Source organism: Gallinula chloropus (assembly GCF_964237585.1).
Source record: "Gallinula chloropus genome assembly, chromosome: 4".
Classification (NCBI taxonomy): domain Eukaryota; kingdom Metazoa; phylum Chordata; class Aves; order Gruiformes; family Rallidae; genus Gallinula; species Gallinula chloropus.
Genome location: NC_140088.1, coordinates 43,306,465 through 43,448,745, shown reverse-complemented (window position 1 = coordinate 43,448,745; position 142,281 = coordinate 43,306,465). Strand labels below are relative to the sequence as shown.

The 142,281-nt window shown below is 49.1% G+C and overlaps 1 protein-coding gene across 6 annotated transcripts; it reads left to right on the top strand.

The window, feature by feature from the left end:
• Window positions 1-50,074: 50,074 nt before the first annotated feature.
• Window positions 50,075-140,403, top strand: SLC8A3 (solute carrier family 8 member A3; the record flags this gene model as incomplete). Of its 6 annotated transcripts, XM_084263549.1 has the most annotated exons (7): window positions 50,075-51,840; window positions 117,602-117,708; window positions 128,463-128,480; window positions 136,865-136,989; window positions 137,521-137,620; window positions 139,075-139,350; window positions 139,674-140,403. In XM_084263549.1, 7 exons carry the CDS (start codon window positions 50,075-50,077, stop codon window positions 140,048-140,050), a joined length of 2,769 nt encoding a protein of 922 aa, XP_084119675.1. In that variant the 3' UTR covers window positions 140,051-140,403. The 6 variants fall into 6 exon arrangements, with proteins under 6 accessions (XP_084119675.1, XP_084119680.1, XP_084119677.1 ...); XM_084263554.1 differs by lacking the exons at window positions 117,602-117,708; window positions 128,463-128,480 and adding an exon at window positions 119,092-119,195; XM_084263551.1 differs by lacking the exons at window positions 117,602-117,708; window positions 128,463-128,480 and adding an exon at window positions 119,092-119,195 and having other exon boundaries at window positions 136,832-136,989.
• Between the last annotated feature and the right edge of the window lie 1,878 nt (window positions 140,404-142,281).

The following is a 142,281-nucleotide window of genomic DNA, read 5'->3' as shown; positions in this document are numbered from 1 at the left end:
ACTCTTTCAGTTGGCCTAAGCACATGTGAAAATGTCTTTGAAGTTATCTCTTAAAAAGCAAAGAATTCTTACACCCTGTATTTGAAACAGGAGGGCACCTGCCTTCTACTTAATTTTTCTGGAGAGGTAGCGCCTTGTTCTGAGTTTACTAAGGAGCTTGTTTCCACATTCCCAAAGGAGTAATTAATTAGCCCTTAACACAAATGTTACACTGATTGCTGATGGGTAACTAGAACATAAAGTGCCTGTGCTGGCTTTTGCACGTAAAGATGTCCTTTTCAGCAGATCTTGCTGTGAAGCAGTTACACAAGGCTTGCATGCTGCTACAAAACATCTAGCTCAAAAGGGGTTTCTGATGTGTAAATGTCTGGTTTTAAGTCAATCAAAAACGTTGGGGACCATAGAAGATATAATTAAAATGCTTTTGGTCATCAATTTCTTAATAAAAATAGCGCCTTTTGGCAATCCCACCCATTTTTGCGTACAAATTGGAGGTGTAAGGGCAGTTTCTTCTGAAAGAACAGTGAAAAGCCAATGTCAGTCCCTGAGTTTTGGGACACCAACAATGTTCCTGAGCAGAAATGTTTGTGTTTTCTTAATTATCCCAATAGAAAAGTGCTTCACGGAATCTGTCGCTTGAGGTGAAATTCTCCAACAACTGAGGTCTTGTACCAGACTAAAGTGTCTTGGTTTTAGATGAAAGCAACCATGTTCCTGGTTTTTCTTTCCTTTTGGTTGTCTGTTGTTGAGATATATTGCCTGCCATTTATAGCATCAGCAACTTGCAATTACAGCTTCTATTTTGAATACCTAGCACATAAGCAGGAATTACCCTAACTTGGTATTTGGATATGTCTCTCAAACCATAGCAGGAAAAGAATATGTTTCAAATGTGAGGTAAAAGCATTAAAAGCTAGAGAAAGTTTATAGTGGCCTAATGTTGCATGAATAAACTGTAATTTTATTAAATAGTTTCCTGTCATTTTGAAGAGCCTCCCCTGCATAGTCTGTCTGATTTCATCTGGTGGATCACTTTTATTTTATTTTATTTTATAGCAGAATTTCAAGTACATTGAGCATTTGGAAGAAGAATAGTTTAACACCTGTATAATTCACACTTTATTATGTAGAACCTCCTGTTTTTTAAATGCTATGCTGGCATTATGAAATAGAGACTGATTGGACTTTCATCCCTGGTCTGGAATGAGCATTGGAATATCCATGACCTGTATCCCTGGAAGGGCAACTTACCCAGCCTGTGTAGTGGTTCCCAGGGCCACCCAGGAGCAGCAGGCACTTGGCAGGCCTTTCGTGGCGCTTATCTAAGGGGAGGCTTCTATTTTGGGGGAAGCATCTGGCTGCTGCATGTGGTAACCCCCAACTCTGTGTGTGTGTCTGCTGTATACTGAGTCTTATGGCAAGGAAGGGGCTGTGAGGACCTCAGAGAGCAGCTAAGGTGGCCAACAAGCAGGGGAAATGTGGGCATGACCGGGCCAGACTTTTAATCATGCTGAAGGGCTGGCAGGTTGAAGGATGCACAGGAGAAAGCTGTACCAAAGCTGTACCAAACCAAGTTTGAGCCTTGGTGGTTGGTGTTGTGCAAGAGAAGGAGAAAACAGAAAGAAAGAATTGGTCTTGCCCCACTCCCCACCCCAAGGGCCTTTTAGGTTAAATCACTGTTTGTTGGCTAACAGGAAAGCTGGAAACTCTGTTCCACCGGAGATGGGGGAGTGGAATGAATACCAATGTGTACCTTTAGCACCCCTTTAAACCATGTCACCTTCTGAAATGAAAGCAGAGGAACCGTGGAGGAGACATGTTCTACCAAGAGAACTGTCGTGGTCAGAATGGATTGACTGAGTCACAAGTTGACTCTGAGCGATACTGGTGCTGGCCAGGGCAGACCCATCTCATCCCTGCTCCACACTTCCTCCCCCTCACAGCTCCCCAGTTTCATTTGGCTTCCTCCTTCGTGCATCTCTGCTGACTGTCTCCTCGTGCATCCCTTCCCAGGTGATTCTACCCTCCAAACTATACCCAGCCAGTATAAAACCCATCATATGCAACATGCTTTGGGATGTTCACCCAGAGTCCTGCCCAGAGGATAGGTAGCCCTGGCAAGGTGACACTGAATGCTTTAATGGAAGCTACTTAGTAATCCCTTTTTCTTTTATCTTTTTGCCTAAGAAGAAAGCAGATCTAACACAAAGAAGAAAGGAGGGCATCTGTTCAACAGTGAGTGTTTATTTTCTGTTCACCTCTGAAATGCCAATGAGCATTTGTGCTGTCTAGTCTGAACTGACTATTGGCCTTGGAGAAATTACTGGTGCTGCTTGTGAAAGAAATTGTTCCTTACTTTCTAAGGAGGTAGAAAAGGTCACATTCTCCCTCTGTAACCATGGATAGAGCATGTCATTGCTCTGCTACATTCAGGAAAAGGGAATAATACCCTTTTATTCCCACCCTTTGCCTAGCCTTGCTAGGCTGGTAGGAAGGCACAACCTGATCTCTCTGAATTTACACAATCCCCAGGACAGTGATCCTCAGCAGTGGATAAATTTCTTGATGCTGTTAGCACGCTGCTTGAACTGCCAGAGGTCACTTGTCACTACTGACCCTGTGCCCCCTGGCTCAGCTCTGGCAGGGGCACGCAGGCACTGACTTTTCAGCATACTATTTGGTGCTGAGTGGGATGTCTTCACCCCTGGCAGGTAAAGAAGCAGGAGAATATACAGTTGCTTGAGAAGGATTAACTGTTGCATGCCAGGCCATTCACTGCATCTCTCTGTGCCTTGGGGAAGGTGCCGTTGGTGGCTCAGGTGACCTTCCTTACCAAACAAGGTCGATGTGCAATTATTGCTGTAATCTTTACTGTTGTCCAGGAGCCTTCTTGATGTGCCCAAGAGTGATGGACAACCCTCATCTCTTTCCCCTTCCTCCCTCTGCTTCTTCCCTTGAGTGCTAGATTAAATTCTCCATTGTACTGGCACCAGCACAAGTGTGATGTTTCTTCAGTGCACCAAGACTTTGGTCTCGTGTTTATGCTACCTCCTGCTGCATGACAGACATCTTTAAGATTAATTAATGCACGATGATGGCTTTTTCCTCTATCTTGTGTATCTTCACCTGATACACAGCCTCATGGCTTGACTGAAGGCAGAAATGGAGAAATTCCCACTAAGAGTATGAGGACCAGGGAGGTGATCATCCCCCTGGACTCGGCTCTGATGAGCCCGCACCTCAAATAGTGTGTTCAGTTTTGGGCTCCTCACTATGAGAGACATTGAGGCCCTGGGGCTTGTCCAGAGAAAGGTGATGAGGCTGGAGAAGGGGCTGGAACACATCTGATGAGGAGCAGCTGAGGGAACTGGGACTGTTTAACCTGGAGGAGAGGAGGCTGAGGGGAGACCTGTTGCTCTCTACAGCTACCTGAAGGGAGGTTGTGGTGAGCTGGAGTTCATCCTCTTCTCATAGATAAGTAACAATAGGATGAGAGGGAATGGCTGCAAGTTGCACCAGGGAAGGTTCAGGTTAGAAATCAGGAGAAATTTCTTCTCAGAAAGAGTGGTTGGGCATTGGAACGGGCTGCCCAGGGAGGTAGTGGAGTCACGGTCCCTCGGGGTGTTCAAGAAAAGGTTGGATGTGGTACTTAGGGACATGGGTTAGTTAGTAATAGAGGTATATAGGTGGTAGGGGGACAGTTGGACTAGATGATCTTGAAGGTCTTTTCCAACCTTGATGATTCTATGAGGGCTCCCTCTGAAAGCAGCAAGCAAATGTCAGTGGAAGAAGCTGACCTGGGCTGGAAGGCAGCCTGGTCCCGCAGCAACTGTGCTGCCTCTGGAGCTCCTGAGACAAGATGCAGGCTCTGCCCCTGCCTCCCAGGGCTGGGTGACACTCCTTCGGCACCTTGGGAGGGGTGCAGATTCACAGGCAGCCACAAGCAGGCTGCCTGCCCAGCATTGCTTATGACATCATTTTTGGGTTTGAAAGCCTGAGTAGACGTGAGGAAATACTTCAAAGGGTAGATGTGGCTTTAAGAGATTACCTTTTCTTTCCCAGGCATCAGACCCTTCAAAAGGTTCAGCACAGATCTCCTCCCTCCCTGCCCCCACTGCTCACATCCGTGCTTCTTTTTTCCCTTTACCTGGCTTGTCAACAATGACCATTTGTATTTGTGCAGCACCCACCTCAGGACCTCCAGATAATTTTTTCTAAAGGTGGATGTCTATTTTTAACCTAATTTTATAGGTGGTGAAACTAAGAATTAGACAGGTTTGTGCAGCAAACTCCTTGCAGAGCAGCTGTGCCGGGGTGAGAAGAGGTGAGCTGGGTGGCTGCTGTAGCTGCACTGGCAGATGGAGAGGTGTAGTGTTGCTGGGGAGGCTTTAGGGCTGCCTGCTACAGTGTGTGGATGGGGCTGGACAGCCCTCCTCAGCCTGCATCTGTTCCTCTATCATAGAATCATAGAATGGTCTGGGTTGGGAGGGACCCCAAGGATCATCCAGTTCCAACCCCCCTGCCACAGGCAGGGACACCAACCTCCAGGCCTGGAGCTACACAAGGTTGCCCAGGGCCCCATCCAACCTGGCCTTGAACACGCTCAGGGATGGGGCATCCACCACCTCTCTGGGCAGCCTGTTCCAGCACCTCACCACTCTCTCTGTAAAAAACTTTCCCCTAATACCTAATTTAAACCTCCCCTCCTTCAGCTTCAATCCATCCCCCTTGTCCTGCCATTGTCTGCCCTTTTAAAAAGCTGATTCCCCTCCTGTTTCTCTGCTCCCTTCAGGGACTGGAAGGCTGCAATGAGGTCCCCCCACAGCCTTCTCTTCTCCAGGTTGAACAAGCCCAGCTCCCCCAGCCTCTCTTCGTAGGGGACGTGCTCCAGCCCTCTGATCAACTTCATGGCCTCCTCTGACCCCTCTCCAACAGTCCCACATCTTTCTTGTATTGGGGCCCCAGCTCTGGACACAGGACTCCAGATGGGGCCTCAGGAGGGCAGAGCAGAGAGGGACAATCCCCTCCCTGTCCCTGCTGCCACCCCTCTCCTGATGGAGCCCAGGATCCCATTGGCCTTCAGAGCTGCAAGAGCACACTGCTGGCTCATGTTAAGTTTCTCATCCACCACCTATCTACCTTTTTTCTAGTAAAAGTGGGTTATTCCCTTTCAGACTTGCGCTCTCGGTGCCTCTGAGGCACAGCTTTGTTGTCCTCTCGCGTGCACACTGGTACAGTGCTGGCTAAAGCCCTCCCAGTGCTGCCTGCGTGAGGGCTCTCCCGCTCCCCAGCACGCCTTAGCAGGGTTAGGGAGCAGCCCTGCATACACATAAGCACTTGCCTTAGGGACTTACCCATCAGTTAAAGTGGAATTACATGCTTAACTTACTAAATTACTCTAGGCTTCGTTTAAGTATGTAATTAAAGATAAACTCAAAGATAAACATTTGTAGGGCTGGAGCTTGCTGTCCTGCTTCTGTTTCCCTAACAACATAGGCAAATTACTTGTCCTCTTGTCTTGGCCTTCCCAGGTAATGTTTCCAGCTGCTGGGATCAAAGAATAACAGAAGCTGGAGATGAAGTATACATACCCATTGCTCTGGGAAACCATCTCAAAACATGGGACTGCTTCAGAGGTCCAAATATACAGCTGGAAAAGCTGATTTAAATGTGGTGTGGAGTGAAATCCTGGTTGTAGTCTACCTCCAAGCTTCTCCTCAAAGGATCTTTCCCTCTGTGGGTGGGCTGGGAAGGAGCTGGCCATGGTTGCCCTCAGCCCAGCAGCTGGTAGGGCTGTGTCCCAGAATCCCTGCCTGGCTGAGGACCACTGTTTTTTTAGCAAGCTCATCTTTGCAGAGCGAAGCCTTCACTGACCTCCCCTGCCAGCAGTTTCTCCAAATTGCTATCAGTGTCCCAACGGGACAGCATTGGGGCAGTGCCAGCGGGGCCCTCCCTTAGGGTTAAACCAGTACCAAAGGTTGGGAATGAAAAGGGCTGAGCAGCCACGGTGACTACAGCCTTTCACTGGAGACACCTTCAGAATGAGGCCAGGAGCAGGATTTTGATCAGACTGTGACAGGCAGGGAGCTCCTGAGCAGGTCTGAACTGATAATGGCAGCTGGCGATGCCCTAAGTGCACCAGCTCCTAGATGCTGGTGTCTCCCAAACAGCACTTTACAGAGGCAGGGATCACCTTGTCTCCATGTGATTTTTGGCAAGATTTGTCAATGGCATGAGAGCAATGAGAGGAAAGATCACAGAATCACAAGGTTGGAAAAGACCTTTAAGATCCTCAAGTCCAACCATTCCTGTCCTGTGCTAAACCATATCCCTAAGTACCTCATCTACGCACCTGTTAAATACTCCCAGGAAAGGTGACTCAACCCCCTCCCTGGGCAGCCTGTTCCAGGCCCTGACAACTCTTAGAGGGAAGAACTTTCTCCTAACATCTAACCTGCCCCTGCCCTGGGGCAACTTCATGCCATTTCCCCTTGTCCTAATGTCCCACCTCTGAAGGAAAGGAGTGACATGTAACTAGCATGCTGGGGACACCCAGTGCTCTTCTTTCTAGTCACCTCTCTCACCTTTCTCATGATGTCTACATAACCCACGGCTGTAAAGGTGGGGAAGTCAAGTGAAGAAGCTAAACCCCAGTTGGTATTTGTGTGATTTTATATATATATATATATATATATATATATATATATATAATCACAAAGGCAGAGGGAATTTGGGGGCAGTTTATCCTTTCCTTCTAATGTTTCTCACTACATTTCACAGCAAGTTTGCCAGAGATCAGAGAAGGTGATTTCACTTTTTCATGTTGCCTTTCTATTTTGTTCATTGGTTTGTTTTCTGGGGTGTGGGCGGTGGTGGTACAAGAGGTACCACAAAGGGTCAGGCCCAGTCTGGGCAAGGGAAACAGGAGCACAGAGCAGACTGATTAGGGGAAGTTTTTTACAGGGAGAGTGGTGGACGTGCTGGAACAGGCTGCCCAGAGAGGTGGTGGATGCCCCACCCCTGGAGGTGTTCCAGGCCAGGTAGGGTGGGGCCCCGGGCAACCTTGTGTAGCTCCAGGCCTGGAGGTTGGTGTCCCTGCCTGTGGCGGGGGGCTGGAACTGGATGATCCTTGGGGTCCCTTCCAACCCATGCCATTCTATGATTCTATGAAAATAAAAATCCACCACCTCCCTCTTTGGCCTCGCTGAAGTGCTTCTGCAGGTGGGGTGTAGTGGCGGGCCAGAGCTGCTGCTTGGATCCACTCCCATGGGCAGCTCTTCCTCTGCCTGTGTTGCAGGCTCACAAGTAGGTGGAACAGCCCAAGCAGAGCTGTAAGGGATGACATCTGGTGCATGCATTGTGTGAACAAAGCACAGGGGTCATTCTGGAATTTCTTGTGACATTGGCATCATCACAAAATCTTGGAAGAGAGTTTTTCATGCTCCAGGCTGTCTTCTTGCACAAGCTCTGCCATCTAAAGTCATTGACTAATCCTTGCCTTAGGCCCAAAACTTCTGCTTGAAATGGAGCAGATCAGTTGAAGATACTAGACACTAATTTTACAACCTGAAGTTTTCAAAAGCTAGTCATGTCCTAGAACATGTCATACCAGTGGTTGGTTGCTCCCACAACTTGGTGTTTGGGGACCAGCTGCATCCTGTTCTTGGCTTCTTCCAAACTTGACTTGTCCATGCAGGTACTTCCAGGGAAAAAATCCTGTAGTCCCTTGGTGTCTTTTCCTAGCCAAGTCCAGTGATGGTGATTTCTCTTTATCAGCAGAATCATATCCCCACAGTCCTATCTGGCTGTTGCGTTCTTCAGCTCCTATCCTAAAGTAGGTGACGTGGCTATGGTTGATGAAATCTTTACTGTGTTCCTCCAGACCATTGCATTTCAGTGGTGGATGGAGCAGCTCCAGGTGGTTTCTGTAGTGTTACAAAGACTTCCTTTGATCCCTGAGAGACGAACTGTATCGTGCCTGGTACGTACCCTTGCTTTCTGCAGGGATAAGCAGGGCTTGGTCTGTTCTCAGTTTATTTCCTCGCTAACAAAATGTGAGCAGCTTGGACAAGAATTTAATGGTGTGTGGTGGTTTAGACCTGGCTGGAGACCAGATGCCCACCAAAGTCAGTCTATTACTCCCCTTCGTAGTTGGACAGGGAAGAAAATATATATTAAGAAGCTCAGGAGACAAAATAAGGACAGGGAGAGATCATTCTGTCAGCAATGACATGGGCAAAACAGATTCAACACAGAGTGAAGAAGACAGAAACTACCTAATTTATTACAATACACTACAAAGAACAGTGAAACTGGAGTTGGGAGCACAACCAGATCTTAAAACACTTTCCTCCCACCACTCCCTCCTTAGCAGACTTTAGTCAGAATTTTTCTCCCTTCTTCCCCCCCTGTTCACAGCACGGGGCGGGGGGGGGCAGGGACTGGGGAAATGGGGTTCTCAGTAGCACCTTCCCCCCACCCCTGCATTCTCAGCAGACTTCCCTTTAGCCATGATGTTGCTCCCTTCTTCCCCCTGCTCGCAGTACAGGGGGGCAGGGACTGGGAAAAAATGGGGTTCTCGGTTACTTCTTGATGAGCTATTTTCCTCTTCCAGATCTTAAAACACCTCTGACCTCCCTCCCTGCTCCCTTCTTAGCAGACTTCACTCTAGTCATGATTTCACTCCCTTCTTCCCCCCAATGGCAGCACAGGGAGGCAGGGACTGGGAGATGGGGGCTTGGGTCAGTCCCTCGCAAGTTGGTTTCCTTCTTGGCCGGGGTGGGGGGCATTCATTCCACACCCTCCCCCTGCTGCACCGTGGGGTCTCACCCACGGGAGACAGTCCTCCACAAACTTCTCCAATGTGAGTCCTTTCCCACAGGGCTTTATCTCTTTATCACAGTGTCTCTCAGTCCCGGTCCTCCACGGGATTCCAAGCCTCCCCCCAGCAAACCTGTTCCGGTGCAAATATTTCTCTCTCATCTCTGTGTCTCTGTTTCTCCTCATGGCTGCCAGTGCTGGCAGGGGCTTGTTCCAACGTAGGGTCCCAGTGTCTTCTCTATGTCTCCAACTGCTCCATCCAGCGTGGAGCCCCTCCACGGGCTGCAGGTGGGGGTCTCGGCCTTTTCCATGGGTTTCTCCATGGGCTGCAGGGGCATCTTTCTCTCCGGCACCTGGGCCGCCTCTTCCCTTCCCTTTCCCAGCCTTGGTGTCTGCACAGCTCGTTACATCTTCTCACTCCCTTCTCTGGTGGCAAAATGCAGCTGCTGCCCGGTTGTTTTCTCCTATATGTGATTCACAGAGGTGATGTGACTATATCTTGGCCATGACTTCGGCCTTGAATTGCTCGTTGTTTATAGTTTAGGCTGGCAGAAAACTGTAACTGCTGCTTACAAAAACTGTCTCAGCAGCACAGCCTCACAAAACTGCAACATGGTGTCATCTGGAGTATGTCTAGACTTTAAGGAGAACCAAAGAGCTTACCTTTGCAGTGGGTACTTGCTCTAGCCTACTCTGGAATGCAAGATCCCTGGCTTACAAAATGAACACTACTTTCAGTGCCCTTGGACTAATGGGCAGTCCTGTTTAATATCTTCATTGACGACCTTGATGAGGGAATAGCATCCACCCTCAGCAAGTGCAGGTGAGACAAAGCTGGGAGGAGTGGCTGACACGCAGGAACACTGCGCTGCCATCCAGAGAGACCTGGACAGGCTGGAGAGCTGGGCAGGGAGAAACCAGATGAGATTCAACAAAAGCAAGTGTAGAGTCTTGCACCTGGGAAGGAACAACAGCTTCTATCAGTACAGGCTGGGGGTGACCGGCTGGAGAGGAGCTCTGAGGAGAAGGACCTGGGGGTCCTGGTTGATGACAGGTTGGCCATGAGCCAGCAGTGTGCCCCGGGGGCCAAGAGAGCCAATGGGATCCTGGGGGGCATCAGGAGGAGTGTGGCCAACAGGTCAAAGGAGGTGATCCTCCCCCTCTACTCCGCTCTAGTCAGGCCCCACCTGGAGTATTGTGTCCAGTTCTGGGCTCCCTGGTATAGAAAAGACAGGGATCTCCTGGAGAGAGTCCAGAGGAGGCTACGAAGGTGATTAAGGGCCTGGAGCATCTCCCCTATGAAGAAAGGCTGAGTGAGCTGGGGCTGTTCAGCCTGGAGAAAAGAAGACTAAGGGGGGACCTTCTTAATGTTTATCAATATCTGAAGTGTGGGACACGGGGAAATGGCCAGCCCCTTTTCAGTGGTCTGTGAGAACAGGACAAGGGACAATGGCCTCAAGTTGGAGCACAGGAAGTTCTGCACCAGCATGGGGAAGAACTTTTTCACAGTGAGGGTGACAAGCCCTGGGACAGGCTGCCCAGGGGGATGTGGAGTCTCCTTCTCTGGAGATATTCCAGACCCGTCTGGACGCCTCCCTGTGCAATATGAGCTAGGGAGCTGCTTTGGCAGGGGGGCTGGACCCGATGATCTCTGGAGGTCCCTTCAGCTCCTATGACTCTATGATTCTATGAATTCTATTAATTTAATCTGGCTCTCAGAAGCCTAAAAATGCTTTTGCCACTATTCAAATGGGTATTGCCTGCCCACACTCTGCAATTTCCCCTTCCCTTTTATTTTTCTTCACTCCAGAGATCCCAATGTCAAGCTCTTTGTCATTTCAGTGTTTCTCTTCAATTCATCCTGTGCAGCAAGTTCAGTTTTCCATACCTTTTTGCAGCTCTGTCCTTAGAATGCAGCTTCATCCCACATTTCCTTCCCGTAAAACTCCTCTTTCTGGAATATGCCAGGGGAAGGCAGGCTTGTGTGTGTGTGTGTGTGTGTGTGTGTGTGTGTGTGAGAGAGAGGAGCAGCTCTTCCCAAATTCCTGCCTGTCATGCAGATGTTCAGCAGCTGAACCTCTGTGGTAGCCGGGTTTTTTGTTGTGGTGTTTTTTTCTTTGCAGAGGCGCCTCCTCATCTCTGATCTTCTGATAGCAACTGTCTCCTTTCATGTTCTACATCAAGGCTGTTGCTTTGGCCTCCTGTCCTATTTGTTCCTCTTTTTAATGCTGTGCCAAGCATATTAATGTCTGACAGTGCTGCCCCGGACCCCTTGGCATAACTCCCAATGCAAAACCCTCCCTTCCCCACCTGGCCAGAGCTTTGCTGGGCCAGCTCTTTCCTGGCCTCACATGCAAGCCATGGCCCTGTCTGGACCACGGACATTGATTGTCCAGTTGACTGATCTCAGGAATCCAGGCTGAACTGACCCCTGGCTTCCCTGTGTCCATTGTTAACTGCATCCTGCTTCCCTCTAGTGAGAAATGCTTGTGGTGTGGGCCTGGTGTGTGGGACCAGAAGGAGAAGGAAGGCAGGTTGAGGAGTGAAGTGCATGTTGTATGCAGACAGGGGTGTGTTATCAGGTCCTGGTGATGGAGGACCTGCTGCAGGCCACGGTGCCCAGCTCCCCTGGGAGCACATGCCAACTCCCCCTCCAGGCTTTGTGGGGCACTGGTCTGCTGCCTCTGATTCACCTGCTCACGTGTAAGCTTCATCCCCAGTCTAAATATACTACAAATCCATTGAAAATGGAGAGCTGGCTGACAGGGAGACAGACAGGCTATAAAGGCAGTGGAGGAGAGCGGGAGAAGGTGCAAGATATTTGACAGGTGATTATAGTGAGGGATTTTCTTTCTATTTATCCCAGTGTAACTGCACACCAGGCAGTTGGGCTGCTCGGTACCTAACTGGGTTTTGCCGCAGTGTTAGCGGGTGTCCTGGTTTTGGTCAGGATGGAGTTAATTTCATTTGTAGCAGCAGATGAATGCTGTGTTTGAGAGTAAAATGGGAGCAGTGCTGATAACACCCTGATGTTTCTAGTTGCTGTCAGACAGTCAAGGACTTTCTCAGCTCTTCATGAGAAAGGAGGGGTGAAGCCAGGACAGGTGACCCAACTGACCAAAGAGAGTATTCCACGCCAGTTACGTCCTGCCCAGGATATCGGGGGCTGACGGGAGGAAGGCCTGGGGCAGCTCCGGGATGCACGGTTCTTGGGGGACGGTCGGGTTCTGGGACGGCTCTGGGTGGCACGGCCTGAGTTGTGTGGTTTGGTGAGAAACTGCATTGTGTATCAACAGCTTCATATATTTTTGCTTTGAAGTCCTGTTAGTATTGTTACATTGTATCTTTCTGTTATCTTAGTAAACTATCCTTATCCCAACCCACGGGCCTCTTAATTTCTTGATTTTGGGGTTATTTGCCCCTTCCTCCTCCTTTTCCCTTCCCTTACTTCTCACCCCCCTTCCCCTTCCCTTTTCCCTGCTCTTTTCCTTTAAGGAGCAGGCAGTTGCGTGGATCTCGGCTCTCAGCCGGGTGAAACCACGACAGCGGGACCAAGATATAGTGTGGCCAGTAGGTCTGGGGAGGTGATTGTGCCCCTGTACTGGGCATTGGTGAGGCTGCACCTCGAGTGCTGTGTCCAGTTCTGGGCTCCTCACCATACGAAGGACATTGAGGTCCTGGAGCAAGTCCAGAGAAGGGCAACCAGGCTGGGGAAGGGGATGGAGGGCAAATCCTATGAGGAGCGGCTGAGGGAGCTGGGGATGTTTTAGTCTGGAGAAGAGGAGGCTGAGGGGAGACCTTATTGCTGCCTACATTGACCTGACAGGAGGGTGTAGAGAGGTGGGCGATGGTCTTTTCAGCCAGGGGACAGGAGATGTGACAAGGGGAAATGGCACAGAGCTGTGCCAGGGCAGGGTCAGATCAGATGTTAGGAGAAAGTTCTTCCCTGAAAGAGTTGTCAGGGCCTGGAACAGGCTGCCCAGGCAGGGGGTTGAGTCACCAACCCTGGGTGTGTTTAACAGATGGGTAGATGAGGTACTTAGGGATATGGTTTAGCATAGGATGGGAATGGTTGGACTCGATGATCTTAAAGGTCTTTTCCAACTTTGTGATTCTGTGCCCATTGCCCCATTGTGATACCAAGGGAGACCCTCCTCATCATTCACAACTCTAATGCACAGGAGGGATTTATCCAACCAGGCTGATGCCCTGCAACACGCTGCTGAGCCCAAGTTAATAAGGCAAGGGAGGATCTGTTTGCTGTGTTACTGAGAGCCCCCCTGGGCAGCTGGGTCGCTGCGCAGTGTGACAGCTCTGGCTGGCTCCGGCTTTAGCTGGCAATGAGTCACCTTTAGTGCCTGAATTCTTGATAAATCCTGGGAAAAACAGGACAGTTAAATGTCAGCCAATGGGGAAAATTTTCAGCTGGGGTAAGTGCAAGCAGCTCCACAGCTGTCAGGAACACTTGGTCAAAAAGCACCCCACCTCCAGACCTGGCTGGTTCTATAGCATTCAGCTGTTGTGAGTTTGCTGGGATGATGCTGGTAAGGTGGGGCATAGCTCTTAAGGAAAGCCTGAGCTACTGATGCTGTTTTCTCTCTCTCCTGAGGCCAAGTAGGTAAAGAAAGAAGCTCTGTCTTCCCCTGCTTCTCTGAAATTCTGGTAAAGCAGCTGCTGAGAAAATGCCTCAATTTCTGCTTAATCTATGGTTCTTTCCAGTTCCTCAACTGTCTCTTTATTCACTTTAAAAGCTGATGGGAGTTATTGATCTCATTTACCCTCTGTATATCTTGACTGATTCTTTATTTGGAAACCAGACTCTTGAGGTGCAGAGGAAAAGCAAAGCTTGTCTTTTGGGCTGGAACAAAAATGTGTTTTAGCACCTCTGAAATCTGTAAGGTGGCTTTGTGCTTCCATGGTGTGTGCTGCTGTACCCAGTCCCTGGCAGGGAGGGATCTTTGACCCGCTTCTGTGCTGTGGAGAGAGCTCCGGCCTTCTGGTCCTCTAGCAGGAACCTCTTTTGTTACCACCCTACTGGGAATTTCTCCAGCTTACCTGAAATCATGGCTCTGGGGAGCAGTGGTCCTTGCTCAGGAGGGACACTCCAGCCAGTGTTTCTGCCTCTGTCCAGGCATCTCCAGTCCTATAGGAGAGGTCTTGATGCTGCTCCTGAGATGTAATAGATACAACAGACTCATCACTTCCAGCTATCAGTGCAAAAGTCTTCCTTGTAGCTGCAGCTCTCATTTTAGGTCTTATTAGTGGGCTAGATGTTGAGTCCTAAGAGCACTGAGTGGAAACCCAGTAGAGAATATGGCTGACTCTTTAACCTTAGGAGTGGTGAGAGCCGCCTTTTCCAACAGCTATGCTTAATACTGAGAGAGTCTCAGATGACCCACCTGCAAGAAAGAAAAGAAAATGGTTTTTTTCTTCATTCTGGAAGCTTCTTGACCCACTTGCCAGCTGTGTCCCCTCCTCCCCACCGCCCATTCTCGGCGCCAGCAGAAGTTCTGCAAGGAAAATTGCTGTGTGACTGTTAACAGTTAAATGTGGTTTTATTTATTGGGTGTTTTTAAAAAACAGAGTAGCTAAGTGCAGAGAGACTGTTGCATCCGAATGATTTGATGCTTTGCCTCTTACAGCTCTTCATTGCATCAGTTTGTTGGATCAGGACCTCATGTGTTACAGTTCAGGCTGATGGGTCAGCAAGGCATGGAGCCTTATTGCTGGGTGGTTTTCCAGCAATTAAAATAGCTTTCTGGGGGATGTAGTGCAGGTCCCCCAAAGCTGAAGAGCAGTCTGAACTCATACATGTGCAGATGCTTGTCTGGGCCATAGATCTAGAATAAAAATAAGCTGGTTTTATTTTATAAATATTTTATTAAATAAAATACCTGAGGTGCTTTGCTTAGGCCCGGCTCTACGTGAGCAGAACCCTTGCTGAGTATTTCACTGCACCTGGCTTTGGACCAGGCTGCAGTCTAGAAGTGCAAAGCACGAGCCTGTAGCAAGAGAGGAGCAGGGCTGTAGGTCAGGGTCTGGAGTCCAGCAGCTCTGTGATATGAAGCTGTTTGAATCCTGTTCAGAGAGAGGCACCAGCAGCAACACCAGGGATTCACAGGCTTCATCTCCTTTGAAACACCATCAGGGTAAGATCCAGGACTTCGTGCTCCAGTGCCACATCAGGGTTTGGCTTCGTGCATGCAAGCATCACAGTTTTTCTGGAAGAGAGTCCTCCTGCCTGCCAAACAACTGAGGAAGACTGTGATGGGATTTATCTTTGAGGACCAAAAGAAGCCTGCAACAGGAGTGGGTTCCCAGTGTCCTGACAGCTCCTGGAAGGCCAGGTCTGAACCCAAAGGAGATATCAACGTATATTAGAAAATCTACCCTTGCCCTGTTGTGGTCCCTCTCCCTTCTCCATCCCCTTAGCAAGTAAACCAACTTTTACTTTAGGATGCAGAAGGTGGCAGAGTGAAGGTGACTAAGGTTGTGTGCTCAGCATATTACCTCCACCATGGTGCAGAGCACCTGGGAGTTGGGCTCCGTGCTCCTTGAGAGAGCTTTTCTCACAGTGGAAAAAGCAGGGTTAGAAAAGCAGGTACTAAAACAGTTCAGCAGTGTCTTGGTGGAAGAGGCAACAGTTGTGACTGTAAGCCCTGGACAACCCAAATGGGGGAGGCAGGGAGAGGAGAAGAAGGCTCCCTGGTGAAAACCGTTTTCATTAACAGTTCAATTTCCTACCGTGGTCAGAGCTTGTGCCTCATCCGTGTACATCCCCGAATCAGATACACTTCATAACGCTGTTCTTTGGCTGGGCACTAGACACAACGAGTGATGGCAGGAAATTGAACATGGGGCTGCGTGGAATGCAATGGCATTAGCAAACCAACCAAGTGTCTCCTTCTGGTGGCTCCAGAACTCACTGAAATACAGTATAGTGCCTCAGATCCAATTTCCTGCTCTCCTTTATCCTGGGTGTATGCGTCAAGGGCAGAGCAACTGCCCGTCATTATCAGGTGATCCATCATATTAAAGCAAGGGGGAAAGAATAACCACAGCAAAAAGGCAAATGAATGATTTGCAGTCTTTGAAGTACTTTCCCTTTCATCCTAGCCTGCAAAATTTCGATTTAGTTTTGTATCCTGGCTAAGGGGGTTCTCTCTGTCCCAGGGCTCTGATCGGCTCAGTCCACTTTGGGCACTGGTGGGAGCCAAGCAGTAAGCGTAGCTGCATGTGCTAACCTGGCCTGTGGTAGCCTTTCCTTCTGGACAGGATCAAGGCAGGTGTCTTGTGGGACTGTCACTTCACTCATGCTGGCTAACACCACCTCATGCCAGGGAGGCAGGGCAATTGGTGTTGCCCCAGGTAACCCCATTCCCTCCCTGCGTCACTAAATAATAAGCAGGGTGTAATGCCAGGGTGGCCAGTGACCTTGTTGAAGGCTGGTGTGTGAAGAAGAGGGTCCTGCAGCACACAAGGAGAGTGCACGCTGTGTCAGGAGGTCTCTCTGTGTGTGTTGTGCTCTTCTCTGAGAGGCCGAGCCAGTGGTGGTAGGGCTGCAGTAGTCTCCAGTCCAGTTCAAGGTCAGGAGCAGACCAAGGACCTGTTTCTGATCGTGCCTTTTAGTAGATGACATCACCTCAGCAGCTGTCATTAAAGGTCTGTTATACTCTGCTAGGGGGCTGGTGGCTATTGTCTTCTGGGCAGAGCCCAGATTTCATTCTGCTTCTGTGGATTCCTCTTGCAAGGTGTTGGATGGAGCATGCTTTGTTTCCTGCTCTCTGCTGCTCTGCACCACTTCTGCAGGTGCTTCAGCAGCTCCCACCACGGTGCAGCACACAGTGACAAAGTTCCATCTTGCTCTGTAGGATCATGGTCAGCTCAGTCTCATAATCTGTGCTCTGCTAAGGTGGCTGGAAGCCCCCTGTGTCTCCCCCTGTGTACCGCAGTAACGGCATCAGGACCTCGATGCTCTTCGGGTGAGGGAGAGCTCTCACACTGGCAGGTGTGGATGAGGTGAGGGGAATTATCCTCAGGTTCTCCAACAGCCCAGAAAAGGTTATCCCCAGGTCAGGAGTTTGGGTTTTAAGGCTGGTCTGACAAGGTTCAGAGCCTCGTGAGCTGGCTGAGGACAGTGCAATGCAATGCTCAGACAGGTAAGACGGTGCCTGGAGGCTGAGCCTGGGCACTCTGTGCTCCACAGCCAGGGCGCCTGGGGTCACACCTCTGCCCTTGCTGCTGCTGAGGGGTGCAGGAGCCTTTTTTGGGCAGCAGAGCCCTGGAGGGCGTGTGCATGTGTCTCATTTACTGTGTGCTGGTGAGAAATCTGGGAAGGGATTCCCTGGCTGGGCCAGGGAGGTTTCTCTAGCAAGGCCTGGCACTCCTCTGCATGCTTCCATCAGAGAAAAGACCTGACCCCCTTTGGAGTGGTTTGTCTCATCTCAGTCCCCAGTGCTACCCAGAGTAAGGGGGGGAGACTCAGTAGCTGAGAAGGAACCTGCAGCTGCAATTGCATTCAGGAGAGAAAGGTTTCATTCTTCTGTGATGAAAATCTCAGCAATAAAATTAATTGGTGATTTCACACTCCCTGATACGCTGTGGAAGTGATTAGACACAGCAGCAGCTGGGGGAAGTGATGGGACTCGTTGACTCTTTGCTCCTTCTAATAGTATATTTTTCCTCTTTCGTTTTTTTTCCCCTTTTCTGAAAGTGCATTCATTGTTCATGCAAGCTGGCAAAGGACTTAAAATCTCAATGCACCTACCAAACCAATCCAAGGAGGGAGCTGCAGTAGCAGCCTGTCCCCTGACTGCATGGCAGCAGCTGTCTGTCTGGTGAAGACAGTAAACCATGAAACCACCAATAAAGGAATGAGGACACAAATGGAGAGGCTGGATAAAGGGTGTCTCCTGGTTTCCATCTTTCTGAAAGTATGACGAAATGAGATTCACCTCAGGGTTCTACTGCATGCTCTTGTCCCTCTGCACACTTATAGGGACAGCATTACCCTTACAGCGTGCTCACCTCCACTGTGACGCCACGATGGGTCTAGCAGTGACCCAGCCCAGGGGAACCAGGGACTTGCTGCCAGGTTTCTGAGCAGGTAGGTGACAGACAGCAGCTGGGATCCCTGGAGGCATGCTGATCTGCTGCATAGCATTGGGCAGAGGGGAGATGCAGAAGGGAGAATGCTCCACCAGCCGGTAGAGAAGAAGGGAGCCTTGTCTTTTTACCCAGGGATGGCTGTGGCAGCTGGTGGCTTGGCTATCCCTAGTCCTCTGGCAACAGTCACAGTGCTCTGTAGGACACGGAGCCATCCCTTTACTCACCTTCTGAATAAAGAGAAGGCACTGAAGAGGTGCTAGGAAGATGTTAAGAATACCATAGCCTACCATAGGAATACAACCACACTAAGTGAGGGCTCAGTCCATTTCTAGAGGCAGGGGAACACAGTGAGGCGATGGCAGTGGGGACAACAGCTGTGGGATGAGCACAGTGGTTCATAGAGGAACCAGCTGAAAGGGACTCCAAGTGCTGCAGACCCTGCTGCTCTTGTAGTGTGAATAAAAATACGTGATGCTAGGGAAGGAGGCTGCTTCCCTCGTCTAGTAAATATGAACTTCTGTAATGAGCCACATAATGAGTGTGCTGAACCACACCTTCCACTGCAGGGCCTTGCATCCAAGTGTCAAGCAATTAGCCCTTCCAGCAGCCTGGGGAGATGAGTAATGCCCCATTGCTTCCAAGGAGTTATCTGGCACTGCTGAAGCTCCAGGAGTAAGCTAGGCAGGGCTACGAGCAGCAGGGCTCCCAGCTTGCAGTCAAGTGACTTGGTCTGCATGCTACTGGGGAGCCTGTTCTGTTGCATGGGCAAAGATTAGGAGATGTACCTGGACATTGCTTCCAGTGTTCTCAGTACCTTGACTTCTGGTTCAAGAGCAAATCCAGGCCCTTCTGAGGACCTTGGATGTAGCACGTGCGAGTTGAGTGCAGGTCGGGGCAGGAAATGGCATGTGGAGACAGCGGCTGGGTACCTCATGTGGGTTCACAGATGCTCCCTGTCCTCAGGAGGAGGATGGCTGGTGGGAGGACCAGGTGAGGGCTCTGCCACCCCAGAAGAATTGCAGGACACTCCTGGGGCACGGCAAAGGCAGGCATCTGAAACAGGACCTGCTCCCCAGTGTCACCCATTGCCCTCCAGAGAGGCAGCATACTCCCAGTGGCGCTGGACCCCACCTGCAGCTTGTCACCACCCCGCTGGGCAGCCTGTTCTGAGCACATATCCATGAGCTGGGTCTCCTCAGTGCCACAAAGCCCCTTTGTCCAGCTCCTGCCAGTGCAGCTCTGTCCCCTTCTCCATGTGCTGCTGTGCCTTGGGGCTGTTTCCTCCAAGCTATGGTGTTGGCATGAAGTTCTGCTGCTCTTCCCATGAAGGTAAACAACACTTGCTTGTGCTTTAGCCTTCCTAAAGGGCTTATGGGGGTGGCACTTAATCTGCATGTACAACACCTGCGGAGGACCCTGTTGTGACTTCTGGGCTGGGGTCCTGAGGCAAGGAGGCTGCTTAGTCTTTCTTTGCCAGCAGATTTGTGCCCATCTGGAGGTCCCCCTCATAACTCTGGGACCTGCTAGCCCACTGCAGGAAAACTTGTAGCCAAGTAGCAGTTCCTACCCCCAAAATAGTCTTACTTTTGTTGTGAGAAATTAGGTGGGTGAGGGGGGGAAGGAGAGGCTCTGCTTGGGATACCTGGGCTGAGGGAAACACCTGGTCCCTCAGGGCTCCACTGCGAGCCACCCAGTGCTGCCAGCTAGGTCCTGCCTGCCCAGCAGAGCTAAGCGACACTGGGCTGCTCCTGTCAAAGGTGTTTCAGGTGGCTGCTGCAGCTGAGAACCTTGATGAGTCTCCTACAGGCACCTGGAGATCAGGTCAGGTTTTTTTTTACCAGCTGTTTCTGCTCGTGGACCCCGGTGTGAGGTTGGTGCTGTGAGCAGCCCCCTGTGACTGGCACTGGTGGAAGTGGGAAATACTTCCCTGTAGCTGCAAGATGGCCAAGCAGTGCAACAACAAACGCAAGACAAAACCCCACCCAGAGCAGAGGCTGTGCAAAGTGGCCACAGCCTCCCTCTGCCAGGAGCAGCGTGTGGCTCCAGCCTGGAGCTCCTCTGCTGTTCTGGGTTAATCCAGAGCAAAACTCCTTCTGCACAGTGTGGGACGCCAACTAGTTACCATGAAGAGACAGAACTACCCTGAGCTCACAGTTTGTGATGTGTCGGCCAACAGCAAAGAGCTAAACCCATGTCCTTGCTGCAGAAACACAAAGCCTGGTTTAAAGAGCATGTGGGGTGAGAGGCACAGGTGGGAGATGTTATACAAAAGCAGCAGAGGACAGGACAGGGGCTGGAGGTGTGACTGTGTACAAAGTACAGGACAAAATCTATACTGCACGGGAAAGAAACCCCTTTAGAAAGAGAAACTAGGCTATGAAAGGCGTCCCTGCCTCTTGTGTGCACTTCTGAAGCTGTCTTTCTCCTCTCCAAATGAATTTCCTTCCATCTGAATCCTTTTTGATGACTCTGAGGGTGGGATCCTGTTCTCAGCACAGTGCTGTGGGGCTGCTTTGGGCTCTGCCTGCCTGCCTGCCCAGGGCAAGTGGGTTGTGTTCAGGAGAGGCCAAGTGTATGTAGGTACGTGCTGCACGCCCCTGTGTCCTTCCATGGCTGTGCACATCTTTAAACACTGAAACAAGGGATATTACTCTTGTAAACTTGGTGTTTAGAAGAACCTGAATAAATCAATGAACTTTAAGAGGTTTTATCACCCACTTCACCCCAAAACACAGCACGTATCTGAAGGACAGTGGTCACACAACTAGAGACCTGAAGTCAAGGCTTCAGCAGTGAGGATGGTGGCAGATGTGTGGAGTCTTGATGGCAGCCCCCTCCCAGGGAGACTGTCACCATCACTAGAGCAGTCTGGGGTCAGACCCTACACCAGGAGCACTCATCCCATATGTGTTTCCTGGGTCCTGCCAGACCTGGACAGAGGCCACATGCCTCCTGGAGACAAATACATCTCTCCAATCTCTCCACGCACAAGTGGCTTGCTCCTTTAATTAAACTGTTAGCTTTCATTAACAGCTGATGTTAATTTACTTTAGAGTTCCTTATTTCCCCTGATTTTTATAAACCAGGATCAGAGTCTCCTGGAGGGAAACACGGCTTTCTTCTGACTGCTCAGGGGGAAGAGACAATCTGGCACTCTTCACTTTGTCCCAGATTTTTAAAGGAAGAGACACTCTTGCATAGGAGACCTTTTCTTTTTATTTTTTTAGTAGGTCTCAGCTGTTTTGCTAAGAAAATTATTCCATTGACCTTAGGGGAATAGTAAAATCTTATTCTATCTTTATCCAACATTTATTGTTATCCCCACTGGACATTGCTATCAAGGTCTGTAGCAGTGCTGTCTGGTAACATCCCCTGAGGTCAGGGACCTTCAACACTGGCATCTCGTGTACTCAAAGTGGAGACGAACCATAGCATGAAGCTGCTGTGAGGTTAAGGGCAGGGGTTCCTGTACCTGCCCCAGCATTTTCTGGAGCATCCACAGCCCTGTGCTGGGTGCTGCTCGTGTAGGCAGGTGGCTGTGGGTCCACTGGCCACCTGGGCTGCACAATGAGTAGGAGGGTTTGAACTCCTGACAGAAGACCCTTAGGAACTGGAAGGCAATACAGGGGACAAGCAGCTCCTGCTACCTACTTGTTATCTGCAATATACCTACGTGCTATCTGCAATATAATACACCTGCGTCCAGTTCTGGGCTCCTCACCATAAGAAGGACATTGAGGTCCTGGAGTGAGTCCAGAGAAGGGCAACCAGGCTGGGGAAGGGGCTGGAGGGCAAATCCTATGAGGAGCGGCTGAGGGAGCTGGGGATGCTCAGCCTGGAGAAGAGGAGGCTGAGAGGAGACCTTATCACCACCTACAACTACCTGACAGGAGGGTGTAGAGAGGTGGGTGATGGTCTCTTCAGCCAGGGGACAGGAGACAGGACAAGGGGAAATGGCACGAAGCTGCCCCAGGGCTGGGTCAGATCAGATGTTAGGAGAAAGTTCTTCCCTGAAAGAGTTGTCAGGGCCTGGAACAGGCTGCCCAGGGAGGGGGTTGAGTCACCTTCCCTGGATATGTTTAACAGACGGGTAGATGAGGTACTTAGGGATAGGGTTTAGCATAGGATGGGAACGGTTGGGCTTGGTGATCTTACATGTCTTTTCCAACCTTGTGATTCTGAGATAACCCCTTTTTTATTATCAATAGCAGCAAAATTCAGCCTGATAACAAGACTGCTAGTCAGGGAGCATCTTGCCCAGAATTTGAAGGCACAGGATGAAAGGGGAAGAGCGTGAGAGAGGCGTAAGAAAGCCAGGCTGTGCACAGCACATGGCCAAAGCACCAGCTGCTGCTCTAGGATCACTGTGAATCCTCCTCATCACTAAAAGCTGGCTTCTCTTTAGAAGTGTGGAATGTATTGTTTGCATGCTATTGGCCAGCACGTGGTGTAGGAAGCAGAAAAAATATTAAAAATCTTGGTTCCAGTGTTTAATGGGGATACCTGGGTGTTAGAGGTACAATCCGTTTCGTCTTCCTTTGGTTTCAAAATCAATGAAGTATGAGTTTTTCCCATTGATTATTGGAATTCAAAATTGTTTTGGGAAGCTGTGAAATAAATGGACAACTTTGGGAGCCAAATCCTCTTCTAGCACTTGGTGAGACACATGTGAGAACCCATGAGAACATGCTGATGTGCTTGCAGGCTTCTCCCCATGCTAGTATCTCTTGCTGTCATCTGTCATGCCAAACCTCCTCCTCTGAGGCCAGGCTCCCTGGTCCTGAGTGAGAATGGGGAGAGGAGTAGATCCATTCCACACGTTTAAGCTGAACGTGCTTGTTCTGCTGCTGAGAAAAATGGGTGTGTTTCCAGCAGCGTTGGTGCTAGTTGGTAATTAGTAGTCACTGCAGGTGAAAGGGACCTTCTGATCTTCATGTGACCTCTGTCCTCCACATGCTCAGATGCTGTAAGCCATAGATAGGGTCTCATTGGTCCTTCCTGGGTAAATCTAGTTATAACCCCCCTCCAAAAACATACACCCTAGTTTGTAACAGTTGCTATTGCTCTAAGATGCCAAGGAGGAAAGTTTCAGAGCTCCTCAACCTGAGAAGGTCCCCTCTGAACTTTGAGCCTGTTTCCTGCTCCAGGATGCAGTAGCCTGCCAGGCCTTCTCCCAGGGTGTTCGATCTCAGCCGGTGTGATCCACTGCAGATGTCTGCTTTCTCTGCACCCTGCAGTGGTCAATCTATGGACCTACACAGCTTCTGAAGGCAATGGTAAAATGGAAAACTCTGGAATTAATGTGTGTCCTGGACTTCACTATGATCAAAATCCGGTTTTGAGGTGTGCCCTCGCTCTCCTTCATTGCCAGGTGGATTCTTTGGAAGATGTCACTTCTCATCAAAAGTTTTCAAGGGTTTGGGTTGCCCCAGACTCCCAATGACTATGTGCTATGTTTAGTTAGTTAAACAACTTGTATTGCTCTCCCTCCTGGTCAGTGAGCAAAGGATACACAAAGCATAAGCAATGTTTTATCCTTCCTTGTGCTTCTGTGGCAGAAACTCCTTTGTTAGGACCTGTGGAGGAGCTGCCCATGGGTCATGGGAAGTGCCAGGAAGAGTGTGGACTGTCACAAGTGTCCCACAAGTGTCATCAGCGTGACTGATAGGATCTTGTGCACTATTGAGGATGTGTGTATAAAGTCCAGCTCCAGTCTCAGAGCACTAGTCATGTTTGCAAAGCAGGCACTTTTTTTTTTGGGGGGGTGGGGGGTGTGAAGCACAGAATTTTACATTTAAACTGGGCTCATGTGGTCTGTAACCACTGGTATCCTTGAAGCTGCCTCCTGCCTGGTGGCTCCTTTCCTCCTTCCCCTAGGAAGTAATTATTTCTCAGATTTGGAACTGCATTTCAAGGCTCTACAGATGCATCACCCTAATAAATGTCACATTATCCCATCTCTTCTGACATGAATGGGAGCAGGCACCTGATGAAAGCTGATGAGGGAGCAAAAGAAAAGCTATGCAAAAAATAACCTGACATATAACCCAGGTTCACTGAGACCAAATCTTGAATGAGGAAAAGGGGCCAGGCTTTTAGGTACAAACTTCTGGGCAGGAGCAGTTGGGCTACTCATGTTTGAGTAACAGGGGGAAATGTAGTTAGTGTTTGTGGCTGTTCTTGGGTCGTTGGGCTGAAAGATCAGAGGAGGACAGCAAGATGATAGCAGAAATTTCCACGGCCTTGCTCAGATAGAAATTTTCCAGGGAGGAGAGGAACCTGCAGCTTGGGGTATCTGCCATAATGTAGCAGGAATATGGCCATACCTGGATGAAATTTTGGGTGGCACCCACGTGAAGTTCTTATTCATATGTTTAAGTGCGCAGTTGGTGAGTGAAGGGGGAGGAATACACCATTTCTGACTCTGCTAACACTCTCCCAGAGATTCTTCAGGATCCTGGCAGGTTTTTATGTCGATGGATGACACTGGCCTGGCAGAGCAAGTCGATGCCTGTTACGCACGTTGTCTTTATCGACAGCGCTGCTGTCGGCTACGTTCTTCTGTCAGCATCTTTATTATCAGCACAGCTGCCAGCAGAAGACCGAAGCCATGGGATGTTGATAGAATGGATTAAGTTAGGGAAATCTGCTCTAGTCTTAGATGGACAAGGAAAAGAAGAGCAAAGCCTGCATTTCTTGTTCCACCCCAATTCTCAAGAGCTTGGATTGAGGGTGGTATTAAGGTCATGATTGCTCACAGGAAGAGCACCCAACTGACGCCCTTCTGGTTTGTAAGCAACATTGCCTAACTCTGTTTTTGGTTTCACATAATGATTGAGGAGTCTGGAGTAGAATGGGTTTTTTTTCCTTTACAAATTTTGTTTGAGGTTTTGTTGTTGTTGCACAATGTACTAATTAATTATGCTTGTCATTCACAGAGAGGGAGAAAAGCTTTTGTGAAAGACATACTGTGTGCTCCTTTAATATATTAGTATCTGATGGTCTTCCAGTGGTCTCTGTTTAGGCAAAGTAATACTTGAAACATCAAGTGAACTTGATATTCATTAAAAACTGAGAGGTTTTTAAATTGTCATTGTGTCTTTTAAACTGACGTCACTGCTTGTTTAGTGAGATTATGCTAAGCAGCACAGGAGTTTGAAATCCCTGTACTTTAATTGCTGAAGTTAATATGGACAAGAGGGTGTTGTTTGTTTGGGGCTTTTAAATAATGTTTATTTTTTATATATATATATATATAAATATATACATATAAAATAGATATTTTATATATTATGTATTTAATTTATTTATATTTATATGTAGAATATATTGTATAATAATATCTGTTTATTTTATATTTATATATTATATTTCTTTATATATTTATTATATTTCATGTATATTTCTAGATATTTAATATATATTTAATATATCATATTTAAAGGGTTTGGAAGCTTTCATCCTAGGTCAATACCTTGTAAGCAGAACTTTAAGGAGATAACAAATTTCATGCACTCCCTATTTTGCAATGAACAATTACTGCTTGAGCTGTGCCATGTAAAACCAGGCCTGTATGGAAGAAAAGGGAAAGAGGGAAATGCCTGGGAGCATTTCTTAAATGTATTAGGCACGATTTTATGTACTGAGCTGAGGTGGCGAGGTGCAGTGAAACACCTGTGCACAATAAAGAGCTCTGTCTGTCTTAAGTTATTGTCAACTATAAATTTGCGTGTCACCCCCACGGCTGGTTCCCACTGACAAGCACTTTGTACGGCCGTTCCTCAAATCCAGACCCGCTCCTGACGAGCCTTAAACGCAAGTGGTTATTGGGAACCGCCTGATGATGAGCTGTGGGTTGGGAGAGTTTCCCTGTGCTGCCTGGGATGGTTTCTTTTGCTCAGTGTTGGAGGAGGCTGAAGAGCTGCCAGCTCTGCTGGGGTCTGTCCCCTCTTGCAAGGGGTGTGAGGTTTGGAGGTGGCCACCTAGAGATCAGGTGACACCAGCCAGTGCCAGGGTCCCTGTGTCCACCAGGTCTTGGGTTTCAACCATTGCTGCTGGGCTGTTGATCTGATGTGTGCTGTTGATTTTATGTGTACAGCCCTATGCGGGGGTGGCTGGCACCCCAAGCTCAGGCACCTCGGCATGTGTTAGATCTTACCCCGTCCTCAGGCCCATGTGTATGCCATGCCATGTTCCCACCTGGCATGTTGCCTTGCTTGGGTTATTTGGGGACAGCAGGAGTGGCATGTGGCATCTAGGGAGATGCTGAGTCCAGGACCCACTCTTCTGTGCCGCCATCTCCTACCTGTTGATCCTGCCTAGCAGCAACCGTATCCCTTCACAGCCTTCCATGGATGCCCTCTGTCTCCATGTTTCCATGCTCTGCTCTAACTAATAACAGTAAGTAACCAGGCCAGAACAGGTAACTGCTCTTCCAGGTCTCTGGTTCCCTTCTGAGCCGAGGTGTGGGGCCAGGATCTGCCCTCCGGAGCCATAACCAGAACATACCAGCTGACTCTCAGGGATGGAGAGGCCTACTATTTGCCGAGGGCACCACAGTCCCACCGCAGCTCTCCTCACCTGATTTTAGCAGCGCGAAGCAGATGGAACTATTTCACCTCAGCCTCCCAGCAACTCTCTTGCTGCCTTTTCCCCTTGCCTCTGTAGATCTCCTGCCTGTGCCTGGCCGAGGTAAAGGCTGTTGCCCTGTGTAGGACTGGGGCTCAGGTTTCTCACGGCAGCTTACACAGCTGCCTCTGACAGGGATGGTTTGCACTTTGCGCATGTGCTTGAGTCTCACTGGGGAGCTTCTGGTGCCTCATCATGTCAGAGGAAAAGGGGAGTCACCAGGGAACACAGAGCGGGCATAGCTTCTCTCTAGAGGAGGAAACAGCCCACCAGTTGGCAGAAGGGTCCTGTGTCAGGGATCACTGCCTCATGCTGGGCTTACCACGGGCTCGCTGGCTCTTTGCCTAAGTGAGAAGCCACGCTAGGAGGTAAATGTTCTGGAGGTACATGTCTGCCCATAACTGCTGTGGTGAAAAGGAGGGGATCATGAGGAGATGCAAACCTATGTGCAAACATAGAGATGTGGGTTGTGCGAGGCAGAAAGCTACTGTCCTGTTCCAGAGCCTTGGAAAATAGCACCCAGTCATCTTCTGCCAAAGTCAAATAGCAGCTTTAGAGATGATCTGTATTTTTTACCTTAAAATTACTTGCTGTCTTGCAACTTATTTTAATTTGGGGTTTTTTCTTAAAAAAAAAAAAAAAGCCTGTGTGGTTTCTGCAAGCACAAACCAAAGCACGCAGCTTCAAATAGGTACTGGGAATAACTCTGCCTGGGTAATTACGCTGCCTATATTTAATCTTTCAGAAGTGTGTTGGCAGATGCTTTACATTTCATATATGCAATCAATACCTTCTGCTCTGAGGCTCAACTACCATGTTGTTCCCCTCCCTTGCTTGAAATGCACAAAGTCAAGTCAATATACTTGGAGGGTACGGGAGCGATTGCCGCTCAGCGAGTGTGCAGCTCTCATCTGTATATACCCATGGAGATCTGTTAGAGATGTGTGAGTGTGTGCACGTTACATGCCTCTCTGTTTTGGAAAGGGTTTGCTCTGGTTCCATTGTGCCTTGCTTTAAACGATCTGAAATCCCCCCTCCGCGCCCCCCACCCCCGGATTCAGAAAAATAAATATGCATGGCTTGTAATTCTGTTGCAGCTCTCGCTCCCAGCTGATAGGGTGACGTGGAGTTTGGAGGCTCGCAGATTGGCTTTTTGATTTGGCTTCTTGCTGCAGTTGTGCAAACCTCGCCGTCTCCCAGAAATCAGGCTCAGCGCTTCGCCGTAATGCTGGGAAGCCCGGACCGAGCCCCGGCGCTGTGAGAGCGGGAGTGGGGGAAGCCCGGCAGATTCAGTGGCAATCTGGGGTACAATCCATTCTCCTATCCCCTCTCCCCCGACCCCCGTTCATCTCCGTCCTCCTCGGCCTCCTCCCCCTTCGCCAGACCTCCCTTCCCTCCCCGAACTCCGCCGCACGGAGCTGAAGATCAAGGCTGGTGGATTTATCAACATTTTACCTCCACCCCCCACCCCCTTTTCCAGATGCACCTCCCCGCTCGCCCTGACAGCTGCAAAAGGGAGCACAGGTTTTGTAGCGAGCGAGGCAACTCGGACTGACATGCAAAGGCGAGCCCCCCCCGTATCCGCACCCGCACCCGCACGCACCGTCGGTGAATCACCGGGAGATGCGATGAGCTCCCTTTAGGAACCGGAAGGATTTGTACCGGGGAGCCAGCGGAGACCCCCCTCCCTCCCCGACCCCCGCCCGACCCTCCACGAAAAGTCAGGAAGGCGGCCAGGAGGGGTAAGTACAGGGGTGCTGCCCTCTCCCCCCCCCTGCCCCCCCGCCCCCCAACCCCGCTCCGCAGGGTACGCGAGCGTGGCGCGCAAGTTTCCTGCTGCCAAGTGGGAATTCACGCCTTGCATGCGGATGGATGGGGGGTGCTGGGGGCGGGGGGGGCTCTGTGCGGGCTCACCCCCCGTGCTCGGGCAGGGGGGAGAAGGGATTTAACGCTGCCCGAGCAGCAGGAGCTCGCTTCATTCCTGCTGTTTTCCCGGAGCCGCGGCGGCTCCGTGTGTGTGGATATGTGTGTGCGCTGCGGGGGGAGGGCTTTGCATACGGCGCGGAACGGGCGCTGCGGGATGGATGCGCGTCGGGGAGGGGGCGCCGGGCCGGGCCGGGCCGGACGCTGCGGGGCCGGGGCCTGGCGGAGAGAGCGAGCGGTGGGAGCCGCCGGGCTCCGGCGGAGCGTGAGCGGCCGGGAGCAGCGGCAGGGAGCAGCGGCAGGGAGAAGCCCCAGCCCGCAGCACCGTGCGCGGCGGCCGCGGGATCCCTCCCGCCGCCGGGCGGGGTGCCCCGGTTCGGGGGGGCCCGCAGGGATGCCGGGGAGACCGGGCGGGGCGAGGGGGGTCTGCCTGGGGCTGCCGGGCGGGGGAAATGCCTCTCCTGCAGTGCTATAAATTCCCCCTCTTCTCCTCCTCCTCCCTCCCCCCCTCATTTTTTTAATTCTTATTTTTTAATCTGTTCCTTTTCTGCCGGGGAAAGGCCGGACCGGGCCAGCCCCGGCTGCGGGGCGGGGGCACCGGGACCGCCGTCCCGGGCAGCTGTCGCGCTCCGTCCGCCGGGACCGGCTTGTTTACCCCGGGTGTCAAATGGAGCTGCTGCGCCAGGCTCTGCCCTAAATAGGGCACGGGGCTGCTTGCGGGGCCCCCGCAGCCCCTGGCTGGCAGGGAGAGATAAGCGATACACACACGCATCCGAGCTGACCTAAATGTTGGGCAATTTCCTACTCTTCCTCCCAGGCTTTCTTCAGGGATTTTTTGGGGGGTGTTCCCCCCCCCACCCTGTGCCTGAAGTGTCAGTCACCCGGGGTGGGAGACAAAACTGGTGCGGGAGGTTTTCGGGTTTTTGTTTGGGTTTGGTTCTTTTGGTTTGGGTTTTTTTTTCAACTGTTTCTCTAAAACGTGAGGCTATGTCTGTTTCCCCCCTCCTCCTCCCCTCATGTGGAGCTGTAGTGTAATGGTTGGGTTCCTGGCTCCTTCAGATGTTCCTGGGCTTGTTCTGGGGATTTCACCCTAAAAATCTGTTTCAGATTTAAGGCAAGACACTGGAGGAACATCAGGGGTGTAAAGTGGTGCCTTATGCACATCACATGCTTGTATATGTAGTCCTTTAATTCCTCTTTACAGAGCAAGAGGGTAATTTTGTTGAGCTGGGTTTTTTTTTTTACTTCTGGAGAGGACAGGGCTGGAAGACTTAGGTAACAGACAGTGGCATCTTCTTATTCAAGAGTGCTCATCCCGTGCTCTCCAGGAGCCTGGAGGGAAGCCCAGGAGAGCAGAGCTGGTTTTGTGGGACTGCTTAAGACACAGAGGCCTTGAAGGTGCTCCCTAAGTTTGGTGCAGTGGGGAGAGGTATCGCTTTCCGGTGGCAGAAGCGTTTCTGGGGAGTCCCAAATCCCTCTCCGGTCGCTGCCGTTGAAGTGATTCATTGACTCACCGTTGCAGGCGTTAGCTAAGCCACGGCCAGGGTAAGCAAAGTCAGTCGTCTCTGGTGGTTACATTCTGTGGTCAACTAGAACAAGACTTGTTTCCTGAGCAGAAGCAGTGATGTTGGAAAAGAGCACGTCCAGCTGCTGCTGAGGGAGGGCTGGCTGGGGAGGAGACAGAGCAGCTGGGACCTCTCGGTGCTGGCACACAACGTGATGGCAGCAAATCCAGTTACCCCCTACTGCAAGTAGAAGGGTGCAACATCTACCGGGGTGCAGAAGGAGAGGGCGGAATGGGAATAGGTAGCGAGCTCCAGGTAAAAGGTGTACTACAGCAGTCTGGGTTGTTTGTTGTTTGGGTTTTTTTCCTCAAGCCAAACATGAGCCCTGTACTAATACGTGGGTGGATCAGGCATTTCCCAAACGCCCAAGATATGACAGGTTGGGGTAATCCCACTGCTGAGGTCCTGTGTGAGGGCAGTGGAAATGCAGGTAGGCTCCTGGACTCTGGAAGGCTTCCAGCATGCTGCTGGGCACATCGTTTCATCTCCCCAGGTCTCATTGGTACTGACAATGACATTTTTCTACCCATGTTGGAATTTGGTGAAGACATGGTTCTTATGGCTAGTGGGTGATGGGTGTGGGAGGGAAGGTGGATGTGTAGCCATCCTACTGCTGCTCTGCACAGGGCTTGTCCCTTGTGGATAGAGCACTCTGTTCCTCTGTAATGCTGCCACCTGAGAGCATGGCACCGGGCATTGCAAATGCTGTCACCAGGTCGGATAGGCCTTTCCATGGCCCTGGGAAGTGTGGGAAACACAGTTCGCTCTGTACTGGACACCAGCACCCAAAGTAGGACTCGGGTACCAAGCACAGCCTGGGTCACGTACTGTGCTGAGCTCCGTAGGCTCTTGCTGGGCAGGTGCAAGAGCAGGAGTTGCCTGGTCCAGCTGGAGCAGACTTTGTTGTTCAGAGTCATCTGCAATTGTTCTTCATGGTCACAGGGAACTCAGGGCACTGCTCTTCTGATTGGTTGGCTTGTAGGAAGGAAAGAAGTACCCAGGGATGAATCCAGCCTCCCTGCTTCCTCTGCCTGCCTCTGTAGCTGGTGGGGCTGAACTCAGTGTGTGCCAGAGTTCTGGTAGGACAGGAAAGGGTTTTTCTAAGGTCCAAGGCTGACCTGCTGCCATGTCATGCCTGATCGATCCCTCACACATCCCTCGGATTCAGAGGGTTCTTCCTGCACTAAGCACCCTCCATCCCCAAGGCAGGGAAGCACCATAATGGAGCATGTCAGCACTTCTTCCTAGGAGCCAAGGTAGGATGCATTCCCTCCACCGATATTTTCAAGTTCAGCGCTGTACAGATAAATGATCTGTCTGTCAGGTTTTTGTTTGCTTGTTTTAAACAAACAACATCAGTCTCCTCCCCTAGCCTTCCCCAATGACCAAGTGGCATTGATAAACAGTTCCTTGTTCTTTGCTGCTGTTGTGTTTCAGATGCTTTTCATGTGCTTCAACAGTTAAAAAGATGGCTTTGCTTGCTGGCCAAATTTCTTTCTCCCCCGCCTCCCCCTCCCTCTTTTAATCAAGCAGTAATATCTCATTCTGCATTGAAGAAAAAGTAAAGGAAATTAAGTTACACAGACAAAAAATATATCTAAAAATAGAAAAAATATCTCTGAAGCCAGGAAATTGATAGTTGTGATGCTCTGTCTACTATTACCCACTGTGTTTAGGTATTGTGACATAGATTAATATTATTGTTGATTTAATGTTCAGATAACGGTAACTCCTAAAGGCATCAGCCTGGTTGGGGGCCCATGTTTCAAAGTGCTGTACAGATGTCTAATAAATGATAGTGTCTGTCCTGAAGAGTTTTATGCACTGAGTGACACAAGATCACAAGCTGTTCGTGGGGCACCTTTAAAACACCTTCAGTGCTGGCTCTGCATTTGCTTATGTCAGTGATGTGGGGTTTGGGGCTGAAGATGAGCTTGCTGCCCCTGCTTTGCTTCCAGAATGAAATCTGGGAGCCACCTCGAGCCTCCTCCTCTCTCTGCTTTAATGCTTTACCATCCAAGTTCTTGTTGAGGGCCACTGTGGATGTGCTGGCACAAAGTTCAGCAAAATGGCCTCCAAATCTTCCCTCAAGGCACTTCTCTCATAGGGACAACAAGGTGTGAGGCATCAGGGATGTGTCATGCCATTCTGCAGGCACCACCACCACTACCCCATCTTGCCAGTGTCACAATCAGAAGACCCAGGTGCCGTTGTTCCTGCGGCACAGCATCATAAAGTAATTAGTTCACCCCGTCAGATGCATTTATAAACAGGTGATGATCATGCCCCTGTGCTCCTTCAACTCTCAGTTTTGTGGTAATTCTCCTTAAATCCTCTTGCTGGAGCCTTTGATCATACAGCTGAGCTGTTGGTGATGCCTCTGACAGTTGGCATCATGGGAAAGAGGGGAGCTTAGGGCTCTTAACATTTCTTTTATGATAGCTTGTTTCCTAATGAAACACTCCAACAAGGATTTTCCATCATAATAAAACAGGGAGCTTTTCCGGAGCACTCAGATTTAGGGAGAAGCTTTTGTTTCCATTCAGCATTTCCATTCACTAGCAGATTATTTCAAGGTTGCAAAACCGGACTTGCTCAATTTCCTTCCTCCCTCCCTCTACCCAGTTGTCCTTTTACCTAAGCCTCCTAACTCAGGAGAGCACCAGAGACAGGCAGGTCAAGTGTGATCAGAAGTACTAAATATCCTGTGATGCTGGGGATGTTTTGCAAGCAGGGGGGTGTCGAAGAGTTTTAGAACCTACAGATGTATGAGACTACATTGCCACTGCTTTATCGCCACCCTCCCCTCAGCGGGTACTTGGCGGCTGTCTGGAAGCAAACGGCAGCCCTTCCTTCCCAGCAGGAAAGCAGGGCACGGTTTTAGTCAAAATAAATGTGGTGATGCAGAGACACACCTCTGAGAGGGGACTTAGATCTGACTGCTGAGGTGATGTGTCCAGGAGTGGACAGAGCCTCCGGTGTCGACACCGCAAGGCGCCCTGCCAGCATGCTGGTGTGCTGGTGAGAGCTGCTTCCCTTCCCTGGGCCCGGGCAGGGGCACAAGCAGGGAGAGCCAGAGCATGTCTGCATGGATGTGTTTGAGTGCCCCTTGGTGTAGTAGGAGACTGTCAGTCCCCAGGGTCTGGGTAGGCTGTGAAGCCCCAGTGCCACAGCTGCTCACACCCAAACTGGGTGAGGCAGCACTGCTGCTGCTATGCACTGCTGGCCCAGCCTGGCTGCTGGCAGATGGGGACTTGGAGTAATGCTCGGCATGAAGAAGCCATCCTTTTGTCCTCCATACTGCTTGCTGTTGGGAAAATTTGTTTTGGGGCATTAAGGCCTTAAGCATGACTTGTCCACCTTGAGGTGGACCTTCCTTGGTGCGAATCATAGAATCACAAGGTTGGAAAAGACCTTTAAGATCATCGAGTTCAACTGTTCCTGTCCTATGCTAAACCATATCCCCAAGTACCTCATCTACCCGTCTGTTAAACACACCCAGGGTCGGTGGCTCAACCCCCTCCCTGGGCAGCCTGTTCCAGACCCTGACAACTGTTTCAGGGAATTTTTTTTTTCCTAACATCTAATCTGAACCTGCCCTGGAAAGTAATACCTGGAAGTAATACCTTGTTGCTAAGCTTAAATCTCACCTTTGTCTCCTTCCATGGTTTTGGTTGGGATTACTCAGTGACCCCTGAACATGCATGTTGGTTGGGAAAAAATGGAGGTGGGGATGTGCCTCTGCCTTTGCATGGTAGGATAAGGCTGTTAAATGGTCCAGGGGGTGTTGCAGGATTCACTGCTGCACCTGTACAGCTAATGCCCCTGCCACGCGTGTCCTTTGTACCATGGTTTCTACAGCCTTCCCACCCTGGCTGCTTGTTCCTGCCCTGTCCCACTCCCTGCAGGGTTACTGGCACAGTGGCATGTGGTGGGTCGTGCTGACTTTCCAGCCAGATTGGTTCCTGGTCCTTACTCACAGCATAGCCATGCAAAACAGTGCACCAACAGGAAAAAAAAAAGAAAGAAAATAAAATTTAAAAAAGGAAATAAAATAATTTTTTTAAAAAAAAGAAAGAAAATATTTTTTTTAAAAAGAGAGCTAGTGCAGTTTGGAATCAAATGACCAAAGGTGGAAAATGTTTGGGTTGGCTTAGGAAGCCCTGCTTCCACCTGTAAAGCTGCTGCCTGAACTGCCTGCAGCAGTTAAGGCTTGGAGTTGGTTCAGCCTTGAAGTCTGCTCTTGATGAGATGGATAGCCCTGAATGCAAATTAGTTGCAAAGAAGCTAAGAGTGATGTTGTCTGGAAAGCACTTCTTAAGCTATTAAGAGGCACAAGAATCAGCGGGGGGGAAAAAAAGAGGAAAAAATATTTTTCAATATAAAATTTTCCCAAGAACCTGCATAGGGACTGATCCCTAATAAAAAAGAAACTCAGAGAGGCTAGGCCAAGGTATTTTTCAGACGCAACATGCCAAATGGACTTAGGTTCTTCAAGAAGAGAACAAAAATGAGAACTTCCCTTCTGCTCTCAATTCTTTCGAGTCCCTTGAAAACGTGGCACTAGCCCTCAGCACCTCATCACCAGCAGCCGCTCCACGTTGACGCCTCCCCGTTGCATGCCCTGGCAGCGCACGTGGGGGCAGTGCCCGCTGTTGCATTATGTTTGCACCCACGAAACCCCCTGGCAGGGAAGGGCCTGACTCCTCATCCTCACGAGGTTTGTGCTGCTGCCCTGCGGTCACTGAGGGGGCTGTGCTTAGCCGGTGAGTCCCGGGGGAGCTGCTTTGCCTCAGGCCTAGTTGGGGGCCCCTTCATGGGGACCCCTTCATGAGGACCAGAGTGCGGGGAGGTCTCAGTGGTGTTATCTTTACGGTGAAACACGAGGCGGGGCTCTGTGTGTGCTTTTCCTTTGCGAAGGATGCCGAGGAGGGGTAAGGGCCTGCTGCTGCTTTTCGGATTTGGCGGCTCCCCAGACAAGAACGAGCCTTTCAAAGGGTGGGTTATAGGAGGCTGGCACAGGGGGTGCTGCAGGAGATAAACAAGATGGGAAATTCTCCTGTCTCAGTACTGGGAGGTGGGTGCACTAAATGTTGCCCTAACACAAATTACCACCTGTTCCGACTCTTTCAGCATAATTTCTTCCTTCCTCTTTAACCTTCCAGAGTAGTTTTGGGTTCACTTCCTCTAGTAAATGTTTCCTTCTCTAACTTAAATAATCCATCTCCCCAAAGCTGACCTGACAGATGTTTCCCCCGCAGTGACCCCGCGCGCAGTAGTCTTCATGAAACCCTGGCTTCTGTGGGGAAATGCAGCACCAGCAGTGACCCTGCTGGTGTCCCAGCTAAAAATAAAGCCTGTCCCTCCTGGCAGTGTTGGGGTTTGCTTTTAAGTAGGTAGGCAGTTTTACCCATCGGCTGCACTGTGCTCTTGTGCCAGGCAGAAGGCACAGCTTAACCTTCAGAGCACAGCAGAGCTGCCTCCCCTCTGGGGAATCGCACCAGGAGACTGAAGGTGAGAAGATGCTCAGCTGCACTTGGTGCAACCTCCATCACTCCCAGAAAAACGCTGGCTCACCTGTTGCCTGCCTAGATCCATCTTCTAGCTGCTTCATCCATCTCAGCAAGTTACAGCCACCTTTCCTTCTCCCAGCTCTGGCCTTTTCCCTCCCCTGCTTATCCTTAAATATATAAATTTCTTCATGATTCTCCAGTAACTGCCCAAACTCCACGCTTCATGCAACAACTCCATGCCTTCTACCTTCCCAGTCTTGTAACAGCATCCCTGATGTGTTCAACCCCCGGCTATCCTCTCTGTGTGGCTTTCTGCCTGGCTCTCAGGTCTGCCTGGACTTGCCAACTAATAAAGCAAGAGGTCAGTGCAGTGGGGAAGCAGATGCTTGGTTAAGAAAGGCCTTTCCAGCTTTCTCTGTACAGGTACACGAGCCAGTTTCACAAAAAACTGTTAAGCAAGTGGTTGAAATATGCTCTGGTGCAAGAGGAGGGATGCATCCCGGCTGGTAAACCTGTGGATAGTTTGAGTATTTCCATACTCATCTAATTTTTCTTTGAGCTTTCCAGTACTTCATTCATTTCTCATGCCATTGAGCTCCATGGGTTGCACAGATGCATAGAATGTTAAAAGTTTCTTTTGCTCACTAGATAAAATAACCCCATATCTAGGAGCTTTCTGTTGGTGTTCGGAGTGAGCTTTGTTTTTATTGACCCACTCTGTCCCTCTGACCAAAGCCAATGTCCCATATAAAGCTGAGGGAGGGCACGTGGGGATTGTGAAGGAGCTGAGGGACATTCTTGGCCATGCAGGATTGCAGAAGCCTCATCTACTCACTGTTGCAAAGAGAGCATGCAGAGGTGACACGCTCCTCATTTGCAAGGATCTGCGTGGGAGCAGCAGCGCTCAGGCACGGCGAGCGGGCTGCAGTCATCTCTGGTGGGAAGGTGGGCTCTCCGGGGCCACGTTCTTAGGGGCTTAGTGAAACGTGCACCAGTGGCACTGGCGGCTTGCTGGGCAGCACGTGGGGCTCAGCAGGGGCTGCAGTAGGTGCTTGGCTGGTGGCTGGGTATGGGGAGGGCCTCTCTGAGGTTGCTGTGGATGGAGGGGTTGGGGCAAGGGGCATGGAAGAGTTTGTGTGCAGGTCTGCGAGGAGAGCGGAGGACGGGCTGAAGGATTACTGCAGAGCGGAGGGTTGTTGGGATGGAGGGCAGAAATTAATTGGAAGCCCATTTTTACTCATTTTTCTGCTCATTGAGCTTCTGCAGCAAGATGGATTCATTTCAGGGCTCTGCTTGTCTTTTAAAGCCATCGTCCTTTTGTCAAAGAGCTTTTGTGCTTGTTCTTTTACCCATTTATGTCACTGACCTGAACTAAATAGCAATGGTGGCCCTGCCTGGGGGAACACTGTCCCTGTCCCCCTGCTCCTCACCCACTGGTGTTTGAGGACTGCTGCTCCTTTCCTGGATGAAGCAGGTTCTTCCATGGCTTCTGACAGGTTTCCCAGATGACAAGGAGTCACTGTCATCGGTGACTGCAGGTAGGGAGGGCTGGGTGCAGGGCACTGCTGCAGAAGTACAGCTGGGCAGGAGAGGCTTTCTGGGCAAATGGAGCAGGGGACAGGACTGAGTAAGCAGGCTGTAGCAGACTGTAAGCAGGAGTAAGGCTGTGAGAACAGCCTGTTCGTTCCTGCCTTAGGTTTTGCTTGGGTCAGTCCTCTGCTGAAACTCCTAGCAAGAGAGAGACCCTGCAGTTTCCTTTCTTTAGCCTTGTCTTAGGAGACATTTGGATTTCAAAGCAAGTAGAACACATCTCTTTTTAAATCTTCTCTCTGCCAAAATGGATGGAAGGATAATTTCTGCACTGCCTGAAGGGGACTCGAGCTCCTCAATAAAACTTACAGAGCTCTGGGACTGCCAGCATGGACAACAGAGGCTGTGTCCCTGAGTGCCAGGATAAAGGCTGTCCTCTCTCTCTGCCTCAGTGGCTTAAATAGACGGTACAGTGGGTGGCTGTATGGGATGAGCATGTTATCAAAGGACCTGCATGAAGCTGGTGACTCTTGTCGTTGTACCTCCAGGATGAGGCAGTTCAGGATGCTGATTTAAGGTGATGCTGGGCACACGGTAGAGAAGACAGACTCCAGACCTTGTTTGCTGGGGTCTGGGGTTGTGGGAGGAAGGAGGATTTTATTCTCCTTGTCTCATTTCAGTGTATTTGGCTGATCTGGTCACCTCCCATGACTCAGCTGCTCCTGCTGGCAGGACTAGTAGTAGCAAATCCAGGATCAGCATGGAGTGTTGGTGGAGAGGGAGGAACCAGGGCAGGATGGACAGAAGTACAGTGGGAGAAGCAGGAAGATGCCCCCAGCTGATGTGTGTAACATGAGTTGCAAAGAGGAAGTATATGAAGCTTTCTTTTTGGAGGTTAATATTATATGAAAGGTTGCCAGAGCTCCTCAGGCAGCTCTTCCAGTAGAATAAGCTGGCTCTGCTGACCTACTCACTGGACCTATGCTGATTTACGCCAGAGAAAATCTGGTCCTACGGAGCCTCTCTCTTCTCTTGCCAGCCTTCAGCTGATGGTATGCAAGTGGACTGGGCTGGAAAGGTAGTCTTCACTTTTAAGATGATTTTGTGTAAAAGAAGGCTTTTGGAGGGGGATGGTCAAGGGAGGGAAGCTGGTATCAGTAGTGCTCTGAATACAGTGAAAATGCTGTTTCTTCCACTTTGGAGAGAAACAGCAGCATGATTGTGTACTTTGCTAGGAAATTCTTCTGTTACACAATGTCCCACATCCAGTTTTCAAATGTTCCTCACTAGTATCTAAGTTAAGACTTGCTGAGTGGTGGGAATTAGGAGAGTATTGTTCCAGGCATGTCAGAAATGGCAAGGGGAGAGCGTCATCGTTTTCAGACATGGTGCTTTGTTGTAAGCACTGTGCCCAGGTTTGCATACACGGACAGGTAATCTTGATGTTTTTACATCTTCTGGAAGGATCGAGTCACATATTTACCTGACTAAGCCCTGTGCCTTTTGGGTGTGGGACCCACTCAGTGCTCTTGGCAGGAAACAAGAAATAGACTTCATATCTGTCTTTGGAGAAAAAAACTGTGGCCCATCCTAGTCATCTGGTTGGTTTTCTGCAGGAGTTTTAAATCATGTATAGGTGTCCCTGGAAAATCATGATCTCAATGGGGTCAGTGTGGCTAAGTGGGTTAAAGAGATGCTCCAGTGGACTTCTCACTACCCTGTAAAATATGGTCCTTTGCAACTCCCTCAGTGAAGTATCTGAGACACATTGAGACCACGGATGGGGCAGAGTACTGTTGACCAAAGAGAAAAAGGTAGGTGTTGAGGGTGACTCCCTTTGAATGGTATTTCAGATTACCTACTCTTGGCAGGACAAAGCGGGGCAGGCAGCCAGGGAGCGCAGACCTGCAACTGAAACACTGACTGAAAGGACAGAGGTGAATAATCCTGCCTGGTAATGCCACAGAGAATAACAAATCCCTGTCTGTATTTGCTGTAGAGATCAGGGTGGCATATGGCTTTATACAGCCCACAAGGAAAAGCCATCAGAGGGTGTGGGGAGAAGACATGAAGGTGGGGTAGCAGATAGCCTGGAGGCTGCTGCCACTTACTGTAATTGCCGTAGCGGCTCGGCTTCCACTGTTTGTTGTCCATGTCATCTCTGCAATTACCATATGGTAAATATGACTTGAGTCTCTAGCAAATAACAGAGCTAATATTAAGGGAGAATCTGTAAACAGCTAGTGCATAAATGAACAAAGAGCAATAAACAGCCCGGACTCACGAAGAATGAATTAATCATCGTAGACATGAGGGTTTGTGGTGTGTTTTTTTTTTTTTAAAGCAGTTTCAGAATTAACAGCTGAAAAAAAAAAACACTGAAGGATTAAGATACCTAAATTGTCAACAAGAGCTACATGAGGATATGTGTCACTAAAAGGTGAGGGTACTGTGTGAAACCTGATTTGATAACTGTATTCAAATGGGTGAATTTAAAGGGTTTGGCACCTTCCAAGTGAAGTGGGAGGTATTTTGAGGATAAACCATAGCTCAGTGCATTTTTCATGCCTCCTGCTGTGCTCAGATCTGCAGCAGCAGTGAGCATGTTTGAGTGTGTTTCCCTCCTCTCAGCGGGAGACCCTGACTTTTTTTGCTTGAAACTCTGGAAATCTCTGGTTTCCTTGCATGCATGCCCATCACCACAGCGTTCCTCATCAAGCCCCACCACGCAGGGGACACAGCAAGCAGGCGGAGAGACCTTTGGAAGTGAACACCACAGCGAGCTTGTGTCAATCTAGATTTAAATCTAGGCTTAAATTGGATATTAGGGGGAAGATTTTTACAGAGGGAGTGGTAAGGGGCTGGAACAGGCTGCCCAGAGAGGTGGTGGATGCCCCGTCCCTGGGGGTGTTCAAGGCCAGGTTGGATGGGGCCCTGGGCAACCTTGTGTAGATCCAGGCCTGGAGGTTGGTGTCCCTGCCTGTGGCAGGGGGTTGGAACTCTGTGATACTTGGGGTCCTTTCCAACCCAGACCATTCTATGATTCTATGATTTAATCTTCGGAAGAGTCCAGTACCTCGTGAAAACCCACTGCTGGGTCAGAGCTGAGGGGTGAGACCTCACTGCCCAGGCTTGGTGTGCTGTCTCCAAGAAGAGCAGATCTGCTGCTGGTTTTGATGGGAACAGGTGATGAAGAGAGTGAGGTATGGCACTCCCAGATAACCTGACTGCCTCTGACTGCCTCGAAGGCGGAGAACTGAGAACAGATCACGATAAATGATTAAAGGACAGTCTGGGCTAATTTATAAAGATTAAATTAAATTTGCGAGCTTTGGTCAAAGAATAACAGTGGAGGAGAAAAGCTATTTACAAGTATCTGAAGCATGTAAATCTCAGGCAAGGAGGAGAATAGTTGAGAGTGCTCCAAGGACAGGGTAATGAGAACTAGCAGCATAAATTTTCTTAATTTCATCCTAAGTATAAGGAAGATGGCTAAAACGTGTGAGATAAATTGCATCATGGCAGAGTCTGTGTGGGAAGTTGTGGAAATGCCATCACTTGGGTAATTTAAGACTGGGCTGGACAAAGTGTTAGGAAATGATGTGCATACAATGCAGTGGGAGCCCCTGAGGCATCAACCAGACAACTCTTCTGGCTGTGGTATAATTAATGCTGAAATTAGTGAAACCTGTGCTAATTGAGCTAAGCAAGGGCCTTTCCTGTCTACCCCATTTCTGTGCCCACCACACATAGGAGTGTGTGGCATTTTTGGTAAAAGCATTTTTTTTCCATATTCAGACCAAAAAAAAAAAAAAAAAAAAACCAACCCAAACCCCAAAACTTTTCCTTGGAGCAGAAGTTAAAAAAGAAACAGCAATGTTTCTGGAGGAGCAGAGCAACGTGTGCCTTGGCTGCTGGGGTTAGCACCCTGTGTGGCTGGTGGTGTTGGCTGGGGAACGGCTGCTTGCCTGGCTATTTGTTGGATCGAATCCAGCACATGACGTGGCTTTTTTTGTTTGCCTTGAAAAGAGTGTTTTCTGTCAGAAAACTTGATTATTATTATTTTTCTTAGATGATTCTAGATCTAAAGAGGGTGAGATATGACTACAACACCTTTTCACCTCTTATTTACCTCTTGGCCCACCTCTGTGTGAGAATTACTACTGGCTCTGCAGCGCAAATGCATTATTGACAGCAAATCCTGGGGCCTTTAATTGTAGCTGTTGCAGATCTGTCACCAGAATGCTAAAGAAATGCCATGAGTTGCTGCTGTCATCTTTCCTCTAGGATGCTGTGAGTCACCAGGTGATAAGTTGCACTCTGATGGTGGCACCTGAACCAGCAGTATAATATGTCCATGAAGCAGGAGCAGTAAATAACACCCCCTGTGTGCTGCCACAGGCAGTACATAAAATGTCTTTTACTGACAAGAAGTTCTCCTCACACTGCTGGAATAATTTTTTTTCCCTTCCCCACCCCTCCCCAAATGTTTTTTGTGGCTCTTCATAAACCAGCAAGACAGAGAACAATGAAAGCCAGGGCCTTGAAGGCTCCAGCAGAGGAGTCAGCATCTACATTGTTGGGTGGGTGCTCCAGGTTGTCACCATCAGCTTGTGGAACAGGTAGGGGACAATGATGACACTAACTGGGTCACCCAGTAACATCACTTCTTCTTTTTCCCATCAGCTTCCTAAACCACAAAGGAAGGCCTCTTCACTGGGCCTTTCACATCATAGGCATAAAATCAAGGACCTGAGGAATATGTTTTGAAGTACCAGCCCTCCCAATTTGGGGCCATTTAGACTGCTAAGAGTAGTGTTTTCAGACGTGCACTGGTATTCAAGCAGCTAAAGGCTTTAATTGTGTTTAGAAATACCTCTAAACATAGTAAAAAGACTGTTGTCTTAAGTTCTGCCTCTAAGTGTGCTATGCAGGCTTTCTGGTGACTTCCAAAAGTTCAGGCCAGTGACATTTTGCCACCAAGTGCTACCATGAGCTCCCAGAGCGGCTTGTACCAAGTGCCCGGAGTGCATTGGCACTGGATGGGCTTGTCTGTCATGAGCAGGCTTGGGCTCCATACCTCCACTTTTTTACTTTTTTGCTGGGAGGATGACTTGAGCACTGATGCAGGTTGCTTGGAGAGGTTGTGGAGACTCCTCACTTTGAATACCCTTCTGATATTTCCCCTGTGAGGAAAGGCTGAATGAACTGGACTGTTCAGCCTTGAGAAAAGAAGACTGAGAGGGGATCAGATCAATGTTTATCAATATCTGAAGTGTGGGACACAGGGGGAAATGGCCAGCCTCTTCTCAGTGGTCTGTGGGGACAGGACAAGGGGCAATGGCCTCAAGTTGGAGCACAGGAAGCTCCACACCAACATGCGGAAGAACTTTTTCATGGTGAGGGTGACAGAGCCCTGGGACAGGCTGCCCAGGGGGGTGTGGAGTCTCCTTCTCTGGAGAGATTCCAGCCCTGTCTGGGCGCCTCCCTGTGCGACCTGTCCTAGGGAGCTGCTTTGGCGGGGGGGTTGGACCTGATGATCTCTGGAGGTCCCTTCCAACCCCTACAATTTTATGAATCTGTGAATATTCAAAAGCCAATTGGATGTGGTGCTGGGCAAGTGGCTTGGGCTGGGTGGTTGGACCAGATGACTTCTAGAGGTCTCTTGTATCTCCTGTGTGAACTGACCACTCAAAAGTACCACACAATGCTGCTCAGGAAAACAACAGTGAGATTGTGTAATAGCCATGCAAAGAAAAAAAGCCATCTATCTCAGAGTGGATAATGCTGCTTTTTAAGCAGGAGGATGCCACTACTAATCTGTATGTCAGCCTAAATACCAGGTTTTGTTTTCTGAATGTAAAAAGGGTTACAGTTCTGGGGGGGGGAAATGAAAAGGGTAACACTCGCTGTCCCTCAGCATGAGGGATCTTAGACACACAGACGTGTATGGGGAGTGGAAGAGCAAGCGTGCTGTGGTTCCCAAGGAGGCTGCGCTAGCCTGCACCATAAATAAGGACTGTGGCTGCCTGCTGAAGGGTTTCCTTCAGTCTCTGCCTCCTCCTCCTTTATGTATCTGTGCATAGAGCGTAAACCACAGCTCCTGTACCCGTATATATCCATCTATTCTGTACAGGCATTTTTCAGGTGGGGTGAGGATGAGGATGTAAAGCACCCAGCCAGTCAAGTGCAGCTGGTGCGGTACTGGAAGGGGACAATTAAGTACAGGCATCTTTATGGGTTAGCTATTTATGGCACTGCTTCCTCAGGAGCATCACGGATACTAAACACAGAAAAAAACATCATGGACCATTTCCTTGAGGCAAGTTGAGTATTGGGAGATTGCTCCTAGCTGTACACAGACTTGTGCTCCGTTGGGGTCAGCCCCTGGGATCACCAACCATAACGGCATCCCATCGCTGCAGCATTTCTGTAAGGAATTAGTAGACTCAAGTTATGTCGATTAACAGCCATTAACCACGCTAGGATGGTAGGAACTGCTCGAATTAGTGGAGACGTCAGCTTGTAAATATTAAAATGACTTGCTACAATAGCTGTTGATGGTACCTTCTTGCATGATCACAGAATCACAAGGTTGGAAAAGACCTTTAAGATCATCAAATCCAATCATTCCCATCCTATGCTAAACCATACCTGTGTACCTCATCTACCCTTTTTTTAAACACATCCAGGGATGGTGACTTAACCCCCCTCCCTGGGCAGCCTTGTCCAGGCCCTGACAACTCTTTCAGGGAAGAACTTTTTCCTGACATCTAATCTGACCCTGCCCTGGGGCAGCTTTGTGCCATTTCCCCTTGTCCTGTCTCCTGTCCCCTGGCTGAAGAGACCATCACCCACCTCTCTACAACCTCCTTTCAGGTAGTTGTAGGCAGATCTTGAGAGGTAAAAAAAAAAGCTGCTTTTGACACATACAGAGAGGGAGGTTATTCAGTAGGCAGCTAATTCTGGGGTTTGGCATGTTTACTGTGAAGTGCAAAGCAACAAGCACCTGTGGGTCCTCGCCATAACTTTTCCATAGGCCGGACTATGGGAATCTGCCATGGCCTAAGCATGAGTTACTGTGCTTTTTACCTCATAAAACCTAGCTGGTGAAGCAGTGGGGAGCTAAACTACCTCTCACCATGCTGTAAAGTCAGCTTTGGGTTGCGCTGGTAACAAATAGGCGTATGCCATCAGTCTGATGGTTTATGGCCAAGTTTGTTCTTAGAAGTTTGCATTTGTTTGACAAAATAGATCTAATTGCTCTGGCTTTTGGCTCAGAGGTACATCTTATGTTACCTTTTGGGTGCTCTTGTAGCAAGGAGCAAAGGGCTCGCTGAATGGAGAATACTGTGTTTTGGGTTAAATATTTCGCTGTGCTTTTATTTTGGGGGAGGGAGGGGGGTGAAGTAGGCATAATACCTCTTCTGTTAAAGCTCAGTTATTTGTATTCTTTGCCAGGAAGGCTGTAATTTCAATTTTTGCTGATGCTTATGTAAAAGAAAATAAAAATAAATAAAAAGGCATACTTAATCAAAAAGCTTTTATGTGTTTTGGAGCTGAGGAACGTGAGGCCCTGTTATTAAGCTGAACCTTGTTTCTGTTTCCTCCAGTTTAGGAGTGGGGCTGTAAGATGACACTAATAGCAGTGCTTGTATCCGCTCTGCTCTGGGACAGATGTTTGCCGAGTAGACAAACCCCTTGATCTTGAGATGTCTCTGTCTGGCCCTCATGCAGTGCCCACGCCTGAATGGGACTTACCCCCCGCTCAGATCTAATCAGCAGCGCTCAAGGGGAGGGAGGTCAGGGGAGGGAGGATATATGGCCACTGATGTGCTGCTCTGTGTCTGATTTATTTGGGAGTGGGAGGGAGATGAGAAGGAAAGGGAGATGCCAGACAATGTAATCTTATTTGCAGGTCAAATCCAAAGTTTTTAATCATGGTTTAAGGGGAATTTTGCCTAAACAAGAAATTATAGGGACTTAGAGGTTTGGCTTTGGTTTTCTGTTTACTGAGCAATGATCTTGCGAGCTTGGTGTGTGGAGGTTGCGTGTTAGCAGCCATCACTGTGTTACATTGCCCCTTGATTTGATTCCTTGTTATGAATGCTTCCTTTTGAAAATATCCTTGCCCTTAGAGTCATGTGAGCAGCTATACACTGCTAAATAATAAGGGATAAGTACAGACTTCCCAGCTTCCTTCCTCTACTACAGATTCATAGCAGACAAAACACCAGTCTTCTGAGACTTGCCATTATGAAAGATGTAAGGACTTTGATAGTTGCCTAAAAGTCATTTTCTATTGCAGGCATAATTGCGACAAGTGTGGTCCATGCAACTTTCTGGACTATCTCCAGAAGTATTTCAAAACCTCATCTTTTTATTTATGGGTTCTTTTTATGGATTTATGGATCACATGGTCATTGTCAGCTCTTGTAGAAGGAGTTTCCCCTGCTATAACAACTGTTCTGCATCTTCCCAGAGCCTTGTTATTGAACAATAGCTCATTTTCTTGCATGGATGTGTCGGGGAAGACAGCAGGCCTGCCGGCGGCCTAGCTCTCTTCACCGAAGACATAGGCCCTGACAATATCCTCGTGTTCCTGTGAGACAGGAAAAGTTACTCATGCTGAGAGGATGTTAATAATCACATTCGCAAAACACAACGGCCTTGATGACAGGGGTACAGACTGCCCTAAACCAAGAAGGAGTTATGGGAAGGTACTTGGGAGTAACGGAACATGTTAAGAACCAGCCATAATAAGATGGTCACAACAGCAGGTGTGTGGATGCTTTTAGGCATCAAAGGTAAACTAACAATGTTTAGCTATAAGATATGTTTATCAGATCTCGTTATAATCACTAACCAACAGTGTGTGTAACCAATTAGCAATTCTTTAGCTTGCCACGTTTGCAGTAAGAAATGTATAGAATCTGTGTGATTTCACTCAATAAATGGCTTCACCTAAAATTCATATTCCTGGTCTCCATATGGATGCTTTCGGCTTTTCATCTCTTGTTTTGCATTGATTGCATGCTTTGAACCTATCCTACCAGGTAGGGGACACTCGGCTCAGTACCGCTGCCTCTATTTGCATTCAGTGTGATAAAGAGCGGGACAGAGACCCATGGGAGAAAATTATCTCCGATAACAAAGAGGTAGTGGGAATTATGATCCTCATCATGTAAGGCTGATGATCCCCCAGTACCAACTGTCTTTCCACCGTTGTTTGCATCCCACTGGGCCAGAGCAGTGATGCTGCTGCAATGACACCGCTCTGTACCAGATGTTGATTTGTTTTGTCCCACTGGCATCAGAGAAGCGGCACCATGACCCCTCCTGGGTGACGTGCAGTGACTCAGGACTGTGCTGCCCAGAGGCTTGGTCCTTGGAGTGGGGCTGGTGGGTCTTCTTACAGGTAGCCCTGCTGGGATCAGTGCTGTGGCTTAGAGGAGGAGTGGGGAATGTGTCTACTTCACTCTGGGCAGGCCAGAGGTCCCTTCTAGTGATTTCCAGACTGATCTTAGTAGATAGATCCAAGGGCAAACATGCATCTTGTATAAGCAACCCGTCTGACCTAGAGATTCAGTTTGAACTCTTCGTTTCTCTGTCATCTGAATGTTAAAATGGTTACCTCAATGTTTTATTAAAAGCAGCTTTAACATTTAATAGTTTTATTCTGTGTTGTACTAGTTCCCAAGCTGGGGGGGATGGGGTGGAGGGGAAGGGATAAGAGGGGGATGTGGGATGACAGTAGGAATGCTTCGTTGTGTTTTCCAGATTGGTTAGGGTAATGCTTTTCATGTTAATGAACACATATTAAGATCTTATTAGACAGTGTGTCTGTGGGCAAAGTTCCTGTTGATCCCACTGGGGAGTTTTATCTGTGTCAAAGAATTGCAGGATCAGGTCATTATTTTATCATTGTAGAAAATTATTGTGACCTCCACTTAACTTTAAAATGTTTGTCAAAGCAAGGGAAACCCAGTGAAAAAAAGTATTCCTGAATTCTGAGATTTCAGTCCACCACCCCATAGCCTGAGTTTGGAGGTCTGAACACATGAACAGATGCTACCCTGGTAGAGGATGTTTTAGAGGTAATCTACAGTTAGCTTGACGACTAATAAGAAAATTAGATGTTTCTTAAAATTAATTTTTTAAAAATAAGAAGGACTGGCACGGTCCTGGAGCTTGTTGAGGAATGGTTAGCAAAATAAACCTTCACAGCATTACAGAAGGTGGTTGTCCCACAGATAGGGAGGCTGGTGGGAGCAGTGATTTATTTCAGAGGGCAGTTTAGTCATTGTACTATTCCTAGGCAAGGCTCTGAATTTAAGCAATACTTAGACTCTTAAGGCATTTTTGTAACCAAATTTAGGTTCTTGAGTCATGTAGATGTTTTTGAAATTACTCCTGTCTTTCTGTCAGCCATTTCCACATGGCTGATCTTGGAAGACACAGCACCTACTGCCTGCTGTACAGTTAAGTAGGAGCTGGGAGCTGGAAGTGTCAAGAGGTTGGTGGATACCTGCCAGCGATTTCAGTACCAGAAAGGAGGATCTGATGTGCCCCGGGGTGTTTTTAGAGCTGCTGTGCTTGTGCAGTTGGTCCCTGTGCACACCTTGAGTCAGAGGCACCTGGAACATGTCATCTTTACTGTGTGCATGCACACAGCTACTTCGCAGCCTGAAGATCTGGGGCTTGCTGCTCATAGTCACTCTGCACTGACCACTGGTGCTGTCTCAGGGCTTTCCCAGCATCCTGCAGCCAGACATCTGGTGAAACACCATGCACAGCAGGAGGGAAGACGCATGGGGAATGTCAAGCCAAACCCAAGCTGTATGTGCCAGGTAGCTCCGTCTTCCCCGTGACCCTGAGCTGTGCAGGCAGCGAGGCATTTTAATGAGACTTCGGGACTGGGGCTGGGGCTGAGGCTGGCTAGCAGCCCTCCCTGGGTCTCAGGTCCCTCTGATCCCAGGGCGTGGGGTAGACAGGCAGAAAAGGCGGCTTTTGGAGAGAGAAGGTAAGTAGGCTAATGCAAGAGAATCACTCTCATCTGAATTAATCCAGGTGGCACAAAGGGGTGTATTGTTTTTTCATATGAAGGGTGTCAGATAGGGATTTGCCATACTGATACTATATAATCAATTCCTCCCCTCTGCCATGCTTTGTCAGGAATGGCTTTATTCATCTGCAGCCACGCTTTCCTTCCCGTTTCACTTGTTTTTAGAGATGTTTATCTGAAAGTTGAGAACGTTTTTTGTTGCTCTTGGGAAGATTGCACCTGCTTTTGGAAAGAGGCGAGCAACACAACATGATGATAAAACAGCCATTTGAGAGGCATTTGTTAATGCTGATAACATTAAAATGTTGCCCAAAATACTTCCAGTGCAAGGGAGAGGGGAGGGATCTCCTCAAGTGCTTAGGGGGCAATTCATCTCTTTGAACTGCTGATATCTGCTCTAAATTGTCTGTCTGGGCACTAGTTGAGACCATGGATAGGTACAGGAAAGGACAAAATCCCTTCTGGAGATGCTTATCCTAAGTACATCTTTTGGGTCAGAACAGGGGTGAGGTGGGAAGGATTGTCCCTTGGAAGCGACTGTCTCTGTCCTCTGCCGACAGTAGGGAACCTAAGTGACTTCATTTAACTTACTGCCCAAGATTTAGAAAGCTACAGTGGGGAAAATGAATCCCAGCCCTACTGATCTGGCAGCAGGAATCTCAATGTAAGTTAGTGGGAATTAAGGCTCTTGAACCTTCCAAGTGCTGTAGATAATGCTGCTATTAAGTATGATGTTCCCCGTGAGACACTTGGCTGTGTCTGGACTCACAAACATGACTTGCCAGCTAAGCCAGAGGTAGGAGAACAGTGTGGTCCATGATGATGAGAAGGGTTCAGAATCCATTTTTAAGTGGTGTAAGCTCTGTGGTGTCTGTAGTCTGTAAGTAAAAGAAGGTGTTACTGGGTGGTGATATGCCACATCTGTGTGGTACACAGCGTGGGACACAGGTCCATTGTTCTTGCCTGGTTATTTCAGGTTAGAGATTACTTTCGTTTCAGGCAGTATTTGAAAATAAATCAATTTCTTAGGGATGTAGAGGGAACGTTGGTGGCCACATCCATTTTGTTGTGTGCTCTGGCTTCACAAGCACAGCTTTTTCTAGCTGTGGTGGTTTTGTAGGTTTCTGTGACCATTTAAAAACAGGATTATCAATGTAAAATGTGATCCTCCATATGAAAAATGGCCTTTGGCACTTTGCCAATCACACAAGCTCTGCCCTCCTTCTGGGCTGACATTGTTGCCTCCTAACGTGGAGGCCCTGTGCCTCAGAAGTTTAGAGGAGTCCTAGGACCATTCCAGAGACTCTGCAGCCTATTAGGAGGGGCTGGCTGTGGGGATAGTTTGCCCACTGAAGTTCTCCATAATTTGTAACTGAATTATGTCCAACAAATGGACTTAGTGTGGAGATGGCTCACTGCTCTTAAATGGTGCTTCTTGTGTTGCTAGTGATTCCTTGATTGGCCTTATCCCCTGGGTGGTGAGACAGGAGAGCCTTTAGATTGGTTTGTCGTGCTGAGGTGAAGTGCTATGTGTTGGTGAACACCATGGCATCATTAGATAAGTGGCAGCTGAGCACTCAGTTACTCCTGTTGCACATGTTGGGGGTGAAGAGTAGGAGATGCATATATATATATGAATATATATATATATATATGCACTTTTCTAGCAATTGATCTTCAGCTGCTGGGCATATAAATGCTGTTAGAGTTTGTTAGAGTCTCTGCTAAATACCTTCTTCAAAGTGACAGAGACAGACAGTCCCTGCATCTCTACCAGTGCTCTTCAGTGGTGAGATACTGAGGTGTGTGTGGGTAAATGTTGCATCTTCCTTTTGTCTCATGCTTCCCTCCTCCCTCTCTGTTTTCTTTGTTTCAGGTTCTTGGCCTTTTTGGATCTACACAGTGGAAGTTGCATCTTGTGTATGGCGTGGTTAAGCTTGCAGCCTGTCACCTCGGCCTTCCTCCATTTTGGGCTGGTTACTTTTGTGCTGTTTTTGCATGGTTTGCAGGTGGATGCTGGCCTGACGGGAGACTCAACCAGTTCAGTACAAAACAGCTCGTGTTCAGGATCTTTTGACTGCAAGGAAGGTGTTATCCTGCCAATATGGTACCCAGAAAACCCATCCCTTGGGGACAAAATTGCCCGTGTTATTGTGTATTTTGTAGCACTCATCTACATGTTCCTTGGAGTCTCCATCATTGCAGATCGTTTCATGGCATCTATAGAGGTCATTACATCACAAGAGAAAGAAATCACCATTAAGAAACCAAATGGAGAGACTACGACGACCACTATCCGGATTTGGAATGAAACTGTTTCCAACTTGACCCTCATGGCTCTGGGCTCCTCTGCTCCAGAGATCCTTCTGTCTCTGATAGAAGTGTGTGGGCATGGATTCATAGCCGGAGACCTGGGGCCATCCACAATCGTTGGCAGTGCTGCTTTCAATATGTTTATCATCATTGCCACCTGTGTCTATGTCATCCCTGATGGAGAAACCAGAAAGATAAAACACCTGAGGGTTTTCTTTGTCACAGCTGCGTGGAGCATCTTTGCTTACATCTGGCTGTACATGATACTTGCTGTCTTCTCTCCAGGTGTCGTTCAGGTCTGGGAAGGTCTGCTCACACTCTTCTTCTTCCCCCTTTGTGTCCTTCTGGCCTGGATAGCAGACAAACGTCTGCTTTTCTACAAGTATATGCACAAAAAGTACCGTACTGACAAGCACAGGGGCATTATCATCGAATCAGAAGGTGATCACCCTAAGGGAATTGAGATGGATGGCAAGATGATGAACTCCCACTTTCTGGATGGAAACTTAGTGACCGTGGAGGGGAAGGAGGTAGATGAATCTCGCAAAGAGATGATCCGGATCCTTAAGGACCTGAAGCAAAAGCACCCAGAAAAGGACTTGGACCAACTGGTGGAAATGGCTAACTACTACGCCTTGTCTCATCAGCAAAAGAGCAGAGCCTTCTACCGCATTCAAGCTACCAGAATGATGACAGGAGCTGGCAATATTCTGAAGAAGCATGCAGCTGAGCAAGCCAAGAAGAGCACCAGCTTGCATGAGGTGCGGCCCGATGAACCGGAGGAATTCATCTCCAAAATTTATTTTGACCCGTGCTCCTACCAGTGTCTTGAGAACTGCGGTGCCGTTCTCCTGACAGTGGTGCGGAAAGGGGGGGACATGTCCAAAACCATCTATGTGGACTATAAAACAGAGGATGGCTCTGCTAACGCTGGTGCTGACTACGAGTTCACAGAGGGGACTGTTGTCTTGAAATCAGGGGAGACCCAGAAGGAGTTCTCAGTGGGAATTATTGATGATGACATCTTTGAGGAAGATGAGCATTTCTTTGTGCGGCTCAGTAACCTGCGTGTGGTGGAGAGTGAGGAACCTCCAGATTTCAGTAACTCCCCGTATCCCAAGGCCATATTGGCTTCTCCTTGTGTGGCCACAGTGACAATACTAGATGATGACCATGCTGGCATCTTCACATTTGAGTGTGACGTTATACATATAAGTGAGAGCATTGGTGTGATGGAAGTCAAAGTCCTGAGGACATCAGGTGCTCGGGGTACAGTCATAGTGCCGTTTAGGACAGTAGAAGGGACAGCGAAAGGAGGTGGAGAAGACTTTGAAGACACTTACGGGGAGTTGGAGTTCAAGAATGATGAAACTGTGTAAGTACTCCATTTGTTTCTATTCTTGGGTCTCATTTTGGTGTTTAACCCCACATTTTGCCTCCATTACAGGTGAATGCTGACAAGGGACAGGCTCCTTTCTTCTGCTTTCCTTTGGTTTCCCTACTTACCTCTTTCAGGCAAGAACCGACAGCAGGATTTAAGAGCTCAAAGCTCTTGTCCCTTCCCTCTTGGGAATGACAAAGTGAGGCTTAGAAATACTGCACAGGAGAGGGGAGGGGAGGAGGAAAATATATCATTCTCTGAGGACCTGTACCAAAAGCTAAGGGTTAATGAGGAGGTAAGGTAGAGAGAGAATAAAAAGGGCAAGCTTCTACCTGGCCGGGCAGATACGGGAAAGCCTCTTTTTGAACACCAAACACAGAGGGCAGATGAGTTTATTGCTATTCCTAGACTGAAAATTTACAACAGCTATTCCCAGGCAAGCAAGAGCTTCTCAGCAGACATGGGGCATTATTTTCACAAGAGCAACACATCATACCTGCATCCCTAGGCTGCCCCTGCAACTTGCAGGTCTGTGTGGCAGCTATTTCACAGCACACGCACAGCTGCAAGCTGTTCTGCTGGTCTTGTGAAATCCTTCCAGCCTCTTTGTCCCTATGGTCTACCCATATTCCCCACATCACTTTCTCTGTGATCTCCCTATGTCTGTTCTTTTACTACCTGGGTTTTTTTCCCCCCTTGCAAAATACCATGGCAATTGGCATTCATCCTCTAAAGCGCTGCAGCTCACAGCCTGTCCATGTGGCTCCATGACCCAGTGTTTTCATACAGAATAAAGAAGGGAAGCACCAGCCTGCACCAGTCCTGTTAACTCAGTTCTTTTACCGTATACAAAGTCGCTGGTACGCAGCTAGGAAGTAATAAAGACAGGAGAGGTGATAATGTTTAATTACTTTTAAGTACCTGCTGTTAACATTAGTGGGAATGAGAAAAATCCCTTTGCTGAGTAAGGAGAGGGAGGGGGGTGTGAACCTGGTGCTAAAACTCCCTAGTGTTAAGTGTCTGGGTTCCTCTTGTTAACACCTAATCACTTGAGCCATCAAAGGAAGAATTGTGCAGACTTGCAACTGGCATCAAAGAAATCTTTTTACCAAGCCTCCCAATACGGTACCCAAAAGGATGTTAATATATTCAATGCTGTGGAGCAGAGATGCTCTAATTCAGTAGCACCTTCTGCCTTAGCCCACTAAATCATTTAATCCAGCTAACATCCACAGTCCTGGTGCTTGATTATAAGTACGTGTTCTTCCCTATTAAAGGAAGAGAAGCTCCTGGTTGGCTGGGTTGAGCTCCTATCAGAGATGTCCTTATCTGGTTTTGTTAGGGAGATGAGCCCTGCAGGTTAGTTTCCTTAATTGAGCTGCAAGCTGATTTCTCTAGAGAAAGTGAGTAACAATGTCAACTGTATGGTTACAGTCTCCAGTAAGTAGACTACCCAAAACATAGTAGGTACTATCTTGCTCCAGCCAGGCCTTGAAGAACAGAGATCTTTCTTGCTTGAAAAAGACCCATGAGTGAAAGGGCAGCAGATTTGGGGTACCAGAGAAAAAGCCCATGAGCCGTCTTGCTCCAAGCTATAGTCCCTTTCTTTCCTCTTCCATCTGATGGAAGACTTCTTTTTGCCTTTGAAAAGCATTACAGAAGATCAGAGCATACCCACCTAGTTGCTTCACTTGGGTTAGAACAAATCACGTTTGGCAGGACCATATTTATTCTTGAGGGACAGACTCTAGCGCAAATGGAGGCTATCCAGAGAAACAAGTATGTGTAGGTTGCTTAGCGCTGTGGCTTGTGACCAAGAAGAGATGCCCTAGAGCACAGGTGAGACCTTTGTGGCGTACTTAAAGCTGCACCCACACCTAATGCATTAATGTGACTTTCACTTCTGCATTGGAAGACCACGGGGAACAGAGCCTGGTAGCCACAGCTGCCACAGAGGCCGTGTGGCTAGCAGAGATTAATTTCTTTTGAAACTAGAATTAGTGTGGCTGGCTCAACATAGAATTAATCAAGCTACTACACTTAACAAGGTAGTTAACTACACTTAACATGAGAGATCATGCCTACCATCAGGCTGCCTTTATTCACTCCTGGGTTTAATTTTATATCTCCAGGTCTTCTGGGAATGGTGCTTTGGGCTGGAGACATGTGAAGTTAATTTTCATTCCTCAGCCTTTGGCCTTTACATTCAGTGAACACAGGTCAGTTGCTGTACTTAATCATTTCTCCTCTGAGGTGCAGGTAGCTGTAGAACCCTAGAAGCAGCTATGGGTGGGTTTAATCCCTTCACCCTTTTTTGTTTTCTAAATCTGAATGCAGAAAAATAATTCTGAGCTGCAAACAAGCTTGAGGTAATTCAAGTCTGAATTTGGAGTTCAGGCCCATAATATATTACTATTCCAGCAAGCACTGTCTAGCTTTGATAGCCACAATTCAGGAAGATGGATGGATAGGGTGTTTGGGATAGTTTTGCTGAACTGGAGAGCAGTGTACGAGTGACTAGTTACTAGGTATTGCTTGGTATAAGACTGTATGAAGACACTGGGTCACCAAATAGCCAGGGGGGTGCCTGGATGAGTATTTCAGGGCCTACCTCTTAAATGCCTTGCCACCAAAGGGAGCTCATCATGAAGTACTAATGTCACCTCTGCACTGACTGGGGACTGAGGGTCCACAGAACAGAGGGGAAAGACGGAAAATGAAGGTGGTCAGTAGATGATGCCAAGGACGGGGTCAGAAAGCAGCAAGAAGTTACATGCTTCCCCACTTCAGCCCAAATATTAGGTCCCTGCATAGGAAAGGTGAAACTTGGGCTCGATTTTCTGTGCTGGTGTAGGAGCTGCTCATGGTTTTATTCAAACTCGAGATGGAGTCCTGCCTTCCTCACTGCTTAAGCCTTGTCATTCTTCTCATGGAGGCACTTTGAAAAGATTTTTGGCTCGTGGAGGAAACAACTGAATTAACAGCATCTTGCAAACATGTAAGGCACTGCTACACTTTACTGTGGCTGTGCCAAAGGTCTGCAGTCACAGAGAAGCGCTGATCACTGGAACCCCGAGCAGAGTAAAAGCTTCAGTTCTCTGACACACGAATTTAAAAAGCCCCCTTGAGCTTGCATTCTGCAGGGGGAGGCAATCAGTATGTCGTTTGTAGGTTGACCTCCTTAAATGTAGCAATGGCTAGATTAATTTGAGGGGCACTGGATTACACAGCATCCTTGAGATTAAACTGTAGGAGAGTCACTGCCATCTACCAAATCCCTAAGGCCAAGGATAAGCCCTTTGCCTGAAAACTAAATGTAGAAGGGGTCTTCACGTAACAAGATAAACTAAACTACCTCCAGGTTGTTTTTAAGAGGCTTTCCCTAAGATATGCAGAACTGAAAAAAGGGGAGTTGATGCAAGCGTTACAGAACGAGAGGGAAATGGATCCTGCCACCGGCTCTTGCTTATTGCCTCTCTGATTCTTTCTAAACTAACATGGTCAAAGTTTCCTTACTCACCTTTAGGTGGGAGCACAAGAGAAAGCAGGCTGAGATGAGGAGGCTTGAAACAAGGACGTAATGGAAATATGGAAATATGGTCCCATGAAGTGACTGTGAGTGTGTGTGTGTGAGGATGTGCATGGATGTTGGATAGCTATAAATCAAACCATATAATCTTGAATACTGTCATCTGTTGAGAAGGGAATTGATCAGGTTTTAAATATTTGATTATGCTGCCTCTTTTTTAATGCATTTGTTATTTCCGAATTCGTGCTCCAATGAGGGTCAGAAATGACCTAAGCAGCTAAAGCAGAATCCTAGTTCTCTTGTTGACAAAAAGGAAGCTCTGAAGAAATCAAGCCCAAAATTTAGCTGATTTTTTTTTCCAAGATGACTGAACAGTTATGTATTAAATTACTTTGTATGGAAATAAATGTTAGGTTCTTGGAGGCATGCAAATACAGAAGAATGATTGACCTGGCTGCTTTATCATGTCCAAGCAATAAAGAAATCATGAAGAACCAGCAGTAAGAAGTTATTTGGGTTTTAAAGGATTTTCTTTTCACATAATAAAGGAAACCCCCAGCATGGCATTAGATATAATTTAAATTATCTCTGTTTAAATTGTTTCCTCTATTTAAAATTGTTTAGATTCATATGGAAATTTGTCTAGGTCTTGCTTTAGAAGATTTAGGAAGATACACAAGTTACCAGTAGCTAATTCATAGGCCAGCTAGAAGATTGAAGTTCTGTTGTGGCCCAGTCACTTGCAGCAGCTATATTGAGTTAAGGTTTAGGCCAAGACATCTACTTTGTTTCTTGCCTTTGTTGCTGGCTGCTCAATTATTTGAAGGACCTGAAGGCTCCTAGAGGTGTAACTATGCGCCCTGAGCCAGTCAGTAGTTCCCAGGGTATTGCCTGTGGCTTAGGAAGGAACTGGATGTTGAGAGATGCTGTGGTGTTAAACTGGTATTAAGTGGCCTGCAAAACCTATTTGCAGAGTCAGCATGCTGAATTTTGGTAACAGGTGGAAGCCTACAGCCACTTATCTATGTGAATGTTAAGCAGAGCTCTCAATAACAGAAGGGCTGTCTCATCCATTTGTGCAGAGACTGGTGGGGACAAGCATGCTAATCCTGTCTTGATAGTCAGTGAGATGACTTTTGCCATTAGGATTTGGGCAGGACATTGGTTGCATGCTGCGTGCTGCCTCTCCTTGTCTGCTGCTCCCCAGAGAAGCACCCAGGCTGCTGCGTGCATGGCTGTGGCTGCCCCACAAGACTGCTGAGAGCCTTGGGCTGTGCCTGAGTCCATGCTTAGCTTGGTGGGACTGGTCCTCCAAAGTGCTGCTACAACACTGAGCAGTAGAAAACCACATCCCTTCCTTTTTGCTGGGGGCTTCAGGCAGTTTCTGGCTCACAGGGTGTGTGCATACCTATGTATGTGAAGGCTAGAGCAGTGGTGGTTCTGTTTGGGTCAAGCTGAGCTTGGTGCTGTGCCTCAAGACTGATTGTTAGCGACTGGTCCAAGCAGCCACCAGAAGCTGTTGCAGCCACCCTGTCTCCTGTGTGTTGTGCCATCCTGGTTTGGCAGGAAGATCAGCATCCCTGGACAGAGATCTCCTGGAGAGAGTCCAGAAAAGGGCTACGAAGATGATTAGAGGAGTGGAGCATCTCCCCTACGAGGAAAGGCTGAAAGAACTGGGGCTATTCAGCCTTGAGAAAAGAAGACTGAGAGGGGATCTGATCAATGTTTATCAATATCTGAAGTGTGGGACACAGGGGGAAATGGCCAGCCTCTTCTCAGTGGTCTGTGGGGACAGGACAAGGGGTGATGGCCTCAAATTGGAGCACAGGGAGTTCTGCACCAATCTGGGGAAGAACTTTTTCACGGTGAGGGTGACAGAGCCCTGGGACAGGCTGCCCAGGAGGGTGTGGAGTCTCCTTCTCTGGAGAGATTCAAGAGCTGTCTGGATGCCTCCCTGTGCAACCTGTCCCAGGGACCCTGCTGTGGCAGGGGGGTTGGACCTGATGATCTCTGGAGGTCCCTTCCAACCCCTACAATTCTGTGATTCTGTGGTCCCTTCCTCCTCCTTTTCCTCTCCTATCCACCCACGCTTGGATGCAGAGATACCTGGGCCCGCACCCCTGGCTGGAAGCCCTGCGTGTTGGCTGTACTTTCCCCAGCAGATCTGGTGAAGTTGACAGTGGGGAAAGGTGAAGGGCAGCTTTCTGTTCAAAGGATGTCGTACTGAGGCTTGGTGTAATTAATTGTCCTTCCTTTTTGTCATTCTGTGCTTGGGGAAACTGTCAACTTAATTTTTTAATTCGATCACCTCCACAGTGATGGTTGTGGCATTTTGAGGGGGATGCTGTTAATGATGCTTAGCTCTTCTGCGTGGTGTTTTGTCAGGAGATCTCGTAGCACTTTGTAAAGGAGATTGAGGGACATGATTCCCATTTTGTATGTGGGGGAAAAATACAGAGAAAATGACTTCACTTCCCTTTGGATTAGCAGAGGCAAAGACAGGAGTAAAACTGATCTTGCTTAACTGCTGCCTTGTGCTCTATGCAGAGGAAGGTCTGTGTACATTGAGCTTGTAAATTCCTATTCCTCAAGACCACAGTGAACTGATGCACATTCACTGACCCAGCCATTTGGAATCAGATTGGTGCAAGTATAGGCAATAGCTGCAATATCTCATTATTCTCTCAGTGGTAACTGTGGGCTTGGGTGCTCATTTTCCTAAATTAAATTTTGGTCACGTGACACAGAGGTGTGCTGCACCTGCAGACCTTGGTTTGTCTGTATCAGCTGTGAAGGCTCCAATTAATGAGTGAGGTCATAACAAAATTATCTTGGTAGTGTAGTCTGAACTCTTGTTCAACAGCTCTCATAGACAGTGCGCTGATCCTAAGGCTCTGGGCTCTGAGAACAGCCCTCAAAAAATCAAGACTAATTAGTGGGACTCCAGGCAGTGAGAGTTTGTTGTGTGAGGCTGATGGTTTCCTTTTCTCAGAACACGCTTCCTTCCCATTAGAGTCTTCTTGAGACTGAATTTAAGACTGAATCCTCCATGCTCTTCTCCAGGTTCTTTCCATCGGTGGGTAAACTCCCCCAGGCTTCCTCTTCTTATACCTTCCATAAATTAGAATCTCTTGATTCCTATTTCAATTCAGGTTAAGGGAAAACAGTAGTAGCTGTCCTTCAGTTACAAAACCCCCCAAAATTTTCCCCCTATGTTGCCAGTGTGAAAGTACCAGTTTCTAATTTAACTGACGACCTTTACACACACACATACACACACACACATGCTCTGGGTTTCTGCTGTAGTCCTGCTATGACGTCTCGGTGGTGTGACCTGCAAGGGATTAGTGTAAGGCATCAGGGGGCTGTTCCTGGAGCATATGTAAAATCAGCCTGCAGAAATGTGAGACTGTGGCACTGTCCTGGGAAAAAGAGAAGCCCTGAGATGACCTTTACCTTCCCAGATAGTCTTATTGGCAGGTGTCAGAGGGACATACTTGCCATCTGTCCATAAAGAAGGACAAACAACATCCTGTCTTGAAGACTATGGCTTCTTGTCCATCAAAGGAGGCATTTTTTTGTATTATTTTATGTGACAGCATTAAACAGGGAAGGCCGGGTCTCCTTGTGGGTGCTCTGATCTAGTGGAGAAGCCCCTGGGAAGCTTACAGGTTCCTGAAGTAGGAGACCCTTGGAAGGGATATTCTGGCCATGATATTCCTAGGGTAGAGCAAACACCAGGAAATCCACCCTGCCAAATGACACAAACAAGTTTTAGGTTTTCAAATAAACAACTGAACTGATCTGAAATGAAACAAGTCTACGGTGGCTTAAGTGAGCTTTGCCTCTTCTGCTCACACTGACTGTTACTGTGTGAAACACCTTGGCAAATCAGTGACACAGACATCATGCTTTTTACACACAGGTTTGCAGAGGCACATGTCATTTGTTTTCCACCTATAACAAGGAGGAGAAGGCACAGTTTGAATGATACAGCTTCAGGGGATAAGATTAGATGCTGATGGCAAGGCTTGATAGACCATATATCACTCCAAGTATGTGCTGGGTTTTTTTTTTAATCACAGTGGGAACATTACTTACAGCATCATTGTAATGCATCTGTGACTTCTAACAGATCAGAGTGCCAGCAAAGTTTCTGAGTTAAATATGAGCTTATCCTTTTGATGAAGAGAAAAATCTCCCCAGCCAGAGGTCCTCCAGCACATTTTTGTTGTGGCTAAATAGAAGCAGCTGATCCTGGTGGAAGGTGACAGCTGTTTCAAGTAAGAGATGATTTACCTGTTGCGAGCTCTGTAGCTTGTTTCTTGTTTACCTTATGTCAGGATAAAAGGTGATAAGAAAATTTGCTATGCTGACTGATTGAAGTGCTGAGGACCAAGTTCATCCTCCATTTAGCTTCAGTGAAAACAGCAGATTTAAAGCTGGGATGAATGTGGACTGGTACATGTTTACAGCTGTCTTAGCAGATGGGCTGTTGACAGATGAGGCTCCTCAAGTCTCTGCCTGGGTGCCAGCATGTACTGCTGTGAGCATTTCAGCTGAAGTCAGGCCCTTTGGGTGGGTTACACTGGAAGGGCAGCAGGATGTAAGTCTGAACATCAGACAGGACCAGTTCTTTCTGCCAGGGTTTGCAGGACGTGTCCTTAGGAGGCAGATGGACATATCTTCCAGGCTGCTTTGAAGCCTGAGAAGTCTCACATGGAGCATAAGCCCTGGAGTGGGACTGTAGCGCCTGGACACCCTCCTCTAGATATCAGATCCCTGACAGCCTCCACTGTGTCCTGCTGCTCATCTTCCAGGTGCTGGCATGAAGCCCTTCTGAGTATAAAGGGCTTGATGCTGTGCACCCTCTGAGCAAAAGCTGTGGCTCTGATCTCCATCCAGGTCCTATTAGATAGTGGAAGGTCTGCTTTGGTGGTTTTAGGTGCTGGGGAAGAGAGAGGCTTTTTCTCTCTCCCCCATTTGCCTCTCCAAACACTTTTCCAGGAGTGGTTGCTCCTGCTTGTGCTGTGGCTGTTGTGCTGAGTGTGTTGTAGATGATTCAGCTGCTATGCCTCTTTGGTGCTCCATGTAAAAGTATGTTAAAGTCAAAGGGGGGTAGGACTTGCCTTTTGTGCTTCTGTTTTTCTTTCCATGAGATAAGCAAGCCAAATGGGGCCTACCCTCCTGAAAATCCCCACTTGAGCGCCATGCTGCTCTGCTTTTATCCTTTACAGAAAAAAAGCATGATAAAGCTATCAATATTTAATGTAGAAATTCTGCTCTGCTTATCTCTGCTTTACCTGTCTCTTCCCTCCTGGGCTTGTCTCTCCTTTGCCTCATCCGCTTGAGAGTTTTGCCTTAATGCTGCTATCTCCACCTCCCTTAGGAAAGACAACTAGGCCACGGTGCTGTTGATGAAGGATGCGCTAGGCCTAGTGTATCAGCTCTGCAAGACTAAATAAGCACTAGGTGCTCTGTTTTCCAAGGCATCAGAAATGCTTCTTTATTTTGGGGCAGATTGTGGTTAGCTTTGATAGCTCACAGTAGGGTTTTTTTGTAGTGGGATGTGTGAATTGGCAGTTTTTCCCAGATGTATCCTGCTAACTTGACATCACTAGGAGGTGGGCAGAGCTGTGAATAATGCAAAAGTGAGCAGACTACGTATGAGCAATAACTGCTTGCCTAGCAGCTGGGCTCCCAGGGTTAGATCAGCTGCATCCCGCAGAGCAGGACCTGAGAGTTGTAGGAGGGTGGAGCAGATTGGATGCCTGGCTGCTGCTGGCGTGCGAGGCTGTGGCAGTGTGGAAGCCTGCAGAGCTCTGTGCACTGCATCTCACACAATCACAAGGTTGGAAAAGACCTTTAAGATCATCGAGTCCAACCGTTCCTGTCCTGTGCTAAACCATATCCCTAAGTACCTCATCTACCTGCCTGTTAAATACACCCAGGGTCAGTGACTCAACCCCCTCCCTGGGCAGCCTGCTCCAGGCCCTGACAACTCTTTCAGTGAAGAACTTTTTCCTAACATCTGATCTGACCCTGCCCTGGTACAGCTTCGTGCCATTTCCCCTTGTCCTGTCTCCTGTCCCCTCGCTGAAGAGACCATCTCCCATGTCTCCACACCCTCCCTTCAGGTAGGTGTAGGTGGTGATAAGGTCTCCCCTCAATAAGGGGATTTCAGTGGTGACTGTGGTGCCTGTTCTATGTGAAAGTTTTCTATGGCACAACTGTCTTCCTTGCTCTTTTTGTGGCCTGACAAGTGGATCTGTGCTCAACAGTCTGTGGGAGTCAGAGCTGATGGCAGCTTCAGTAGGTCGTTAGATTTTGTGGTGGGCAGCTGGTGCTGGCTTTCCCTGGAGGTGACATTAAAAAAAAAGGCTCTGAGGCTTGATTTCCCCATCCTTTGCATGGTACAGAGCAACAGAAAAAGGCGTAACAGATGTGACATCTTCCCTGGCTTGACAGTCAGTTGTAGACAGCGATGGCGGAGCAGGAGAGAAGTGCAGCGTGGTTTCAGTGCAGGGTGGTTCCTTTGGTGCACAGCCCCAAGAGGAGAGGGTAGAGAGCAAAGGAACCATTGCCTTTGGTGCTGGGAGAGCATCGGGAAGTGAGCTCTGTGAGGAGCACTGTCTATGCATGTGGACAGTGCTTCTGGCCAGTTTGGGAGCCAGAGGAGGAAAGGTGCTGTGGTGCTGAGCTGTCTAGGTGTCACGCTGCTGCCAAGCAGACCATGCTGGGACAGAAGCAGGGCAGCTGATTTTGCAAGCCTGGTGCTGAAGCTCCCCTGGGAAGGTGTGGTTCATGAGGAAAAACTCATGAAGTCCAGACTAAAATGGAGAGCAAAATCCAAGGGTTGAAATAGGTCCCTGGAAGCATAGCTTTAGGTGCCCAAGTGACGGAAGCATGGCCATCCCCAGGGCAGCAAGCTGCCTTGTGCCGGGGTTTCTCCAGCTGTCTGAGGGACAGGGTTTCTGTTTGCAGCTCCTGAGTGTTTGAAGGCAGGACAAAATGGATGGGCAGGCTGAGGGGGAAGGACCTTGCCAGTGAGTGCTGTAATGACTGGAGCCCCTGTTTGGCCTGTCCTGGAACTATTAATATCCTTTGGGATACTGGTGGCCTTTATAGTTGGGATAAAGTGGCCTTTTGGGGCCACTTGGCCTATAGTTGGGATAAAGGCCGCTTCTTAAGGCCTCTTCTAAGGAGGCTTAGACCTCCCTTGCACATCTAGCCTGGCATGCAACACCTCATGCGGCTCCGCATCTCCTGACCCCATGCTGGGAAGGGAGCCCAGCAGCCACCCAGGTGGGGGACAGTGACCACCCCTGGTGAGAGGCATCTCCCCCTCGCTGGAGAAGCAGAGTGGCAGGCAAGGGAGTGTTCCAGCGCTGTGAGCTTGCAGAGGGGAGGTCTGAGGAGCGAGTATGCAGCACCAGGGAACTTGTGCTAAGGGTACCTCCCTTCCAATTTTGTGGGGGAGATGATTTTTTTTTTAAGTGAACTGCTGCATAGAGTAACAGCCCAATCCCTGGAGGGTACCTCTAATGGAATTAAAGGGTATCTCTATCTTGTTCTGGGCGGTGAGAGCTTCCTCGAACCGCTGCCCAGAATACTTGTGAGACACCCTATAATTCAATTAGAAGTACCCTCCAGGGAGCATATAATTATATCATATCTATGCAACGTAATGACAGCCCCCTCAAATCACATGGTGAGCAACTCTCTGCTGCTGCCCAGAACCTTTCACCGGTAAGGAACTAATCTGCTTAGCGCAGATTGAACTCGGCGGTGTACAACACTCACCCAGATGCTTCTGAAGGGGATCCCTGCCAGTGGTATAAACCTGTTAGCAGCACGTGAGCATCGCCACCCCTGCACCTCTCCTCCCAACCCTCAGACCACTGGGCTCACCTTCATCCTCTTTATCATCTCTGAAGCTTCCTGGGAATTTTGAAGGATGGGAAGGTGGGGTTTTTTTTAACCCTTTAAACTTGTATTTTTGCCCCTTCTTGGGTAGTAGTAGCCTGTGATACAGTGTGCTGAAGGGATTGAGCTCCACAGCAGGCAGTGGCCTGCCTTCCTGCCGATACCTTGTAAAATTTTGACATAAGTTGGATTGTTCCAGGGAGAGAAATAATTGTAGTGTGAGTTGAAACACAGCCACGTCCAGTGCGAACCCCAGTGTGAACCCCAGTGCCACAGCATCTGAAGCAGTTCAAGGCTGGAAGTGAGGAGCAGTGAACTTGGCCACCACATGGGTGACTTCCATGGAATACTATAATTCCAGTTAACTCCCAACAGCGGCATCAGCTTAAATCAAATCTGTGGAAAACCAGAGAGAGAGAGAAGGTGGGGTTGAGCCTTGGAGTGCTTTGAGTACCTAAAGAAATCAGGTGGAGGAATTTCCTTCCCCACAGTAGAAGTCTACTGAGAAACAGCGTTAGCTGCCTCATGATAGGGTACCCCTCATCTGTACAGGTCTGTCGATGCACTGCTGAGGCGGTGCTGCCCCCAACCCTCCTGTAGTTCAGCAGCTTCAGATGGCTTTCCAGAGATGAGAGCAGAGAAGGGAGCTTTGAGAGATGACTGAGGCAGCAGACAAGTGAGGCTTGTTCCTGTTAGGAGGCAGGAGAACATTGTGCTGATCTCAGAGGTGATAGATCTGAATCCCAATGCACGTCCTTGACTGGCATTTTGGGAGTGGATCACCACAGGTGGAGCAGAGTTGTGTTTTGATGGTGGTCTTCTCTCCTTGGGGACAATTACATGGGGACTTCCTGATGGGGGTATGTCCCATCATATGTCCCAAGGGCTTGAAGGAGCTTAGCTGTGTATTGCTCAATACTCTGGAGAAATGCAGGTGGAGAACAAAGTGGTTGGAGTGAAAAAAAGAAATGGAGATTTACTTGCTGAGAACCTTGAGGCCTTGGTCTTTTCCCATAAAATGGGGCTGGGGCTCAGTTTCTTGCTTCAAGAGATTTGGCATGAAGGAAAATGCTGAACCGCTGTGTAACTGCTGATGTCTCTCAAGCACCATATCCTTGTCTAGAACAGGAGACAGCCTTTGTGGCAGGCTCTTCCCTGCCTGCATTAGGGTTGTGTTTTCACCACATTTCTGGAGTAACTCTCACTGCTCTCCTGCATTTGCACTAGGAACTCATTGTGGAATAACACCTTGGTTTTCTCTTCCTAGGGAAACCAATTTTACCAGCTGGTGTATGCTTCACTTCGCCTTAGAAACTGTTAAGTGTTTTTTCTCTAACAAGGCTGTGGGAGAATAGTATATCCAAGGTTGCCTGACCTCCTGTAGACAGAGGATGTAGAGGCAGTTTCTTCTATCTATGGCAGGTATTTTGCATTTATAATTCTCCTTCTGTATGGAGGGATCCTAGACTGATTAACAGTTTGGGCAGGGTGATTATTTTATCTACCAAACAAGCAGTTGTAGGCACACTGTGCTTGGCAGCCTGTAGTCCTGTGAGATACTGTAGGGCAGGGGATGATCGTGGTGAGGGGATGCCTGTGTTGGTCAGGTTTTGGGCTGGCACATTCAGCAGCAGCATGCCTGTCCCATGAGGAAGGTTGTGCCACTCTTGGGGGGTGTGCGGTGACTTGGATCCACTTGGATCTGAAGGTCAGCTATTGCTGCAAGGTTCCTGCAGGGATGTGGTGTCTCACCTGCTACTTAAAGCATCAGCCTCTTGGTGACCCTTTAGCATCTGTGGAAATATCAATCTGCTTTACCTTTTTGCAGTAGCTGGTTACACTGCTCCATCTGTGTCACACACAGAGGGGAAGTTGTGGTGCCACTTTCTCCTTCACTCATGTTGCCTATACTGTCCCCAGCAAGGACCTGCTCCCAGACCTTCATGAGTATCTGTGTGAAATGTGGAGGCTGAAGTCCCATCTGTAGAGGTAGCAGAGTCTCACTCACAGTCTGCTTATTAGCGGACATCAGGCCATGTGATGTGGGTACGTGCCCATCTCAACTTGTGCAGTAAGCCCTTAATCACCCAAAACTATTTCCAGAGACCATCAGGATCCCTTAGCAACTTTAAATTGCTTTTTGTCTTGACCAGCCTACAAGGAAAAGCTTTTTTTATAGTGAAGGACAACCAGTTGGAGTGGATACACATTAGATTGTGCTGTTTCTAGGTGCAGGAAGGACACTGGGAACAGTCAGCATGAGTTTACCGTAGCAGATTGTGCCTGACTAAGCTGATTGCTTTCTGTGATGAGATGCCTGAGTTGGTGGCCATGGAGAGAGTGGTGGGTGTCAGTTGCCTTGGCTTTTGGTTTTTGACATGCTCTCCCATAGGATCCTTAGAGCCAGGCTGGGGAGATGTGGCCTTGATAGATGACTTCAAGATGGATTAAAAAAACTGGCCTGTCAGGCTGAAAAAGTAGTGTTCAATGATTTGAGGTTTAATGGATGAGGTCTGAACAGTTCAGCATCTTCGTCTGCACCAGGGATGATGGGATGACATGCAGCCCTTCCCTAGTGAGCCCACGGGGACTGTGGTCCAAGGGGAAGGTTGGTAATCTGGGGTGTGGGTTGCTAACCAGAGGGGTCTCAGAAATGGGCTGCCAGGGTCCTTGGGAAGCTGGGCAAGAGAAACACAGGTCTGGCACCTGGGATGGGGTCAGCCACTGCCCTGTTGCAGACTGGGGTCCATCTGGCTGGGAGCAGTTCTGCAGGGAAGGAACCGTGCTGCAGGGAAAAACTACTCAATTTGTACAGTTTAAACCAAACGAGGATTGAAGCAGTGCATTGATTTATCAGCAACATATAATTAACCAGCAATCAGTGAACTATATAAAGAGGATCAATACCAGCACTACAGTGGAGAAACCTGGATACCTATGTGATGCTCAGGTTCAACTACTAATTGCTCAGCGCTGTTCTGTAACAGATGCCCAAAAGTTACCCTCACACAGGTACAGGCACCCACGGTGTTCCTGTCTCGGTGGCTGGTGCTGCCCAGGGGGGACCTTGTGAGACCACACAGACCTGCTGGTCCCCGTGGGTGTGAGTGAGCAGTGCAGCACATCTTAAACGCTGTTTTTGGTAAGTGACTGCTACTGATGGCTTTTTTGCAGGCAGTGGCAGAGGTTTATTCCCTGTGAAGATGAAAGCTGCTCTGGCCTTCACTTGGCATGTCAAGGGAAGGGTTTCACAGGCTGCCCGCCTTTTCCCCTGCTCTGAGGGATGTCCAGGCAAAGGCGGTGAGCTAGAATTTCCCACCCAGCATCCATTTTGTGCCTTTTTTTTTTCATCTGAGACAGGTGAGCGCTCTTAGATGCTAACCAGCTGAGGTGTTGGTTATCAGACACTTAGCATGGCTCTCACTGAGAGCACAGCCATGCAGTAGCAGCCTACATCCCAGTCCCACAAGTGTCATAGAATCATAGAGTGGTCTGGGCTGTAAGGGATCCCAAGGATCACAGAATTTCAACCCCCCTGCCACTGGCAGGGCCACCAACCTCCAGGCCTGGATCTACACATGGTTGCCCAGGGCCCCATCCAACCTGGCCTTGAACACCTCCAGGGATGGGGCATCCACCCCCTCTCTGGGCAGCCTGTTCCAGCACCTCACCACTCTCTCTGTAAAGAACTTCCCCCTAATATCCAATTTAAACCTCCCCTCCTTTAGCTTTAATCCATCCCCCCTTGTCTTGCCATTGTCTGCCCTTTTAAAAAGTTGATTTCCCCCCTGTTTCTCTACTCCCTTCAGGGACAGGAATGCTGCAATGAGGTCCCCCCACAGCCTTCTCTTCTCCAGGCTGAACAAGCCCAGCTTCTTCAGTCCTCTGTGCTGAACCACCTCGGTGGTGTTAAAGGATGTCCCTTTGTGTGATGGGTACACGTGACACATACTCACCATGTGCCATTGATTCTCCATCTACACAGCTGCATACTGACGTTGTTGGCTCCTGGAAATTGCCAAGGACCTGCAGCAATATGCTCTCCTGGTGATCTGTTGCATTGTCTTTTGGGTGGTATTTCTAAATTTTAAGAGGCCAGCACTGGGGTCATCAGGATAGAAGCAAGGGCCACCAGGCTATACTGTTGTGTGAAACTGCCTGGGGCCCAGCAGTGGTGACCCCAGAGCAGGTTTCTTCCAGACATTGCAGCAGATTCAGCAGAAAGGGAGAAAAAGCAGGAGAAACATTCCAGAAATAATACTCCAAACAAGTGCTAATGATAATGTGGGGAGAAGCTCCATCATCTTGAGAACTCAGATACTGCGTATCTCATGTGAAGTAACACAACAGCCAGCCTGGCTGACTTTCAACCCTGATGTTCAGTTGAATTTCTTCTTCTTTTTCTCTGTTAACATTCAGTTTTAAATAGAGTAGTCTTCTGGGGGCCTGAGCTGAAGCCTGTTACCTGTAATAGAAAGACCTGAAGCTGGAACAGGTGAAGGGAGTTGTGTTAACCATCTCTGCTAGTATTTGCTGTTTTGCTGGCAAAGCTATTCTGATGTCATTTTGACTTGATCAGTTGGAAGAGCAGAAGCTGTGCAGTCATGGCAGCTTATTTGAAGCTTCCCTTCTTAGGCAGTCCAGGTGTCTGTCTCTAGATGGCCCTGTGCCATGAGGACATACTGGTAAGTAGCCATGAATTTGGACTTTTTAAGCCCTATGAGGTTTTTAACCAAGGTCTGCCAGGACTGGAGGGCAAGCAAGCAGTGAAATATTTAGGTCTTAGCTGCAGTGGAAGGACTTTCTTTTCCTGGCTAAGTGGGTGTGGAGATTTCACAGGCCCACAGGATGAATGTGTGAAATACTCTTTGGGAATGTCAGTATTTTTTGTGATGTTTCTTTGTGAAAAATAGAATAAAAGGGCAGTTTGGAGCCTTTTGGCTGTCTGGCATTGTTGTTTCTTGCAGTGACTTGGAAGCACAATAAAAAGCAAGAAGAAGATCCAAAGAACAATAGTCCCTACCATAAGGGGCCTTTCCTGCAACTGTTCTTGCTTTTCCTGGGTTTCAGTGGGAGCAGGAATTTGGCTTTTCTGTTGGCTTTCTTTGCCTTGACGGAGATGAAGTTTGCTCTCAAGCAGCTGTGGCTATGCAATTCAGTCATCAGAGGGGTTAAATCTCAGTGATCAGTGTTGGAAATGTGACATAGGAGATTAGATCTAGAATCCCATTTTTCTTGTGCACTGATAACAGGAGCTTATCAGCCTGCCACTCTTATTTGATTACTAACACTTGCTACTGCAGAAACTGAGAGGGACAGATGGGAAGTGGCTATTGATTGGCAATCAATTGATTGGAGGTGCTTTCATCAGCCCTGGAGAAGGTGGCAGGCTTACCTGGTAATTGCAGCCTGAAGATCCCAGAGGGGAGGCTCTGGGTGCTGGCATGGTGGTTTGTTGTGCTGTCACACCAATGCTAGAGGAGATGCATCTTGAAACTAGTGCTCTTGGCACTGGCCCTGTGTAAGCTGTGCCACCCTGTGACAGAGCCACCCATGCTCCAGCCTGGAGTTAGTAGCATTGACTGAATTCATCAAACATGGCCTGGGAAGGAGGAGAACAACTGAGTATTGTACAGTGGGGCTGACTGTGCTCACTGAATAGTGATTCTTTGTTAAATATTAGAGGCTTGTGCAGTTGGGAATAGGACCAAGCCTGTATTTTTATTGAAAGAAGCCAGATGGAATTTCATATTCTTTCTTTCTCTCTGTTTTTCTCTGCATATACTCCTATATGCATCTTTTACCTCTTCTCTAGCCCTCCTTCATTTCTCCATTTGCCTGTGCTTTTGCCTCCAAGTGCACCTCTGCTTCATATGCTTTAAAAGTCCTTGGAGAAAGGAGCCAGGATTGGCAAGTAAAGCGAATAGAGGAAAAGCTGAGGAACATCATACATAATGTTGATGTCACCTCTGCTAAGTGAATTTTAGGAGATTAGAAAAGGCAGTCTCTTGTACAGCCCCTTGTATTCAGCATGCTGTGGTGGATACAGACTGGGGTACAGGTGGTCGCTAAGTTTCAGGTGACTGGAAGCTGGAATATGGTGAGGAGACCATCACTTCTTCCTTCAGAAAAGACAACTAGGAGGTGGATCTGATCAATGTTTATCAATATCTGAAGTGTGGGACACGGGGAAATGGCCAGCCTCTTCTCAGTGTCTGTGGGGACAGGACAAGGGGCAATGGCCTCAAGTTGGAGCACAGGAAGTTCTGCACCAATATGCAGAAGAACTTTTACACACTGAGGGTGACAGAGCCTTGGGACAGGCTGCCCAGGGGGGTGTGGAGTCTCCTTCTCTGGAGAGATTCCAGACCTGTCTGGACGCCTCCCTGTGCAACCTGTCCTAGGGACCCTGCTTTGGCAGGGGGTTGGACCTGATGATCTTTGGACCCCTATGATTCTGTGATGTTCCCTTCTGCTCTTTCCTGAATTAGATGATGCTGGGCAGGGCCAAGCTATCTCCTGCCATCTATCACTAGTTAGCTATGCAGAGCACAGAGTGCTGCACCCCAACACTGGACCATTGGTAGCAGATTGGGACATCAAGGAACCCAGCTAAAGGGTGTTTAATGCTCATTATACATAAGCAGGACAGACATTTGATGGCATTTTTGGCATCAGGCAGGGAACATAGCTTTGTTCTGCACTAGTGGTTGCTGAACTATGTTCAGCCATGGGAACCACATGAAACAGACATGTTGGACATGGCTTAAGTTTCTGATATAGATGTTCATGAGCACCAGGCACCGCAATTTTGCTTCTCCGTAGCCCTCCCTTCTGCCTCTAGGATTACTTTTCTTGCTGTAGTAAACCACGTGGAGCTGGGCCTGGCTACGCAGTGCCCCAGTAACCCACACCTGAGTAGGCTGTCTGAAGTGGGACCTGGGGCAGGATGCTCCCTACGGGGGCATCTGCAAGGGTGCTGTGGCCTCCTGAGTGGACCTGCATGTGTCATGTCCAGTGGAGGGTGTTTTCATGCAAAATCCTTCCCTGAGATGGAGAGCTGCCTTTCTTCTCTCTATTCTCCACTTAAACCCAAGAGAGGCTATTTTAAAAAACAAACCTTGTTAAGAGAATGTTCCATTTGCATGATTAAGTCCTAGAAGTCAATAATGCCACGCAGAACATAAATTCTGACCCCAGTGTGTATAGTTATAAAATGATATTTAATTACTCAATTACAAGCTGTTTATCTGGTAATCAAATGTACTCTCGGTGTCTTCTACATGCAGAGCTTCATATGTAAAACATCTTTACTGGATTTTTGTGGTCTGCTGTAGTCTCACCTGTAGTTTGGATCCTGCCACGTGCAGCTGAATTGACCTGTGCTGCCTTCTCTCTTAATTTCTTCTAAAATGAAGAATCAGAAGACGCATCCTTCTCATTAAGAGAGTGACACCAGTGTAAACCAGGCAAAGTGAGGAGCATGGGGATTGTTAGCCCTTCTCAATTTGTGGCACCTTCAAAATATTCAGGGGGGAAGGATATAGGAAACCCTTTAGAAACATCTGACTCTGTTTTATAGCGTACAGCAGTCTTGTTTTTTGCAGTAACCTTTCATGAATTCCTGGGGAGCAGGCCGCAGTCTGCCATCAAAATGGCAGGCTGAAAGCTGCTGCTCTAAGCCTTTTAGGCAAAAATTCCCTTCCAAGTCACTGGCTGTGGATTATGCCATTCACTGCCCATTAGCGCTCTGCTTTGGAGGGTGAAACAGTTAACTTTGGAGCTATTTTAGCTGCAAAACTTAGGTGGCCTAAATACGCCTGCAGCAGTTCTCTCTTATATTGTGCTGTTATATTTAATTTCTAGTGTGTTGCGTAAGAGCAGCGTACTAAACTCTTCTCTCATGAATGACTGTGAAGTTCTGTCTGTAATGCTTAAAGAGATCTGCTGTACTGAGAGATGTTGCACTTACCCATATAGTATGGCTTTGTGGTATCAAAACAGGAGGGGAATCAGCTTTTTAAAAGGGCAGACAATGGCAGGACAAGGGGGATGGATTGAAGCTGAAGGAGGGAAGGTTTAAATTGGATATTAGGGGGAAGTTCTTTACAGAGAGAGTGGTGAGGGGCTGGAACAGGCTGCCCAGAGAGGGGGTGGATGCCCCATCCCTGGAGGTGTTCAGGGCCAGGTTGGATGGGGCCCTGGGCAACCTTGTGTAGCTCCAGGCCTGGAGGTTGGTGTCCCTGCCTGTGTCAGGGGGGTTGGGACTCTGTGGTCCTTGGGGTCCCTTCCAACCCAGACCATTTATACGTTAAGCATGGAAGAACATTTTCTTTCAGGTGGAAGGAAAGGTCTTTTAAATTTTTCTTCTGGAGCATTGCCAGCTTAGCATTCTCCATACTGTATTTCTTGAAGAAAGAAATGTTTGAACTATCTAATTGTTCCTCCCTGTGTTATAAATCTCACTGTGTACAATTAAAACAGATAATTATTGATATCTGAGCGACTTCTCATCCCCTGCTGTGAGGACCTGTACTTTCTCCATTTTACTGGTCTGGATACTTTCTAGTTTGGACATGTCCACAGGTGTCTCCTGATACCTAGAGTAGTGTGATGTGTCTCCTGATACCTGGAGTAAAGTGATTTGGCTTGTTTGAGGAGGTAAGGGGAGAAGAATAGCCTTGACTTCAGATGGAGGCTTGATCAATAGAAGCATTTCTTTGCTGAAGGGCTGGATTTGTGCTTGGTGTAGAACAAATAGCTGGACAGGGTAAGCAGAGACTAATGTGGCAGCTCAAAGCCTTGTGAAAATCCCTGTAGGGTTTTCTATAAATTCTCCCCTGGCGGAGAGGGGTCCTGCTCCAGCCTGCTAGAAGGGACACGGCCCCTGACATCTGCTCTGTCTCCATCATCTGCTGGTGCTGGAAGAGTGGTGGGGAATGGTGCCTTGGCTCCTCCAGGCTCACCTGGATGGCTTTCCCACTGTGGTGCTGGGATGCTTCTAGAGGTGGGCTCAGTTGCTGTGGGAGAGCTATCAACATGATGTTGACTGCATGGCGTGGTGTGCTTCTCTACCTGTGCTGTCCACAGAGCTGCAAGGGGCATGATGGATGCAGGACTTAGTAATTGATCTTTCCCTTTCTCCACCAAGTTCTCAGCTTTAATGTTATCCACAGCCTGGCCTCTCTGTTCTCAGTTTTCCACAAACAGGATAGTTATGCAAAAATAGACTGGGATGCCTTCTGTCTTGTCTATCAGCATCAAGCTTTCCAGTATAATTACAAGGCCTTTATTACTGAGGAAAGCAGACAAAGCCTTGTCTGACTCTCAGATCCTAGGCTGGGTTTTCAGAAGTAGCAGTTAAATAAAAATAGTAATCTTTTTACATGAAAACCAAACCTATTTCATATGGGAACCACTGGGTGGGGCTTGGCTGGGGGGAGAACCCAACCTAAAACCCCAAATTATGGAGCCTTTCTAACACTAACCACACTCTGGGGAGCTAAATATGTCTCTCTCCAGCATTTAAAGCATTTAATTAGCAAAGTCAGGCCATCAAAAAGGAGACCATCTCTGAGCTGGCAGTGTTTGTAAGGTCACCCCTTTCCTATCTTTCCCATCCCCAAAACTGGCATAGCATGGAGCATCTGCCACCCATTTCCCTCCACCAGAGAGTGATAGGAAAGGTGCAGTGGGAAGATGAGAAGCATGACTGATGGTAGCGTAGCCATGCTGAATTACTGCCTCTTGCGTGGGGAGCAGAGATTTGCTTTTGGGATGCTGGACTCTAAATCATCCATCTCTTTCTTTTAAAGGTGAACTGAAGAGCTTTGCACAGAGGAAAGAATTAACCTATTACGTAAGAGCATAGTAAGCTTCAAGCACAGATACATTTATTTACTGAAAATGAGGACTGAAAAACACTTCCTCCTTTATTTTCTACCTGCTTTTTGGTGTTGGTTTGTTTAGTCAACATTACCAAGTGAATCATTGTTGGGAGGGGCTACTGGATTTTAGTGCTGTGCTTTCCAAAGTACCCCATGTTCCCTTCTGTTTTATTGAAATGCAGCAGTCCTGGAGTGAAGCTGCTGTTGGATCTTGAGATCTTTGAGATGGGACAGGGGGCTGGTCAACACAACTCCAGTGTAGGCCCACTTTGTCTACAGTCATTGAGGAGGTACTGGTTGGTTATGTGCAGGCATAAATCCTGTTTCTGTGTGGTCAGAAAAAGTAGGTGTTAATGCACATCTGCATCTGGGGCATGATTTGGGGTACAGAAAAACTTGTAACTGAGATTTGCATGTTGTCTTGTGTCCTGGTTTCTGCTAGGATGGAGTTCATTTTCTCTCTAGCAGCTGGTGGGATGCTGTATTTGGGAGTCAGGATGAGAGCAGTGCTGGTAACACACTGATGCTTTAGTTGTTGCCAAGCAGTCAAGGACTTTTCAGTAGCTCGTGGTGCGCTGCTAACAGGAAGGTGGGGGCACCCAGGGAGCCAGGAGGGGGGACAGCCAGGACAGGTGACCCAAACTGGCCAAAGAAGGGCACTCCATACCAATGACATCACGCTCAGCATAAAGGAGCTGGTGGGAGGAGGAGCACTCAGCTCCAGGATGTGTGGGTTTGGGGAGGGTCTGTTTTCAAGTTGGCTCTGAGCTGTACAGCCTGAGCTGTGCGGGTTGGTGACAAACTGCACTGTGTGTCACCAGTTTCCTATATTTTGCTGTAAAGTCCTGTTGTTATTATTCCATGTCTCTGCTATCCCAGTGAGCTATCCTTATCCCAACCTGTGAAGTTTTGGGGATTTTTTTTTGTTTTCTTTTCCCTCCCTTTCCCCCCCCACCTCCAATTCCTCCCTATTCCCTTTTAGAGAGAGTGGTTGCATGGTGCTCAGCTCTCGGCTGGGGCCAAACCATGACATCTTGCCACGTGGAAGGCCAGGCTTAAGTAGTTTCAGGGTAACTGGTCGTTAATGTCAGGCCACATCAGTTTCTGTGGATATGAAAGTCCAGGCAGTAAAGGGACTGGTTAAGTACCCCATGGGAATTCCCTGCCATGAAGCCACCTGCTCTAGGGTGGGAGGCATTGTAGGGACCCAGCTGGAGGCAGGGAGGGACCCTGCGTTACAGCCTGTGTAAGAGAGTAACTCTGCTCTTCAGTGCCAACTTCTACAATCCCGTACAGATCAAACACCCTGTTTTGCAGATGAAACTAAGGCAAGGAGGCAGTTTTGTGAGGTTAAACCATGAAGCTCTACAGAGAAGAAGAATGGGACCAAAGCCTTCAGGGTCTCCAGGGCTTCTCTCTGCACCAAAACCCACCCTTTTTCCTCCTGAAGGTACACCTACCTTTCCTCCCTTCCTCCCTCCCTCCCTTCCTCCCTTCTCCTCTTTCCTTAGATCCAGACACAGCCCTTGCCATGGCATTACACCACACATAGCATCTGTCCAGGTAGGAGGCTGTTGGGTGCCAGCCTGGCCACGAGGAACCAGACTGGGTGCTGAGAGTGACGAACATCTGTGTGGGCAGCGTGTTTCCCAGGAAGTTTCGGGCTGCCAGTGGGTAGGTCCTAGGGCAGGACTGTGTGGACATGCCAGGGCTTTGTGAAGGGAGGCAAAGAGCTGCAAGCCATGTTGCCTGTTCCAAGCCAGGGAGACCTGATCTCGTATCCCAAATACCCAAGGGCCTCAGTAAGGGACCCTGGGGGCTGGGAAAGAGGGACTGGAGTTTGGTTTGATTGACTGTCCTTCTTGCCAAGTAGGAGCAGAAATAAGGAAAAGGCTGAGAGGAGTTTTCATGTTGTATCTGCCTGCAGCAGCACAAGGCACATGGTGATGTGGGGACCGTTCAGTCCCTCAGAGCCACCCTGCCCCAGGGGAGTGGGCAGTGCTGAGACATGGGTGAAATGCCTTGGTGGGAGTGGGTGAAGTTTTGGGACCAGAGCAGTAGTTATCAGCACAGTCTGGGCCTGAGATGCAGTAACAGGAATAGGAGGCCGGAAGTGCTCGTGTGTGGCTGTCTCTTGGCTCCCCTGCCCTACTTGAGCATCTCCCTTCCCATCTGGTTGCTCTTCCACTCCAAGGATTTAAAAACCCGGAGGCCAATACTCCCTCCTGTTTGAATTGTCTCTCCTGCCCTTTTGCTGGGTTATCACGTGAGAGTGGGCTGACAGTTCTCCTTCCAGTGGATGGATTGCTGCCTTTTGGTGTGGTTTCTCCCGGAGATCAGCATCCCCCCAAGAGCCTGCTTGGGCTTTATTGAAGTACTGCCTGTCTTGGAGACTCCCCTGGATCTTTCCTTCTCTTTTGTTTTTATTGCTGTAATAAATCTTCCCATATCTCTCTAGCTGGAAGGGTGGGAGGGATGGAGGGGGAAGGTTTCCCGCCCTAGTGCATTGCAGGCTTTTATTGACTGCCAGAAGTAGCAGTAAATCTGCATCAGGAGGTGGGCTGGCATTGGTGAGCTGAGTCTGGAGTCCTTGGTGGGGATCCAGCCCGCTCCCCAGGGGATCACTGCTGTTCCACAGGCCCACCAGTGCTCAAGAGCTCAGCTTGGAGATAGAGCTGGGCTCACAGCCTTGGTGCAGCCAAGCGAGACAGGTCATCTGCTTCTCCAGGGCTCGGGTCAGTGTGTCTTTGCAGATCTTCAGCAACCTGGGAGCGATATAAATCTGAGAGAAGAAAAACCTACCCTGAAATGTCCTGGCTGGCACGGATGTGATGTTTGGCTGCCTGTCTTCTGGGGGGTTTCCAGCTAGCTGCTTTGTTTTAGCCAGTGTATGTTTTCTTTTTAAATCTACAGCCTCAAAGCCCAAACTAACTTTGTTTATAGGCTTACTGATTCTTTCCTGTTATAAAATTCTTCTGTGTTTCCAAAGCAGTGGGGCTGGTGTGTGGCATATTTCTCTGAAGCCTAGAGGGGCCATCCCCAGCAGCCCCCAGTGCCACAGCACCCAGCAGCACCTAATTAAAGGTGATGGCAGTGCTGTGATTGCGATGAAATCCCTGTTCTTCCCCTGCTTCCATTGGTATATTTAACTCCAGAGTAGATAGCCTGTGGGGCTTGTGCAATCTCTGTGGTTGGAGGATTTAAAAAAAATTAGATTAGATTGCTGTTGAGGAGTGACACAGGTAAAATTTGTCTTGCTGGTAGGATGTGGCCGCCGGCGCTGGCGAGGGGCTCTCACTAATTTTCTCCATGAGATTCCTATACTTGGGCACCAGCGCTTCCTGCAGCATGGAGAGGGGGCAAAACACTGCTGGAGTAAAGGGAGTGGTGTCAGTGGTTATGCATCCTGTAAGGACATGGGTTCTGGCTTTCAGAGTGGTCCAGAGTCAGGCTGCAGGGTCCAGCCTGGGCAACTGGAGGAGTGGGAGAGAAGGGACAGAGTTACATGTCGTGCTGCACCATGCCTCTTCCCCTGCACCACAGTCAGAGCACAGGCCTGGGATTTCTTTTCGAAAAGTATTGATGGAGTCAAACCTCACATGAGTGTCAGCTCTGAGCACAGGAGTCAGCAGTCCTTCCCAGCAACTTTCAGAGAGAGCATACTGTATGATGTTGTAGTAAATAAGTATTTAATATCCACCAAGACATTGTAGATAGTATTGGAAATGCTCATCAATAGCTTTTTTTTTCCCCAACTAAGCTATTAGGCAGTAAATCTATGGGGTTCTCTATGCAGATCTTCCCACTTTGTCACATTTAAATGTACTTGTTAATTTTGGCACACACGTACACAGCTACATCCCCCCTCTGATCTTCTTTGAGGTGCTTTCTTGGGCTGCTCAGTAGGAATATGATGAAAGGGAATGTGTGTTACGTGGATTCATCCAGGCTGGGAAGAATTACAATGTCTTGTCTTTTGCCACAGCCCATCAGAGCTGTGTCAACAACGTGAAGTCTGGAAGATCACTACAGCTAGCAGGGTCGTGCTGTTATGGTAAGGCTGGAGTGTTGTCAGTAGCTGGCATTTCATAAAACCTCTAGCCTGTAGTCCAGGTCGGACAAGCAATAGAGAAGTCTGCCTGTAGGAGATCCTTTCCATGGGTTTGTTAATGTCATTTCCCACCCACCCCAAATGTCCAGCAGGTTAGATGAGGATCTCCATCTCTCTGCTTCTGTAAGCTCTTCCCTGCTCTCTTTAAAAGGGAACATGAAACCTAGCTTTGTGTGATGACAGAAGTGAGTGTGTCCCCCCGTCTCCCCCCAGCAGTCACAGTCCCTTCTTCCCCTCATGGTGTCCAGATGAGCAGCAGAAACAAACATTACCCTAGAAAAGAGAAGCACGTAGATAGAAAACCCAGCTTTTATAACTTGTGATGTGAAAGATACTGATGAGGCTTGCATCTCATCTTTTGGACTTCAATCCCTTAATTATGGCCTTAAGGAACCCTTCAGAACCTGGGTCTGCACCCATAACAAAGCATCCTTGCAGTCTGCCACCCATCCTTGGACAGCAGAAACCCACACAGAGTTTTCCTCCTCGCACTCCTCTCATTTCTTCTCCCCCATAGATAAATGCTGGACTATGGAGCCTGTATGCAGGCTGCACACCTAGAAGGGACATCCCTCTCTCTTGTGAAATTTGGATACTCCTTAGTATCAGCTAGGAGCAAGAATATCTTTTCAAATTAGATTTCAGCACACTGACTGCATTGCTGGCCAGGATCTGGCAGTTTGTTGGCAAGAGAAAATGAAAAGAAATAGGAGAGAAATGTAAAAACAAAAATGTCAGATTCTTAATAATGTTCTAAAACTGGTAATGCTACAAAAATGGACATGTCTCTCAGCCCTGTGAAACCAATTTTTGCATCCTTAATTTGTAGTCTGCCTCACCTGAACAGTGGGGCCAAGTGCCTTGGCAGGGAGGTGATTGACAGCATCTCTACCACAGTGCACTCAGTGTAGTGCTCCAGCTTTCTGAGGTCAAGCTGGGTAAGCAAAGGGCTTTTTCATCTCCCAACTAGCCAGCTCTCAAATTAGCCTTATTGCTCATCCTTTGTTGGCTCCAGTATTTATAGAGGAGAATGCCACTACTCTGCTGTTGTAGTGTAGCATCACCAGTCACCCTGCTTTAATTTGGGAGAGATTTCTCACTTCCCTGGTTCCAGCCCTGCCTCCCAACGACTGCACTCAATGCAGTGCCCTGTCTTACCGGGGCAGGCAGGCGGGCAAGGAGACAGCTCTTGGTGAATTACCCAAGGACATAAAAGCTCCATTTGTGGAGGTTGGCAGCCTACAAAGTTCAAGGGGTGACCCATCTGAAAAGAGGAATATCCCCTTCTCTGTCCCACGCTAAGCACTGTTGCTTGCTTAGCTGAGAAACATGGCTAGGACACAGACATCCATAAGATGAACCGTGCAACATTATTTCAGCTTAAGGCAGATCCACTTGCACCTATGTAATTTCTGACTGATGTTTTTCCAGCCTGTTCTTCAAGATCTTCAGTGCACAGGCACTTACAATATCTCTAGGCAATTTCCTGTAGGTCTTTGCTATCCTGAAACATTTCTTATTTTTAAGCTACATTGACCTTGCTCCAACTCCAGCCTCATGTTGCTTATTCTAACCATTTGGGACATGGAAAATATATTTTTTCCCAGATCTATTCTTTCATTGGTTCTTCCCAGTTAAGTCTTTTTACATCCTTGAATGCTGTGCCTGGAAGTTGCACTCCCCCTCATATGTTATCCTCTTCCCTAGGGTAATCCCAATTCCTTTTAAGGTTTCTTCAAATAAACCAGCCCTGCTCACTCTTTGGTTTTTCTCTTTGCTGGACTTCTTCCATTTTATTCCTGCCTCTCTTGAGGTGCAGCACCCTCAACTCGATGCTGTACTTCAACTGAGGCCTTTGCAGTTCTGGGAAGTAGGGAGAGATGGATTTGGTTCCAGGACTGCTGATCTCTGCCACCTTCTCTAGATCCTGCCAGTCTATGCTGGTAGATCATTCTTTGCAGCCCTTATTTCTGCCTCCTTTCCCAGCCTGTTAAAACTGGTTCTCATCTGTCTCTGTAATAAGCACTGTAGTCCCCAAAACTTCCCCTGCTTGGTGATGCTGAACGTATGGCAGTTGTGGCAGCTCTTCCTGCTCTCGTTCCTCCTCGGCCTTATGCTGCTCCAAGTCCTCCTCGTCCTCTCTTCTGATCTCTCCCAGTGCTCTCATGGATATTTGCTGTCCTGTCTCTGCCAGGGTGCACTGGGTGCTGAGCACAAGCCCTCAGGCCCAAGGACTAGACACTTCACACCCTGCCTGTCAGAGGTTACTGTTCATCATACTTTATAATGCACACTCTATTATGAATCTGTTGGAGATCCTACTGTCCTGATACACCTAAATTCAGCCTTAACTGGCTGCTTCCACCTCCTATTGCATCCCAGTTGTCTTTGTCACCTCTCTGGCTGTGGGAGTAAGGACTTCCCTAGTGCCTGTCGAGGTCTCTAAAATTACTGAAGAACTGTGAAGTCTGTAACATGCTGAAAATATCCTTTTTCATACCCAGAAAATATTTTGAAATATACTGCTGGTCTGGGGCTGACATCTTCATTCTATTTTTGGAATAACATGACTAGGAAAACTCCTGGAGTGCCTGAGGGGACATTGTATTCCTACTGAGCTGTGGTTTGAAAATGGAGTAAGGAGAGAGGTATGCTCTTCCCTGGATGGAAGACAAGAGGGAGATTATCAACAGGACATGCCCTGCACCCCTGTCACATGTGCTGTCTTGGCACTAGGCCCTTACAGACCCAGGAGACCTCTGGGCCAGGATTTGCACACTGGCCACACGCTGCTCCCCAGCTGGAAAGGGCAGGGGTGACAGCAGGCACTGTGGTGCCTCGTGTGTTTGCAGAGCTGCTGGTGACTCTCCGGCACAGGGGTGACATCACACAGCTATGCTCACAGGGGGTCACAGGGTGTGTCCCCTCCTAGGGTGGGCACTTGCTGTGGGATCTCCTCTCTCCATATCCCATGGGCTCAGGACTGAGTCAACAGTCAGAGGAGCTTGTCCCTCTGCCAGCAGTGCTTCACAGACAGGGGTGCCTGTGATGCCAGGCCAGCATCACTTGTCTTCTCCTTGTCTTGTTTCCCAGTGTGACATAAGCCCAGGCAAATGTGACGCTCCCTTCAGGAAGGGGCACAAAGCAAGTCACCCCTCCTGATTCCCTCCTCCCACTTCTCTTGCTTTCTGTCTCACCCTTGCTTGCCTGTGTCCATGAATTTTTTGGAAGTAGCTTGAAAGAGGTGGATCCGTCGCCACCTCTGGTTTAGCTGTGCTGCTTACATAGCCTAGACTTAGCTGTGTAGGTCTTCTGAGAACTCGGATGGGGATGCCATCCACATCCTCCATCCACAAAAAGCTGCATGCAGAGTACCTGCGGTGCTGGGTATGACTAATCTCTTCTGAAAATCCTCTGAGCTGCAGAGAGTCTTTGCCAGGATGAGCAAGGAATGTGTGAGTGACTCCCCAGAGATTCTACAAGGAAATGAGCAAGAGTTTCTTGTTTTCTCCTACAGTCACCTGAGCAAGGTAGTGGGGCTGGGCACCAAATCCGGCTTCGGCATTGTGAAACATCAGTTATCACTGAGACAGTTGGGAAAAGACTGGACAGAGTGTTGGGGCTTTTTGGAGTGGAGTTGAGAAGAGATTTTCTTTGTCAAACAAAATGGGTTAGATAAGTCTGTGGATCTTCCCAGGGCATGGAGATAGTCCAAGGACGCAGAATAGTGTGAAAAGGATAGCAGGGAGGGCATAGGTGGATATGGTCTGGCAGATAGTGGCATCAGAGCAGCAAAGTCATGACAGATGGGACTGCATTGGGAAGGGAGGGTGAGCTCTGCTGTGACCCTGCATTTGGTAGGAGCTTCTCCTCCGGTGCACAAGGCCTTTTGTTCCCATTTGTGAACAACGTTTTTTATGAATTAGAGATTTATCTGAAAAAGAACAGCATCAGCAGTTGTACAAATTAGGATGGAAGGGAGTCCTCAAGCTTCAAGATAGGGGCTTAATGCCAGCCAGTGCCAGGAGAAACAAAGACTGTTTCGAGACCTTTAACTCAGGTGGGTGTGCTGCAGGCAGCGTGCCCGAACCAGCTGGCACTGCCAGGGTGTCAAGTTGGATCAAACAGGTCACCTGCTCAATGTGGCAGACGTCTGCTATTCTGTTGTGGGGGGTGGGGTAAGGACAGGGCTCATCCAGCACGTTCTGGGAAGTAAGGAATTCCAGCTGGCTTTTCCTCTCGGAAAAGCAGACGCAGCTGGTGGTGACAACTGCAGATGAAGAGGTAGCGTGATTGCCTGGGATGCCTTCACTCTCTGCCTTCTTGAGGATCTCAGGAGGCACTTCTAGGAGACATTACCTCGACAGCAAATACCAGTCAGAGGTCTCAAAATGTTTTCCTCCCCTCTGAGACCTGTGGCTATATACAGGACTGCCTCCACGAGTATCTTCTAAAACGTCACTCTTGGAGAAGGTGCAGTGCTTGCTTTACACGGCGTTTCTAGCATTACTTATTTTTAACTCTGTGCCTTTGGTGAGCTCAGCATGTCTATTGCCTCTTTGAAGCTTCCTCTTTTTTTTCAGGGTTGTCACAGTAGTTCATCGTATGTGAGATGGACCCTGAGCTGGCTAACAGCCAGCAGTGTGCCTTCCCACTGAAGCTGTGCAGGGACCAGCAGCTTCAAGACAGAAGCCCCCCAGATGTGCTGTGAAGCCTCTGAACTATCCAGGTCCTGGAAACTGTTCTAAAAACAGTCATCTTGTCCAGGTTCTTGTGGTTGAGCTCTTACATGGTGAATGCCTGGAGTTCAAAGGAGACAATGTAGTATGAGAGTTGTGATGGCACCAGTCAGACCAGTACCTGCAGGCAGAAATTGATCTTTGACTATTTGCTCCCCAAATTGCAAGCAGTGAGGTACAGTCCCAGCTTTTCCCCTTTCATTCCAGAGCCCAGAAAAGGGCAACCAGGCTGGGAAAGGGACTGGAGGGCAAATCATATGAGGAGTGGCTGAGGGAGCTGGGGGGTGTTCAGCCTGGAGAAGAGGAGGCTGAGGGGAGACCTTATCACCACCTACACCTACCTGACAGGAGGGTGTAGAGAGGTGGGTGATGGTCTCTTCAGCCAGGTGACAGGAGATGGGACAAGGGGAAATGGCACGAAGCTGCCCCAGGGCAGGGTCAGATTAGATGTTAGGAGAAAGATCTTCCCTGAAAGAGTTGTCAGGGCCTGGAACCGGCTGCCCAGGGAGGGGGTTGAGTCACCATCCCTGGGAGTGTTTAACAGACGGGTAGATGAGGTACTTAGGGATAGGGTTTAGCACAGGACAGGAACGGTTGGACTCAATGATCTCTTCCAACCTTGTGATTGTGTGATTCCCACATCAGGTCCTGCATGCACCATGCATTGATGGGTTTTGGGAGCATTCCCTTTCAGCTGCTTTGTGCAAAAGAGGAGTGCAGATTCCACTCACCATATGAGTGGCTCCTAGGGAGGAGCAAGCTCTGTGTGAACCTGAGCCCTTTTCTCCCGTGGGAACTCAGGATTGCATCACAAAAATTTGGTGTCACTGTTCAGATGTACGCGTGGTCCCAAGTCTGCTGCTCCAAACCAGTGTTTCCATGCATCCTGGGAAACCCAGGAGTTTAATCCTGGTGTTAACCACAACACAAAATGTGATTCTTAGGCCACCAACACTGTGGAAAATGTGACGGGAAATGAATTTTGGTCTTTTGTAAGGAGCTGTATAGCTACACATGGTCTTTTTTGCTGTAATCTTCTAGGTAGCTTGAAATTGAACCTTTCATTCCTCTGAAATATCTTCAGTGGCCCCTTGAGCTCCCTCCCACAGACATTGCTTTTTTTGTGGTTTGTTTTTTTTTGTACCAAGACATCTCCTGTGCCTGCTTTCCTCAATGGACACTGATGTGACATGCAGAGCTGAGCTGTCAGAGCTCTGGGGTGTTTTTTTTCTCCTCCCTGTGATGAGCTGTGACACTCCAGCATCCCAGCTCCACAGGCCACTTCTCCATGCTTTTACTCATGTTTCATTTTGAATGCAGCAGGAGTCTGGAATCAAAACACAGTGGCTAGAGGTATGCCTAGGTCAGAGGGGAATTTTTGAAATAATGGCATTTTTCAGCTTCACTTGAAGAATTCATGAGTTATTGTTGCAGATAACTTCTCCCTTTCTTCACTGCTCTTCTCTTCCTGGATTTTTCCCCCCAGTTTTCTAAATTGTCCCATCCATTATCTTCTTCCCTCTGCTCCTCTTCTGTCTGGCTTGGGGGAGAGTTTTGTGGGTGGATCGTGGGTTCTTTGGGGCAGATTTACATCCCTTGGTGATGCAAATGAGGAATCACATTATTGGAGCTGGTAGTGCTGAGCAGCATAAATTAAATGATCCCCCTGCAGGTTTCTTTCCATGGAATAAAATAAGGCTGGATATGAGGAGGGAGCCAAAGAAGTGTGAGCAAAGCTGCTTTGTTGGGTCTTGTTTAACAGCCATTGCGTGGAACGAAATTTCATCTGCACCCCGTGGGAGGGCCAGCTGGTACATGGGCAGTGTGAAGGTGAGATCTGAGCCTCCAGCCAGCCTTCTGAGCTGGGAAAACTGGGAGCAGCGACATGGGTCCTGCTGAGAAAGAGCAGATCAAGGAGAGGGAAAGCTGTGGGCTCCCCTGGGCTGTAGGGGACATCTCCTGGCCTGGTGGGGTGAGAGCAGCTGGCCCTTCGCTCTCTGCTATGTGGGCACTGACCTGGGTATTTGGATCACATAGGCTGATCCTACTAAGATTTTCAGGAAAAGCCTCTCTGAAGCTTTTACCCTTCAATGGTTAAGGCTGAGCTCTGCCTTATCTCATGTCTCCTTTGCAATAGCTTCTCTAGATTTAACCCTTTAGTGGCCTGGTGCTGTTTAATCCTGATGATTTGACATGTTGGCGTTTTTCATGGGGGGCACTTGGGATGTAGAAGTAGCAGCCACCTCACTGGCAATGCTGTGTCCTGGGGAAAAAGGCTTTGCTTTTCAAGAACAATGTGAGAAGAGTTTGATTAATACCATTGCAGTGTCTGTGGGGACAGGGCAAGGGGTGATGGCCTCAAGTTGGAGCACAGGAAGTTCTGCACCAACATGGGGAAGAACTTTTTCCCAGTGAGGGTGACAGAGCCCTGGTAGAGGCTGCCCAGGGGGGTGTGGAGTCTCCTTCTCTGGAGAGATTCAGGAGCCATCTGGACGCCTCCCTGTGTGACCTGTCCTAGGGAGCTGCTTTGGCAGGGGGGTTGGATCTGATGGTCTCTGGAGGTCCCTTCTAACCCCCACAATTCTGTGATTCTGTGAATTTATGGTGATACCTGGGCCTTGGCACCTTCCACTCCGGCCACCTGAGCTCATAGGCTTGGGAGGAAGGGTGTGAGTGGGAGGAGGTGTCTCTTGGAGGGCTGCTCCTCAGCATGCCAGGTGCTGCAGTGGGCTTCTGTCCTGCTCCCACTGCCCTTCAGGATGGTGGTTGCTGCAGCGTTGTCACGGTGCCTGTTGGCAGCTGCATCTCTCCTTAGCAGCCGGCTGAGCAGTGGCGGCAGCCAGCAGATGCTGGTGTATGGACCAGCCCGAGGGGATATTCGGTCACCAGGTCCCCATGTCCCTCTGCTGCAGCCCTGTGGAAGCTTATCTTCTTCCCCTCTCAGGCCAGCATCCCTACAAGTCTGGCCCACATGGAGCCAGGTGCTTGCACCACAGGGCCACTGGGCTGGAGGAGAGGGCCGGTGTGCAGCAGTACATGGGCACAGCTCAACCAGCTGGCTCCCAGTGCCTCTGGTCAGAGGCTGGCGCTTCGTTTGACTGGAACTTAATTACTACAGAGAAGTCACTGTGTGTCAGACCCCTTGTGCAGGTGGCTGGGGCTGTCCCTGCACTCTGGTGCCTGGAGAACTCCCCAGCTGTCTTAGGCAGGGCAGTTTCAGTCGGCCTTGGCTGGGGATCCTTCCTGGGAAGAAGCTGAGCATCCCTGCCTCTGTAGGGAGCTAACGATATTGGGGTGGGGTGAGATGTGAGGTTGTCTTTGGGCACCCAGCATGCAGGGAAGGTTTGCTTTTAGGGATGCTGCTTTAGTTATGCTAAAGAGGTTTCAACCAAGCATTGATTTTGCTTAGAACTGTTCCTTTGCCTAGAGTCTTTCCAGAGTGGCTGGTGTGCACTGGCACTATTCTCCCTAGCTGTGGGGTGGGGTTAGGGGGAGAGGGAATGTTTCCAGTGAGTAAAGTCTCACAGAGGAGACATTCAGTTATAAAAGAGGCAAGGTCTGACAGGGAAATGGTATCAGTTCTCATCTAGCAGGTGCCCTGGCAGGCAAGCCGACTGGATACCCTCAGAGAGACTACCCTCATCTTCTCACAAACAGAGAAGTGTGGAATAGAATAACATTATCAATATAATGCTAATTTAACATCATTTGTGACTTTGGTGGTGGTGGGAGGTACTATTGTGACACTCAAGTTGAAATCCCTTTAGATGCCTTAGTCTTACCAAACTGAGGTGGGAAGGACAGAGTAGATGCTTTGCTGTGCTCTTTTGCAAACTGATGGAAAATCTGCCATTCATTTGATTCTTTGCCCATTTTGGTTATTCTTTGAATAGTATGGAAAAGCTTTTTGGGCAAAAAAAATCACAACTGAACATCAAAACACCACTTGTCTTGCAGTGGTGGCTTGTTTGTTTGGGTTTGGGGTTTTTTGTTTGTTTGTTGACTGGGAGGTTTTTTAAGATTTTTTTTCTGGGTTAGGAAAAAAAGCTGTAGTCATTCCAGAGGGAATAGTTTAATTTGTCAGATTTGTTGGTATAGCATCTCAGAGGGTTTTCCGCAGGTTCAGGTTTCCAGAGCTGGTAAAACCACTTGTTGGCAAACAGTATCTCCATAAATAGCATTTTCCACAGCAGCAAGGATGACAGTAGGTATAACACTGGTACTAAGATGCCTAAAGATCTTCCAAGATCTGAACGCTGAGCCTTGTAATGCTGTAATTATGCTGAAAATATTGCTGAATTACATTTGTTGCTGGAGACCTACTGCCAGCTGTGGGACTTGCGCTGTGTCTGCAGAAGTAAGGACTAAAGTTGGCATTTGCTTCAGTGCACCTTGGACTCCAATAACTTGGAGGCTTTTGGGTGGATGTTTGTTGATAAAGCAGGATTGGTGTGCTGTGGCCAGATGTTGGGAAGGGCCAGGATTTGTCCTCTGCACTGGTGTTCAGTGGTGTGCTCTGGCAGGGGTCATCACTAGTTTTTCTGGGCCACTCTGGGCTGGGTTGGCAGAACTCAGCACAGGTTCTCCTGGCATCAGAGCAGGGATATGGTCAGGTCAGGACACGCTGTTAAAATAATTCACAGCCCTAAACTTCATGAGAGACAGAAATATTCCCCCTCTCCACCGTGCCTCAATGCCCAAACTGTGATAGAAATCCACCTAGGTATGTGATGATGGGAAAGTATTATGCAACAAGGGCTACAGAAAAGCACATCAGTCTCTGTATTGCTGCAGTTGAGAGGTTTTTCCAAAGCATTAAGCAGCAGAAACGATACAGCCAGACCAGCATCCATGGCTGGGTACTTCCTGCATCTCTTCTGGATGCAGCAACATCTGTTTGCCACTGCGAATGTGTTGTGTGATCCTTTTTGTCCTAATTCCAGGGATTTTGCAGATTTGATGATTGAAATATGCTGGTTGAAATGCAACCAAACTCGTATTTGTTGGGGTATTTCCTCGACAGCACTGAAATACCAGGATATTATCTTTGTGTCCTGGTTGTGTGGAGAAGGGAGCCTGAGATGCAGCCCCTGTCTCCCCTGAGCTTTGTGTGAGCATGTATATGCATGTACTTATAGATCTCTTTTTTTCTGTATATTGTTTATCTCACAGGTTTACTCCAACTGATAATATTTTACAGACCTCCTGTTTAAAGTGTGCGTTGTAGGCAAAGGAGTAGCAATAAAGCCTTTGGGAATCAGATCCTACCCTTGCTCTTTTGAAGGACCCTACCCTTGCTCTTGTGAAGGGTGAGGGCAGAACTGAGCATAAACGGTGTGCACAGAGCACAGAGGCAGAGCTGGCTTTCAAAACAAGATGCTTCAGACTGTTCTAGCGAAAGTAATGAAAAGTCAAAGAAAAACAGAAGGTGACTGCAGGGGTTTCTTTTCCATGCTCAGCCAAACTGTGCCTTTGGCTTTTAAGCTGGGGGCTCTTAGAGACACTGGGGCAATAACCTCTCCTCCCTTGACCATGCTTTTGGGATAGCTGCTGCTGACCCCGTTTTGCTTTGGCAGGGATGAATCATGCCCGAGTATATGTCAAACTGCAAAGGAGAGAAGGAAGGAAAGGTCTCTTTGCTGTAGGAGCAATTCCCCACATGGTTGGTCCTGGTCCCTCTCTGTTGGCATCCTATCTGGACCTGCCTTTCCCTTTGATAAAATAAAAAGGATGAAAAAAAAAAGGTCCTGCTGAAGGCCTTCTTGCTTTGGGCATGGCATCTGGAGTAGATATAACAAGGTGCAATGCCTTTGCAAAGGAAATCACCTGACTCCCATTATTCATGAGCTGCAAGGGTTAAGGAGATTAGCTGTTTCAGTGGATTAGTAAAGGACTGTGAGATCTGGTCCTCTCTGCGTGGCTAGCTCTTTTGTGACTAGATGTGTTGAGCATCTAAAAATAATTCAATTATTTGTGCAAAATATCTGTCAGGCTTGTTTCCCTCAGGCAGGTGTTCACTCCCAGAGCCCGGCTTCTGCAGCATCAAGTCTCACCTGAAGAGAGATAGGACCAACCCTGATCCCCCGGGCCACAGAGGTAGAGCATCAAGCTGATAGCAGCCCACTCCTCCTCCCCTCCTCATCAATTCTGTTTCAAGCAGTGGGCTTCTACCCCTCTGCACCTCAGCCACACCACTGCTGTCTGTAGCCCAGTGCCGATGGCTGAAGGTGGCTGTGGCACTTGGGCAGGACCACTGCAGATGGCCCCGCAGGTCTGGTGCTGCCCCAACATCAGTGCAACCCTGGGGAGCATGTGTGGGGGCTCACCCAGGGACAGGGCAAGCATGCTGGTGAGGACAGGATCTCCCTGCTCCTCCCCTGGCTTCTGGGGATGTTTCTCAGCAGGAATAACTCTGTGCCCAGACGCCCAGTATTAGTCTTCTCCAGCATGAGCGCAATAAAAATCAGTGGCCCTGGGCATTGTGAAATGAACTTTGGAGGCCTTGGCTGTAGATTCTCCACCTGTTTCAGTATATGAAAAACAATAATATTTCTATAGGTCCCTGAGGCATCTCTTTGGCAAGAGAGAACATTTCAGCTTTTTGTGCTGGTGTTACTCCCAAATGCAGGGGGCTGCTTGGGCTAGAGGTCCCTATGGTCTGGTCAGGGTTAAAGCCGCAGGGCAACACAGCGTGGGGAGCAGCACCAGGGGAAAGGGGTGGAAAGGCAGCAAGATTTTGGCTTCTTTCCTTTCTCTCCCCACCCCTGCTGAGCTCCTGAGCACACTGGCAGGTCGCTTCCTTCTCTGTGTCTCATTTTTTTGCTGTTTGTAAATGGGAACACGTTTCACCTCGCAGGGCTGCTGCGAAGCTTAATTAAGATTTGCAAAGTGCTTTGGTGCTGTATAAATGCCAGTCACTTTAATTAATAAAATGAAATGGCTGCACACTCTTGGCTTCTTTGTTTACCTGGGTGTGAGCAAGCAGCAGTTAGCATGATGATGTGCAGTACAGCTGATAGTCCATGCAGTTATGTTTCATAAATGTCCTGTTTTCCTGAAGGCACCTTGGGATGCCTTACTGCCCTGTTCCCCGACTAGGCATCACCCTTGGAAACTGGGGATGAGTAATATCAAGCTTAAGTTGTGAGGACTACCTTTCTACTGGGGCTGGTTATCTGATGGGGCACGTGGGAGGATGCAGCACAAAGCACATGTGTCCATACATCTTTATAGAGTCCCGCTTTCTGATTCCCAGAAGGCAGAACAAGCTGCCGGCCTGTGACCAGACCTGGAGGGCTCAGTGGTGGTGCAACATCAAAGGGGAACATCAGCTGCTCAGTATGAGCACTGCCCTGTGGTGAAAAAGGTTCCTGTGATGTGCAGGAGGAGAGGTCCATGGTGATGAGACAGAGATGGGGAGCTGGGTCCCAGGCTGAATCAGTGTGATGTGGATGCATACATGCATGAGATATATATATGCACACAACTGTGATGCATACATGCCTGCAGTATAGCTTACACAGGGAGCAGGGGCAAGAGCCTCAGCTGAAAAGCACCTCTGCGATGAAAGGTGGTCCCTGTTTAGGCTCTGGAGGAGACCACTTTAGGGGAGGTTGTACTGAAGCTGCTTCTAGCTTGCTCTTTCACAGCAGGTCTTGCTGGCCAGCTAGCCTGGACCATGGAGAGGTGGGGCAGCTCACTCCAGGCCCTAAGTTGTAGGCAATGTGAGCAGGACCAAAGCAGCCCATGGAAATGTATTTTCTTTCCCTTTCCTTAGTTTTCACTGACCGTGTTCAAGGAAGGATTCTGCCAGCCACATCATCTGCATCCTTATAGAAAAGGCTTATTTCACATTCATGAAAGCAAAAAAAAATGTCCAGGAGGGAGAAGCTAAGCTTGAAGCTTGTTAAGGGATTTTTTTTCCCTCAGTTTTCCAAGTGCCAAATGCTCCAGAGCATGCTCTCAAGTCAGTCCCTCACTACCTGACCCAGATCTCCAGCGTTTGCTGTGTCCAGTCCCACACAAGCCAGGGTTGCTTCCCTCTGCAGCGACTCAATATTGTAACATGGTCTACCAAGAGCAACCCAAAGACCAACAGCCCTACGTTTCAGGCTGCTCTACATCTAGATATGACCATCATTGCTCTGAAATAAGGAATCAAAACATGATGTCTGCAGTCTCTCTGAGTTTCCAGTAGTTTTGGCTCTCCATCTGGAAAATGCACCACAGTTACCTCTGTAAGTCCTCTACTCTCTGTGTGACTAAGGACAGGTTGTTCAAAGAGGACTTCTAAATAAGTGGTGGTAGAAGTGAGGAAGAATCTGTATGAGTGCTGTCTGTTCCTGGGCAGGTAAACCAGATAAAGTTGACCCCTCTGAGAGCCCTTTCTTGGAGTTATTAATAACCTAGCTTTGCTGAAACACTTGTCTGATGTAGACACTGGGGACAAGGCTTCCTCTTCTTTCTTTATTTTTCTTTCTTCATGGGAGTTTGAATGCTGTTTCCCTTGTGAGGTATAGTTCCTTTTATGTGGATCAGACCCACCTTTGCACTGAGAAAGGTGGAGCAGCAGTAGAGTCCTATGTGTATGGTGGTACACAGCTATTCCTTTCAGCTCTTCTGTCTGAGTGTAACTGGAGCATGGATGGGTCTGTATTGTAAAGACTTCATGGACAGCTTCATTTTTCTCTCCGGCTGATGCTTTCAGTCCTCAGACCTTAAACCAAATGAATGGTTTTCAGAATATGCAAGTCTTCCACCACCCTGTCCAAGGCCAAGCTGGTGGAGACTGCCTGGTTTAACAGATCCAAGGTCATCTGCTTCTTCCTCCCTTCTTTTCTTCTTCACCCTGGCCTCCTGGGCAGGAACAAGGAGGAAGTAAGATATTCTGCCTAATGTTCATACCCTCGCCGCCTCGTGGTGGCCCACATCTTTACCCCATCAGTTGGTGATGCTGCTGCTGAAGGCAGTGCTGACTAGCACACCAGCACATCCTCTCCAGGAGGAAACAGTGTGGGCAGGCAGGAGATCCTGCGTCTCCTGGTGAGGATGATGTTTAAGAATGTAGGTATTAGTGTTGATACACTCTGTTAGCACACATTGCTGTGTGTGTCTCCACACCTATCATCGGTACTGTAGAAAAGCACTGCCTTTTATCTGGAAGCCTGCACCACAGGGTTGAGTAGGCGTATGTGCAGATGACTGCTTTTTATGAGCTGCCAAAGGTTTGTGTGTGCAGCCCTCTGGGTCGGAGTTTTCTGGGTGATATCTCAGCAGTCACCTCTGTGCTGGACTAAAACTAACCTTTGGCATCTGTTTATTGCACCACGGTTCAAGCTTCTAAGTGTAAATCCATATCATCTTTCTGCCCTTGCAGAATATGAATAACTCAAAGCAGGGGCAGCAAAGAAGGATCAGGGTACTTACAGTCTCATATTGCTTCTTACTCATCTCTGTGTGACCCTGATGTTATATCACAGCTTAATATGTTGCCCAGAATGTAGTGTGTTAGCATAGCAGCAAATACCAGAGAGAGTCACAAGATCAAATTAAAATCTGTGCCCCTGACAGATTTGATTTCAAAAGTGAATTTACAGCAGGGGATGGATATGTAAAGTTGAATTCTGAGGCCAGTATGAATTTCAAAAGTATAAGCTGGATTTTTCAAGACAGATAGGAATATATTAATATTTTTTTACATTTTATATAGCCATTTCTGCTAATAGTTATCATAATATGCTGTTGTTTAGAGAGTGATCAACAGTCGGGTTGTTGCTTTTTGCAAACCTACCTACTACAATAGCCTTGTAGCTTGTTTGTACACCAAGGAACAAAATATTAACTGATTATGCTTTTTCTTTAAAGACATATGTAAGCCAGGTATCTACTTAGTGTCTCTACTGTGGCTTGCACCCATTTGAAGCTGTCAGATGTCAACCCCATTTTAGTTAAAGCACTACAATTTCTTGTGTGGACAAAGTCAGTGAGAATGAGTAGAAATTACTTGAAGTTCTATGTGTCATTCCGTGGTGAATAGTTCCTTGAGTCAGTGTTGGGAGGCTCTCAGCATTTCTTGGGGAATGTACTAGGAAATGTGCTTTCCTGGTGACATCTCTGTTCGTGAGAAGGTGAGTGGCCAGTGTAGGACACCTGCCAGCCTAGAGAGGAGGTGAAACTGCCGAAGTCCGTGAGGGCGTTCAGCTCCTTTCAGAGATATTGAGACCTCGTAGAGGACAATGACAGAGGTAGGCAAAAAGCTACACCACCACTGTTGGTGACAGGGCAGAGTTCATCCCACCTTCTCTCAGAAATGTCCTCGTTAGAGGACCAGTGATGCACAGCAGCTCAGCTATGATGGAAATGCTGCAGAGGCCTCATTATTGCAGGACTAGCTAGTACCATACAAAGCAATTACAGAAGCTTTGGTTTTGGTCCTTACTGGGTAGTGCTGCTCAGTCTGAAAAAAGCCACTGACTATGGCTGAAGTCAGAGTGGCATAAAGGTGTGGGACGTGCTCCTGGTTGTTGAACAAAGGCAGCGAGCCCTAAAGGTGATCTCAAAGGATTTGATTAAAAGGGTAGCCAGAATTGGAGGGTTTAAAAGAGTTCAGACCTCTTCAGAGAGACTGGAACTTCCAAGAGGCCTGCAATTGCCAGGATGATGCTGAACGTGGTCCACACACTGTGAAAACAGCATTAGTCTACTTAGCCTTTTCACTGTCCAGGCATGGAAATGCAAAGAGCAGTGGAAAGCTAAAAAGCTGAAGAAACTCTTTTGAAATCTCAGGAGTGGGGTTCAGTTCAGATGCTACCAACAAAAGTTCAGAGAGCTTTTTTTTTTTTTTCTTTTCCTTGCTGTAATAAAATTTTATTCCTAGGAGCAGTGGCTGAGAAACTCAAACCCACTATTCGTTCCCTGACTGATTAGAACTTCTCAGAAATACTGTGTGACCGTCCCACCATCGCCTGGAGAGCCCTGCGAGCAGGAGGAAGGTGGCTCATCTCTCTGGCACCTGGAGAGGGGAGCCCGCAGCAAGGTCCCTGCAGTGGGGACCAGGCCTCTGCCCATCCCCTGGCCCGCACCGGGAAATTTTGACTGGCATGTGGTCTGCGTTAAGAGGACCTGCCTCCTTGTAAGGCGTTTTTGTCAGTGCCGAGGCACCCTGTCTTAGTGGCAAAGCCGGGAGCAGCGCGGCCCTGGGAGCGGGAGCATTTCTGTGACAGGGGAGTTGCGGGGCTGCTGACTCACTGCAGGCGCCAGCGGCACTGCTCTGCCATCCCTAGCACAGAGGGGGAGGGAGACCAAGCCCCTGCAAAGATTGGTTGAGAGATAAGGTCACCTACCGCCTCTGGTCACCAAATCCAAGTAGCTGGGATTTTCACGATGGTTTTTGCCCACACGGAGAAAAAGGAAACAAAACCTTTACATACTACCCACATGTAGGTCCCCTTCTGAACAGCCCTGACTTCATTCAGATGCCTGATTTTAAACTACTTGTATCAGGAAGAAGATTCAGGGATTAATTAGCGTGGAGCTGGCCTGTTTCAATGTGCCAGGTGAGATTAGCCCCACTGCCAGTTGTGCTTATGTGGGAGTGTCCTGAACTGTCCTCTGGTTTGCAGCCTCTCTTCCAGCAAGAGGTATCTCCCAACTCTAATCCCCTGCTGGGGATCAGTAAGGCATTATTGCCATGCTTCCTAATTCACCCCAACCTTGAACTGTAAATCCCAAGGTGCTGTTCATGCCAGGCAGAGAGGTGACTTCCCACAGGAGCAAGGGTCCTCCCCAGACATTGCCACCCCAGACCCCACCTCGCCCCAAATGCGGTCTTATGTCAGCAGAAAGGACTGCACAGTAGCAAGTACCTTTGGAAAAAGCGAACTGCTAAACCCTCCCAAGATGCCTGTGCTGCATCCAGAACCCATGGGGAGGATGGGAGTGAAAACAAAGCACGCGTGACAAGCATTAGTCACGTTGCTTAATGAAGGGCTAGAAGGCACTTGCAGATCCTGAATAGATGAAGGCTCCTCATGTGAATTTTCTGGCCCTGAAGTTAAAGAAACGTAAGAGACCTTGTTCTTGCAAGATTTCAGGTCAGGCTGTTCTATCAGAAATGCATCTATTTAGGATAACAGTGTAAGGGAGATCTTCAAAGGTTGCTGAGGATGAAGGGGGTTTGGGAATTCCTCTCTTGCTTTTGAAAATCATCCTCCAAGATGGCAAATGGGGATTTTCTTGAGCATTTTTAACTCTTGTCATTTTTAACTTCCCCATCATCTTCCTCTTCCAGTCTCTCAGTTCTTGAACCTATTCCTTCCCTGAGGTATTAGCGAACATCACAGGAAGAGTATAAGTTGAAAATCTGTTCAGTGCAGTGGGCACAACTGCCTGGTTAGAGCACCCTGCTCAATGTGAATGTTGTGCTTTTGCTTAATTTCTTTACAGACTCTTTAACAGATGAATTGCAGTGCTCCTTGCGTGGCTTGTAGTCCCCTGCCTGGCATTTTTTTATGGCTCCCTTTTATAGAACCACAGAATGGTTTGGGTTGGAAGGGGCCTTAAGTACCATTCAGTTCCAAGGGTGCCCAAAGCCCCATCCAGCCTGTCCCTGAATACTGCCAGGGAGGGGGCAGCCATAGCTTCTCTGGGCAACCTGTGCCAGGGCCTCACCACCTTCATAGTAAAGAATTTCTTCCTAAAATCTAATCAAAATCTAAGCTCCTTCAGTTTAAAGCCTTTACCCCTTGACCTATCACTCCATGCCTTTGTAACCAGTCCCTCTCCAGCTTTCCCGTAGCTCCTTTAGGTACTGGAAGGCTGCTCTAAGGTCTCCCTGTAGCCTTCTCTTCTCCAGGCTGAACATGCCCAACTCCTTCAGCCTGTCATCATAGGAGAGGTACTGTTGTCCCAGTGAAGGTCACAAAGTAAAGAGAAATGGTTGCTGTTACCCAGGCACACCAGTACCCAGCATCCCACACAAGGCTGCTGCCTAGAAGGTGTTTCCCAAGAGCTGTGGGAGAAGAATAGCTCCAGATCACACTGATAGGCTTGCAGAATTACATCTGGGACCCTGGGCTTAGCTGATGCAGCACAGAACAAGTGGAGAAGGCAGCATATTGAGGCCTCTGCTTTCATGCATTTGAGCTCTATTTCCTTGTTTTTCTCAAAGCCAGTCTAGCACATTTCCTGGGAAATTACTTACATTCCCATCTTCCACACAGCCATGAGTCTCCTGAACCTGATCTCTCCCTTTGCTTTTCTCCCTGTCCATTGCAGTGCTGCTAGCAAGGAAAATCAACTTTCCCCTGCACCAGGGAGCTTTGCACTTGGAACCATAATTCTTCTTCTGTGAAGAAACAATTTAATGCCTAGTTAGGAAATGAAAATGCCGACCCAGACAACAACCACCAAGAGGTCAAGTACCTCCCTGTATAGTGAGAAAAGGTTCAGTGACCCTCCCACCACTTCCCTGAAGGCAAATTTTCACCCCTTAGTCCAGGGTGAAGCAAGCAGGAGCTTCCTCAACTGGTGCCAGCTGGGGAGGGATCAAGTGCTGTCTGGTCCAGCCCTTCCTTCCCCTGCTGCAGGGATAGCAGAGGCAGCCATGTCAGATCTGAAAGGGATCTTCTGTCCAGGGCTGGCAGGAGTCTTGTGGTACTCTAGTGAGTGTTCTGGAGGAGCTACAGCCAAAACTCTTAAGCAGTGGTAAGAAGACTGTAAGTATGGAGAGGAAGCTGGAGCTGTGTCTGTGCAGCATCTTAGGGAGTGATAGGGGTGCAGAAACTCCTCTACTTTAGGCTTTTAATTGTGGACATGCCTGTGCTGTGACTGTAGCTTGTAGAAGGAGATCTGAGATTTTTGAAAACAGTTGCAGCAGCTTGGAGAGCTGTACAGTTAATTAATTTTTACTCAGAATTGCAGGTAGCTTTTAGCCTGGGAAGAGCTCTGTGCTGCTGTGGCTGTGTTGTTGGTAGCCCCCAATCTTGCCAGTGATAGCTAACGTGAGTAGCTCGGTGTTTAGCTTGTCCCCAGTACAGGGCCACTTGACAGCTTAGAGCAGTGACTGCAGTACAGGTGCAACCCTCAGTATGCAAGCCTGAAAATACTGGCCAGCCTACCCATATGTAAATCTCAGTACATATATTTATTCGTGTCAAGAACTAAATTAAATAGAAATGGATGGCTTGCCAGGACTATAAAAACGTCAGGTCTTCAGAAGAGCCCCATCTCTGCAAGAGCATTTGAAATATTGCATATATATTGGAGGGTATTAGAGCCAAATGAGAAGGTACCAGACAGAGCAATAAACTCAGCCTTGCAGCCTGTTGTGTCAGAGCTTAGGAGAAAAGAGACTGCAGATCCACCTTGCGACAAACAAGTCACTCTTGGGGAGCATGGGCGGCTGCTGTCAGACCTGGCCGCGCTTCTCATTGCCTGACTCTGGTTTCACTGGGTGTGGAGCTGTAGTGTAATAAATCAGTTTTCCTTATTTCATGTTGAGTCTGTTTTGCCCATTAATTGGAGAGTGATCCCTCTCTGTCCTTATCTCAAATCCTAAGCCTCCCAATATATATTTTCTCCCCTTTTTGGCTGAGAAGGGGAGTGATAGAGTCGCTCTGGTGGGTATTTGGTCTCCAGCCAGGGCTAAACCACCACCACACACTTTTGACCTGAGCAGCATGCAGAAGGACAAAAGCAAACCTTCCCCTCGCCTCTAGCCTCTGGATTGAGCTGGCTGGGGTAAGAGAGCATGGTGAGAGCCAGAAGTTTGCTTAAGACTAAATACGGTTTCTCACTGAGCCTGTGAGTTTGCTGCTGCTGCTTTAGTTTTTGTGTGATGTTTTCTCCTCTTCCGTCACAGAGGTTATTTTTCCTTCCCTTTCACAAAACAGGAGCTAACAGGGTTGTTCTACCTGTATCATTTTGGGTAATAATATGAGGCTTGTTTTAGGCATCATCTCTTCGCTACCTTATGTGGAGGATAGGGTTTTATTGAAGATGAACACTACAAAGCTGTCACCTTTGGTACTTCTGGCAGGCTGTTCTCCAGAGATGATCAGGACTTGGATGAGAGAATCACTTAAGTATGAGATGCAGACCAGAGTCACTTGTTCAGCATGCTTTAACAGAAGCTTCATCTCTAGCTAGTTCTCTAAAATCCACATATTTGAGAGGGAGAAGAAAAAAAAACCCAAAAGTGCCATAGTTTGATTATCCCTCTTCTGTTGCCTGACCCAAATACAACAGTTTGTAAGGAGTAATCTACTACAGACTTATCTTTGCAGCCAGCACACCAGATTGTGTGCCTACTCAGAAGACAAAACAACAACAAAAAATGTAGATCCTTGGGTGTCGTCTTGTCTTAGGAGCTCTTGAAAATTAAGCCAAATACAAGACAAACTTGACTCCTCCCTTTCCCAGGGGTTACTGGTGAGTGAGGTTTGGACAGCAATAGAGCAGTAGAGATACATTTGCTAGTGGTTTAAGGGCATAACGTGTTCTTCAAGCCTCAGGTGCAGCATCGAGCACTGTCCAGACAAGAAGTGAGCCGGTAGGTTTAAAGACAAGACTGTTCAGTAAGTTCAGCTCTGACTCTCGTGGTTCTGGCTGCACTGGGTTTCTGTTGAGGAGCCAAAGTGATGCTGCTCAGGGGGGTTCATTCCCCAGGGGCTGGTAGAGCTATGGAGAGGTTATATTTCTGCTTTGTGGGGTGGGAGTTTCAGCCACTGAAATATCTCGGGGCGATCTCGGTGAAGTCATTAGGCCCATCAGTGTTCAGGTGTCCTTTTCCATCCCTAGCTGCCACCTATAGCAGCCCTTGTCTTGGGGAGTGTCTCCTGCCTTAATACTTCCTTTGGTGCCCGTCTCCTTGGCATGCTGCAAGGGTAAATGTGTGAAAGCCTGTAACAGGTCAGATTGTTAGAATTGGCTGGGGCCTTCCAGTTCACAGCAAGGCCTGTAAGCTCTGCTTGTGAGCCTTGTCATTGATACCAAGCAGAGGTCCACGTGTCTGTGGTTAGGTGTTACCACTCGTGACAGATCTGCTGTTTGGTCTGTGAGAGCTGGGGATGCAGCACGGTTCCTGCGTGGATGCAGGAATGAGCTGACCTCAGCCTTCATTTGGGCTACATGCCACATGTCCCTGCCTCAGTGTCCTGCTGCTAGATACCTTCCTGCTAACAGAGAGTGAGAAAGTCCATGGAAGCCAAGCTTGTTGCCTCTTGACAGCCTCATCCTCCTTACAGGCAGCTCCCTGCCTGCCTCTGCACTGTTGGCCAGTCCTGTGTTGGCCGAGGATCAGGAACTGCTGAGACTGGAGCCTGGAAGGGTGGGTGGAGAAGAAAACTGGGACCAGCATCTAGGAAGACTGTCCTGTTAAAAGCATTCCTAAGGAAAAAATTCTGGAAAAAGAGAGAACACAAAAAAGCATGGAGGATGTCTGAGGCCAGGTGGCTGAGCTGCCTGGTGGGGTGGAAACCTGCCAGAGTTATCTGCCTCACTGTGAGGTGTGGAAACAACCCATGTGCAGAGACTTTGAGAGTTGCTTTGGGGACAAAAAAAGTGTTATCTTATTTTGTATATATATTAAAGCAAGATTTCCAGTGTGTCTGGGAACAGCAGTGCTCAACAGCATGGCTCGAGGAGGCCAGGCAGGAAGGAGATATTGTGGTGCTTTGAGGGTGCTCTCAGGGCATCTTCTCCACTGTTGCTCTTCAGGGTAGGGCCCTGGGATCTGCAGGGGAAATCTCTCTGATGGCTTATGTGGTTCTGGTTCCTGCAGAGTCAGTGGTCATGTCTAAATGTCTCGTGCTTTTCTGAGCCCAGCTCACCTGGGTTCCTGCTCTTGAAGAGACCTGGAGCACTTTTGTATGTCCTGAAAGTTAATACCCTTGCTGTTCATAGGGACTCTGAGGTTGGTTTTTGGAGGAGCTTTTCTCATGGAGGCTCTCAGCTTAGTAAGTAATGAACAGACATTTGAGAACCTTCTTACGGAGTTTTGCCTCTTATTATGAAGTTCTGTGTCTTGCATTTCCTGTAAGTTAGTGTTTGTTTCACCAGGTTGTATGATCTTGTGTAGCAAGCAGGGAGATTATAGGGCAGATTATCTCTGTGTACTGCCTTACTGATGGTACAAGCTACAAATAGGGTACAGTGATGGTGGAATATATTGTTGCAACAAGTATTCTAGATTGCACCTTGGGTTGTTTGAAGCCAGAGCTGTGATGGAGAGCTGAAGTGTTTCCAGGAGTTGATGAGGATGCCAGCTTGATTGCTTTCTTACTTTTAAGTAAAAAGTTAATTAGCTATTTATGTTGTTGCAAACTGTGATGGCCTAAGGATATGAGAGTGGGAAAGTCTCTAGGGAGAGGAAATATGAGCCCAGCTGATTGGTGTGGGTTTGCAGGAAAAGGCAATTTGAGGCCACGCAAACCTTTTTACAGGCTTAAAAAGAACTCCTGAATTTGAAACTGAGTACTGGTTGGGCACAAATCCCTCATGCTCAGAAATTCATACAGCAATATTAGTTGAGCTAGTAAAGCATATTACCTCTCCTTAAAAAAACTTGCATGTATTTATTTATGCATTTCCAGCATTTGCTCCCCCATAATATTGAAGTATCTTGAAATATTAATGTATTCATGCTTATCATGTGCTTCAGAGGCAAAGGATTGCCTGTTCCCATTTTACAAACAGGGAAAGAGTTGCAGAGGGGGGCACTGGCAGAGCAAGGACTGCATGGTGGCATCTCCAGTGCCACAGCTCCTCCGATTAGGAAGTCTACGTTAAACTGTGGAGCTTGAAATGGAAGAGGCCTATGCTCTTACTGTACGTTATTCATCATTTAACTCCATGTTATGGAGAATGATACTGGATTGTGCCATAACTTTAAACTAACCTGGCCTTCATCTAAGCGAAGGTCAAACTTCCCTGTTCCCCAGGAGTGCTGCAGTCCAGCAGCCCAGGCACCTCCTTTGATCAAGGAGATGCTGCATGGGTTCCTGCCTAGCACTGTAGTCTGTTGTCGTGGTGAAAGACGTACACAGTCTTGATGTTTGCTCATTTATTTCAGAACTGAGTGGGGAAACGAGTTTGGAGTTTGAATTGCCTTGCAGAGCAATGCAAAATAACTTCCCAGGCCTGTTTCATGTCAAAAGTTATTGTTAATAGAGCTCACAAAGGGCAAGGAGAAAAATCTTGAAGGAATGTGACTGCTGTGGTGCAGACTACAGTTTCCTGAGAAAGCAGGCCTGTATGAGCTCCCTTGTCCAGCCATCACCTTTCCAAAGAGGAGATCAGAGTGAGCTCCAGAGACCGACTTTACTGAACCAGTATGAGCCGGGTGCCACGGAGTCTGCAGGGTCCTGTCAACCCATCTGCGCGCAGCCCGAAGGGACACCGATGGTGAGGCTGGATCTTAGCAGCCTCGTGCCATGAGAAGGAGGAAGGGAGATACACAAACAGGCAGCATTTTCTTTCTGGCATGATGGCTGCAGGTGGTGGGGACCAGGGCTGCTGCAGTGCTGGAGAGACCACTCACTATGTTAGCAAGCATCGCTGGCCAGTTTCCTGCATGGGTAAGGGCATCTTTGTGTCCTTAGATTTCCATGGTGGCTTTGGCATCTTAATCTATGGTATCAGTTTTGGTGCTGTGTGTAGTGTAACGGGTACCACATTTCATCCTAGCAGCAGCCTAGCATCCCATGGTGGGAGAGATGATCTTCTGTTACGGTTTGTGAAATGCTTCCTGTCATGTTTCAGTAGGCTTCTAACAGGCTGTGAGCCTGGTTTAGCAGGAGGGACATAACAGATAGGAGTTAATGTATCCAAGATTACCTTACACAGGGGTTAGGTGCCTCCAAGTGTTGTTTTTTTACAACAGGAATGGCTGAATATGAGGAGCTGAGCTGAAAGAATTAGGAAACTAATTTTTGGTTTCAACATTCAAATATATGGGGTTCAAACCAGGTTTGGGCACCTGGATGGAGTGCTTGATTTTTAGGGGCGCTTTATTCTATAGGCACTTGATTTTTGCAAGCATTTTCCATAACAAGATGCAGTTCTGAAGACCTTGATTTTTATGTTCTCAGTACCAAATACAAATATTTGGCCAGAGGCTGGGCATTCCCTTTCCCCATGGAATTTTTCCATGCCTCAGTTTCTCAAGAATGAAATGAAAATGTTAATTTTTTATCTTTTTTTTTAAAGTTGCTTCTATTATTTTTGGAATTAGTGTGTCAGTACAGGGACAGGTGCCTTACTCTCTTACTCTAAATGAAACAAAAAAAAAATCCTGAAAACACTGTGTTTTGGAAAAATACTGTACATTTATCATGGAAAACAGGAGCTTTGATCTGTGACACCATGAACATTTTCCAGCAAAAGTCTGAATAGCAAATTTAGCCAACTAGTAAGCAGTTAGGTTTCCTGAGGTACTTTCCACATTTCACAGGAATAATCCAAGGATCCCTAAACACCCATCAGCCACAGGACAGTCCCTGCTGATTTAATACTCTGAGCTCTGCACACCAAAGTGGGATCAGGATGGAGACCAGGAGACAGTAGCCTCAGTTTTATTCTTCTTTGAAAGCCAAGCTGAAAACATCTTTTTATCCTAGGTTATCCATCAGCTGTGGGTTTGGGGAAATTTTTTTTGTGTGTGTTTGGGCTTTTTCTTTTCCTCTACACTGGCACAGAGAAGATTCTCTATGAAATATCAACCAAGGCCATTTCATCTGTGACCTTAGCTGTCTCCTGGGGTCTCCTGGCTCCATGTTGGCCAGTTCTGCCACTCTATTTTGTGAGCTCGAGCAGGAGCCCATTTTTACTGAAAAGGATGTTTATAGTATTGGTAGACTGAAACAGGTTTCTTGATTTATCCCTGCCTGTGGGTGATTGAGATTAATTAAGGCTGTCTAGTAAATATTTACCCTCATGACAGAAATAGGTCCAGTCCAGTTTTGTCTGTTAAAAGAAATACACAGCTTGCCTCTTTGGCTGCAGCTGACTGAACTGAATGCTTGGCAATCTTATCAACACCATCAAGGAAACAGCCTTCAAACCCCACCACCGCAAGCTTTTAACTGTGCAGCTCTCCCGTGGCCGAGGAGCACCTCTTGTCTCCAAGCATCCCTGTCCCCTGTATCCTGGTCCCTGCCGAAGTGGAGCCCGTTGCCATGGAGCCCTCATTAAATCTGCATCTCACTGGGCCAGGGCTGAGGCTGTATTTTTAGCCAGCGGTGGTTGCGTAAGAGGGGCGGGATGTGGTGGGATGGCGATGTGCCTTACATCTTGCCTTGATGGAGGCCTGCTAGGGACCACCACCAGGCAAAGTGGTGGTGGTGTCCTGTGTGGTGAGAAAGCTCCTGTTGGTCGGGCAGCCCTTGGCAGCCCATGGTATTCCTAGAGCTGAGCATGGGGAAGACACAGTGATGGAGTTGGCCTTAATGGCTAGCAGGCTTTCAGGTGGTGACACAGCTCTACAGAGCACCAAGAGCTCCAAAGAACGGGGCTCTCCTTAGATTAGTCTAAAGGTAACAAATCTCTCTTGACTTGAGTAAAACCTTTGCACCTGGAGGGGTTGGAAGAAACTCATCTGAGTTCAGCTGATGGACAGCACCGTACTCCTAGTCACAACTGTTTTTGGGGAAAGCAGCGCCACATATAAGCGTGTAACCCCTAAAAGGAAGGAAATAGACCTAGGTAATGTCGTAGATGCTCCAGGTGAATCCAGTCTTGGGTGCAAGCTTGCAAAAAATCCGTTTTTGGAAGGACCGAGTTGCACCTGTCTCCTCATTTGAGGAACACAAGGCTCTGCAGGATCTGAAATCTGCACTTACTGTTAAAAAACAAACCAAAAAACCCACCCCACTGTTCATTTCAGATCAGACTTGCTGGCAGCAGGAGACAAAAAAAAAAAAAAAAAGAGTGGATTTTAGTGTGTCTCAGCACTGCCGGGATTTCTTGGCTCAAAGCATGGGCCTGGGACTTCTGTCTCTCAGCACTGAATCTCAGCAGTGGTAAATGCTCCAAAACCCAGATTTTATCCTGAATTACACCTGGGCAACCTTTCAGTCTTCAGTGGATCTCACAGATGGCCAGGAGAGCCTCATTTAGCCTGCAAAACTGTTATTGTTTGTGCTGAGGCATGAGAAGGAAGGAGTCCAGCTTGCCTGTAAACTAATAACTCTTGTCTCTAATGAAAGCCGTCTCTTTCTTTGGAGGCAGTGAAAATTTGATCTGGAGCAGTTGGGCTAAAATTAAAATAAGAGCCCAATGCTGCCATGCAGTACTGTCACACTCCTTCAGAGCACAGTCATATCTGAAGGTCCAAGAGTTAATAAGTACTCTTACTATCATTGCTTTTTAAAGAGACAGCAATACCTTTAGAAGCTTTATTTTTTTTTCCTCCTTTTCCACAGTCACAGATCTCCCATTGCCTGTCTGCAGGAGGCACCAATTGGTAAATAAACATTAAAAAAACCCCAACCAACGAACTCAAAACAACAACAAACACCATCAACCCCCTCCCCCCCCCCAAAACCCACTCTACCCCCCCAAAAAAAAAACCAAACCAAAAAAACCCAGGATTCTTCTAATTTGCTGGAAATGGGATGTGACCTGGTTCTCTGTAGGTGAATGTGCCTGACAAAGCCAGCTTTTGTGGTCACAGGCTTTCTCTGCTGTAGGCCATCTTGAAGCCTTCCATGGGGAGTTATTTCCAGCATAAAAGCTGGCTCTGCAGACCCTTTTCAACATTAGGACCACTGGCAAGTTAATGCCAGGGATTCATGGGCTCCCCTGTAACGTTGCAGGATGTGCAACTCACCTTGATATGAGAGATGGGCATGTGGTGTTGTGCCCCAGCAGCATCATTTCTCACAGTCCAGTGTCACGATTTTGAGTCTTACACAGCTTGAGTGGAATTTGGCTGCTGGGCTACTTCACAAAATCCTACATGTCTTCCACTGGCTCTTGCTTGGGCCCTGACCCTGTATTTGCAGACACAACTCAGTGAGCTCCCTGCTTGGCAGCACCCACCCACCGACCCAGGAGTGTGGGCTTGGGACCTGTCGGGCCCTGGATACTTCTTGAGCTCATGCAGCTTCTGTGCTCCAGCACTGCTGCTGCAAATGGGGTACAGGGTAGAAATCAGCTGCTCAGGCGTGGAGCCGGCGCTGAACCACTCCAGCAGCAGCCCCATGTATGAGGGATGTTCCCTGGCAGCGGTGGGGCCAGGCAAGTGCCTGGGGTGCTCTCATTCATGCTCTTGCTTGTGCATTTCGTTCCTAGCAGATCCAGCTGGGCTCATGAAGCCAAGCATGTCTTTGCTATCCTCTCTGTTTCTGGAGAGCAAAGATAAGTACAGCCCTACCCATGGGTATGAAGCTGGGGGAGAACCTCAGACCAACAAGGATCGAGTTTGCGGTTGACCAGCATCAGTTACGGGGCTTTTAGCATTTAGAGAGAGTTCATTTCTTATACCTTACTCCAGCACCCTTCTGGGGTGGCTGAGGAGGGGGCAGAGGGGGGAACATGATGGCAGGGAGTGGAGGGGTGGCACCTGAAATAGACTAAGCCGCTGATAAACACAGACAGACACCCTGGTAAACAGACAGAGCAGAAGGCTCCTGCTCCTGACAGTCTCCCCGGCATATAGCAGTTCCCTTGTAAAAGAACACTGACACTCACTGTAGGGCACATGTGAAGTGAGCTGGAAGAAAGCAGAGGCTGGAGCGATGCTTAGGCACCAATGGCATTGCAACCCAATTATGTTCTAGCTGGGCAGAGAGCTGGGATAGGACCTCCTTTCAGAAAAAAATCAAAAGCAGCTCAAAAAACCCACAAAAAAACCATGTGCACCTTTTCCTTCAGCAGCTCTTTGTCTTGGGGTTTCAAGTCCTAAAATGTCTCCTGGCTCCCATAATGGGAAAGAGCCCTAATGGAGTCAGGGAGTCACATTTTTAAGGTGAGAGGGCTAGGAGGGCAAAGGGGGGAGCTCATTAAGCAACAGCCCCTCCTCTGAAACCATGAGAGGTTTGTTGTGGGAGTCTGCTGGAGGTTTTAGCCTTCAGAGCAGTTGTGTCCTGAGGCCACATTTACTGGTGCTGGGGTTAAGGGTGCTGTACCTGCCACCAGTCTGGGTGAAGACCAGATCTAGGACAATGTGGGTTTATTTGTTTGTTCGGGTTTGGTTTTGGTTTGGTGGGTTTTGGGGGGTTTTCTTTGTTACCTGGTTACAGTTCTGACTCGATGGAGAGAAGTGGGTGAGACCAACCTGCAAACCCAACGTTCAGCAGGAGTTTGATAGGATATACACCAAAGGGCATCAGGAGCATGGCTGAGCTTTGGCAGGGCAGGCCATACCAAACAGCTGTTTAGCAGTGCCACTAAAGCTTGGAAGGGAGAAGACAGAGCATCATTTATTAAGGTCTGAGGTGTTAAGGGAGTTGTAATAAGATGCCTTAGACAGCAAGAAGGGCAACAAGAGTTGAGCCTGTTGGGATGAGGGTAGGGCAAGCTTTTAGGGTGGGTGAAGGGCCTTGGTGCTAACTCTTGCTATGAGGAAGAGAGGGAAGGAGGAGACCTTTTCTGTCAGCCAGGGACACCAGGAGTTCAAGCTGTCTCTCGTGTGGGTTGGTTAGTGGGGTTTGCCAAAAGTGCTTCCCACAAAGCTGGATCCACATGTGAAAGCTGAGGTGAGGCTAAGTGTTAGGGTGGAAATTACAGCTGGAAGAGGATAGAGGACTGCTTTGGTTAAAGGAGATCTGCCCTGGGCAGATGAGAGCTGTGCAGGCTGGGGTCTGTTTGATGCGGTCACGCCAGCATGAAGCACTTGTTCCCATCTCTCTCTGAGCCAGGGGGTCCGGCCAGGGGACTGGCTGTAGGGGGGCAGGTGAGCTGCCCAGCTCCTTGGGACTTGAAGCTGGGTCATTGCCAGAATTAAGCGAGGCTTGAAGTTTGCCCTGCTCCTAGATTTAACTCTCCTGAGACATTCTTCTTCACTGCAAAGCTGACTGATGACATGCTTTTTCTTCAGTTTAGGAATAAGAAGGTGGAGGGGGGGGAGGCTATGGTCCAAAGCTCTGGATTCTGGAAGTTCTAGGCCACCAGGGCTGGACTCCTCCCAGGAACCTGCAGCTCCTCCTGAGGTGTCAGCTGACCAATATCCCTGTTTGGTTTTCCCAGTGTGCTTTATTTGGTAAGAAATGGAATTAAACCAGCCCCGAACAGTGACATGAAATGGTGTAACTGAGTATCCTCTCCCCTGTTTTCAGTGAAGAGTGAGCCTGGACAAATACCCAGGGCTTTGGACGAAGATGCAATATCATGGTTCTGTGTAAATGATTGGATAAGCAACTTTGATGTTGCTGTGGCAATTCAGCATGCTGTCCCTTATCATGGCCACAAGAAGGCTGTGACCAGAGCCAGAGTGCTCTGGCTCCTTTTGTTCATATATAATAATTGTACCTGCAATGTGCAGAGCGGGCTCATTTCAGGCTGGCAGCTGCACAGTGTTGTTTGCTGCTCATTAATTTCCTACAGATTGCTGCCTTGCTGCTCTGTTGAATGTAATGCAACTCCAGTGGCTGGGCTGAACACAGTCCTGCTGAGCTGAAAGCACCATCTGCATGTGTATGTGGGAAGAGCAGGGAAAGGGAGGGGAAAGAGGGACCTCTGGAGAGGTTTATGATGGGAAAGTTTGCTTTGCTCCCCGCTTCAGCACTTCGAGCGCTGAAGTCTGGGGATGCTGTCATGGGTAGGAGAGAGGAAGGTGGTCTAGGCAGGCATGAGAGGGTTGAGATATGCCAGCTCCCACGCTGGGGAGTGGGGGGAATGTTCTGACTTCTATGCAGAAGAACTTTTTCCCAGTGAGGGTGACAGAGCCCTGGGACAGGCTGCCCAGGGGGGTGTGGAGCCTGTCTGGAGAGATTCAAGACCGGTCTGGACGCCTCCCTGTGTGACCTGTCCTAGGGACCCTGCTTTGGCAGGGGGTTGGACCCGATGATCTCTGGAGGTCCCTTCCAACCCCTATGATTTGGTGATTCTCTGGAAATTGGAAAGGCCAAGCTTCATTGCACCTACATGAGGTGTAGGGCAGTAAGTCTCGGGAACAGCCACACTGAGAAGCCCTTGGTCTTCAGCTGTGTTGTCTGTGCTGGAAAGAGCACTGTTGTGGGCAGTACGTGTGAGCCTTTGCTGGCAGCTGCACCTCTGAGCCATGCCTGTGGCTGGCACCAACCGTGGGGCAGGGAGGGGGATGTGTCATGGGGAAGATTGAGGGTCTCCAATCCCTGCTGGCCACCTACACTCCCACCACAGCCTGGCTCCTGTGGCAAAGCTGAGTTCTCCTTGGGCATCAGCTTCTCATCTTGTGCTGGATGGGTTGTGCCCAGTGTGCCCCTGCCCACCTTGCTGGGGAGTGTCGGGCAGCTCTGTCCCCAGCTGCAGCTCCCTGCCTGAGACAAAGCCTCGCCAGCTGTGCCAGGAGCTGGCCAAGCACAGAGTCCCTGTGAGCTTGTGAAACAACATGGGAGCTCCCAGGGGGCTGCTGTTGGCACTGGGGCAGTAGCAGCTAGTGTGTTGCTGCTGGGACACAACGTGGCAAGCGCAGGTTTGGTTTTGGGGCCACCAGGCTGACAGTTTGGCACATCCATTGGAAGTTCAGAGAGCTCAGTTTTGAAGAAAAATCAATAAAAGTTGTGTGGGGCTGAGTCCCAGCATGCAGCCCTCCAGAGCTGTGCCCTGAGAGGAGATGGGTGGTTGTCCTCACAGTGTTGGGGAAGGGAGGGGGATGACCTGTGGGTGTGGGTGGCTGTGAGCACTCACAGGAGTGTGATGGGCTGAGGCAGGAGCTGGGGCTCAGCTTACACCCCATAGCAGCAAGCTCAGGTTGATGGGGATACGTGCTCCCAAAAGAGCGGTGCCCAAGGGCCAGCCGCTTGAGTCTCTTCAAACCTGCTGTGCCAGAGCACTGGGGGACATGCGGTTGGGCAATGCTGGGGGCTCATTTCAGATAACAACAGCCTTCAGCAATTTTTGCCCTGTGAGGAATTTAAAGCCTTCCTGGGCTGGTGAGGGTTGTTTTGAAACTGGCACTTCTCATTCCTCAACTTCCTCTCCCCCCTCCCCCCATCCCCACCTTCTCATCCTTGCCAGCATCTCCATGGCAACCTTATTGCTGGAGAATACTGAAGACATCTAAATATAGCTCCCAAATCTCCATGCCTTCAGCAAAAAAGTCTAAAACCAGGGACGACAGCTTGAAGCACTGGGATGCTAATACCAGCCAGCGAAGAGCATCTTGCAGGTGGGATTTTAGAGTTTTGTGGTGGGGTGGGAGTCATTTACAGCTGAATGCCAGTTTCTTGTTTGCTCAGGACATCTCAGGGGGCTTTGAGGTAGTCCAACTTACCTTCTTCTGTCCAGGGAACTCGCACCCCTGCATGCTGTCAAGCTTTGGAGCCATCCTCTAGAGCAAAATAAAACATCTCCAGTACTTTGGCCACCACCATCTGTGCTGGGTTTTGGCATCATAGGCTTTTGTTAGTGGTGTGGTAGCTGGAAGCAGGAAAATTCAAAGGAGCAAATTCTCTTTCTTCCTTCTTTCTCCACCCTCTGCTTTTTTTTTTAATTCTGTACTGTGTGACCACAGTAGGGTTGTGGCTGAGGTTTTGCTCCTTTCAAAATTCCTTTCTGAGGAAAAAAAAGATACAGCATCTTCTCAGTGAAGCTGTTTCCCAGGAAACCTGCCCATGATAGGGAGGAGCTAAATGCCCATGCCTGGGGCCCTGGCACTGCTTTGCACCTACACTGGGCTGATACCCACCAGAACTGTCTGGTTTCATGCCAAGCTGAATTATTACTTGAACAAGACAAGTGCTTATTGTACAGACTGCAACAAATAGCTCAGCAGGAGACTTTGTCTGCTCTCCCCTGGCCATGAAGCATCAAGGCTCAGAGGGTCAGAGAGAAAACACTGACCTGCAATCCAAGGGTCCACTCCTGTCTCTACACACAGCTTTGGTGCTGGAAGCCAACAGGCTGGAAGGTGATGTACAAATCATCAGAGGAACTTATATATTGTAGCTGAACTTGAAAAATATTTATTAGACTGAATAAGCTCTGCCACCTGTGGAGCTGGACTGTTGTGCTTGTACAAACCAACTTTAATTCCTCCAGTCAGCTGTTGAGCAGCATGGACTCAGCTGAGAGGAAGGGGCTTAACAAACTCTGGATTTCCCTTCTCTGCACAGATTCTTAAAACCAAATTGTGGTGTCTCCTTGAAGAGTGCTCTGTATTACAGCCTTTTATCATGTTTAAACAAAGTAAAATATAGAACACTTTGGAAACCTGCTTGTCTGGCAGGGCTGAGTGGCTTAAGGAAACTCCCTGAGCATTTTGTTTCCCTGCTACGTGTTTTCCAGCTCTTCAGGGCTTCCAAGTTGAGTGTGAGACATTTGCCATTTACCAGTGCTGATTCCTGTGACTGATGTACCACATCTCTTGAGTTGCTCTGAATAACATACCACATATTTAAGGATTTTTTTTTTTTTTTGCAAAGCATGACAGTGCTTAATAGGCTCACCAGCCTGCAACTTACCAGCTCTGATTGCTTATTGCTGGTACAGTTGTTTCCACCAGTATGAAGTAGGTGTGAAATGGGCAGCACTTCATGCCCGGTGCAGGATTGGGTGGTGGTGGGAATTGAGGGCTGGGCTGCTGCAGCAGGGGACAAGCACAGATTGGAAAGTGAAGCTGACCCTGAGCACGAAGTGACCCCTTTAGTTTTGCCACCTGGGATGGTGGAAGGATAATAGGCAATTTTATTTATTTGACACCAGCTATCCCTATTCATTCTTTACTGATAAGTTTTCTGATACAAGACTTTAGTCTTATATGGCTTTAGTCTTGGCTTTAGTCTTGGCTGTGTCCCTTTAATTATCATGTGTCAGCTACTACAGCATTTCCAGTAGTTCTAACTGAAATATGAGCCAATTCACTAATAGCCAAGATTACATGGGCAACACAGAAAGGGAAATTGCCTTTCTGTGTCAGTATTACCTCTTTTATCCAAGATGAAGACCTGGTGTGACATGACCCAATCATGCCACCAACAGCCAGCCAAGCAGAGCAGACCTGGGGAGATGGGCATGGAGGGGCATGTGGGATTTTGGACTGGGGTCCTGGCCTCCACCTTGAGGTACAGCCACTTTCTGCACAGTATCTTCCTCAGCAGACCTTTTCTCTCATCCCCATGACCTGTAGCAGAGATGAATGTTTCTTCTGGCCCACATAGGAACAGAGTAGAGGCTCCTCATGTGCTGCATGTGTGGTAGGGGTAGGGGCATGAAGAAGGACTCTAGGCCACCTGGGCAGCTCCCAGGCCCTGCCTTTGCGGAGAGGGACAGTGTGGGCATAGGGACACCTCTTTTCTATGCATACCAGGAGGCAGCACCAAAGGCTCCTTCCCTTTCCCCTCCCAAACAAGTTACACCTTGTTAGTCTGGATGGACATTACAAAGGACTTTCTAGGTGTAAAGAGCTGAAATGAGGGGGAAGAAACCATCTCTACCACAAAGCTTTCTAAAACCAGTTGGGCACCTTCATACTTGCCAGAAGTGGTTTGGTGGGACTGGTCCTGCCCAGAGACAGGGTGATAGCTGCGTGCTAAGCCATTGTATCCAGCCCTGTTTCCTGAGGTCTTTTGGTTCCCTAATGGCATAAAGGAACTTTAGCAAGGTGCCCTAGAGAAAAGCACAGCTCCCTTCAAATGAGTACCAAATCATGTGAAGCAGAATTAGTTGGTGCCTATGTAAATAAGCGATGCCTCCACCACCACTGCAAGCTCTTTCTGCTCTCTTCACATTAGAAGTTCAAAACACATAGGGACTGTCCCCTATGAAACCCCTGTGAGAAATAAGGATTATAGCCACTGCAAGGATATAGAAACTGAAGCACAGAGTGTCAAGTGACTTGCTTGGATGACTTCAGGCTTGCCTGGAGAAGTACGTACGTATTCTGTATGTAGAATAGTAAGTACATGGTGATGAGCACTGCAGAGAACCCTATTTTAATGATACCTACTTATCATCTGGTTATCCCATAGGCCACATAAAGAGAAAAGAGAAAAATTCCCATTCCTGGGAGTGCTTCTGTCTGTGACACTTTACAACCAACTGGTCTGTTAGTGAGGTGGTCCAGGCTGTTCCACGTGTGCTTGCTGCACGGAGTGGGATGGCTGCTCAGCTCTTGCTCTGTGTTCTTGCAGAGCTGCTCTTCCAGGGTCCTTATGAATTACACAGGCAGTTCCTGGAAATTGGCCTGAAGTGCCTTGTCTCCAGCTCCTGTAGTAGCACCAGTTCTTCTGTAACTCATAAATCAGCAACTTGTACAGCAATGATCTGCTTGAAACTCTGTCCTAAGGGTTTGTCTGTCCTGGTGACATCTGCTGAGGTAATTGGTACCGACGTCTTCTCTGACCTTAGAGGCACCTTCAGTTCTGACCTGGCTGCTGGAACAAACTGTGGCCTTCACCATTGGCTGCAGTGGGATGCTTCAAAACCTGTTTCTCCCTCCCTCCATAATCCCTCTGGGAGCAAAAAATCTTTAATGACCATGATCTTAAGACCAGTGTGCAACCTGTTTGTCTTGGTCACACTCTGGATAGGTTCCTAAATTACCATTATTTCCTGTTGAAATTAAGATCACTCATCATCTCCTTGGTGAGTTTAGTGAATCTGCTTTGGGATCTAATGATTCTCCCTCTCAAATACCTCTCATCTTTGTCTGTGCTATATGATAGCCTAATCCTTTGCTTCAAAACTCAAGCTCAGCTTGTAACCCCACACTGGGTTACTTGATGCAGAGCTGCATGTGACCACGTGCATCGTATCAGGGCTGCTCTTGATGGGAGACCTTGTCTCCCAACGCTGTCACGTTGCCCTATTAAATATCCACCTCCCAGTAAGCCAGGCAAAGACAGCTCCATACTATGCATAGCCTTATTTAATCTCCTCTGGTTTGCCTCAATTGTTGGCATCTTACCTAGTCAGCATTTTTGCGGCAGGCCTTCTAAACGAGATCTTCTGGCAAAGCAAACAGGTCCTGTCTGTAATTTCATGTTGAAACCCCAGCCCAGTGCAGAGCTCTGGAGAAGAGTCAGTCTGGCACCATGTGCTTTGACATTCATGCTGCAGGGACTCGCATCCACAGCAAATCAGATGAGGAGTGGAGTATATCAGGATGTGTCAAGAACGCTTGACCCAAGGTGTATGTTCTAATGATTCACATTAATGAGTTACTAAAGATCTCCTGGTACTTCTCACTGCCCCAAGGATGTTTACCTTGCTGTCCTGGCTGCGCTCCATCCAAGCTAACAGTGTCTCAGTGGGGACTGTAAATCCTGCTCTTGCACAGCCCTGCCTGTTTCAGTGGTGTACACTATGTGACATCTCCTGACTTATGCTGTTTTTAGAGCTGAGCCTTATTTCACATTCCAAAGTCAAGCAGACACATCCTCTTAACCTCCTCAGCAGTAATTCCTGCAAATGAGAGTCTCCACACAGAGAGATACTCAATATTTTCTAGCACATTAATCAAATAACCATCCAGTTGTTGCCTTTTGTGTTGGAAGTGGACGTGTTGTCAAATAAAATGATTTTATAGATTATCCTCTCTACTTCCCAGACAGGGAATTTAACAATATAGTGTGCACAAAGTCCTTTAGGAGAAGATTGATGTCTATTCATTTCATCTTCTATTGCTTACTCAGGGAAATCTCATACTTAATGCTATTCCCCAGAAGAGCTTTCCCATCCTTAACTTTTGAAATCAGTGATTGTTTTTAAGTGCATGTTGAAAGGAGATCCCAGACCGCTGTCACCTGGGGGCTGTTGGCGGCAGCTTGCAATGACCCCAGAGAAAAAGGAGGGAAGGAACAGCTCTCCAGGCTTCTGTATGGCCAGGTGATCCCTGGGAACACTGCCTGCTATGGCTCAGTCTGCTGAGAACACCACCAAGGCCTGCACTAGGGACCTGTTCCCACCAACGTGCTCGTGCCAGGGTTGAGATTGGCCTGTGCTGTGGCTTGGTGAGGTGTTGGAGTTTGCAGAGCGGCTGGTTGGCTGCCAGCTCTCAGTGGCATTTCATGAAGGCAGCTGATTGCCAGAGGAGCTTTTTGGATGGCCTCTGCTGTTCTCTGCTTTCAAGCTGTCTGAGGTATGTCTTGGCCATGAGAAAGCTGTCAGAGAGAAAGGAGGAGGCTGGAAAGCGTCCTCCTTTCCCCTCACAGCGGCTGGGGGAAGCAAGCTGCTCTGCTGACCGAGGTGGCTGCCTCCCGCCGCAGTGAGCGCGCCTGTCAGGGCCGCCACTGTGCTGCCAGCCCCCCGTGTACCCGCCTCGCCCGCCATTCACTTCCAGAGGCTGTCAGGATGTTCTTGCAGCCGAATGTTCCCCAGTCTCCTGCCCCCGCGCACTCCCTGCCTCTTGCTGTCCTCCTGTCACATCTCTCCCATTACCGTGATGCCTTCCCCGGGCGGTGTTGTGCTCCAGCTCTTCTCCCCATCCATCTCCTCTGTGCTCCGTGCCTCCCGAGGAGGCAGCTCTCGGTGTGGCTGCAGGTGAGAGATGAGATTGCACAGGGCTGATCTGTTTTGGCCTCCGGATGATTTACAGCAGCTCAGGCCACAGCCGTAGTTAGGGATTCTTTCCTAGCCCTGCAGTGGAGTGAGAGGCTCACGGTGGCTAGGAAAGCTGCAGAGCCTGGGAAAGGGCAGCCTCCACCAGCTGGGATGGGCTGGGAAGGGCGGCCTGATGGGTCACTGCAACTGCCCTGTGTCACTGCTGACCCTTTCATGGTGGCAGTCACTGGAGCAGCCAGCCAGCTGAGACAAGGACACCTGCCTGCAAGGGAGCAAGCCCAGTCCCATGGGGAAATGGGGATGCCGCTCTTCCTTCTGCCACAAAATCCCAGGGAGATTTTAACTGGCACTGAGTCCGTGAGTCCTCCCTCGCCTCCCACTGTCACTGTACAGTCCCTGCAACCTTCTGCCATGCTCCTTTTCTCCTTGCACATGGAGGTCTGGAGCAATAGTGGGCAGTGGCTGTAGTTTAGCTGGAGCCCTCCATCCCAACCACCCAACTATGGGTGGTGCCAGGGTCCCCAGCCCACACCTCTGGGGTCCTGCACTGTATCAGTGTGCTGGACCTGCTGCACACTCACTGCCTCTTAGCCAGGCTGGGGAGGTCGGGCACCTCCTCCTCGTTTGGGACTCGGGTTGTGTGAGGGGTGCAAGGTCCTGCCTGTGTCCATGAAGGGCACCTGCAGCTTTGGTCTGTGGAAGTTCTGCCCCTCACCTGCAGAGAAAAGGTCCTTTTCTCGCCATGGTTCATGGCAAAGGAGAAACCAGGGATTTACTGGATTGGTCACAAAATTCAGACACCCTTTCTTGAAAAGCCACCTAAGGCTTGAGCATGTGGTAATGATCCAGTTTGCCACAGAGCTGAGCCTGTCTAGGTGTCTGGAGGGTTTGCTGTCTGGGTTTCCTGACCCCAGGGGTGCCCTCTCTGTGGCACCCCACCATGTTTCCTTTTTCTTCCTTGACTTCATTTGTTTTTAAACCCTAAGAAAAGACTACTCAAAGGAACTCTCACTGCTGGGGGACTACTTAGTAGGCCATACAGAGCTCTCTGTAGTTAATGAAAGGTGCTTGTGGTGAGCCATTATTCCTTGAGCCCACAGCTCTGAGTCTTCATCGTACAGATGAGGGGGCTTGCGTGGAATCAGGCTCTCCACACACGCAGCCAGGGAGATGATCAGCCGTGCACATGCCCTCATTAAATGAGTGTTTCTCCTCCACGCACCGCTCAGGGAGCTGGGAGAGCCACGAAAGGGAAAGAAGAAGGAGAGGAAGGCTGCTGGAAGCAATCTCCAGTGGTGTGCATGCCTAATATGCATTGCATAAAGCCTTTAAATAGCTTTACCCTGATACCTAAGCTGGCCCCCGGGAAACAGTCTGGGGTTTTTTCCAAATTTTTGCAGACAAGCAATACTGAGTAATTCAGAGCTCCAAGAATGGAAAAAAAAAAAGTAATAATAATAAAAAAGAAGCAGTTGTAATTATGAATAGTATATTTAAAAGCAACCCACGTTCAGGAAGCACCGGGTGCTTCTGAAAACCCCACCTTCTGCTTTGTAGTGCATGAGGGCGAGAAAGATCAGAGTGCTGAATCAGCTGTAGGTGTAACTCAGCAAATTGAACAAGCTTTGCAAAGTACCAGGGGCCCAGACAACATCTGGCTCAAAAACCAAATTCAGTCAACCTCTCAACAGAAAATGCAGCAAAGTCGTCGTCTGGAAGGGTTAGCTGAGAACCCACATTTACACCAGGGATATATCATTTAAAGTCCTGCATCCTTCAGGCCTGATTAGTGGCAATCCAGGGGGCCTAGAGAAGGGAAATGATGCTTGCTGGCATTAGTGCAGGGTATGGGTAGAACAAGCACTGGCAAAAATAAAGCTGATTTGGCTTACAAAGAAGAATTAGATGTGATTCTTCTTGCATGTTCGTACACTGATGGATATAGCAGAGGTTGTCCAAACTCTTTCCCCTGTCCCATATGCCATCATTTGAAAGACAGGGTTTGAGTTCAAAACTAAATGAAGAGCCAGCACAGGGAATGGGATTTCTGCAGAGACCGGGAGCAGTTATGACTTGAGAGTCAAATTGGAGGATGGCTGGATAATTTTGTGGTTATTAGTGATATCCATAGGAATGCAAGCTGCAGCAATGGCAGTTAATCAACTCTCCTGTTCTTCATTGCCAAATGGGGATTTTTGGGGAGGTTGCTGGCAGTGGCAGCATCCCCAGGAGAGAGACTGCAACATCCCCAGGATACAGGATGGGACTGCCCTTTCTCTGAAGTGCTATGGGATCAAATATACAGTTGGTGTTTTTAATGCCAAGGGCTACCAGCTGAGGCACGTAGAGATTTGGAGCCTGGGTCTGGTTTTCCAGGCTCTGTGATTGCCAGTCCTACTTTTCTCCTCCTTTCCATCCCCATCCAAGACCAGTTGTGCACAAAATGCACCAGAACTGATCTGAACATTGGGGACAGGCAAGGAAGAGCAGAGGGATGTCCTAGCTGCAGGGCCACATGTGGGTATGGAGCTGTGGGAAGAGGGAGGAGCTGTCATTCACTGGCCTGGTGGCTCTTGGGGGCAGCTGTTTTGGGGTGAGGGAAATGCTTTTTATGTGGAACTGACCTTTTCAGGTCCAGCTTGGGCTGATTGGAAGTCCAGGAGCCCCAGGATGGCACACTTCATGCCCCTTTAGAGTGGTTGCATTTATCTGAGCATGTAATTATTTGTGCTCTTCAGTGCACGTGCAGACAGTATTGCCTTTAAGAGGATACAAGATCAACCTGGAATAAAAGCACCAATCCCTTCTGTTATGAGCAAGGGATGAGACTGCTTGAAGCCTTGCAGGCACTGGGAAAGTGAGGAGAGCACAGGGGTCATTTTCAGCCCACAACAGCCCTGTCTGGAAGGAGTTAGTGGGTTGGCAGACCCTTCAACACGTTTCCCTTGTGCTTTTTGCATGTGAAAGCTGAGGGATGGTGACCTCTGTGTAAGGGATGTGTTTTCTGTGAGATAAACCATGGCTCAGTGAGCTCTCTTTTTACGGAATGCTCCAAGAACTCCTAAGAAATTTGCCTAGGGAGGGATGTAGGATGTGCTGCCTGGCTGCTCCAGAAGGCCTCACCTCTCAGAGCAGGCTGATGATGCTGTTCATGAACCCGCATCACCTCGGGTTCCCTCTGAGATGAATGGTTTCCCCATGCCCCATGCAGGCAGCACACGTGTCACGGTTTAACCCCAGCCGGCAGCTAAGCCCCACCCGTCCGCTTGCTCACCTCCCCCCTGGTGGGATGGGGGCAGAACCTGAAGAGGGAAGGTGAGATAAAGGCAGTTTAATAGGTAAAGCAAAAGCTGCATGTGCAAGCAAAGTGAACCAAGGAACTCATTCCCCACTCCCATGGGCAGGCAGGTGTTCAGCCATCTCCAGGGCAGCAGGGCTGTGTCACGTGTAACAGTGACTTGGGAAGACAAATTCCATCACTCCAAATGTGTGTGTCTCAGTGTGTGTGTGTGTGTGTGTGTTCCCCACCTTCCTCTTCCCCCAGCTTTGTATGCAGAGCATGTCACCATATGGGATGGAATATCCCTTAGGTCAGTTGGGGTCAGCTGTCCTGGCTGTGTCCCCTCCCAACTCTGTGTGTACCCCCAGCCATCCCATAGGTGGGGCAGGTTGAGGAGCAGAAAAGGCTTTGTAAGGCTCTGTGTGAGCACAGAGCCTGCCATCATGCCTTTGGGTTATACTGAAACTTGGCCAGTGTCACTTGCAGGAGTGGGACTTTAGCCTTTCTCAAGAGCCTTATTGAGCTTGTTCAGTGGGTGAGAAAACTTTGACTCTCTAACGTCCCCATTCAAGTCTACCTTCTTCCACCGTTGCTTCTGTTCCCTCCTCCCCTTTATGACACTTACTGTTTTTCCATCCACAGCAAAACAGTTCACATCAAGGTAATTGATGATGAAGAGTATGAAAAAAACAAGAGTTTCTTCCTTGAGCTGATGAGTCCCCGCATGGTGGATATGAGTTTACAGAAAGGTGTAGTACTGGCCCTCCAGACTAACATTAACGTTCTTCTCTCCTCTTCTCTTCTGCCTCCTTCCTCCTCTTCTCCTCCTCTTCCTCTGCTGTCTCTCTGTCTCCAACCGCTCTGCCCTAAACACTGCTGTGTGCGCACACCGTGTCACATGGTACCCACGGGGGAGGAGTGACGCTGGGACAGGGGAAAGGTGGTGAGGGGGGCAGAGAGAGAGAGGATGGAGAGCAGTCACGCTTGGCTGTAGTTCTGCAGCAACCTGAGAGGACCTTATGCCATCCCCACTTGCTTGGAGAGTCCGAGCAAATTTTGTAGTGTCAGTGGGAAGGTGCTGGCTAGAAAGACATCCAGCATCTCAGGAGATCATTGCCTGGTCCTACAGGGTGCCCTGGTCAGACCCAGGTTAAAGACCGGAATTGAGGCCTGGCAGCTCCTGTAATTTCAGAGGAGGACTCAGCAAAGGCTTTGCAGCCCTCTGTCCAGTTGCTGCAGAGCCGCTGTGGGAGCAGGATGAGAGATCAGGGAGGAGCTGACACCCCACTATGGTTCGCCTGAGGGCTCACAGCAGCTGTGTGACTTGCAGGGGTGCTGGGGGGGAGGCTGGAGAGCTGACAGCAGGGACAAGGGGCCAGCAGCCAGGGTATTTCCATTCGAGCTCCCTGGGCATTTTTGTCTTATTGTGTCCCCTTTGAGGTCCCGTCAAAGCTGTCTGCTCCCAGAAAAAGCTGCATCCTCACTCAGGGAACAGGTCAAGGGGAAAAGGCATACACTAATGAGGATAAAAAGCAATGAGATTTGCCATTTAAAGGGTGGAAATTAGAAATATTAGGGTCCTCCACAGCTAATAGAGCCGTACCCTGCTGACAGAGACCCACCTCACCAGGAACGTGTCTGTGAGCGCCCATCTCTCTCTCTTGTCCTCAGGCTCCCAGCCCAGAGTCCCTACAGATTCATTATTAACTGTGAGGGCAGCAGAAGCAATTGATCTTCCAGCTAAAATGCAGTGGGTACCCCAGGGTGGTCCTTGGCGATTTCCAGGACACCGATACCCTTTCCGTTACCATGTGACACTGAAAAAAAAAAAACCCAAATGCGCTGCAGAAGTTGCCTCCCACTAACCATAAGCAAGGTCTGACCCACCCCCCCCCTCACCACCACCTTTCCTTCTCTCCTCATCCCCTCGCGAGCATCCTCCCACCCTAACACCCTCCCGCTCCCCAAGGAGCAGCCGCCACGGATGCGCCGTGTCCCACCGGCAGAGCACCGCCCCGCCGGGGAAGGGGTTGCGTGCCAGGAGCCCACGTTGCCGCCGCTGCTGCTGCTGCCACCTCGCCTCTGGCCAGCCAACCCGCTGTACACAGTTGTCTCTCTTGTTGTCCCTACAGGAAGACCATAAGGGTTAAGATAGTAGATGAGGAGGAATACGAAAGGCAGGAGAATTTCTTCATTGCCCTTGGTGAACCGAAATGGATGGAACGAGGAATATCAGGTGTGAGATCCTTTATGAAAACAAAAAATGAAAAAAGAAAAAAAAAATCAGAATCCAGTCTCCAAACCCCAAATCCAGAAAATATAACCCTCTTTCTCCTCCTTCCCCTCCCTCCTTTTCTCCTCCTCCTGTAGATGGATTGACTCTTACTCTCTGCCCTCCTGTATACTTGCTCTCACCCTGTTTCAGTGTCATCTCTGCCTTTTAGATCCCGGCCTCCTTTTGTGCAATGCTTGAGCCTTGGAGGCTGTATTATTTTAATTTGGTTTCCTTGTCTTGATCTGGTTTTGTTCTGAGCACACCTCTGCTGTTCTCCCCTCTCCTGCTCCTTTGCCAGGACCCTGGGGAATGCGAAAGGCAAGAGAAGGGCATAATGCATGGCTGCCCCTCCGGCTCCTCCCGTTTGCCCCCCCCCCATCCTTCCCCCTGTTGTTGCCTGCCAGTGGCATTGCCTTGGTGCTCTTGGGTCCCTATGAGGCGTGGTGAAAAGCCCGTGGGAGAAGAGGGAAGGTTTGAGGTATTTCGTTTTGCTTTTATTTTTAAAAATGATTTTCCATGTGTTTCATCTGAAAATGCCCTTAATGTGCAAGCAAACACAGCCTGTTGTGCAGAGGGTGAGAGGTTCTACTGAGGTCCTACTTAATCAGCAGTGAGATCCAGGATCTCCCAGCAGAGTGGGATTATAGTGGGAATAAACCCTGATTTATAGTCATATCGTTGTCCTTGTCCTGTACATCTTTGACCCCCTTGTCACTGAACGAGTCTTGTTATTGGCTTCCCAGGTGGCCCAGCTTTGAACAGGAGCACTTTGTAAAAGGGAATTCAAAACCACCTTCTGGGTGTCTGATGGAGAGTAGAGACAGATGTGTGTGTGCCCACAGGCTGGTTTCTGAGCCTGCGTGCTGCTGCACGTGGCAGAAACACCGGGCAGCTGCCCACGAATCGCACAGCTTTCCCTTGCTGGAAGGTCTGTCTCTTATCTGGCCAGCACAGCGGCTGCCCTCCGGTCAGTCCGAGCTCCCATACACAGCTCTGGAGGATGTTTGGGGTAGACACAGCTTGCAGTAGCATGACAAGGTCATATAGCAATCCGTGGATTTGTAAAACATAAACCCAGAGAGGACTCATGATTTTATGCTGTTGGACCATCTCCTGCAGCCTGTCCTGAGGGACATCAGGTTTCACTCTGTGTTGAGTACAGGCCCTCGGGTTTCACCAAAGTCCAGCTGACCTTGTGTGGAGGCAGTGACAAACCTGCAATATCCCAGCAATTAATTGCCCTCCAAGGGTAAAGATGTGAGCATGGCTTCTAGGTAGAAGTTTCCTGGACTCAGCTTGTAGGTGGAAGTTTTCTGGCCTCATCTTGTAGCTACTAGTTATTTTCCTACTTTTCTCCATTAGATTGAAGAACTGTAGTGTGCTGCACCTTCTGTGTAGCTACCTGCTCACTACAGCCATATTATTATACTCAGATTTCTCTTGGAAGGAGAATAAGCCCTATGACTCTGTGTCAGCAAAGTGCTCAGCCCTAGATCAAAGTCTTCAGGCAGGGTCTCCCCTCTGCCCCTTCCCATCCACAGGGCTCACACCTCCACCTCAGCAGGTACAGCAGGAAAATCACCTGCCTCTGTCTGGCTCCAGCTTATGCGTTTGGCAGCTTGGAGCATCACACTGAAGTTTCTACTCAGTTGTCTACTCTCTGTGAGCCCTGCATCCTTTTCTAAACTAGTGAGGCTTAGGATACAGAGTGAGGATCGGGCTGGGTTTTGTGAAGTCCTGCCTTGCCTTTTCCCATGTTGCTCACTTTGCATCTGGCTGAATAAAGACACTTATTTGAAAAAAAATCCAAATAGCCCTTAAGGTAGATCAGTGGCAAAATGTCCTTGTTGTTACTGGGCCAACAACACCAGTTGCAATATTGTGGGTGTCTTACTTGCACAAGCATCAGCTGGAGTCAGTGGGACTGTCTGACTTGCAGCAGGCAGAGAGGAGCTCAGAGCTCTGCAGGCTCTGTGCTGCTGAAATGATCAGCAGCACAGAGCCTGCAGAGCAGCCTCTTCCCTTGCCACATGTAAAGACCTTTACCTTCACCCTCTTTACCCAGAGCGTGAAGGACTGTGCTCAAGGAGCAAATTCAGAGCCCTGTTGGCCTCATTAGAGAAAAAAGCAGAGCAAGAGCACTGTAATTGTAAAATCTCAGGGGCAGGAGATGAAAATGCATTTGTAAATGTTGCTGGCACAAGGTGGCACAGTTGCTACGCTAATTCCAGGGCATCTGGAAAGGTCCCTAGCTCCGTAGTGCTGCACATCGTGGCATCTCTGACAAGCATATCTTGTGGCTGGGATGAAGAATATGGAGCTGGGCAAGGCCCTCCCGTGCAGAGCATCAGGAGTGATCGACAGCAGATGCTGCCGCCAGCAGCTTTATGGTGCAGCACGTGAGCAGCTGGCTCCCTGCAGAGAGGAGGCAGCCCTGGATGCTCACAGGGAGGTGCAAGACCTGGAAGGGATGCTCATGCTGACTCTAGCTTTCTCATTCCTGCTGTCATCATGCCATTGCAGGGGCAGAGTTGGGATGATTTATTGCAAAGCACATGCAGCCGATGCAGCCCCGTGGGCTCTGAGGTCAGCACAGCCACCTCTGTGCCAGTGGGTCCCCATGCCGTTGTCCTTCACCCAGAGACCTGGGGGAAGATCCCAAACTGTAGCAGCTTAGCTGGGACTGCACTGGGTTTTGCTGTGGTGGCGAATGGGCCCCCCCACAACTTGCTTGGTGAAGGCACAGCACAGCTCCTGCCTCCCCTGGGAGCTTCAGGATGGGCTGTGTTTGATGAAGAGTCTCTCTGGGTTTTGGCTACCCACACAGAGAGACATGTGTTTTCTTGATGGTGTGTCCTTGTTTTGTTATTACTCCCCAGCTCTGTCACACTGAGCTGGGGCCTAGGGTGCTGTAGGAGTTCTGGATGTTCTCAGACGGCTGTTCATGGTGCCTTCTAAACATCTCTTCTGGCCCCATTGGGAACAGGGCAGTGTTGGGTGCCCCAGCTGACTGGCAGTCCTGCCTGGAAGCGATTTGCAATCTGGGTCATGCAGAGACAGCCAGTCAATGGCAGTCATGCCTGCAGTGCCACAGCTTTGTGCCAAGGGCCTGCATGCAGCCCAGGACCTCACCTTAGGACACAAGCTAGGTAGCAGTGATGAAATCAGTGATGAAATGTGGGGCCCTGAAGGGCAGGAAGAGCTGATGGCAGGGCTGATGGTCAGAGGAATAGATGTTTGCTTCTCAAACCAGCCTGGAGCAGAGTTTGGAGGGTTTATTTTGGATGCAGAACCTGGTCTGAAGTCCCGTGCTATTAAGTCCCCTGTGCAGTCCCTTGTGTGTCCATGCTGCTGCTGGCTGCGGCGTCAGCAGTTTCTGAGAGACACAGCAGCAGAGGTCACTACCATATGATTGATTTGCACTACTGGCTGTGCTGTCCCATGCATGTGTGGGTCCAAAGCAGTCCCCACCATCCAAGGGAACATCTGCTTGCCCCAACTGGAGCTGTGGGGTAGTCGAGAAGGACCTTGTCCATGGCTGCAGTCAGGTGAGGCCATGTGTCTCAAGGAGGGTCTCTGTGAGGGTCAGACCTCACTTAGAAATTCATGGTATTGCTCTTGCTATTTGCACCTGCAAGCACCCTACTGGGGGAAAACACCTCTGCTCAGGAAGGTACCTGTGGTGATCCAGACACGGATTGAATCCCTGTCTTCAGGTTGCTCAGGGCCTCCACAATGCGCAACAGCCCCCGAAACAGCCTTTTGCATCATCTGCAGATGCTGCTCCTCACTGTTCACCCTGAATTACATCAGTGCTGTGCTGCTTTGAGCCATGAGCACTCAGTTGTTAACACTTGCCATAAGGAGAGCTGACCACTTACTCCTGCTCTTTGCTTCCTCTCCTTATGTAAAGGTTATGTCCACAGTACCAAACCTTGTTCTGCAGCCCACTTACTCTTTTTCACCAGCTACTTTCTGCAGCTGGAGTTTTTCAAAGACTTTCTGATCAGCCAAACAAATCACATTGAGTAGTTTTACTTTAGCAGCTCTTTTTTGTTGATGTGTTCCAGTAATTCAGAGAGATGAGAATAGATGTGTGGTGGGTATCTTGCCAGCCTGGTCTGTGATGAAGACCAACACTGACTCGGGAGTGGCACATCAGATGCAAAGAGCACTGGCAAAAATGGTACTTGCTGCAAGATGGTTATATATTGAAGTGAGGAAGTGAAAAGAAATCAGAGAGAGACTCACATTCTTTGCTTGAAAAAGATGATAAAAGCAAGTGTTGCTTTTCTCTATTATCTGGCCACCTCCCAGTTTTCCTGACTTTTTAATTTTTCTTCTCCAATTCTAAGAGATAAATCTCTGATTCCTTTTTGGCTCGCCTTCCCTCCATATGTGCAGTCACATAAACCAAATCGCTGTATACTGAGCTCTGCAGGGCTTTGAAACCTCCCAGCACCCCAAGACACCTTTCTGACCATCTTTTTCTTCAGCACCCATTTAAAGTGTTCCCACAATGAAACAGGTCTTTCTCTTTACAAGATCCTGTCTGTTGGTTTGACTCTCGGTCTCCTGGCAGCGCTGGTGCCATGTCAGGTCACAGCTCAGACCAAGGATTTGGCTGCTGTCAGCCCAGCAGGATTAAGGAGAAATCCAGGCTGGTTTTACTTTCTTCACACATCAGCTCTCACACTTTGTCCATGGTCCTGGATTACAGGAGATAAACTTGTTTTGCTTTACTTGGAAAAAGTCAGCCGTCTGCTTCAGTTGTGGCTAACCTTAGTGTTGATGGAGCCAGAATGGCAGGTGAGGCGAGTTTGGATGATCTCACTTGATATGGTGAAAATAGCATTTGGGAAATGCTGTTTGAGGAGGGAAATTTGGAGTCTGCTCTTGAGAATTCAGCTCCTGGCACAGCACTGGATGATTCAACCTCAGGGCCAATGCATGAAGACCTAATCTCGAGGGTTACACCTTGTAGAAGGGACCACCGTCCTTCCTGCAAACTCTTGCTTCTGAAAGCATGTCTCCCACAAAATACAGCTTCACTGGAAGTGGGAGCACTATTAAACAGCTTGCTGACGTCACCTGGCTTGGGAAGATTTTGTCTGAAGTATTCTCAGCCCTCCCACCACAGAGCCAACTGGTGTGGACAGATCTCCTAACACATCTCCTTTCAGTCACCTGTCAGCACCCCTGATGGGAAAACTTCATGAGGCTGGAAGCTGCAGAGTAAGGATTAACCTGCAAAGGAAGAAAGATTGATCAAGCAAGTTATCTCTTTTGAAATATTGATGAAATTACGTGACTTGGTACAAAGGTCCATGCCTGGATAAGAGAAACTGCATCAATACATGAGCACACATGCTCTAGTCTTCTGAAGTGTGGGCAGAAGCTGAGAAACTCCTTCTTCCATCTTTGCTGCTGATGGGAATAGCAAAGGAATGTTAGATTGCTGTTACCTCCTTCCCTGAAGGTTTGATAATTTGCTTGTTGCTCTGTGATTAAGCTGAATGCTGCTGATTCTCCTGATGGAGAGTAGTCTCTTGGAGCCTGCAAGAGCTTTGCTATTGACTTTGGTAGTAACAGCATTTAGGTTAATGCTGCAAAATCTGTTTGTAGCTCTCCACAGTCCATTAGGGTTTGCTCACCTCAGTGAGCAAATCTGGAGGTTGAGCCCGTGGCCAGTTACACCTGGAAGATGGAGGAATCCTCACCTCTTTGGGAACCAAAGCCTGTGGTTTGCATGGTCACTGAGCTGCTCTGGCTGCACACAGGGTGCAGGCAGTGTGTTCATGCCTTTGGCTGCCCATCACTGCCCCACTGTGTGGCTGAGGGTTTCTTCCAAATTCACAGCCTCCTCTCCCTTGTGTCAGCTCCCTTGTAGCCTTTTCAGGGATCCTTTTATCGATGGAGCAGCTTCTGGGAGTCCTTAGGGATATTGATCAGGAAAAGATTTATGTTAATGAAGAACGAGACTGGAATAGAGCATGCAGTGTGGTCAGACCTCTCTGCAAGGTAAACTCTGCAAGGTAAACAGTGAAAGAAGGTATTTCACAGTTTAGGGAAAGGCTGAGATGCATTTAGCACACGGGGTTGCTGTAAATTGCAGGATTGCCCGATTGCTGGTGTCCTCCCACCCCAAGCCTGGTTCCTTCTTTGGCTTCAGTAGAGTTAAACCAGGAAGGAATTCAATCCCTGACCTGTAACCCACACCAGCATGCACGTGGCAGCAGGATTTCACCCCAGAGTACACTGAGAACATGCAGATGAAATAATTTCTTAGCAGTTAGCTTTTTTAGCAGCTAAATCCTGAATTGTCTGGTTTCAGGGGTGGCAGGGGAAGCAGAGTTCATGACTTCGCCTAGCAAAATACCAAGCCTGCAGGGTGGAGAAACACCAGTAAAGGAGGAACTGGGATCCAGAGCTGAAGGTTTTGGGTTTCTTGAGAGAGTCAGCATCACCTGCCCTGTCTGCAGGCACGAGTGTGTGTCTGCATTCATGCCATGCAAGGGTTAGGCAAGGGATACTTGGGACGGCTACTTGGGATTTGACTGTGGAGCTAATTTTAGCAGCTCCCTGTAAGAACACACATGTCAAAGCCTCTGTGATACCTGAGAGGTGGCCTGGCTCGTTGCTGCGAGGAGCATGACGTACAGAGCAGGAGAGGTGCCCTGGGAAAGGGAGGGATGGATGCTGCCCAGTCTGGCTGCTGCTGAGGGAGGCTCGTGGGACAGGAACAGTGCTGGGGGCAATGGCAGAGCTGGTACAGGTACAGCATCCCCAGATGGACTGTCAAGCAACATTCCAGGTCAGGGCTAAGGGCACATGAGCCGATGCATATGCAGGAAGGGAGCTTCAGTCCATGAAATCTTTTTCTTCCTTGCATGCACAGGGAAGAAATAGAAAGATAAAATATAAAAAAATATATTTCTCAGAAATAGAAAGATAAAATAATCCCTTGGCTTTCTGCATGTCCACGTGTCTTGATGTTTCATTCATAGCTTTATAGGCTTCTTCAAATATTCATGTTATCATATCATAAGTGAAAGGGAGAAAAATAGTTCTTTCTTTTGCAGGCTGAAAAGCAAACGGGGGGAAAAAATAAACTCAAATCCCAGAGCACTAAAATAGCAGCTTTAAAAAACATGAGGAACTGATGATTTTTTTTTTAATATCCAGAGTAGCTTAGGGGCCCCATAATATTTCATTATATTAAATTTGAGCACCGAATCGACCCACTGTACCAAGGCTTGTAATTGCAAAAGGCAAATTAAATTTTCCCACATTGTCTGGAGAACCACAAGACCATGGAACAGTATGGAGGCCCCAGGTAAGCACAGAGCTGCAGCAGGACAGAGCTGCAAGGAGACTCAAGACTTGAGGCATCCTCGAGGAGCGGTGCTGAGAATTCCAGGCAAAGCTGTGTGGAGGACAGGAGGTGGTGTGGGCAGAGCAGTGTCTCTGTATGTGCTGCAGAACATAGTCACAAATGGTTCCCCAGAAACATTTTTGACTCTCAAAAGGAATTGACCCTGAAGCACAAGGGACGCTCAGCAAGGATCCTCTTCATTGCCCCCTTTCACTCTGCTTCTGCCTGCACACGGACAAGGGAGATCTCCCTGAGTGCCCAGGAGATGGAGAGGCTGATGCCTCTCTGCAGACTGTTGGGAAAGCTTTGCTCATGGGTGCTGCCCAGCAAGCAGAGTTGTGACTGGGAGCCAGGACCCAGGATTTCAGGAGCCAGGACTCAGGATTTCTTTCCCTCACTCTGCCACTGATGTGCTTGCAACCTCTGTTGAATTGCTTAGGAGATCACTTTCACACCAGCATGGCTACAATTAGGTGCCTCTGTATAAAAGTGCCTGCTTTTCAGAGGCCTCAACTGGCAAGCCTGGGTAAATTAGCACTTTTGGACTCCAGCCCACTTCTGAGTTTGCAGAATGTTCCCTTTAGCCTCTCTTTGCTGGCTTCACCATCTGTCAGATGGGGCTGTTAATACCGACTCAGTCCCTGCACAGGGTTTTAAGCTTCTGAGAATAAAAATGCATGATAATAATTGTTAGTAATTACAATACCATCATCACATGCAACCGTATCTTTCAGGACCAGTTTGGTGTTTGAAGGACAGGTAGAAGTCAAAGCTAAAGTGCAGAGCTGGTGCTTGGCCCCTCCCAAAGGGGTTTGGAATCCCTTGCTGTACAGACTCTCCTCTAGCCAGTTGGAAACTTGGACACGAGCTGTGGCTTTCTAGGGGTAACACCTAAAAGAGATCCAGCTGGATGCTTCTGGCTGACAGCTCTGGGGAGTGGGGAAATCAAGGCCAGGGGGTCACCGCCCAAGGCAGTGATAAGGCTGGACTGTGCCTGTATGGAAAGTCAGGCTGAGGACGACCCTTGCAAGAACCTTCGCTGCCTCCTCCTCCTCCCTTCCTCCCACCTCTGATCTCACAGGACGCTGCACATCACGTGCCCGTGTGGCACTGCTGGGCAGCCCTGCGCCTGGGAGCACACAGAGCCAGGAGCACTCCAAAGTGGTGACGCTTCACTTGTGCCTCTTGGCACCCTGACCCTCCTCCTGCAGGGTGTGGGATAGGTGTAGGTGAGCCAGGGCGTCCTGGGGGTGATGCACAACCACGTTACCCCTGCCCCGTTTCACGCTGGAGGCCGGGACCCGCTTTATCAAGCCCTCCCTGGGATGGTGCTCTTCTCAGGGAGCTGCCCATCACCCCTGGCCACTCTCTTCTCAGACACCCCAGGTTTACCTGGGCCTCCCTCATTGCCCCAAGCCCCACTACAACCACACAATCCCGGCTGAAGCAGGGGCACCTGACATGTGCCTTCAGGTCAGTTTGGGTGGTGTCAGTGTCAAGCACTCATGGCAAGTGTAACCACCCCACGCCCTCGCACTTTGCCCTTCCCCTCCTCGCTGCCTCTCACCTGCATCCCAGCCCTCTGCTGTTGCTTGTGGGGTTGTGTGACTTCGTGGAGCCAGCACCCTGGCGCTCACCCCTGCTTGCCATCGTCCTCTGCATCGCGCCGCGGCGGGGTCAGGTCCCCAGCGCACACAGCATGTGGCCCCAGCGAGCTTGCGCGCCACCTCGCACCACGCCCATTGCTCACTGATGGCTGTCATCTGCAAAACAGCTCTTCTCCCTCGGTTATTAACTTTTTTCCCTCTTTTCTTCTCTCTCCCTGTCTTTCTCATGTTCTTCTCTCCCCACAGCCCTGCTGCTCACCCAAGGTAAGTGCTTTTTCTCCTTTCCTATGCCTGCTCTGGCTCTGTTCTCATCCCCTTTGGTCAGCACCCTTGTCTTTGCTGTGATGTAGACAGCTCTGGATCACGCTGTTTGTGTCAGCAGGAACTTGTTAAAAGCAGTGCATTAAGAACATGACGGTGATTGATTGGTTGATTGGTTGGTTGGTTGATTGATTGACATCTAAGTCCATTTCCCAGGTTTTTCCCCTATGGTTTTGGGAAGTTGAGAAGTGACCCAGGAAGGGTTGTGAAACAGAACATGCTGCTCTGGTTGGTTCAGGACCATGACTTGACCCTGTCTTTGGGAGGATTGAGTAGGCCTGATGCACCAGGGAGCACGGAGCTTTTCTGCAGGAGGGGTGGCACTCCTGGGGCATGGGGCGAGTGGTGTTACCTGGGATGGACAGGGGTGCAGGGGTCCAGAAGTGTCTCCTTCCCATGTAGGATCAGGCCGTGCACCACCCCTCAGTGCATGCACCTGGGTGCTCTCCACCTAACGTCCTGGGGGGGTCCCAGGGCATCCTGGGGGTGTGCCCAGCACCAGAGCAGTTCTACCAGGACATGACAAGCATCACCACCATTTCCATCCTCACCCTCTGTTCGCACTCTGCACTCTTCATCTCCTCTCCCCATCGCAGGATTTTATGTGTATTAATACTGGGCCCCCCTTAGAATCATAGACTGGGCTGGGCTGGAAGGGACCCCAAGGATCACAGAGTTCCAACCCCCCTGCCACAGGCAGGGACACCAACCTCCAGGCCTGGATCTACACAAGGTTGCCCAGGGCCCCATCCAACCTGGCCCTTCCTTGCCCCAGATCCCTGTTGCTCCATTCTCTCTTGATCCCACTTGCAGAGTGATGTATTTTTCTTACTCCCCCAATTCCAGATATGGTTACAGATGAATTTGCACTAAAGAAACATTTGTCAAAAGCTAAGGGCAGGCATGCAGGGTGCAGAGAGAGGCTCGAGTCTGACAGGTTTGCAAGCAGAGCTGAAACCCCACACCTTCATCACGCCTGAGTTGTGCTGCAAACCAAAGGAGCAGCATCTGCCCTGCAAACTTCAGTCTGCTCCGATGCCAGAGCTGCTGCACAGGGGATGGCCCAAGCCCATCGGATATTGGGCTAATTGGAAAATTGCTAGTGGCAGGCAGAAGTCCCCAGCTCCCCAAATATCAGGTTAGGGTGTTTGTGGAAAACTCCTCGAGCGCTTTGGACATTTTTCTTTGTTGCTTCTTCAGGTCTGGGAGGACTGGAAATAAGTTGAGCGCAGCTTCCTTCCCAGTAATTTCATTGCTTTAATTCAGTAGCTGCCTAATTTGATCAGAACCCTGGGAACCAAATAATTTCTATTAAAATAACATAACTTTCCTCCCTCTGCTGTGATCCAGCCTGATTGCTTTTGGCAGCCGTTACTGGAGAACTTGGTCACTAGCTATGGAAAGTCATTTTCCAGTTAATAAAGAAACCCCTCCTCTCTTTCTATGAGGGGAAGGGGTGGAGGTAGCAGGGGCCGGTCTGGAGTGCCCCACCCTTACCCCCAGCATGTGCTTGGCCTCCTTCAAGCTGGTGAGCAGAGCCCCCTCACTGCAGGGGCACAGGCTGGAGTGTCACTCAGCAGCAATCACAACTGATCAGCAGGGAGAGAAGTGACGTCCTCATTTAGTCCGTGTCATGTTAGATTTAGATTACATGGATATACAGGAATCTTTGGTTTAAAAAAAATGAAAGAAAACCCTGCATTATTAAAGATTTCACTGGAATCTCTTGGTCCTGCTCCTCATCCCCTTCCTCCCGGAGCAGCTCGCACAGCTTTTCCCAGGCAGCACCCCCCACACACCCCTCCTTTTACCAGGCAGTCTCCCTTTCCCCAGGGCTGCCTCCCTGGGATGGCTGGGTACCCTGGCTCTTCTCTGCAGCCCTGGGGCAGCTACCCTCTTGCAGCACCTCTTCTGCAGCGCTTGGGGGGCTGGCAGCATCACATCTTCCACCCACTGCTGTGGGTGGACAAGCCCAAGTGAAAATGCCACTCTTATCCCAGCAGCCTTTTCCTGGAGGTAAATGGGAGATCCTGGCTCTGCTCCCCGCACCACCTTGCAGAGCATTCCCTTGGAAATCAGGGCTGTGTATATTACACAGGGCAAAGTAACGGGGCTGGGGAGAGCCTTTGGCACAGGTTCAGCTCAGCATTCGTTTCCTCCAAGTGGGCTTTCCCAGACAGATGTGCAAGACTGTGCAGAGCTTTTGAAAGCTTTGCTTGGCCCAGTGTCCAGTGCCAGCTGTTGGGGCTGCAGCCGACCGCAGCAGTATGGGTGGCAGTGGAGTGACTTGAGAGTCAAACCTGGTTTGGTGGGGTTTTTACACTTCTCTGATGTATAACCTTCTGTTTTGGCACTGGCAGTGATCTCTCTGTATGTTCTCTGTACAGGAAAACGCTCAATACCGGAGCACACAGTTATTCCACTTGTCCCTGCCATTGTCACCAGTGGACCAGCTGCTCTGGTGGCCTTTCCAGCCCTTGCGAAAGTCACTGGAAGCCTAAGCAGAGCCATTGCTTGCAAGTCCTTGGCCTCAGGAGGTCCACATCTTTAAAGGGATGAGGAATTATCCAAATGATACTTCTCAACCCTCATTTCCACATATTCAACCAGATCAAAGAAAATATTTCTAAATATGTTTATTTTGGCATTAAAACTCCTGGGTCCACGTAGCAGTGGGAGAGACTGGGGAGCAGAGACGCCAGTTGACTGGCCTGTTGGGGATGGTCGTGTCAACAGCAATCTGGAAGGCAGAGCCAGCAGCAGAATGATGCACAGTTCCCAGCCCTGTGCCTTAGCATCCCTCTCATGAATGTGCAGCATTTCACAGTTAGTGTTGAGGACGCTGGGGCATGTGTACAGGATGTATCACGCCTCAAAAATAGCTTTCAGGGCTAAGTAAGCAGATTGCTCCCTTTTTAGAAAGCAGCCCGGTGCTTGTGCATGTGTCTCAGTAAAGGGCATCTCCATATGCTAACCTCAGAAGCCAGAGAGTCTTTTAGCCAGCAGTCTGCCCCAGTTGTGACTGACGAGTTGACAGTGCTCTGGCAAGAGGAACTCATTCATGCTCACTGCTTCCTTTGGTTAGCCAGGATTATGTTTTATTGAGCTGCAACAAAACAAACAAAAACATTTTTTAAGAAAAAAATCCCATTTTAATTGTCGTTTTAATTCCTTCCTGGCAGCACAGTCCCCTGGAGATGTGACCTTCATGCATGCCCGCTCTAGGAATAGATGGAGATGAGATAGCTGGACGGGTGTGAAATGGCCTTCAAAGCAATCTTTCATGAACACATCGCTAGTTTTTAATCCAATTTATTCAGCAAGTGGCAAGGAATACAGACTGGTCCCTGGCTATTTGGTAGTCTTGCAGCATTGCCTAGGTGATGGGTGGCTACCTCTCTAGCAGCATTAACGGTGCCTTCCCATAGCCTGTTTCATCTCAGAAGGTGTAGTGACCAGATTACCCCATGGAAATGGGCTTTGTCTAACTTTGAGTGTGGCCAGAGTGCCACAGGTGACGTCCAGTTCCTCTTTGGTCCCCCCAGTCTGAAGGCAGTTGAGCTAGAGAGCACTTGTGGAATACCTACCTTCCAGGAGCAGTGCGTGATGTGGGAACGCTGCTCAGTGCTCCCCTTTTCCCTGGAAAAAATAAGAGGAGGAGGGGATCTGCCTGCAGTGTTTTGAGCCCAAGAGCCTGCCTGTGTTGGTTGGGAAGTGCTTTGCAAGTCACTGTGGATCAAGTGCTGGGATGTCTCTGGAGAGCTGAGAGAGCATGGCAGGGACCATGGCAGGACTATAACTAGGAGCTGCTGGGCCCCTTATCCGTCCTCCCTTTTAAGGGTCTTATCTGACCCTCAGTCAGTCAGTGCTCTCAGAAGCCTCTCCTCCCTCCTTGCAGGCAAGCCTTGTGCCCAGCACCTCGTGGGTGTCAGCCTGGGCACCTGTTTCCCCCACCCAAACTTCCATCTCACCGGAGCCGTTTGTCTCCCCTGCTCGTAGCATCTCCCTGGCCAAAGGAGCCCAGCACCTCGGTGCAGACCCAGCTTTCCCAGCCCTAGCAGCCTGCACGTGCTCCTGTAGTCCGGATGGCTAGCACCTGATGGCAGCACACACCTATGTGCCAGAGCAGGCAAGCTTTGGGGGACCCTTCTCTCCCCACCTCCCCCTTCCCAGGAGGAGGTGTAGGCAGCCCAGGAGGTCCTGGCAAGCTCCTGTTCTTGCTGGGCATAGCCAGACCTTATCAGGCTTAATTGGGGTTGACAGCAGGGAGTCCAGGGTGCAATCCACATTGAACAGTAGGTAGTGATGTTGATACAAACAGAAATCAGGCTAGTTAATAATTAAGCTGCAGCTTGGCAGCATTCACCTTGACAGACTTGACCTTCCAAATTAAAAGCCTGTCTCTCCCTCCCACCCCTTGTGTTTTATTTATCACAGCCCTTGGTAGTCTTTGCAGGCTAAGGCACTGGGGTGATGCATGACACACCTCACTGATGCCCTGCCCCTGCTTCCTGAAAGGCTCCCACCCAGTCCCTCAGGGGATAGGGGCTGGTGGGTACCATAGCCTGGGTGGGAGTGTTTGGGAGATGGTGGTCTCCTGTGGCTCTGCAGGCAGGCTGGTGCACCGTGCTGCTGGCTAAAGTGCATCCCTGAAAGGCAGGAGCATGGGGGTTGGGATGTTGCAAGAGTTTCTTGCCTCTCAGCTGTTGGGTGTGTACACATGGGGCTCAACTCAACCCTCAGCATGCCCTGGGAACAGGGCCCAGGAGGCCCCAAGCAGGTTTGGGTTGGGGTGTGGTGTTTTGCAGAGGTTGGCACTGGTTGGTGCTGCAGGGTGCTCATGTCCTAAACAGCAGGAGATTCATGTAGGTGTTTTGTTTTGCTTGTTGGCAGTGCTTAACTGCCCCTTAACTGTGTGGTGAGTATTGAGTGGTACCAGAGATGTGTCAACTGGGCTCCTAAGCTTGTCTTTCCTACCACAAATGGCACTGTTTTAATTTCAGGGGACAATCAGGAGCTGGGCATGTGGCACCTAGGGATCACTTGCACAAGTGCATGGAGCAAGCTCCAGCAGAATGTTGATTCAAACTCTGTTTTCTCCTACATTAGGATAAAGGTTCAGTGAAAGTACAATGGCAGGTTCATTGTTTTCAGATGCACCTTTTCAGTTTGTTAGGTTCTAGTGCTTTGCTCTCCTGCTGCACATTCAGAGATGTGACTGGTTTTTAATGAGATGTGAAGGAATTGCCTCCTTTTGTCATTATCTGCAAGCTTTCTCTATTACTGTTTCTGTGAGGTTTCTCTATTACTATCTCTATTTGGGGATGCTGCCTGTGCCTGTTGTGGGGTTTGCTTGCAGCTGACATTGCAAGGCTTAGCCTGGGAGTGATGTTCAATCAGCTGTCCCCACAGGACACCCTTGACGTGCCTTCTTGGGCAGCTGCGCTTCTTCTCTGTGCGCCCCAGTTCAGCGCACTGGCTGCATGGGGACAGCAGAGCCTCCATTATTCATGTCTTGTTAGACAAGCTGTCAGCAGGCTGCGGGTCTCCATCGCTGGCCAGCGTGAGAGTGGCCTAACTGGGGCTTGAAGGTGGCTCTTCTTCCACTGACAAGGTGCCCTCTGAAGCAGCAGAAGTCCCTGCAGTGAGCACCGGCACTGTCACTTGGGTGGAGTGCTCGGTCCCACGCTCACACCTGCACCCAGCCCCCAAGTTTAGAGCAATCTGTCCACCCCTGGACACAGATGTGACACTTGCTTTACTCTCTGATGCCTGAGGTGCCGTGCTTATCAAATCAGTAGGTGGTCTGCAAATGGCTTGCAGGGACAAGGAAGCTGGCAAAGGTCCTGGCTGTGGGCGAAGGGGTTCCCTGCTTGACTGCCTTGGGCCTGGCACACAGTTGGAGACCCAGAGCGGGTCTTCCTCCTGCTCCTAGGAGGCCTTGTGCTGACCTACCTTGCACAGGTACATAAACCAGTGTTCTGGGGTAAAGCTGTGTGGGATGCTGCTCCCCATGGGGAGGAGAAGGCATTTGGCACTGCACCTGCTTACAGACCTGCCGCAGCTCAGCCTGGCTTAGAGAGTAGGTATCTGCATGAGGGTCTTACCATGCCAAAGGCTTTGGTAAATCAGTTAAAGTGGGGGGCAGAAGTGTCATAGCAGCATTCCTCCTGAAGTTGTTAAGCTGAGGAGATTCTGCCTGATGTTCACTGTTTTCAGGGAAGCTCTTCTGATTCCAGATACTTGCTTTCTGTGCTGTGCCTCTGCAGCCAGTGGGCAGGAGCCCAAGGGACCGTGCCACCAGCTGCAACCACAGCTCTTCTGATGCAGTGACTTCCCAGGGAAGGCTGCGGTGAGCCAGACTGTCCCCCAGCCCTGCTGGGGTGGCTGCCCTGCTTTTGGTCAGCTCAGGGCTGTCAGCACACAGCTTGTTCAGGCCAAGCTGGGCCCTGCAGAGCTGCAGGTGTCTGAGCTGCAGGTTGCAGGGAAGCTCAGGCAGAAGCAGGCCACATATGTGCTACAGCAACTGATGTGCATTTCCAGTGTATTTTTAATGATGGATGCAGCTTATGGTCTTCATATGCTTCCAGGTAGAGGCAGAGACTGGACTTATCTTGAGCTCTGTTTTGGAAAAAGAGATGTAGATTCCATCGTACTCCCTGCTCAAGTGACTATAAGTAACTTGTTCTTGATGATTGTCAGTTCTGTATCATAAGACAGAACATTTTGTCCAGGTTCACCCCATTCCTGCATTCCTCCAGCCCAGCTGCCCCCTCCCCTCTGTGCATGCTTGGCCTTTGCCAGCAGTTGTCCCTTACCCCCTCTGGCATTCCTGCACTGCTGCCTTCTTCTTGAGCTGCTGTGCTCCCCTGTCTCAGTATTTGTAAACTTTTGGGGATTCCCAAACCCGGAGTGCTTGGTCTTTGCACTAAGCCCTGATGGTTTTGATGTGCATCATTAATTTCAAATGATGGATGTAGCTGCTCCTGCTTCTCTGATAGGGTTGTAATAATGTCACCTGCCACAGGAGTTACTATATATTTTATAAACTTGTCAGGTCTTGCAAGCCTTGCAGTCTTTGCAATCAATCTAGCCTGGTTGATGAAGAGAGGGCAGAGTCTCTAAGTAGATTTCACTGGGACTTCATAATTTGTGTGATTTTTGATGCAGCATGTGAGATCTGCTGGAGCCCACGTGGGATTAATCATCATCTGAGCCATTACTTGGGGTGTTTGTAAATTCTACAGGAAACCACGTGTAACATCTGTCCCACTGCTCAGCCGGAACGAGACGGTCCATGTTTGTGACACCCCCCTACCCTGAGGTTCTGCAGAGCTCCAGCTCCCATTCCTGGGCTCAGCTGGGCTCCGTCCTGCAGCCTGTGAGCCCTGACTGATCAGGCACACAAAAGCCAGGAGAAAACCAGCTGCTTTCTCGAGATGTCAAGGTTTTTCAAGAGAGCCCACCGCACGCGCCTGCACTTGGGTGTGTGGATGGGAGAGGAGAGCTGGCTCAGGGATGGGGACACTGCCAGGGCACAGTGGGGTGCAGGTTGGGGTGCTCCTTCCTCACTGGGCAACTAGAACCTCTCCAGGCACCTCCCTGGGTTTGCTGGGGCATCAGCAAGGTGACCCCAACACAGAGTCATCTCAGCATGCTGCACCTCCTGGGCCGTCCCATGGGGCAGTGGTATCTGCTGACCTGGGCTCCTGGTTTAGTTCCCTCCAGCAGAGACAAAACATCCCATAGCAGGAGAGCAAAACCCCACTTGGCTCCTGCCTGACTTCTCCCTGTCCCTTCTCCCAGACACCAGGAACACGTATGTGAGCGCACACGTGTGGCTCTGCGTGCCTGCCTGAGACACTGAGTGGCACGGTGCCAACAGTGAGCTTTCCAATCACAGGGGAAGGGAAAGATCCCACCTTTCCCCCACTGGAGCCAGGAGACGTGCCAGGCGTTACAGCTGCCTCAAAGGACACTTGAGGCCAGTGGCAGAACGAATTGGTACCTCGGTCTCCCCAAAGATGGGGCTGCTGCAGGTGTGGTGGGAGAGTCTGTGTCATCCAGAAGCACCAGTGCAGGCTGAAGAAACATTTGGGTTGTTTTTAATAAACAAAATAAATAACCCTGCTGTGATTGTTCTTGGTGACTAACTGATACCCAGAAATCTTGGGACTTTGTTTCTGTGCTCCAACATCCACTGCCCCCCAATTCACTGTGTGAGCTCAGCAAGCTAGGAAGGGATGCAGAAGCCCCTGCTCAGGCCCTGCAGAAGAGCCCCTGCACTGCCCCAGTGCTACAGCTTAGTGTTGCCCTTGCTTTCACAGAGGTGGCTGAGAGGAAGCTGACGGTTGAAGAGGAGGAAGCCAAGAGGATTGCAGAGATGGGCAAACCAATCCTTGGCGAGCATCCCAAGCTAGAAGTCGTCATTGAGGAGTCCTATGAGTTCAAGGTCAGTAGTTGTCCCAGGTTTCCTCCAGGAGGGCAAAGCTGTGTGGCGCTGAAGAGCAGCCATGGAAAGCAGAACTGAAGAGGCTGGGGGTGGCCACATGTGCAGGGAATGGGCTGCTAGAAGATGAAAAGGACTATGCAACGCAGTAAAGTATGGGGGAAACCTACAGGAAGTGCCAGAGGATGTAGGTGCTGGTAGGCAGAGGTAAAGGGAAGGAGACAAGGGAACCTTGCTGGGAGCAGAAGCAGTCAGTGTGCAGGAGAGGGCAGTAGCAAAGGTATCTCTGGTGAGGCAGGGGCGAGGGAAGAAGGAGTCTCCTCTGAAGTAATGGGTGGCAGAGGAGCAGGATGGGGTGAGGTTTGGGTCAGCCTGTCCAGAGGGAAGGTGGTCCAACTCCAGTGATGGCCTTACCTGACTGGGAGAAGAGTGCATGTGGTACCTCAGCAGCTTGGGAAGGGCCTGTGCACTGTAAGATCAGCCTTGCCTGCTAGCAGCCAGTTTAATTTCTGTGCATCTTTATTCCCACAACAGAGCACTGTGGACAAGCTGATTAAGAAGACAAATCTGGCTTTGGTTGTAGGGACACATTCCTGGAGGGACCAGTTCTTGGAGGCCATTACCGTCAGTGCAGGTGAGGGGGACATCAGAAAACCCACAGCAGCATCCCCAGGGTTCATGCAGCCTGGGATGAGATCTGTCTGGGCTCAGGAGACAGTGTGGTCAGTGATGCTCAGCTGTTGCATGTGTGTTGGTCCAAGTCAGTCCAAATTGCTCCTCTGTGCCAAATACACTGGGCTTTTGCAGATGCATTAGCTGGGAGCCCAGGAGATGCATCTTTTGGTGTGGAGCCCTCCAGGATGCCAGTTTTCAAAGACTTTCCTTCCCATGGCAGTGGTCCTGCTGCCTCAGTGGTCTGATGAACAGCAGACAGGCAGCAAAACTGCATCCTGGTCAAGCTGCTGCTCCTGCTGTGCCCAGCACTGTCCTGTTGAGGTAGCTCCTGCTGCTGGGAGATGTACTGTCTGCCATGGCCAGCAGAGTAGGGGGGTTACCACATACGGACAGGAGACGTTGCCCCATGAGGTCGCAGCAGGTGGGGGGAAAGGCCCAGAGACTTGCCAGCTGTTGGCCAGGGACTCTGAGAAAGCTCACCACTTCCAGAGCCAGGCAGCCATGGAGGAGACATTTCGGGCACGTCCGTGCCATTTATGACATTTATGACAAACCTTTCCTTGGTTTGGTGTCTTTCCTGAGGGGCTGTTTTTCACCCAGGCAGAAGGCTGAACAGGAGCTGTCACCAAGCCACAATGGCTTCTTCTGACATGAACAAAGAGGTGCAGGGTGTTCAGTTGTCTTCTTTCTCAAAACTAAGGAAAACTGTTCCTGTGGAAGCAGCACTTCCATCCTTGCAGCAAGCAGGCCTGTTTCTTCCTCCATCTCTCTTTCCTGTGCCAGCTGCTATGTGTTCCCTGTCTCCTTTCTCTTTTACTGATTTATATCCAGCCTCTCATATTTGCACAAAGACCAGCAGTGCTTCCAGCCTTGGGGCTGGCCTGTCCCACCAGGCTAAGAAGGGAACCCCTCCAAGGGGCTGTAGTACTGCTGCTGCTCCTGATGCCCTCACACAGCTGAGAGATTTCTTGTTGGGGCGCTGCTGGTGACCACCAGCATGAGCTCTGGTGCAGGAGAACCAAGACACCACTCCAGTTTCCCAGTTCTACCACTTGCTGCTATTTTACCCCCACAAAAACATCACTTGCTTGTGTGCCCCCTCATGGTGCCCCTCAACAGTGACCCCTGTGGGCTGACTGCATACTATGTGACTGCCTATGGATGGCGACAGGGACAGGGATGGGGCTGCCCCTCTGTTGCAGGCTCTGGGGTGTCATGGGAGGCACCCCTCTTGCTAAGTCTAACCATCACCAAGGGACCTGATGTCACCTGAGCCTACTGTCATGGCTGGTACCATGCCACTTTGTCCCAGCACCCCTGGAGCCCCCGGGGTGAGGTCAAGCAGGGGCTGTAGCCCTGCCCTGTAATCCTGACCTGCCCCGTGCTGGACCCCTCCTTCCATACTGTTTGCAGCGGGTGACGAGGACGAGGATGAGTCTGGCGAGGAGCGCCTGCCCTCCTGCTTCGACTACGTTATGCACTTCCTGACCGTCTTCTGGAAGGTGCTGTTTGCCTGCGTGCCCCCCACCGAGTACTGCAACGGCTGGGCCTGCTTTGTGGTCTCCATCCTCATCATTGGCATGCTCACAGCCGTCATCGGTGACCTGGCCTCCCACTTCGGCTGCACCATCGGCCTCAAGGACTCGGTGACTGCTGTCGTCTTTGTCGCCTTTGGCACTTCTGTACCAGGTGGGGTGGCTGTGGGGAGGGGACAGGGTGGTAGGAAAGTCCTCCGGCAGCTCCCCAGCACCAGGGGAGCATCACGGGAATGGGGTTGGGGCTAGGAAGGGGCTCCAAAGCGTTCTGTCCCCAGGAAAGGTCTGCACCCCATCTGGTGGCAACACGGGGTCCCTGGACCCGGGAGAGGGGGGTATGTACCAGGAGACATGGGTGTCCCAGCCTGGCCAGTGCCACACCTGGGACTGCCTTGTCCCCCAGTCATGAAGAGTTGCCCATTTCTCCTTTTGGACACCTCCCCAGTGATTCCTCCTTCCCTTCTCCCCCCACCCCAGACACGTTTGCCAGCAAAGCCGCGGCCATCCAGGACGTGTACGCCGACGCCTCCATCAGCAACGTCACGGGCAGCAACGCCGTCAACGTCTTCCTGGGCATCGGGCTGGCGTGGTCGGTGGCAGCGATCTACTGGGCATCACAGGGGCAGGAGTTCCAGGTGTCAGCGGGCACCCTGGCCTTCTCTGTCACCCTCTTCACCATCTTCGCCTTCATCTGCATCAGCGTCCTCCTCTACCGCCGGCGGCCCCACATCGGGGGGGAGCTGGGAGGGCCCCGGGGATGCAAACTGGCCACGACGTTGCTCTTCGTCAGCCTCTGGCTGCTCTACATCCTCTTCGCCACCCTGGAGGCCTACTGCTACATCAAGGGGTTTTAGGAGGTGGAGGGTCGGTGCTGCTGGGGGAAGGGGGACCCCCCCTTCCTCCGTTACCTCACCGGACACCGGTCCTGGAAGCGCCGTGCCACCAGAGGGAATGGCTGTCCGTCTGGGACCACCGCCCAGACAGTCGGACAGCTGGGCGCCAAGAAGGGCAAAACCATCACAGAGGGAAAACAACCCAACAAACCCCACCCAAAATGATACAAAAGAAAAGTAAGCAACAACAGCAAGTGTTGCAATGAGACACCATAAACCCAAACACTGACCCCACTCAATGAGATCAAGAGGTTTCAGCCATCTCCAGAGGTCACCTCCCCAAAAAGGACTCGGCTCCTTTCCTCCCAAGCACCCCTCAGCTGGTTTTCTTATTTTTACTGGATGGGAATTGCAGAAGTCTGAGCAGGAATTGGATTATTTCATATTTTTTTTTTCCTTTCTTTTGTTTGCTTGTTGCTTTTTGGTTGGGGGGGTGGGTTGGACACGCTCCTTCTTTTGGTTTTGGGTTTGGTTTTTTTCTTTTTTACTAGTGAAACAGAAAAAAAATGTTTCAAATCCACTCTAAAAGCTTCGAGCTGCCCTCAGTGCTGGAATTGAACATGTGGATTGATTTTTTTGAAGTCACAAAAGACCATGACACCATCAAAGAACTTGCCCACTATTCACATTTTCCTCCCTCGCCACCTCCTGTATCTTTGTTTTTATAAGAACATCACAAGACTGAGATATTTTTAATACAAACACAGACACACTCACACACACACAGAGTCACTGACAAAGGCTGGAGCATGTAGCAATCACCTGCCTGGGCTAAGAAAAAGAGAAGGGAAAAAAAACCCAACCCAACCCAAACTCCAACCCTCTAATATAATATGTATCATGTATATTTTGACTATGGCATTTCTCTTTGTATAATTAACTTCAAGCTTGTGGAGAGAAAATGATGTTCATTTACGAATGATAAAGAAATAAATGGCTACCCAGGAATAGGCTGCTCTGGGTAGGGGGGAGCGAGGGGGCCAGGGGAAGCAGTACTGGCTCCTTGGGATGGTGGTGGTGGTGGGTTTGCTGGGTGGTCCTCCCTCTCAGAGGTGGAAATGGATTCAGGAGACACCAGTAGCGTTTCCATCTGTTCCCAGCACCAGCCTGGCTGCCCTTACACTCCTTTGCCACCTCAGTTTTCACAGCATCTTGCTGCTGGTCTCTGGGCCATTGAAAGGTACAGGCTTAAAACCCACCACCTGTGTCAGGATGCCTGTGTCACCTTGAGAACCTCTTAGGAACACCAGACAGACAGCAAGGCACACTTTGCATTTGAAGTGCATTTCTTTTTAAGAAGAAATGCACACACCCCCCCCAAAAAAAGCCCCACCCAACAGCCAAACATAGCACCCCAGGAGTGTGTTGTGAGTTACATCCATGGCTGCAAACTGAAATGGTGGGTTGGTAATAAAAACATGAATAAAAACTCTACTGTATCTAAACAGTGTTACCTACCAAGGTATTTCTTCATTGTGAGCCCTGGGAGAGGATGTTAAACCTTGTTCAAGATTAAGGTAATTTCTTCTATCAAGAAACAGGTGCTGTGAAGGGAAGTGATTTCTTCTTAACCTTCCCTGTAATAAGCCAAACCTTGGAAGGCAGTGAGAGAGAGAGAGAGAGACAGACAGACTGCCAAAAGCTGGGTCTCTGCTGGCTGCAGCACTTTCTGCTGGCCCGGGAGGCGGGAGGAGGTATCCCCAGGTGAGAGCAGAAAGGAAGGGGAGCAAGGTTGTCACAGACAAGAGACAGCTGTGAGGTGATGCAGTGCGAGTGGTGCCAGCCCATCACTCACAGATGGAGGATTTATTTCCATACCAGATGTTCATTGGGTGGCTCTGGCTCTGTAAGTGTGTGTAAGACAGAGCAGGAGTGTTCTCAGAGGAGCAGCTTTGCTGGTGGGGCCCACAGGAGGGGAAAACCATCGGGTTTGACGCCGACAAGCATCCCACCTGCCTCCTTTCCCTCCCTTCACCAAGCCTTTGGGGAAGGGTCTGAAAAACACAGGCAAGAAACTCTGAGGGCAGGCTCCAGGACAGCGTGCTGGGCTTTCTGGCCTCCAGCCGTGCCAGCAGCCACCAAGAGCAGCTGCTGCCACCGTCGGCCACTGCTGCCTGCCAGCCCAGGACCCCAGGGCACACGTGTGTGACACTGAAAGAAAGATTACAAAGACACACACACACACCATCCCC